This window comes from Gossypium hirsutum, chromosome A09, assembly GCF_007990345.1.
Source record: "Gossypium hirsutum isolate 1008001.06 chromosome A09, Gossypium_hirsutum_v2.1, whole genome shotgun sequence".
NCBI lineage: Eukaryota > Viridiplantae > Streptophyta > Magnoliopsida > Malvales > Malvaceae > Gossypium > Gossypium hirsutum.
Genome location: NC_053432.1, coordinates 66,756,541 through 66,886,190, shown reverse-complemented (window position 1 = coordinate 66,886,190; position 129,650 = coordinate 66,756,541). Strand labels below are relative to the sequence as shown.

At 33.3% G+C, this 129,650-nt stretch overlaps 5 protein-coding genes and 1 pseudogene across 5 annotated transcripts; 3 read left to right on the top strand and 3 right to left on the bottom strand.

Annotated features, from left to right (window-relative positions):
• Positions 1-37,154: 37,154 nt before the first annotated feature.
• LOC107890299 (probable carotenoid cleavage dioxygenase 4, chloroplastic) lies at positions 37,155-39,118 on the top strand (annotated as a pseudogene).
• A 14,749-nt stretch (positions 39,119-53,867) lies between these two features.
• Positions 53,868-55,477, bottom strand: LOC107890065 (probable carboxylesterase 15). Its single transcript, XM_016814579.2, has 2 exons — positions 54,410-55,477; positions 53,868-54,327 (listed from the first exon to the last, which is right to left on the bottom strand). Exons 1-2 carry the CDS (start codon positions 55,093-55,095, stop codon positions 54,021-54,023), a joined length of 993 nt encoding a protein of 330 aa, XP_016670068.2. The 5' UTR covers positions 55,096-55,477; the 3' UTR covers positions 53,868-54,020.
• Positions 55,478-56,795: 1,318 nt separating this feature from the next.
• LOC107889230 (dnaJ protein homolog) lies at positions 56,796-59,443 on the bottom strand. Its single transcript, XM_016813586.2, has 6 exons — positions 58,893-59,443; positions 58,604-58,769; positions 58,013-58,151; positions 57,652-57,928; positions 57,370-57,568; positions 56,796-57,288 (listed from the first exon to the last, which is right to left on the bottom strand). Exons 1-6 carry the CDS (start codon positions 59,040-59,042, stop codon positions 56,966-56,968), a joined length of 1,254 nt encoding a protein of 417 aa, XP_016669075.1. The 5' UTR covers positions 59,043-59,443; the 3' UTR covers positions 56,796-56,965.
• Positions 59,444-65,250: 5,807 nt separating this feature from the next.
• LOC107889228 (protein IQ-DOMAIN 1) lies at positions 65,251-72,273 on the top strand. The gene is made up of 8 exons (XM_016813583.2): positions 65,251-65,592; positions 66,036-66,158; positions 67,116-67,236; positions 67,977-68,219; positions 69,015-69,242; positions 69,661-69,774; positions 70,987-71,476; positions 71,853-72,273. Exons 3-8 carry the CDS (start codon positions 67,153-67,155, stop codon positions 72,002-72,004), a joined length of 1,311 nt encoding a protein of 436 aa, XP_016669072.1. The 5' UTR covers positions 65,251-65,592; positions 66,036-66,158; positions 67,116-67,152; the 3' UTR covers positions 72,005-72,273.
• A 74-nt stretch (positions 72,274-72,347) lies between these two features.
• On the bottom strand, positions 72,348-76,205 carry LOC107889229 (outer envelope protein 39, chloroplastic). The gene is made up of 11 exons (XM_016813585.2): positions 75,851-76,205; positions 75,656-75,722; positions 75,515-75,550; positions 75,075-75,219; positions 74,749-74,907; positions 74,579-74,649; positions 74,421-74,499; positions 74,210-74,325; positions 73,947-74,094; positions 73,365-73,434; positions 72,348-72,886 (listed from the first exon to the last, which is right to left on the bottom strand). The coding sequence occupies exons 1-11, from the start codon at positions 75,882-75,884 to the stop codon at positions 72,729-72,731; spliced, it is 1,083 nt and encodes a 360-aa protein (XP_016669074.1). The 5' UTR covers positions 75,885-76,205; the 3' UTR covers positions 72,348-72,728.
• Positions 76,206-79,290: 3,085 nt separating this feature from the next.
• On the top strand, positions 79,291-84,244 carry LOC107889227 (GTPase LSG1-2). Its single transcript, XM_016813582.2, has 7 exons — positions 79,291-79,719; positions 80,427-80,528; positions 80,613-80,699; positions 81,214-81,307; positions 81,986-82,042; positions 82,608-82,687; positions 82,780-84,244. Exons 1-7 carry the CDS (start codon positions 79,496-79,498, stop codon positions 83,909-83,911), a joined length of 1,776 nt encoding a protein of 591 aa, XP_016669071.1. The 5' UTR covers positions 79,291-79,495; the 3' UTR covers positions 83,912-84,244.
• Positions 84,245-129,650: the final 45,406 nt, after the last annotated feature.

Below are 129,650 nucleotides of genomic sequence, written 5' to 3'. Positions count from 1 at the left end.
CTATTTTATAGAATTCGTACAACTCTAACAATAAACTTAATTGTTAATATGGTTAATTTTTCGGTTATGTTTAAATTAGAAATTTATTTTTTTATATTTTAATTTCTAACATAATTTAGTCCATATATTTTTAATAATATTATTAATTAATTCAAATAATTAATATCTATCAATTTTCTAACTAAAATATATAACTCTACATAAAAGGTCGACCTTGATGTATTAACACATGGATGCACCATGCTATTTTCTCCCTCTTTCTTTTTTGGATTATATATAAATAATTAAATTTCAATTTTGATCTTTCTATTATACTTAAATTTGAGACTTAATCATTATACTTTAATGTCTAACATAATTTGGCATATATATTTTTATAATGTTATTAATTAGTTCAATAGTTAATATTATTAACTTTCTGATTAAAATGTTACATAGTTATATAAAATTTATAAGCGGATTTTTAAATCCAAAAAGTAGAAGGATTAAATTATTAAAAATAAAAATAGGGAGACTAAAGTCCAAATGTATGAAGTGTATAGAGACTTACAATCATGGTTGTTTGAATTAGATCAAACCGGCTGGTTAGACAAGTTGGATCGAGAACCGACTGGGTTACTAGTTCAGAGAGAGATATCAGATTAGTTGACCCACAAATCGACACAGACTAATTGAACTAGACTAAAAAACCGATTGGACTATTTTTTATTTTTTAATTTTTATAATTTTTATAATTTTTTAATAATTTATTAAATGAACTGCACGAACAAGTGACCTAACCAATTCAATTATAAAAACCTTACTTAAACTATATTTTAATCTTTAAATTTTTATTTTATAATTTCACACAAATAACCTTAATATGTCACACTAGTTTTAATATTAAAAGAAGGATCAAAAGTTAGATGGGATCAACTAGGTTAAGAATATAGATTTTTTATTTATCTGAATCTGTTTAGTAGCATTGTTAAAGGATTACAATTTCAATTGTCCAAAAAGGTATAATGTAATTAAACTAATTAAAATTCATAAACGTATTTAAATAATCAAAGTAAATGTATGAATTAAAATGATTGAGAAAATTGAACTATAATAATGAGTGATATATAGTTGAAAGTGTTAGAAATTTATTATATTAAAATACAAATTTAGCATAATTTAAACTCAAATTTTTAGAAGGACCAAATATAACAAATTATGGTAAAAATGTAAATTTATCTTTTTTCTAAATAAATATTTAGGTGGATCGGTGCACATGTTTACCCTACTTCTTTAAATCAACATGCTCTCTTATTCTAAGTACTTCTGTTTAGTTAATATTAGATTAAAACACATTTATGATGTGAATGAAAAAATTTATGTCATTATCCAATGTTTTGTTAGTCCAATCAATCGAATCTATATCTTTATTTTCTAGGAATCATTTGTTTTGATACCCAAAATAAAGTATGTCCCTAATCAATTTTAATTCTTATTGTAAGAACTAAACCACCAAACTTGGATGCATGGTCGGACCAATATATTTGGTGTTGGTCAAATGACAAATTTCATTGTTTCAAATGCTTCTGAATTCATAGCCTGGGCGTAGTTCATTGTCTCGACATACGTGCACTGAGTAAAGAAATATGCATATAAAAAAATAAAAATAAAAAACTAATGTGCGGTTTTGATTGCAAGTGTCACAAGTCGAGTTGTAATATTTTTTGTGTTACAATGGAACACGAAATATTCTAAAGATCGAACCCAATAGAGATTGGGGAGCTAAGTCCCTAGGAACAAATAAGCATGCACAGAAAATGTTATTAGGCTAATAATGCAATGAAATTAGTACGACAATCAGTAGATGAAGAGTTTCTAAAATTTCCCAAAAATAAAGGTCTAAACATGCAAATTATTCAATTAACGAATTTCAATAATTAGACAACAATGGTGGTTGATCAATATCCATGCTAGTAGTGAATTTTAGACTTTAGGGAACTTAATTCCTAATTTTCCTATTTACTAAAATATTACCTCTCGGTTTCAATTTTAGGCCAAACAAGAAATTTAATCAAATTTACCTCTCGATCATACTCAATTAAACCAAATTAAATGAATTATTATGCAATAGGATCTCCTCTTAGTCTCACCTATCTAAATTGTCCCTTAAAGTCATCAGTTCTAAGTTTTATAGTCTATTCAATTTAGTCCCTAAACCTAAACTTCCCAAACTAACATTTCAATTAATCAACAACACAAGAATTTTAGTGCAAACCCATTACAAATGAGAAAAAGGACGAAATTGAAAAGTTCATAAAAGCGTAGGAATATTGCTAAAATTCTTTACTCGATGAAAAAAATACTTCAATCCACTGAACAATCGATAATCTAATGTTTAAAATCTCCACTTGAATAACAAAGAACAAAATATTGAAAAGGAAATTATGAAATTATTGAAAACTTACAAAACCTAAAAGTTGCTCTGAAGAAAAAAGCTACCGTAGAAAAGTAAAAAAAAAATGTTTAATCTAAAAGTATGACCTAAAAATTCTAACTCCCATCTTCTAAGAAAAAGTATTATTTATAGTCTTAAAAATCTTATCCTAACAATTACATGTTTACCCTTCATTATAAACTTGAATATGGAAACTTTGACTCCAAATGCCTTCAATTTGCCTCTTGGGATTATGCTCCATCGGACGCAATGTTGTGATATCCATAGGTTGATACCGCAACATCCTCAATACTATGGTCCATAAATCATTTGATGTCGTGACATTTTGGGTTAATTTCGCAACCCTAAGAAGCATTGCTTGTTCCCTCCATTTTGAACCTATAGTCGATGTCGCAACATATTCAGGCTGATGTCCCGACCTTAAAAGGCTAGTGTCGTGACTTCCGTTCATGAATGTCGCGACCTTGATGCTAAACCACTTAAGGTTGCAAAGTTTGAAGGCCAACTCTTTAGTCGATGAGAAACTCAGCAATGTCACGACCTTGGCCTTAGTTAGGGCAATCTTCTAGATTCTCCTCACTAAGCACCTACAACCGCCTTGTCTAAAAGTTAAGTCTATAAAGGCATGAAATTGCCATCTTATTCTCAAAAACATAAAATTAACTAAAAACTGCAACTAAAAGTAAAATCTAGCTTAAATATTAATGTAATTAATACAATAGGTACCAATGTAATTAATAGATATTATTATTAAACCAATTTGTTTGAAAATTTCAAGTATGCAAAATGAATATACTACACTTAGGTCACCAGATCCAACATCTTAATGGGTACAAAATTTTCTTTGGATTCTCTTACATGATAAACTCCTCACTGCTATGGAAAGGAGAAAAAAAGGTTTGCCAAATAATTCTTATTGTGTTTCTTGTGGCTACTCTTATGAAATGAGTCAACAAATGTCAAGAGATTTCCATACTACAACTGTTATGTAGAAGAGTATTGTGCATACTAGTTATCAGTACAGGTTTTCTAGTCGACCTCTAATAGAGTGGGTACTTGATAATTTTTTTTGAAAAATATGGAAAAGGTATTTGAGTGTTAAGGGAGTGCCAACTCCTTTACCACTGGAGTTGTTTGAAACAGTTTTCATATTTGAGATGTTGACAATTTATTGAACGACATTTTTGGGTTTTGTTGACTATGTGGATAATATCTAGCCAGTTAATGAAGATCATAATGCTTGAGGAAACATATTTTGAAGATTTGATCATATTGAATCACATTTATTTAATCCATTGGATCGTAAATATCGGAATGAGTTGGAACATTGATTGGTTAGCTACCGGGAGTCCATGTTTACCTTATTCTTTATTATTATATTGTATGTAGCTTATAATGTAGTTGTTCTATAGGGATTGATATAGATCTTCTTATGTTAACAAGTCTCAAAATATTCTATGTAATTTGAGAGACTTGTATAGGTTATTGTACTAAGAGAATTAAGCACTTAATTTGTCCTTATGAGGAAATTTATTATTTGAGTGTATATTGACAGTAAAAATTTTCATGTTGTACTTTTACTTGTTGAATTCACAGGGTGAATTTAGATGTGAGTGTAACATCTCGAAATAGGGCCTAAATGGAATAGTGGTTGCGAAACCACAAATTTGAGATAGAAAAGTTTATTTCAATTAATTTTTATGATTTACCGAGTGATTAGATGCATGTGTTAAAGTATTGATAAGAAATTTTATAGATTGCATGTTTAATTTGCCTATTAGGGCTTATTTGCAGAAGTTGCTGTAACAGCCCGATTTAGGGCCTAAACGGAACGATGGTTTTAGAACCACGAATTTGAAGTCAAAAAATTTATTCTGATTAAGTTTTAAGGTTTATTTATTGATTAAAATATTGTGTAAAAATATCGTTAAGTAATTTTACTGATAAAGTGCTTAATTGGACTTTTAGGACTAAATTGCAAAAGTTGCAAAATATGTGTTCTAATTCATAAGTACTTGATTGAAATGGGGGTTTAAAGAGGAGGTCCTTAAACGAAAATTATACCATTATAACAAAAAATGGGCATGAATAGGACAAAATTTTAAGGAAAGGCCTTAAGGGCATTTTAGTCATTTGGTAATTAAAAGAAATAAAAAGGGAAGATAAAGCCAAAATTGACTATATTTTTCATGGAGGGCGAAATTAGCATGGGGGAAGCCATGGCTAGGGTTTTCAAGTTTTCCAAGATCAATAGTAAGTCCGTTCTAGCCCCGTTTTTCAAGTTTTTTACTATTTTGGAATCCCGGTAACTTGATTAAGCTTATTCTAGCAATAATTTAAGCTAGGGTTCATATTTGGAAAAATACCCATAGGTGAAATGTGTTTATTTTGATGTTATATGGTAGGATATGAGGGATGAAATTATGTTAAACAATTTTTGCTAAGCGGTTTTAAGCAAAAATGAGTAAAACGACTTAATCGGTAAAAGTTGTTATTGTTCATAACTATGTGTTAGAGTGAGAGTAAGATGTTTCCATAGAAGGGAAAAATGATCATAATGTCATAAAACATAAGAATAAGGTATGAAGTTTAATTCCCGAGCCTAGGGGAAAAAGTGTAAATATGCAAAAGTTTAGGGGCAAAATTGTAATTTTGCCAAAGTTTGAGTTAAGGACTGTTTTGAATAGTAAATTAATTAAATAAGTAAAATATGATGGTTTAGATCTCGAAAAACGAGATTTGAATCTAGAATAGGAGAAAAATCGAAAATCGGGAAAGTTGGTAAAATGGTCGTTTTAGTATCGAGGTAAGTTCATATGTATAATAAGCATTAATTTATGAATGTTTCAATGTAAAATTGATATATTTACTATGATTGTCGAGGTGTTGAAAGTAAGTATAATTATGATGATTTAAATGTTTAATATTAATTCGACATGGAAATGAGAAAGTATGTAAGTTTGTATGTAAATAATACATTATCTTTATTATGTTTTTGTATTTCAGCATATTTTATGTATTGTAGCTTATTTTTGAATCATAATTGACTATTGGAAGTATGGAATCAAGTATTAGAAAGAGAGAGAAATCCCGGTTGAACCTTCAGAAAGATTAGATGATACAGATGGTATGTAGCTAGGTCACATGTATGGTGCTGAGTGCACATCATGTGTACAAGAGAGCTACGGGATATATGTAGCTAGGTCGCATGCGTGGTTCCAGGTGAAGGACACCATGTAGACAAGAGAGCTACGAGATAAACTGGCTAGGTCACATGGGTGGTACTAAGTGTTCACCATGTGTACAAGAGAGCCAAAATTATGTGTACAATCGAGCTAGGTCACATGAGTGGTGCTAAGTGAAGGCCACTATGTGTACAAGAGAGCTTCGATTTTAAAGGTGGGCTGTGTGTGATACCATCGCGTGTCTGTTATTATTCCGAAGCATTCAACTGGGAAATTGATTAAATGAAATTGTGTATGACTTTGTGATGATAAGTGTAAGTATATACGTGTGTAAATTATGAGCAATATGCTCGATATGTGATTGGAAATTGGAAAGATTGTTATGGGAAAGTGATGAATACAACTGAAGTGTGAAAGATCAAAATTGACAATAAAACTGTTCTGGATAGTTGCAGTGGCGTGAATGTAAAAATTTACCAAAATAGTAGAAATTGAATCAGAGATTGAATGAGATATCAAATTAGAGCTTAATGAGTCTATTTTCATATAACAGAAACAGAGCAAGCAAAGGAATTCTATATTATGAGATATTTAAGTTTTTGAGAGACTGGTTCAGAATGACTACGTGATCCCCTGTTCTGACTTGGAAAAATCATTAAAAATTTTACAAAAAAAATTAGGGGATTTAATTTATATTCTTGAAATCCTTAATGAGTCTAGTTTCAAATGAAATAAACAAGAACATCATTTGAATCTTGTACCAGGAGAAAATTGATTTGTAGTGAAGAGTGGTCAGAACAATTGAGCAGTGAAATAGGGGTAAGTTCAATGAATAAAATGTACTAATTGGCTAGACAAAAAATTCTGAAAATTTTATGGTAAGAATATATGTGAATCTAGTTTCAAGGAAAATTAATGGTTTGTAATTTGGAGTTCTGTATCTCCAGAAATAAATAATTTAGTTGCTGGTACTCTGCTAGACAGCTTATTTTGAACCTATTTATGATTGTAATAGTGAAAGTATGTGTGTTTGTGATGGTAATATTCCGGGAACATATTGTGACTTTGTTTAAAGTATGATAATGTATTGTTTATTAATATTTACATATTTACTTACTAAGCTATAATGCTTACTCCCTTCCTTTCCTTTTTCCTATAGTGTCGAAGATGTTAGCTCGAGTTGGAGGTCGCCGGAGGTTAAATCACACTATCAAACTATTGATCAATATATAAAGGTTTTAAAATATTTCAAGTCTTTGGCATGTATGGAGACTCGTTTAATTGTTATTAAGTTGCTAGGAATTGACTTAAAATACTGACCTATTTTATTTGAAGGCCTCTATTGTATAAAGTCATTTAATGTAGATAGTCTTGATTATGTTATTAATTAAATGATGCATTATGAATGTGCATGCTTGCCTATGTGTGTGGTTGAATTAAAGCATGATATGAGCCTTGTAAGCTCTTTTTAAGAGACAGCTTGAATGTGTTTGAAAAAGTTTTAAATTAGAGTGAAATTATGAATCGGTTTTTATACGATCATTAGTGATTACGTCCGGTAATGCCTCGTACCCTATTCCGGCGTCGAACACGGGTAAGGGGTGTTACAGTGAGGGTATTATTCTTCAATGTGCAAAGTGTTAGAAAAAAATTCGGTTTGAAAACGATTTTCTTGCACAGTAGAAAATTAAAATTTTAAAAACTAAACTAATTTGCCATATTTATAACAATAAATCCTTTATTAAAATTGCACCTATGTTATCGGCTAGACGAATCCTTATCGTTCTTGACTTTCAAACAAATAACCTTCTTCGCTATTCTTGTACCATGAATTGCTTCGAGTGTGGGTTTTAACGAATTTGAATCAAACTTAAAACTAGGAATTCGTTTCTTTAGTTTCAATGGGAAAACAAATGTCTCTTTAATAGAAACAAGTAGAATTGTTATTCTAGAAAATAGAATTTATACTTAAAAAATAAATTTTAACTATTTTCAAGCAGAATAACAATATATCAAAGTTGTATCGTGTGACATAAGTCAGAGAGTTACACGGGTATGGATACGGGCTGGGACATGACCATGTGTCCTACTTCAAATACCCATACGACCTGAGACACGGGTGTGTCTCTTGACCGTATGAGCCACACCGCCTAACCATACAGGCGTGTGCTCCCTACACTCTTGGAAAATTTTAAAGTTTTGCGAAAAATTCTCTGAGTACCTGGTTTAGTCCCGACCTATTTGTAATGTATGTTTTGAGCCTTGAAGGCTTAAATAAAGGGTCAATATGAATGTATATGATTGATTTCTAATATGATTGACAAATGATATTAAATGTATGTGTCTGATTTGTAAATTTCGGTAATGCTCGTAAGTCCCGGTAATGCTCCGTAAATTCCGGTAATGCTCCCATTTCTAAAAGAGAATCTTAACGGGTTGAAGCAAACTCAAAGGCAGTTGGTGTTTAGCCTTAACTTGCTGGCACGTTAGGCAACAAGAGACGAAGTCAATTACCTCCTGTTTCAAACTGAGCCACCAATATAACTCTCTGAGATTCTGATTCATTGTATTTCTGTAAGGATGCATAACATAGGTGCTACTATGCTTTTCTCGCAAAATAGATTGCCTCAACTCAGAATTGTTCTGCACACAAACCCGACCTCTGAAACACAGAACACCATCATTGTTCAGCCTTAAATTAGAAGTCATACCTTCCTCAACCTGTCAAAAACATAGAATCAGAGAAGTATCCACTAATTGTTTAACCCGAATCTAATTAATCTAAATCAGCTTAACTTGCAACTCGACTAAGAGACTACCATCATCAAATAGATTCAGGCGAGCAAATATCACCCTCAAATCAGTCATTAATCTACGAATAAGAGCCTCGACCATAACATTGCCTTTATTAGGATGATACACAATGGTGCAGTCGTAGTCCTTAAGCCACTCAATTCATCTACGCTGCCTAAAATTCAACTCTTTTTGAGTAAAGAGATACTTGGGACTCTTGTGATCGGTGTAAATGATACGTTTCTCACCATCCAAATAGTGCCTCTAGATTTTCAAGGTGAAGACAACTGCAGCCAACTCAAAATCATGCGTGGGATAGTTACCTTTGTGTGAGTCTGTCAGGATGCGTAAGGCACTACCTTACCGTCTTACATCATAACCCAACATAGCCCAATGTGAGAAGCATCACTATAAACCACAAACTCTTTACCAAATTCAAGCTGTATCAAAATGGGTGTCTGAGTAAAAAAAGACTTGAGATTCTCAAAGTTTGATTGCTGCTTATTGGTCTACACAAATGGTGTGTTTTTATATAACAGCTTAGTTAGATGAGCTACAATAAATGGGAACCCCTCAACAAAACTCCATAATATCCAACTAAACCAAAGAAACTGCGAATCTCATACACATTTCGAGGTTGTTTCCATTCAAGCACAACTTCAATCTTTTTAGGGTCAACTCAAATTTCCTCAACAGACACTACATTCCCTAGATCATAGAGTTATCCTCTTAATAGGACAATTTAAGCTCACTTAATGCTCCATGAGCCAGCCCATTTCTAGTATCAAATCAAACTCTCCGAACAGTAACTCAATCAAATTAGCTAGAAACACAACACCTTTTATATCTAGCAGACACCTCCTATAAATCTTATTAACCTGTACCGACTGACCTAGTGGACTAATTACAAAAACCTCACTAGAAGTACTCTCGATAAGAATTACTAGATTTATAAAAATAGAACTAGCTACATAAAAGTGTGTTGAGCCAATATCTATCAGTGAAAAATATGAACAAAATTAATAAAGAACATATCAGTTATCATATCAGCAACGTCTCTGTCCTTGTAGCACCTTGCCGCATATGCCAAAGTAAGCTACCTAGCCTTAATCTGATTTGCACCTCTACCTAGTGCTCTTTAACCCTTACCCAAACCATTACCACATCTGGCTTGCCCACGGTCCCTAAGTGCCTGCTAACTGCCCTCTAAGGCTGAACCAAACTCAAAGTTGGAGCTTGCACCTGATCAAAATGGAGCAGACAATCCCTTATGCGATGCTCCATAGACTCGCATCGTAAAGAAACTCCCAACCTCCTCCAACATTTGCCTGGATAGCGCCTACCACAGTCCCTATACAATTAAATCTTAGTAGATACAACTGGTGCCTCAACCTATGAAAGCCTATCAAATATGGCTCGTTTTTTAGGCTGCTAAACAGAGCTAGAATGAGTCAAACACCTATTATTTTTACTCTAGCCCTCTCTTTCTTTCTCTTTTCGTACTCAGTGCGCTTAATGTCCTCTATGATCTTAGCCTTCTCTACCAGAGTTTTGAACACTCGCTCCTGCTATAGAGCCACCAAAACCTTAATATCATATTTTAATCTCTCCTCAAATTGAATGCTCTTATTGTAATTAGACGCTACTAACCCATGAGTATATTTACTCAGCCTAAAAAATTTAGCCTCATACTCAACCACAGTCCTATCTCCCTGAGTTAGCCCTATAAACTAACGTCTACAGGCCTCACCATAACTTGCCTCCACGTACTTATTCTGGACGGCATTCTAGAAATAATCCCAAGCAATCCGCTCTAGCTAAGTACCCTCCTCAATGGTTAGCCACTACTAGTAAGCTTCATCATGAAGCAAGGATATTGCACCCTTTAATTTCTGCTCATGAGTGCAATCCACAATCCTTTCTGTGGCCACCATCCAAGACTCGTCCATAGTCAGGGTGACCCCAACAACGCCCCTAAATATCTCTGCTCAATTGGATCAAAGTCGTTCAATTATCGACTTTCGGCTCTCAGATCTAGAATGAGTCCCAACGACCCTCTCAAGGACTCTTAACATGACTAGAGACAATGTGTCGTCCCCAGCCTTCTGAGTCTGATACCCTGTCTCAGTAATAGGCGTACCCATTCTCACTCGTATCTAGATTAGGCATGTTGCCCATCGAGGACTGCTCAGCTCAAGCCCTTTTGTAGCACCCCAAACCCGGCCCAGACGTTAAGGCCAAATCCGATGTGCCACTTTGAAGTCAAAAACCCGTGTTCCCTTTCAGTGTTTTAAAAGCCGACTTTTGTTAAACTAACCAAGTGAATGGAAGCTGGGCACTAGGTAGGTATCCATAATAGAGGAGCTGAGCCATGAAGGCTGCTTAAGTACCAAGCTCTCCGATTGGATCCAATCCTAGACATGCCCACATCCATTGCCACGCTTGGTTATAACAAGTTGAATTTTCTTTGAGCGGTTATCTTTGGTAAATTGAATATTTGTGACATCGTGTTATTTTACAAAAAAACAAGTATCGTTTTGAAATCATGCCCTAAGTCTAGCCCATTTGAATTATTATCCATCAATTTAAAGTTGTTTAAAATAATATAATCCCAGAAAATCAAAAAAGAAAATAAAGTTAAAATGACCTTATTACAACCCAAAAATTAAATAGTAATTAAAAATAACTTAAGGAAACCAGTCTCTTTTTCAAACCCAAAAGTGTTCACCATGGCCACTCTGAATCCCCTCCGACTCCAAGTCACCCACATCAAGGCTCACCTGCAAGGTTAAAGAAGGGGTGAGTTTGGAAACTCAGTGTGTAAGGAAAACCCATTCAAAGCCCAAGTCAGCTCAAGCCCATTGGGCCTAAGCCCATTCAGGTAACAGTGGTACTGGGCCAGAGCCCTTTTCAGATTACAATAAACTGGGCCTTAGCCCCTTATTCAGATAACAGTATGGCCCATAGGCCCATTTCAAAATACATGCAACATCTATAAACATATGCAAGCCCATTTGGGGAGACTACTCAACCCACCAACCACTACACTCCACCCGTACCAGCCCTACACTCCATGTGGGGAATAGCTCAACCCACCCAGCCCAACACTCCACAGTTGCAGCCTTGCTGCTCAGTTAACAGTAATTTGAGGCAAAGCCTCCAGTACGTGGACAAGCCACTTTCAGTACTTCCTCCGTCAATATCCCAGTCCCATGCATCAGATAATAACAACATGGCATGCATTAAATAACAACAGTCAAACATGCATTTAAGTCAATTTAACCCTGGGGGTATTTCAGTAATTTATCTCCTAAGGGTAAAACTGTAAATTTTTCCAATTTTAAAGGTATTTCATTAATTTATCTATTTTAGGGTTTTTCATACATATTCCTACCTTTCACGTACTAACAGAATTACGTACCGAGGGTTCTTACCGAATTGGGCTCGTTGGCCCATCATTCCAATTTTGGCCCATTAAGCCCAAAAATATCGAGGGCACAGAAATCATGCACTTTGCAGTCCAAACATTGCAGCTTACCAAAAACATTAATCGATTTACCTCACGAGCATTCGCACACTCGCAAATCTACAAAATACCGGTTTTCGGCATTTCGGCTTTTCGACTTTTGCCGATCTAGACTAAGAAAGAGGGTGTTAGTTACACACCTGTTTGCGACGATATGCTGACGAGATCCACACACGAACTGCCTCAATTGGATTACTAACGCATTAATCTAACTATTCATATACGAACTACGTATTAACCCCTTACAAGATTCGGCCAACCACACCTACAGGTCATAGTAAGCTTATAAGAAATCAATAAGCAACTCATTAATAATTTTTTTGTCAATGTTTACCACATAATCAAAATTTCACTGCAAGCTGTCTTCCTGAGCAACAGTCACTAAATCATTTATAAATGAAGCTACGAAACTCCAAATCAAGTGCCGTTAATTTTCCCTGAAAATAAACTCATATATCTTCTATCCATAAAATTTTAAGAATTTTTGGTTTGGCCAATCAATACCAGATTTTTCTCAAAGTTTTCCCATGTTTCACTGTTTGACTAATTTGACCACTCTTCATTACGAATCAAATTTCTCATTGTACAGAATTCAGAACATGTTCTTGTTTATTTCATTTGAAACTAGACTCATTAAGCTTTAATTACATAATTTATTCAGCTTCTAATTCATCTTCCACAATTTATTGTAATTTTCCAAAGTTACATTATTGCTGCTGTCCCAAGCAGATTTATTACCAAATTCACTCTTCACACATAACTTGCATGCATGTTATTTAAACATGTATATCACCAATCAATCATCACACATATATGAATTTACTTAAGTATAATCTCCATTTCATCATTTTAAAGCACAATATGTTAGCCAATTTTTCCCTTTAGCATTTAAGACACATGTATGCTCATTTGTTTGGCTCAACTTCACCTATCTTCCATTTTTCATCAAAAAAACATGAAACAACAACCATTTCCTTCATTTTAATTCATGACTAAATGCTCACAACACAACTAAAAACCAAAATATGCTTCAAGAGTTAAGGTAGAATCAAGAAGAACTAATGAACATCAAGATAGAAGCAAACTACCATGAACTTACATTCTATTTTCTTCCCCAAGTGACCGAACATTCAAGAGCTTTCTCCTCTCCTTTCTCTTCTCTAACTTTCGGCTATGATGAACAAAGATGGACAAAACTTTGTTCTTTTCACCCCTTTTTCTTTTAATAAAATTTCATATTTCATCCATTTAATTCTTTAATATAAAAGACATGAAATGCCCATCATGGAACATTTACCTAACCCATTATCATGGAACATTTACCTAACCCATTATCATGAAACATTTACCTAACCCATTATCAATTTTTATCAATTTGTACCATAAATTATGGATATCAAGTGCACATATTGTCTTCAACAACATAATGGCCGGCCACTTCATGTAAAATGGGAGGTTTGACATGCAAATCTCCTATTTTGCACTCCTATTTATTTGGCCACTACAAATTAGCCTATAGCATTTTCAAACATTTTCACATAGGTCCTATTTCATAATTTCACTCACAAATGACAAAAATCAAAGCATGAAAGTTTGCCAATATTCACAGAATTCCCGAAAATTGGGGCGTTACACCTTCTTCGACGCTCGTCGCACCCGCGAGTATCTCATCCGTGTGTTCCTTTCACATTCATTATAAATTATCTAAAATTTCAGAATTTTATGAATCAATTTGAAGTTTATTATCAGATTCTTTTTCAGTGTTGCTATAGTCTTTAAACAAAGTAAAGTATTGCTAATACTACAATATTTTTTTTCTAACTAAACAGCATAACTAAGTCAGCAATACTTACAGGATCAGTGCCAGAGACTCAATATTCTATATACTTATCTTTTTAAAAATTTAAACATAAATAAATTTTGTTCAAAAAAAATACTTTTCACAAAAATTTGAACCCAAAATCACAGCTTGAGTTTTGAACCTGACTCTAATACCACCAAATATAACACCCCAAACCCGGCCTAGACGTTATGACCATATCTCGTGGTGTTACCTAAATTCATTCAAAAATCTAGAAACACTTTTAAGACTTATAAAATAAAATGTATTAGCTTTAGATAAATCAGATTCCCATTTATTTAAGAAAACACTTCTTCATTATAAAATCATTAATTTTTTTAGGATAGATTCTTATAAGGATAGATTCTTATAGGGTATCCTAGTTTTGTAGTGGAATTTCTTATCTAATTAGAGTATCGTAAAAAACGATTTGATTTTAGAAATTCGATGTTTCGCAGACTAAATTGATGTAATTTTGAAAATGCTTAAACAATTTAAGATGAATATAATATCCAAAAATTAAAACAGTCTCAAATGTCCTAAAACAGTCTAATGAAATAAAACAATATAAACCAGATTAAAATAGCATAGTTAACAAAAATGTTTAACCGAGATCTCGTTACACCAACCTATCCTAATTCTGGGGGTTAACTAAAAATAAACAAGCAGAGGTGAGATTTCAAGCTCAATGTGTAACTTATAAAAGTAAATTCCACAGATATAATTTTAAACATGCTTTCAGATATCATTCAGACATATTTTATAACAGAGCAGAAACACAAACATATCATATATAGATTTACAACCCTACCCCTATCCACTACACACAATCTCTGACCATCTCTACACACTATATAGGTATTAAATACCTATCCAGCCCTACACACCACTTAGTAATTGTATACCACTTTTTAAAATATTTGCAGTCTAGCTGCTAGATCATTAGGTGATAATTCACCCAAAACAGATATACATGTGGCTGAGCCATTACATATGATAGATAGATTAAATTGCCCACACTTCCTCCATAACCATATTTCTCATCCCAATGCACATGTAGAACTAACAGATGATAGAAATGTATATGACAAACATGTTTTTATAAAGAATTCAAATCATACTTATCGTAATACAGATCATGCTGAGCATATAACATATTAATCATGCTGAGCATACAAAAATCATTTTCAACGCAACAAAACATCAAAAATCAAGATTTATATCCTAATTTGTATCATACAAGCCCTACAGGAGGCCTACATTTGACTCATACGATGAATACGACCCTAAGGAAAAATTTTAGAATTTAGGCCCACACGCCCATGTGGCCTACACGACCCAATTAGCCCAAACCATATGGCTTACATAGTCGTGTGGCATCGATAGTCCCAAATTTTGACTTTTCTCATTCACTATTTTATCGAGTTTTCGTTACACACCTTATCTAATTTGGATACAAAAGCAACCACGAGACTTTCAGAACCTAAACACGACAATTAAATCTAATTGAGATGATTTCGAAACCCAATTCAAAAAATTTGATATATACAACATCAAAATTAAATCGAAGAACTTCGACCTAAAGCCTCAAATTAACTCCTTACCTTCAAAAATAGCAACCAACGGCAATAAATTCCTTGGAGAACATGACACACCTTACCTTCAAGAATAGCAACCAATGAAAATAAATTCCTTGGAGAACACGACAGTCCACACTCCTCACCTAATCGTTAACACAAAATATCCATCAACACCAACTATAGAAATCATTCAAATAAACGTACAAAAACTCTCCCATGACAAACCCACAAACTTTCTTCTGAAATACTTACCACACACAGCCCACACAGAATTCGTGGCAAAGAGGCGACAAAGATCGCAAATATTGGAGCACAAGGAAGAAACCGAAAAGGAGCAGAGAAAGAGCAGAAAAATAAAAAATTGACAGAAAGAACAAAAGGGGAAAAATGATAAAACGTAAATTGTGGAATAAAAGGAAAGAATGCAATAAATGTGGGAACAAAGTAGTTTATTTAATTAAATAATTAAAAAAATAAAAATAATGTCTAACAAACAGATTTTCTAATAACTTATCAAATTCCCTGAGAATTCTAATTCTATTCGAACTCAACCATGTGAGAGAAAGTGATTCAAACTCAGGACCAAATGATAAGCTAGCATCTTACCACTAAATGATCAATATACTTATTCTGTCGTAAGTTGAGGAAAAATCATATTTAATTCCAATGAATAGAGATAGAGATAAGAACAAAAATAAAAAAAATTCAAAAATGAGATTTGAACTCATAACCTCAAATACGCAATCAACCCCTTAACCACTAAAGCAAATGCTTAACTTTTGTAACACCCCAAACTCGGCCTAAAAGTTTGGCTCGAATCTGGTGTGTCACATTGAAGTATTTTTCGAAAACCATGTTTCCATTAAAAACCCTTCTTAATAATTAAAAACTTATACCCTTTTTAAACCTTGTTAAAAAACCTTAGCTGTATAACATTCTTAACAACTTTGTAAAAATTTTGGTAGTTGTGGAAGCTTAATTTAAAAACAATTGCGGATACGTGATGTTTTGAACAACAGTAGTTGCTTTGGAAAACCGTGTTCTAATACTAGCAATTATAAGAACAATAAATAAAATTCCAAATTTGAAATCTAGAAAATTACAACGGCTTTACTACAACCCACATAAAAATATTTAAAAGTAATAATCAAAACTGTAACATAAACAATGTGTGTGGCTTCCTCCGAGCCCCTCGCAGCTCCGATCCATCTAAGGCTGGAAATTACCTGAAAGGTTAATAAACGGGGTGAGTTTACGAAAACTCAGTGTGAAATCCCCTACTATATAAAAGGAACAGTCAGTCATATAAAAGAATTAAAAGTTGGCCCTAGCCCTACTTACAGTTTCAGTATCAATTAGGCCTTAGCCCATTATAACAGACAGTACCAGATAGGCCTTAGCCCATTACAGAATAAGAAACATTATCAAAACTAGAATCAAAATGAGAATCAAAATCAGAATTAGGTAACAGATCAGAATCAGTATCAGGTAACAGAATCAGAATCAGAACCAGAATTAGAATCAGTATGAAGTAACAGAATCAGAATCAGAATGTGAATGCAAACCCAACCCAATTCATCCGTATACACCCTCGTACCAACCTTACACCATGTGGGGAGACAACTCGACCCACCCATCCGCTACACACCACAGAATTTGCAGCGAGGCTGCTAGATATTGTGACGAAGTCACCAGATACAGATATTATGGCTAGGCCACTAGAACAGATATATATATGTAGCGAAGCCACCAGATTGCAGTGAGGCTGCTAAATATTGTGACGAAGTCACCAGAATAGATATTTGTGGCGAGGCCACCAGATTGCAGCGAGGCTGCCAGAACGCTTCCTCCATCAATATAACCCATATCCCATGCAACAGATATACATGTCATGGCATATAACATATAGAATCAGAATATCATGTCCATATTTGAATCAAACAATCACAGTCAAGTCATTCATATCACCAACATATATTCACAATCAAATCCGTCAACCACACAGTCCAAGTCAGTCACTTGCCCACAAGGGCAAAACAGTCATTTAACACCCTAGGGGTAAAATGGTAATTTTACCCCACAAGGGTATCTCGGTAATTCTACCTTATAGGAGTATTTCAGTAATTCTACCCTACAGGGGTATTTCGGTATTTCTACCCTACAAGAGTATTTCGGTAATTCTACCCTACAGGGGTATTTTAGTAATTCTACCCTACAGGGTTATTTCGGTATTTCTACCCTACAGGGGTATTTCGGTATTTCTACCCTACAAGGGTATTTCGATAATTTTGTAAATCGAGGGTAAAATGGTAATTCTATAAATCAATGGTACTTTGGTAATTTTACAAGTCGAGGGTATTTCAATAATTTTACAGGTCGAGGGTATTTCAGTAATTTCACAAATCAAGGGTATTTTGGTAATTTTACAAACTAGGGTATTTTGATAATTTTACAAACCAGTGGTATTTTGGTAATTTTACAAACTAGGGGTATTTTGGTAATTTTGTAAACCAAGGGTATTTTGGTAATTTTACAAACCAGGGGTATTTTGGTGATTTTATAAACCAATGGTATTTTAATAATTTTACAAACCAGGGGTATTTTGGTAATTTTGTAAACCAATGGTATTTTGGTAATTTTACAAACCAGGGGTATTTTGGTGATTTTATAAACCAAGGGTATTTTAGTAATTTTACAAACCAGGGGTATTTTGGTAATTTGGTAAACTAAAGTATTCTAAACAGGGATAACAATACGAATGGGCCGAAAGCCCTTTCTCAACCCAAATGGGCCCACACGCTCGTGTGACCCTTTTAGCCCAAATATAGCCATAGATATGAGATTCACCTGGCCTAGTCCAATATTTACTACACAATCAAACACCTTATCCAATTGGGCCCGTATGCCCATTGGGCCCACATGGCCCGAAGTAGCCATCCTACAGCTAGAGTAGTGAGAAATACACACCTGATAGGAGACTGGAGTTAATTCGCGCTCCGAGCACTCTTAGCCGACGCCCAACCCAAACGAGCACGCCATGAAGCGAAAGGGATCAGCCAAGAAAGGTACCTTTACTCTCCTCATGGTTCTCTCTATTTAAAGCCAGTTTCGAATCCACTCTTATGTTAGCTTCCCGATGTGGGATCCCTCTATCATCAGAGTTTAAATTCAACACTAACTCTTGCCGCCCCCTGTTAGCAAAATAAATACTCTTTAATTGCCATAAGTTTCGAACCCTGGACCTCCTTGCCACCTCTATGACGCAACCTTCTTGCCTCTTATGTGGCACTACTTCGCCACTAGACCACAAGGCTTTTTGTGGCACAATTTCCCCAACAATATTCTTAAGGCCTACCTACTACACCCAGGGTTTGATTCACCTTAAACTAATTTTTTTGCTAGAGTCCAGATTTGAACCCAGGACTTCTCCAACACTTCTCAGCACACTTAACCACTAAAACAAGCCTTCATTAACGAAATTTACACGCACAACAAAATATTATAAGCTACCTTCAACCGCTCCCATGCTCAAGGCCCAAAACTTCTAGGCCCAAATTCAGGGTTTTACAACTTTAATAAAATATAACAAGTCAAATATTCAAAATTTTGAGGCATTACATGTACGAAAAATTGGGTGGGAAAAACCTCTAGAGGGTTGGTCAAATCTAGCTTTTTTCTGTAAAAGTAACCTTAAAATATTAATTAATTATGAAAATGACTTGGATAAAAAATTATATACGAAAATGACCCATTTTTTACGATGAAAGTCAATGTTGTTTGACCAATCGGCGGCATTACTCCTTTTTCAGCCTAATCATTATCCAATCAACAATTTTTTTTAAAAAAAAGAGAATTTCTCTGTGCCGCCATTGTGTCAGGCGACACTCGTATGTATTTTTAAAAATATTCATAAAAAATATGAGTATTCACAGTATAGAAAAAAAAAGGAATAAAATTTTAATAGATGTGGCGCAGCACCAATAAATTTTCTTTAAAAAGTTTATTCATATTTTTAAATGTAGGCAAGAGAAAATGCAATAAAAAATAATTTTTTGGTAAAAGAATTGATAATGCTATGATTTCATCCCTCCTGCTAGATAATAAAAATATGTTCCTGTAGAGTCAGCCTTCATTTGTATGCCCATCTTGTTTGGTGCTTTTCTCTGTATGTCCATTTTGTGCTTTGTTTGCCTTCAAAATATAGAAGGAGTTTTGGCAGACTTGTAAATCAAAGAAGAAGAAGAGAGTGGGGATGCTAAGTTATAGGAGATAGAACAAGAGGAAAATCCAACGGAGCAATCCTCAAACTTTCGTTTAGTCATTGCTTCCTTACAACAACGGTTATCAACTTTCAATCGATGCATACGGTGATGGCTAATCTCTGGCATCCTCTTGAAGGGGTTACTATTACCAATATTAGAGAAAAAAGAATTCTTTTTCGATTCTATTTTGAAGTTGACAGAGATAATGTGGTTAAAAGGTTACCATGGACCTTTAACAATCATTTGCTCATCCTTTCAATTCTAAATGAGGAAGATAACCCTCTAGAAGTGCCTCTTAATCACACAGAGTTTTGGGTTCAAATCCATAATCATTCTTCAGGTTTGTATTCAAAGGCTATTGCACGACAGTTTGGTGATTTCATAGACTCTTTTGTGGATTACGAAAAGCCATTACGGCAGGGCTATGAAATTTATGAGAATTAAAGTTCGAGTGGATGTCTGAAAACCTTTGAAGAGACGAAAGAAACTGCTGATTGCCAAAGCGAGGGAATGTTCTGTCAGTTTCAAATACGAGAATTTAATAATGTTTTATTTTTTGTGTGGTCGATTAGGACATGGGGAAAGTTTCTATCCGACTCGTATATCCCAAGGAAGCAAATATCTGTCGTTGGGATGGGACATTTCTCTGAAATCTCCTCTACGAAGAGCGGCGGCTGGTGGTAGTCCACGGTTAAGAGATCCCGACTCTGATTGGGACATAATTTCAGGAGCATCAGGATTTAATGATGCGGTCGTTGATAGCACTAAAAATATCATATTCCCTGTAAAATAGCGAAAAAGAAATAGTAAAGGGGAAGTAGGGTCGAATCCTCAGGGACCGGATTATACGAATGCTTGTTTTTCGAAATCCTGGGCAGAATCGTGCCCAAGAAAACCTGCGTTCCTGGAAAAAATAAAAATAACAGAATTTAAGAATTGATTTTGGAAGCGAAAATAAAATAAAAACAGAATTTAAAGTTTACTGAAATTATGATTACGAAAATAATAAAAATAATAAAAAGAGTTTTAAGAAAAAAGAAATTCTTATGGGAAAGTTCCAGCCTCCGGTTGTCTCATTCCGCCTCGGGCTCAATCCTTGGCTTTTGGATGATCGTTCTCGACTCAAGTAAGCTACTTATAGTGGAAGAGGACGCCTACGACCACCAGCTCCAAATATTAGACTTACGATTTTTATGGAACCTGACTCTAGCCAGTAATCTATGCTAGATCAACGCTTCTCAATGGCGAATCCCACGCCATTTTGTCTCTTTGGCTTGCCAATCTCTGACGCAGTAAGTGAACGAACCGATTGTGTAATCCTTCCAAAACATACAAAGCGGCCGCCTTTGCATACGTTGAAAAGCTTACTTCTTAAGGGCCATGGACGGAAACGTCAGCCCGTAGTGTGGAGAAACGATGAATACTTGGCGAGAAGGCTAAGCACGAATTCTAGGCCTCAAGAACCCTTTTTGGGGAATATTAACAACTTTCGGCTAGATAGGTTTTAGAGGCTCATATAATGGTGGGAAAGTAAATAAAATTATGGAAAAAGAAATTTTATTGAAAGAAAAAAATATGGAAAGAACAAAAGACTTTTGGGGGGAGAGTGTTTACAGAAAAGATGAACTCCCAAATAGAGTCACTTCACCCCCTATTTATAGTGCTAGGAAGATAGTCTAATTTAACTTAAATTCTAAAAGATAAATACATTTAATTAAAGATAATTAAAGATAATTAAAATAATATCCTAAAATTAAATAATCCTAATATTTATCTTAATATTAATTATCCTAATATAAATAAAATAAAATAAAATAGAGTCTTCCAAAATAAAATCTCTTCTATTTGCTTTTAAGTCCTTGTGCCTTCCATGTTCGTACTTTTGGCACCATATTTGTCCCACGTTGCATATTGGCCCATTTAATCTCCAAATTGACGCTTTTTCCCTTGAATTTACTTTTCGCCTCCAATTTAGTCCCTAAAAGATAAAAAGACATAAATAGCTCAAATTAATAGGCTCAAGCTCAAAATAAACACATGATTAATATATAAAAACATGTCATTTTAGAGTATTATCAAATTCCCCCTACTTAGCCCATGCTTGCCCTCAAGTATGGTTCCTATCGACTGTGAAAGCTAGATTCTGCCATAAAAGAAATACCACTCCAAAGTTTAATAAAAATTAGTTTAAAATGTATATGAAAAATAAAGAGACCTCTAAACTTGCTTTAAGTAAAACAAAAAAGTATTCCAATTAATTCACACAAAAATTAAGATCGACTTGAGTTATGCTATTTAGGTAAATTACCAAACCTACTAAGACACCTTAATTATTTCCTCCTTTAGTCCCCGAAGTGCAACTTTATTAGCACTTATTTTTTCTTCTTCTTTTTTTCCTTTTTTAATTTTTTTGATTTTGATTTTTTTTTTAATTTTATTATTATTTATTTACTTAGGAATATATTAAACCTTTTGACGCGAAGAGAGATGACAACCCAAGCACCCACCCCGGTTACTCAGCCCAACATACTCCTAAAATTATTTATTTCCGGTTAGCGGAGTTTTACCCAACACGTCACACAACCTTTTGACGCAAAGTAGAATGACAACCCAAGCACCCTACCCCGGTTACTCAGTCAGTCACGATTTGAGCCATACCTATAACCTCGGCTAGCGGAGTTTTACTTGTCACGTCACACAACCTTTTGACGCGAAGTAGAATGACAACCCAAGCACCCTACCCCAGTTACTCAGTCACTCACGATCTAAGCTGTACTCATAACCATGGAAAACATTTATTAAAAATTAAACAATATTTAAAATTCTTGAGAACTCAGGAAAGAAAAAAATTTAAGTGTCAAGAACAAGTTTCAATAATCACCTAATAGCCATGAACATTAATTAAGTATGCAATCATTTTAAGCGTTCACTTTAGATTAAACTTGATCAATTTTACAAAAAGCAAGATAGAGTTAACTCCATTAATCACAATTATTTTTAGCCTAATAAAAATAAAACAGTGGAGATGGCATCATCTATGAGAAAAATCATAACTTCCCTAGAAGGCAAGAATCATGCATGAAAGTCAAACAGTGGCAAAGTCATGGTTAAAATCTTGGGCATGAAAAGCGGCAGGATATTCTTCAAATAAATGGGCAGAAATGAGCACAAAACAGCAGCAACAACAATATGACAGCAAAAATAGCAGATAATAACAGTAACAAAGAAAAATGCCTCCCCCTACTTAAAACACATAGTCCTCGATGTGAAAGTAAAAGGAAAACAAATAGGTGGAGAAAAAAAAGTTTAGAAAAACTCCTCATGTAGTTATCGTCGGTTGGCGCACACGGTAGAGAAGAAGATGGCGAAGCGGCAAGAGATGGAGACGGGGTGGGTGACGTGTGCAACGGCGGTTCGGCTTCGGGTTCGCACCATGGTGGCTGAGAAATCGGCGGTGGGTGGTGAAGGAGAAAGGAGTCGGCGGTTATGGAGAAATTTGGGGAAAAAATATAAGGTTTAGGGGTTTTATTTGCTGAAAATGGGTGTTTGGCTACAGGTTTTGGGGATTCTAAGGCTGGAATAGGACTGTTTGGCTGCAGAGATATGGCATTCTGGGCTGGAATAGGACTGTTTGGCAGTATGGATAGGGTTGCTTTGGTGCACACTTTTTATCTTTTTTTTTCTTCGTATTTTCGCTCCATTTCACCTAGATGGAAAAAGAGAAATTTATTAATATTTAACTAAAATAAAATAATATAATAAATAATAAATAATAAAAGAAAAGAAAGGAAAACAATAAATAAAAATAAAAAGAAAGATTGGGTTGCCTTCCAACAAGCGCTTGTTTAACGTCGTTAGCTCGACGCCTTGAACGGTTTTATGGTGGTTCTAACTGAATTTTCTCGACCGTGTGGGCTTGGAAATTCTCGTAAAATGGCTTCAACCGTTGACCATTGACTGTGAACCGCTTTCCTGATTCTTCACTTTCTATTTCAACTGTGCCATGCTTAATACTTTAGTCACAATAAAAGGTCCTTGCCACCGAGATCGAAGCTTACCTGGGAATAACTTTAATACGGAGTTATAAAGCAAAACTCTTTGTCCTACTGAGAAATGCTTCTGAACTATATTTTTGTCATGAAACAGCTTTGTTTTGTCTCTATAAATTTGAGCATTCTCGTAGGCATCATTGCGAATTTCCTCAAATTCTTGAATGTCCAATTTCCTTGCCTTTCCTGCGGGCTCTAACTCCATGTTACATTGTCGAATAGCCCAATAAGCTTTATGCTCCAACTCTACTGGTAGATGACACGCTTTGCCAAAAACAAGTCGATACGGAGTCATGCAAATTGGTCCCTTATACGCCGTCTGATAGGCCCAAAGCGTGTCATTGAGCCGAAGACTCCAATCCTTACGGTTGGGTCGAACCGTTTTTTCCAAAATTGACTTGATCTCCCTATTTGAAACCTCTGCTAGGCCGTTCGTTTGGGGATGGTAGGCTATTGCTATACGATAATGAACTCCATATTTTGATAATAGTGCCTCCATGACCTTGCTGCAAAAGTGGGTACCATGATCACTGATCAAAGCTCAAGGTGTTCCAAACTCCACAACAGTTTTAGCATTATCATTACAAGTAGGCTTTGTTTCTATCCACTTAGAAACATAGTCTACTGCAAGAAGTATATATACATTTCCAAACGAAAAAATAAAGGGGCCCATGAAATCAATGCCCCACACATCAAAAATCTCATATACATGAATCAGGGATAGGGCCATTTGATTTCGTTTAGTGATATTACCTGTATGCTGGCATTTATCGCAAGACTTACAAAAGTTAAACGCGTCGCGAAAGATTGTAGGCCAATATAGCCCACACTCCAATAACTTGTGAGCTGTCCGCTTAGGGCCAAAGTGACCTCCACAAGCTTCTGTGTGACAAAAAGTAAGGATAGAGGTTACCTTGGTTTCTGGAACACATCGTCGTATTATCTGATCTGAGCAATGTTTCCACAAGTATGGATCATCCCATATGTAATTCCGAACTTCGCGTCTAAGCTTTTTTTTTACAGATCGAGCTAACTCAGTGGGCAACGTTCCCGTGGTTAAGAGATTAACTATGTCTGCATACCACGGATAGTAAGCCTCGGTTGAGAATAAGCTTTCGTCAGGGAACTCATCCTTTATGGGATCATCATTAAATGGAGTTTTTATCCTACTCAAGTGGTCGGCCACCAGGTTTTCACACCCCTTTTTGTCATGAATCTCGATGTCAAATTCTTGGAGCAGTAAAATCCACCTAATGAACCTTGGCTTTGCTTCCTTCTTTGCGATCAAGTACCTAAGAGCTGCATGGTCGGAAAAAATAATCACCTTAGATCCCAGTAAATATGATTGAAATTTATCTAAAGCAAACACAATAGCTAAAAGTTCTTTTTCTGTGGCTGTGTAGTTGCTTTGTGTAGCATCTAGAGTCTTTGAGGCGTAACAGATGACATGAGGCTCCTTGGCTATCTTTTGTCCCAATACGGCTCCCACGCTGCGTTCACTTACATCGCACATAATTTCAAAGGGATAGTTCCAGTCTGGTGCTTGTACTATAGGGGCGGTTACCAACTTTTACTTAAGTGTATCAAAAGCCCCCTTGCATTTTGGGTCAAACTCAAATTTCTTGTCTTTCTGCAATAGCTCGCACAATGGTTCAGCTATTCTTGAAAAGTTTTTTTATAAAATGCCTGAAAAATCCTGCATGGCCAAGAAAAGAACGTATCTCTCTAACAGTAGAGGGATATGTTTGAGAATTTATAATGTCAATTTTGGCCTTATCAACCTCAATTCCCTTAGATGAGACTATATGACCTAGAATCAAACCTTTGTCTACCATAAAATGACACTTTTCATAGTTCAAAACAAGATTAAATTCTATGCACCTCTTCAAAATTATCGGAAGGTTTTTAAGGCATTCAGTAAAACAGTTTCCATACACGGTAAAATCATCCATAAAAACTGCAATAATTTTTTCTACATATTCGGAAAATATACTCATCATGCATCTCTGGAAGGTAGCTGGTGCGTTGCAAAGTCCAAATGGCATCCTCTTGTACGCAAATGTGCCGAACGGGCATGTAAAAGTGGTCTTCTCCGGTCTTCTGGCGCAACAGGGATTTGGAAAAAACCTGAATATCCATCAAGACAACAAAAATGAGTTTTACCAGCTAAATGTTCAAACATTTGATCTATAAAAGGAAGAGAGAAATGATATTTTCTAGTATAAGCGTTCAACTTCCTGTACTCGATGCAGACACGCCACTTGTTCTGCACTCGGACCGGTACTAAGTCACCCTCAGCATTTTTCTTTACTGTCACGCCCGCTTTCTTGGGCACGACTTGTACCGGACTTACCCATCTGCTGTCAAAAATGGGGAAGATGATGTCAGCATCCAGTAACTTAATTATTTCCTTTTTTACCACCTCCATCATATTCGGGTTTAAACGACTTTGTGCCTCTCTCATTGGTTTCGTGTTCTCCTCCAAGTAAATCTTGTGGGTGCATGTCAAAGGGCTTATCCCTTTCAAGTCAGCAATGAACCAGCCAATCGCCTCCTTATGACTCTTTAGTACCTGGATCAAACTTTCCTCCACGGGTTTAGAGAGTTTATTTGAAATTATAATGGGTAAGGTATTACCTTTTCCTAAAAATGCATACTTGAGATGCGCGAGAAGCGGTTTCAATTCCAAATCTGGAGCCTGCACAATAGAAGGTAGAAGTTTAGTTTCTGATGGGGACAATAATGTATTAACAAATTCATAATCACCATATCTATATTCAGATTTGTCTTCATAAGTTGACTCAAAAGTCTCGTCTACTAATGAGTCAACCAGGTCAACACGGTTTACGCTCAAGATTTCGCTTGGATGGCTAATAGCATCGTAAACATTGAATTTCATGATCTCCCCATCAAATTCCATTGTAAGAGTGCCGCTTCGGACATCGATCTTGGTGCTAGCAGTACTAAGGAAGGGTCGACCCAACAGGAGGTCTGAAGATCCAGCAGTGTTGTCCTCCTACATCTTTATTACATAGAAATCTACAGGAAAAATAAGTTCATTAACTTTTACCAAGACGTCCTCGAGGACTCATTCGGGATGCACGATAGACCTGTCCGCCAATTGAATAATAACACCTGTCTTTGTCAAAAAACCCGCGTTAAGTGATTCATAAATAGAATAAGGCATTACATTTATGGCGGCCCCTAAATCGCACATAGCCTTTTTAATTCCTAAATGGCCAATTTTGCATGGAATAGCGAACATACCCCTATCTTTGCATTTAACTGGCATTTTCCGCTGTAGCACTACGGAAACATTCTCACCAACAGTTACTTTTTCATTACCTGTTAGTTTTCGTTTGTTGGTGTAAAGCTCTTTGAGGAACTTGGCATACCGCGGAATCTGTCTGATGGCATCTAATAGTGGTAAATTGATCTCAACATTCCTGAATGTTTCGAGGATCTCCTTGTCTTGCTTACTTTTTCCACACTGATTTAATAGTCCTGGGAATAGAGGTTGGATTTTCGGCAGTGAGAGTTTCGCTCGGATCTGTTCGTCATTTTTTGGAGTTTCCTGGGCGATTTCTTGACCAAGATTCTTGCCAGGAATTGGTTCCAGCACCTTTCCACTTCGCAACGTTACTACATTTGCATTCTGTCTCGGGTTTGGTTCTATTTACGACGGTAACTTCCCTTGAGAACTCAATTTCTCAATTGACATGGTCAATTCTCTTATAGATGCCTTCGTTTCTTTTTGGAAATTAAGAGTTTGCTGTTGAAAATCAAGGACATTAGCTGCTAATTTATTGACCAAAGTTTCTAGAGAATTACCTGAATCTTGTAGCTGTTGTGGGGCCCGATTTTGGTATGGCTGGTTATATCGTGGATTAGCCCCATAACTAAAGTTTGGGTGGTCCCTCCATCTTGGGTTGTAGGTATTGGCGTAAGGGTCGTATCGTCTTTGTGGTGGCCCAAGAAAAATTCCCACAGCATCTAAATGAGCCATAGTATCGTCACACAGACTATGGCACGCATCATTCGTATGTTCAGGTGTAGCACATATTCCACATACTCGGGCTGGTTTTGCTTTTTCTGTAACAAGGGAATTCACAATATTAGTAAGTCTATCAAGCCTATCCTCAAAGGTAGAATTACTTAGCTGGTGAACCCTTCTGGGGGTTCAGGATTGGCTCGAAATTGCTGGGAATTTGCAGCCATTGTGGAGATTAAGTCTCTTGCTTGTTGTGGAGTCATGTTGACTAACACTCCTCCACTCGCGGCATCTACCATATTCATTTCCATGGTTTCAAGCCTTCATAAAAGTATTGGAGCAAAGACTGTTTCGTTATACCGTGTTATGGGCAACTTGCACATAATTTTTTAAATCGCTTCCAATAGTCGTATAGAGTCTCTGCGTCTTTTTGCCTTATGCCCACTATTTCTTTTCTTAACTCGGCTGCACGCGATGCAGGGAAAAACTTGTTAAGAAATAAGCGAGATAGATCAACCCAAGTTGTAATGGATCCAGGAGGTAAATAAAATAACCATTCCCTAGCTGAATCTGCTAGGGAAAAAGGGAAAGCGCGCAATTTAATTTGGTCCTCAGTTACCCCCTGAGGTTTCATACTCAAACAAACCATATGGAATTCTTTTAAATGCTTGTGGGGGTTTTCATTTTGTAACCCACGGAAAGTTGGCAGTAGCTGAATCAAGCCTGACTTTAATTCAAAATCAGTATCTATAGTAGGATACGCAATGCATAGTGGCAGTTGTTCTGTTAGCGCTTCAGCCAGTTTCCTGTTGCTGCGCCTGATTTGGGTTTTCGTTAACTCTGGCATCAATGACCTCTTCAGGTGAATCGACTTCTTCTTCTTTACTTTCTAACATTTGAGTAGGGTTTTCGTTAACCCTAGACTCTACTTCGTCATCGATTCTAATTTCTGGAGGTGGATTGCTTTGAGTTCCAACCACCGCTGACTTTTTTTCCTTAGTTTTGCTTCCTTTCGATTAGCTTTCGCAGTCTTTTCGATTTCTGAGTCAAACGCAAGAGTGCCTGGAGTAGATCTGGTCATAGAAAACAAAGAAAAATAAGATTAGTATGTTGCCGGTCTCCGGCAATGGCGCCAAAATTTATGCGGTCGTTGAGAGCACCAAAAATATCCTATTCCCTGTAAAATAGCAAAAAAGAAATAGTAAAGGGGAAGTAGAGTCGAATCCTCAGGGACTGGATTATACGAATGCTTGTTTTTCGAAATCCTAGGCAGAATCGTGCCCAATAAAACCTGCGTTCCTAGAAAAAATAAAAATAAAGAATTTAAGAATTGATTTTGGAAGCGAAAATAAAATAAAAATAGAATTTAAAGTTTATTGAAATTATGATTACGAAAATAATAAAAATAATAAATAGAGGTTTAAGAGAAAAGAAATTCTTATGGGAAAGTTCCAGCCTCTGGTTGTCTCATTCCGCCTCGGGCTCAATCCTTGGCTTTTAGATGATCCTTCTCGACTCAAGTAAGCTAGTTATAATGGAAGAGGACGCCTACGACCGCCAGCTCCAAAGATTAGACTTACGATTTTTAGGGAACCTGACTCTAGCTAGTAATCTATGCTAGATCAATGCTTCTCAATGGCGAATCCCACGCTATTTTGTCTCTTTGGCTTGCCAACCTCTGACGCAGTAAGTGAACGAACCGATTGTGTAATCCTTCCAAAACATACAAAGCGGCCGCCTTTGCATACGTTGAAAAGCTTATTTCTTAAGGGCCATGGACGGAAGCGTCAGCCCGTAGTGCGGAGAAACGATGAATACTTGGCGAGAAGGCTAAGTACGGATTCTAGGCCTCAAGAACCCTTTTTGGGGAATATTGACAACTTTCGGCTAGATAGGTTTTAGTGGCTCATGATAATGGTGGGAAAGTAAATAAAATTATAGAAAAAGAAATTTTATTGAAAGAAAAAAAATAAAAAAAAAATATGGAAAGAACAAAAGACTTTTGGGGGGAGAGTGCTTACAGAAAATATGAATCCTCAAATAGAGTCACTTCACCCCCTATTTATAGTGCTAGGAAGATAGTCTAATTTAACTTAAATTCTAAAAGATAAATACATTTAATTAAAGATAAGTAAAGATAATTAAAATAAAATCCTAAAATTAAATAAACCTAATATTTATCTTAATATTAATTATCCTAATATAAATAAAATAAAATAAAATAAAATAAAATAGAGTCTTCCAAAATAAAATCTCTTCTATTTGCTTTTAAGTCATTGTGCCTTCCATGTTCGCACTTTTGGCACCATATTTGTCCCACGTTGTATATTGGCCCATTTAATCTCCAAATTGACGCTTTTTCCCTTGAATTTACTTTTCGCCTCCAATTTAGTCCCTAAAAGATAAAAAGACATAAATAGCTCAAATTAATAGGCTCAAACTCAAAATAAACACATGATTAATATATAAAAACACGTCACTTTAGAGTATTATCATCTAATCAAAGGAGTGATTTTAGGAATCAATAAATTCTTAATTTGATGCGTAATTATGGAGCTAATTTGGGGCTAAACTCGATGGGCAAGTCTCTCTTTCCTAAAGAAGATAACACTGGTGAGGTGGACATTACGGAGGAGAGAGGAATTAATGAAGAATGACCAATTCTAATCAATGAAGGGAAAAAAAAAGACTAAGGTCTAACATTATTCCGGATGTTTCCTTACAAAAAGATTCTACCGGAATACAAAGGGAGTGGCTCAACACTTGTCAAAATGATAAATCGGTTGAACCAGTGGAGCGGGTCAGCCGAGTATTATGAAAATTATGAGCTGGAAAGTTCGTGGACTAGGGAATCCACGGTAGGTTTGACGTGCTCAGCATATGCTGATGGAATATCGTCCCCATATTTTTTTTCTTTATGGAAACAAAATTTAATGTGTACAGAATGAAGAGAATAAGTAAAAAATTCGGGTTTCAAAATGAGATTGAAGTCTCAGCTACTGGTACTAGGGGAGGTCCCTCTCTTGGATGGACAAATAAGATGGATATCAGACTTATGGGTTACAATAATAATTGCATCGACGTTATGGTCACAAATAATGGTAATAGACCCGATTAGCATCTAACTGGTTTCTACGGAGCTCCTAACATTAGAGACAGTGTTAATTCCTGAAATCTACTAAAAAGTCTCAGTCATAACTACTCTGAAGCTCGGGTAGTTCTAGGTGACTTTAATGAAATTCTTTGAAACTAAGAAAAATATGGAGGGCGGTACAGAGAGGAGAAGCAGATCGATACATTCAGAGAGGGTTTGGATCACTGTGCTTTCATGGATTTAGGCTACCAGGGATGTTGGTACATTTAGGAAAAGAGGAATTTTGAGTTAACCAACATCCGAGAAAGGCTAGACAGAGGGGTGGCAAATCTTCAATGGTACAATCTTTTCTCTAATTACAAACTTCTTCATTTAGATAATTATACCTCGGATCATCGCCCTATTTTCTATGATACAAATTATTTAGAGGGTAATAAAAATATAGCTAAAGATCAAGGCTTTCTATTTGAAAGAACGTGGCTTTTAGAAGAGTCATGTAAAAATGAAGTTCAATCCCTTTGGAAAACCAATAAGCACTTAAAGATCTCGAATCATATCCACGTAGTTGGTGAAGGATTATGTAACTAGGCTTTGATGATTAAAAGGGAGAAATATCATAAAATTGGTTTTCTAAAGGATAAATTGAATATCATTTACAATGCTCCACCAAATAATGAGAAATTGGAAGAGATTATTGAAGCTAAGCTTGATCTTAATCTGGAAACTGACAAAACAGAGTTATATGAGGAGCAAAGGGCCAGATCAAATTGGCTTCAGTATAGTGATCGTAATACGAGTTCTTTCCATAGTCTTGCTTCCACTAAACACCAAATAAATAAGATTAAGAAGCTAAAGGGTGAGGATGGCTCGTTTATTACTAAAGAGAATGAAATAATGAAGATCGCTATCAATTATTTTAAGGATTTCTTTCTTAACTCTCGTCAGAATAATGATGAAACTGTGTATGAAAAGGTAACCTCCAATATCTCCTCTTCAATAAATGAGCGTTTGTCGCATGAGTTCAAGGTGGAGGAAATTAACGAGGCTATTCAAAAGATGGGTCCGACTAAAGTGCCAAGATATGATGGCTTCTATGAAGTTTTCTTCCAAAAATTCTGGTATATACTCAGGCCGGTTGTGGCGCAGTATTGTTTACAAGTCCTTAACAGGAAGATATCGCTAAACAAGGTAAAATTTACCAATATTATTCTTATACCCAAAGTAAATGATGCGGACATGATGTCATTGTTTCATCCTATCATTCTATGTTTGATATTATACAAAATAATCTCTAACACCATTGCTATTAGACTCAAAATGGTTTTGGAACAGTTTATTGATCATACCAAGGAGACTCATTTCAAATAACATACTAGTGGCCTACGAGGTTTTACATGTGTTGAAAAGGAAGCGTAAAGGGAAAAAAGGTTCGTTTGCTCTTAAGCTCGACATGAACAAAGCCTATGATAGAATGGAATGTAGGCTTTTTAGAAGGCATGATGACAAAAATTGGCTTTCCAACTGAGTGGATTAATCTGGTTATGCATTGTATTTTCTCGGTTTCATACACGGCCAATTTCAATGGGTTTTCAAGTGATAGATTTTTCCCTCAACTGGGGCTGCGTCAAGGTGACCCTTTAAGCCCCTACCTTTTTCTACTTTGTACTGAGGTTTTTTCATCTTTACTAAACTCTACTGTTCAGATGGGTAATTAAGAGAGGTGAAGGTATGTAGGGGAAGCCCAACTGTCACTCATCTATTTTTTGCTAGCGATAGCATCGCTTTTGGTGAAACAAATGAGTTAGGAGGGCAGGTCATGTTGGATATTTTGAGACTGCATGAATCTGCTTCGGGGCAAAAAAATAAATCTTGATAAGTCACAAATATTTTTTAGCTCCAATGTATCTGATAATTCTTGTAATCAATTGGTGCAAATGTTAGGGGTTCATCCCTAGTTGTGCATAGAAAGACATTTGGGTTTACCTACGATGGTTGAGAGAAGAAAGAAGGATACCTTTCAATATATTTATGATAAAATAAGAATGAAAGTTTAGAGTTGGGGGGCTAGATTATTATCCCAAGTAGGAAAAGAAGTTTTCATTAAGGCGGTCCTTCAAGTGATTCCTACATATTCGATGTCTTGTTTTTTACTTCCAAAGACGCTTTACACGAAGCTTAAAAGTATTATGAGCCGATTCTAGTGGCAAAAAAACTCGACTCGTAGAGGTATGCATTGGTGTAGTTGGGCTAACCTTGGTCTTCCTAAAAATAGTGAAGGAATGGGTTTCTAGGACCTAAGCAAGTTTAATATTGCGCTTTTAGAAAAACAAGGTTAGAGGTTAGCCATTAATCTGAATTCTTTACTTGGACGTATTTTTAAAGCAAAATATTACCTTCATGCCTTGTTTTGGAATGCCACTTGAGGTAACTATCCATTGTATGCTTAGAAAAGCATATATGCGGCCTGAAAATTATTAGAAGATGGTTTTGGTTGAAAGGTGGGATCGGAATCTCAAATTTCCATTTTGCAAGCTCAATGGTTTCCTCGTTGCGCGGGGGGAAAATTCAAGCTACTACTGCAAACAGTAGTATTGAAAAAGTATTAGACCTTATTGATCAATCAGCAAAGACTTGAAAAGTGGAACTTATTAAGTGCCTTTTTATCCCGATGGAATCTCATGCAATCTGTTGTATTTCTCTTTCAATTTACACAATTGAAGATAAAATAGTGTGGTGTGCAAATAACTCTGGTATGTATACAGTACGTAGTGGTTACCGCTGTCTTGTCGAATTGAACATCAACGACACTATAAATACTGATAATACAGGATTTTACAAGCAAATTTGGGAGCTAAATCTCCCCCAAAAAATCAGAATCGCCATTTGGCAATTTACATATGAGTACATTCCTACTGTAACTAATCTCTACAACAGAAGAATAAATTCATCTCCCATTTGTCCTAGCTGTGGAGAGGCTCTTGAGAATTTTATGCATACCCTTCTGATGTGTGGCCCTGCAAAAAATGTTTGGCGATCAATTGATATTGATTGGTCAAATTTAAATAGAAATATGAATTTTCACATCTAGCTTAATGTTGTTTTTCAAAACAAAAGGCATGATTTTGGTGAGATTGCTGCAACCATAAAGAAACGCATAATGCAAGGAAAGAGACAATCAGTCCAAGATATATGCTCTATTATCTTCAACATTATAAGGGAGATGAGGGAGTTGAGAAATAAAATACCTACCCAGGTGAAAATGATGACTCCGATATAAAAGCCCCTTCAAGAACCTTTTGTTAAGGCGAACTTTGATGCTGCGTTTAAAGCAACCCTCCACCACTCCTATTCTGGTTTTGTCATTAGGAATAGCAAAGGCTCAGTTATAAGCAACGGAACAGTACTCAACAAATTTGTCTCCTATCCCTTTACAATAGAAGCCATAACTTGTCTCCAGGCCTTGAACTTTTCGCGTGAAATGGGTTTTAACCATGTTTAAATTGAGGGTGATTCTCGGACAACGATTGTTAAAATAAATCAAGTGCTACCAGATTATTCAGACATAGGAACTTATATCGAAGAGATAAAGATCAAGGCAAGTTTTTTCCAATACATCTCCTTCCACCATGTTGATAGGCGAGCAAATATAGTGGCCTACATGATAGCAAAAGAGAGGATTTCGTTACCAGAAGACAGTTTTTTGGTGGAGGAATTACCTGTGGCAACAGAGGCATTTTTGGCTAGAGATCTATCGGGTCTAATTCCTTATATTTAAGGGACTGGATGCTGCGTTTTTTTGGATCTTTAGCTCTAGGGGCGAAGCCAGAACAAATTTTTAGAGGGGCCGAATGAAATTTTAATTTTTTATAGTCTATATCTTTATAATTTTTAAAGGATTAAATCAAATTTTTATAATTTTAGGGGGCCAAAGTGTAATTTTCTTTTACTATTTTAAAATTTTTTAAAAATTTTAAGGGCCTAAATAAAAATTTTACATTCTAGGGGGGTAAGGCCCCTGCCAGCCCCCTTAAATCCGCCTCTGTTTGGCTCTATCTTAAAGCAAGATATTTTCTTTCCTTTGCTAGTGTTTTTGTGTTTTGGCTTGACTATATGTGTGTTTTATGTCCTTTCATTTACCCACAAGCCGCCAAGTGTTATTGCATATTTTTATTCTTTATTTTGTGTCTTCCAGTTGGAGTGGGCAATGACTTTCCTGCTTTGCTCCCCTTTTGTACTTACTTTTTCAATTTTGAAATAAATCTCTCGGTATTACTCGAAAAAAAAAAGTTTCTGTAAAAAAAATTCCTTAAACTTTACTGAAAATATATTACTACATATTATTGTCAATTAAAATTACAGTAAAAACACCTGTAAATTTTAAGGAAAAAATACTTTCATTCAGAAGAATAATAAATAATAATAATAAATAGATAACTCTGGTATGTATACAGTACGTAGTGGTTACCACTGTCTTGTCGAATCGAACATCAACAACATTATACATACTGATCATACAGGATTTTACAAGCATATTTGGGAGCTAAATCTCCCCCCAAAAATCAGAATCGCCATTTGGCTATTTACACATGAGTACATTCCTATTGCAACTAATGTCCACAACAAAAGAATAAATTTATCTCCCATTTGTCCTAGCTATGGAGAGGCTCCTGAGAATTTTATGCATACCTTTCTGATGTGTGGCACTGCAAAAAATGTTTGGCGATCAATCGGTATTAACTGGTCAACTTTAAATGGAAATATGGATTTTCGCACCTGGCTTAATGTTGTTTTTCAGGGCATGATTTTAGTGAGATTGTTGCAACCACAGCTTAGGCACTCTGGCAAGCCTGAAACAATCGCATAATAGAAGGAAAGAGACAATCAATCCAAGATATATGCTATTATCTTCAACATTATAAGGGAGATGAGAGAGTTGAGAAATAAAATACCTACCCAGATGAAAACAATGACTCCAATATGGAAGCCCACTCAAGAACCTTTTCTTAAGGTGAACTTTGATGTTGCGTTTAAAGCAACCCCCCACCACTCCTATTTCGGTTTAGGCATTAGGAATAGTAGAGGCTCAGTTATAGGCAGCGAAACAGTACTCAACAAATTAGTCTCCTATCCCTTTACAACAGAAGCCATAGCTTGTCTCCAGGCCTTGAACTTTTCGCGTGAAATGGGTTTCAGCCATGTTTAAATTGAGGGTGATTCTCGGACAACGATTGTTAAAATAAATCAAGTGCTACCAGATTATTCAGACATAGGAACTTATATCGAAGAGATAAAGATCAAGGTAAGTTTTTTCCAGTACATCTCCTTCCACCATGTTGATAGGGAGCAAATATAGTGGCCTACATGATAGCAAAAGAGAGGATTTTGTTACCAGAAGACAGTTTTTTGGTGGAGGAATTACATGTGGCAACAGAGGCATTTTTGGCTAGAGATCTCTCGGGTCTGACTCCTTATATCTAAGGGACTGGATGCTACGTTTTTTGGATCTCTAGCTTTAGGGGCGAAGCCAGAACAAAATTTTAGGGGGGCCGAATGAAATTTTAATTTTTTATAGTTTATATCTTTATAATTTTTAAAGAATTAAATCAAATTTTTATAATTTTAGGGGGCCAAAGTGTAATTTTCCTTTACTATTTTAAAATTTTTTAAAAATTTTAAAGACCTAAATAAAAATTTTACATTCTAAAGAGCAGGGTCTGCCAGCCCCCTTAAATCCGCCTCTATTTGGCTCTATCTTAAAGTAAGATATTTTCTTTCCTTTACTAGTGTTTTTGTGTTTTGGCTTGACTATATGTGTGTTTTATGTCCTTTCATTGACCCACAAGCCACCAAGAGTTATTGCATATTTTTATGCTTTATTTTGTGTCTTCCAGCTGGAGTGGGTAATGACTTTCTTGCTTTGCTCACCTTTTGTACTTACTTTTTCAATTTTGAAAGAAATCTCTCGGTATTACTTAAAAAAAAAATTCCTCTCAACCTTGAAACACCTACAATTTTTTTAAGGAAAAAAATACTTTTATTCAAGAGAATAATAATAAATAGACATATCACATAATACAAATAATAAACAAAACATTAAAAATTATTGTAAAAATATCATTGTATAAAAAAGAGGTGAATAAAAAAGAAAGATAAATTATCAATAACCAAAATTAAGAAATTAACTAGAGGTACATCACCGTGACAACTATTGACAATTACATTCTAATCCGTCATTAACAGACGAACACGGACATAAACTCCAATAAATCATAGTTGCATGAAAAACCAAGTAAAAAATGGCTTTCCTCATTCTCATATTGGAGTCAAATCCTATGATCACTAATACTCAATCACGACGAAATACTTGTATAATTATTCTTAATAAATCTGGTAATAAATCTGGTGGTATATTTGCCTTATAAATCTCCATTTACACAAGAGTACAAATAGAAAAACGAAACTGTAACTAAAAAGAATGAAAACTAAAATTACCATAACTTTTAGAGAAATATAGTGGATGAAACTAAAACCGTTATAGTTTTCAAAGAAAATAAAACTAAAACCTTCGCTATTAAAAAAAAACAGCATGAATCTAAGCCCTGTAATATGGTTGAAAACGAGATTAGAAAAAGAAACCAAACAAAAGAGGTGTGGGAAACGTGCAAATTTGATGTTACTGTTGTTGATATTAATATAGACTTTCCTTGTTTCTCCGTGTTCACCAAAAAACCAAAAATAAATCACCCAAAGACCGAAATGATATCATCAACATGTTCACCTATCCTGAGTTTCACACAACCGAAGGATGTTATGATGATCCGAGCAGTCCGAAACCCCAAAGCATTGGAAAAAACCACTTCATTGAAGATGCATGCATCGCCCCTTAAATCCATGAAAACTTCAATCCTTCACTTCTTTTCCAACTTCATTGATCCGCCTCTCAACCCGTCCGTCGACCCGACGCATGTCTTCAAGGGAAACTTGGCTCCGGTGGACGAAATGAAGCCAACCAACTGTGAAGTAATCGAAGGTGAGCTTCCACTCTGTTTAAATGGCGTTTACATTCGAAATGGTCCAAACCACAACTCCAACCTCGTCGTGCTCTAAATTTGTTAGAAGGCTACGGCATGCTTCACTCGTTGAGGTTATCAAATGGCAAGGCAACGTATTGTAACCGCTACGTCAAGACTTACAAATACATGGTCGAAAAAGAAGTTGGTTTCCCCATCTTTCCAAATATGTTATCGGGCCTGTATGGCCTGCTTGACGTTGCTCGTTTGTCCAAATTCATAAGGAGATACGTAACAGGGAATCTAGATATCCTGAAAGGGATCGTTTCTGGTAAACTTTTGGCTTTATGCGAGTCTGATTTGCCATATATAGTCAATGTAACTCAAAATGGTGACATTGAGGCTTTGGGACGTTGGGAGATCGATAAAAACTTGCACTCCAACATGACTGCACACCCCAAAGTCGACAGTGAAACAAAGGACACATTTGCTTATTCATGGAGCTTTAAAACTCCGCATCTTACCTTCTTCCGCATCGACGAAAAGGGTGTTAAACAAAACGAAGTACCCATTTTTTCCATGCATAGACCAAGTCTAATTCATGATTTCGCCATTACCAAGAGGTTCGCAATCTTTCACGAGACACAGTTAACATTTTCATTGTCAAAAGTGTTAATTGGAAGAGGTTCCCCTTTGGTTTATGAACCAAATAAAACTACAAGAATTGGAGTCATCCCACGGTACGCTAACAGTGACTCAAAGATGAAGTGGTTCGAGGTTCCAAGGTTTAATGCATCTCACATTGTAAATGCTTGGGAAAATGACGAGGACGAGATCATCGTGGTGGCATCAAACATTTTGTCTTTGGAAAATTTTTTAGACAGCATGAAACTGGATGTTGTTTTGGAGAAGATAAAGATTAATACCCAGACTGGACATGTTTGCAGGAACCTTCTCTCAACAAGAAAATTGGACCTTGGGTCTATAAATACTAGCTATATGGGAAAGAAAACCCGATATGCATATCTTGGTGTGATTGAAGAGGCCCCTAAAATGTCAGGTTTGGTGAAGATTGACTTGGAAACTGGGGACGAAGTTGGAAGAAGATTTTATGGGGATGATTGTTTCGGAGGAGAGCCATTGTTTGTGAGAAGGAATGTTGAAGATGATGAAGATGATGGATTTGTGATGACATTCGTTCATAACGAGCGAACGGATGAATCAATGTTCCTTTTGATGGATCCTAAATCGCCCGATTTCGCTACCATTGCAGCACTTAAGTTACCTAGGCGTGTACCGTATGGTTTTCATAGCTTATTTTTTACTAATTCGAAAATTCCTATTTAATTTTAAGTTACTGTGACTTGGTTAATTAACCAAATCACATGTAAAGTCAATTTCATATGAATATACTTTTCTTAAAAAGTTAATTAAAAAATAAAATTTCTAAATTGTGGCACTGTTTGTATGTATAAAAGTTGACTAATTGTGATTTTTTATGGCCAATACTCCCACTAATACCAATTTCTACATATCTTTTTGAATGCTGGTACCCAAATTTATCCTGTTTTGTATTCTATGCAAACACGGTCCCAATCTATTAATTCAACTTCTCAATCTTCTTGTCGGACTATAACTTGGTGTTCGCAACTTGTAAGTTGATAGGGATCTCCATATTTGACTATCTATTCCATTACAAGTAAATTCGTCCATTATCGATGTAATTATGTAGTGAATGTTGCTCATTAAAGTTAATATAATATTTTAATATTCGTACATTCGAATAAAAAATGTGAAATACAATTGGTATTGTTCTTCTCAAAAGGAATAAAAAATAAAAACAATTGACCGTAAAATAAATTGAAAGTAACCAGCGAAATCACACTAGGTTTAATTCTCAAGAATCGTATAATTTTGCATAACACTAGAATTTAAATAACAAAAGGATGAGAGAAATTATTTTTCTCTCTACTTTTTTCTTGTTGTATTCCGTCTAAAATGAGGAGAATGACCTCCTATTTATATAGTTTCTTGAAGGGGCATAGTAAAATACATAGGAAAAAAAGGTAAAACCGGAAAAAACAGTTTTCTAAAAACCTGTAATAGTCAAATAAAAATATTTTCTCGAGAGGAATGAAAACCAAAAAATAAAAGCAATTGATCGAAAATTTGATCAAAAAATAAATTAGAAGAAACCAACAAAACCACACTAGATTTAATTTCCAGAAATGATTGGAGGGATTATAGATGATCTTGCTTAAAACTCAATCTCCTAAACAAAATTTCTCTCTTAATGAGAAAAAATGTTTTTCTCTCTATTTCTCTTGTTGTATTATGTTTAAAATATAGAGAATGACCTCCCATTTATATAATTTCCTGAAAAGCATAGTAAAATACGCAGGAAAAAAAAGGTAAAATTGGTAGAAACAATTTTCTAAAAATCTGCAATAGTGAAATAAAAATATTGTCAGTTGACCAAATTTTCGAAATCTAAACAAATTTTGTTTTTGAAAAATAATACAAAAATTTTACTCAAAAAAAAAATGCACGATACTTGTTGAAAACACGGACCGGGCCAAGTGGTGACGACACACGCATGTTAGGCCTTTTAACTCCAAATTACTCAGAGAAAGAAGTAATTCTATATATTATGGCCAACTAACGTGAAATTGCACTTTTCTTTTACATTATTAACAATGAATGTATACGTGAAATAACTCTTTAATAATTAAAGTATTTTTTATACCTTTATAATTTGTGTAATATTCAAATTATAAATAAAAATAACATTTTTATCCCTTTTATATCTAAGTCATTATTGTTATGTTTCCTTAATGTTACAACACCCACCTGTCAATTATTTATGAAAGCCACAAATCAATTAAATAAATATGACACTTAAGCAAATTTCCTAAATTGCTAGAATATTTTATTATAGTATAAATAGACAAATAATTATAATAATTCTAAATAAAATTTTCAAATATGTACTCAAATATATATATGGTAAAACAATAAATATGAATATTTTCTAACCAAATATAGAGAAATATATTTCCAAAGCAACCATAAATTTGATAATAGTTGCTTAGAAGTTTGCACACAATTTAATATATTGGAAAACTCAAAAAAGAAAAAATCAAGAAGAACTCTATTGCCCTTCCACTTTTTGCATTTTTCTCATACTAGCTTTACTTTCTCCGTCCAAAGCTATTTTCATTATTCTACAATTACATAATTAAAATATTAATACTAAAATAAAATTAATTTTTTGGAATTATAATTTAGAAATGAAATTGGAATATGGACATCACATATATAATGTTAGAATTTTATTGGTTTTAATTATTAAATAAAATATGGGTCAAATATGTGTAGATACTTTAGTAATTGAGTTTTAATCAAATTCTAATTGATTAGAACTAATATGCCAAGGTTATAAATATTAGGGTTATGGTCCCCAAATTAGATACAATATATCTTTTCTAATTTCTCATCATTAGGAAAGAGAGAGAAGATATTCTTTGAATTTCTTTTGTGCTAATTTTAAAGATCAAATCCCCAAGATCCGGTAAAATTTCAAGAAATTTAATGGATTCAAGTACATTTCTGCATCTAGTTTTGTTCTTGATAATTTAACATGATAGATTCTAGTTTATTAAATTTTATTTTAGATTTATTTTATAAATCTAAAATTGGTCAACATAAATAAATCTAGAATAAAGAAATTATTCTTTTTTCTTTTTGAGTATTTGTGTATTGAATTTTGTTTGCCTTTTGTTTCACTAACCTTTCAATTAGTTTTCTTTTGAGATTTTAATAAAATATTATTTTGATTGAGAAAAAAAAAGGTGGGAAAGTTTAATAGTTTTCCTTTATGTTGATGAAATTTGGTGGAATATGTTTTACAGAGGATCTCAAGTTTTACCACACAACAATGTAAATAGCAGGACCATGCGATAGCAATGGAGCTTTTGAATGTTTTTTAGCCATTAATGTAAAGTATGGAACTTCGGCAATGGCGCAAAAGTGTTCTTGTCAATAATTACCACCTAAAGCTTATCTCTGTCAATGTTATATTGTTTGTCAATAATTATAATGTTCTTTCAACCTATTTTTGAATTGCCATAATAAAATAATTATAAGAATTTAAAAGTACTTCTAATGGGTTTTATTAGCCAATGCCTTTTAATCGCTATTTAAAAATAATACAATAATATTATATTAAATGGAGAATTAAAATAACAATAAGATGATTAAGCTACCAATGTGACCTAGTTTTAGAATCAATATCATATTGGATTTGTATTTGAAACATTAATAATGTATAAATTCATACATTATCGGTGAATTAAATTAGTAAATTAATAAATAATTTTTATATGTAGTGTATAATTTTGTATTATTAAAGCGTCAAATACAAATGTAATATAACATTTGTTCTAAAACTAGCTCATGTTGATAACTTAAGGGTGCATTTGAATGAATAGTGAGATTGACTCTATTAAGATTAAAAACAAATGTGACGGTGAGATTAAAATCAATAATGAGATATACGTCTGGATTCCAATATAGTTATAATGGTAATGTGAAAATAAAAAATGACTATTAAAGGTATAAGTTTACAATGTATTTATAACATAATAAATAATTATATTAAATTATGTTCCTATTAAATAACAATAAAAGTATTAAAATTAAATTATTATACTATTTTTTAGTAAATAATGAATCATAATTATGATCAGAAATTTAAATATTTAATTAATATATTTATATAATAACAATTTATAACATTGGGTTATATCTTCCTAATATCGTAACTCAAAGAAAAAGAATTTACTGCTTCTGTTAGAAAAAATGAAAGACTAAAATTTTTATAAGCCCTAGGAAAAACAAGGTTAAAGCAAGGTTAGATTTGTCAAATAGGTAAGCTAGTGGGTTCATTAAGGATTAGTTTAGAATTGCTGTTAAAAAGTATTGTGAAAAAGTGTTTATTAAAAGTAATTTTGAAAAATTTGGTTTAAGATTTAAGTATTTAGTATTGTTGTGAAAAAAGTGATTTTAAAAGGATAAATGTCTATTTTAGACATGATAATGTAAAGGAAGAAAAGATGTATTTAAATATAAATAACTTTTTTTTTGTAAATGTAATTTGAATATATAACCCATATTAGATATTAACATAGCATAAAAATCATAAATCTAACAAATTAAAATATTCTATGTATTTGAATTAAGTTTCAAAAAGGGGTAATAATTGAATAGGCAATATAAATATTAAAAATTTTACATTAGCATTTGCAATTTTATGTGAATTTATTAAACTACAAGTTATGGCATCTCTTGTTAATTTCCAGTTCATAATCACTTCAATTGTTTGATTCACCATCATTATCATCATCATCACTTTCTCTATCTTGCACATCTTCTGGATCAATAATATTCTCATATGCCTTGTCAATATTTTCGTATTCCATAAAATCTGCATCATTTCGACTTACATATTTTTAAATAAAATTATGTATCACCATTGTAACAACAACGATCATCGTTTGATTTTCAAAACTACAACATGGTATATCCCTTAAAATGAACCTTTTTTTTTCAAAACACCAAAAGTTCATTCAATCACATTACGTGATGATGAATGTGAATGATTGAATATCTCTTCTTTACCAGATATAGATCTACCTATGCGAAAGTTAAGTAAATGATATTGTTGTCCTCTATATGGTCAAAGATAACCTTTCATTTGAGAATATCCAGATTCAACAAGATGATATTTTCCTATATGTCATAACTTGATAAACAATTAATTCAAGAGTTGTTTATTTTTTTAAATTACAAATTAAAGAATTTATACTTTATTATTTAAAAAAGAAAAAAAATGAAATATCTTACCATTTGGTGGGTACAGAAATTTCTATTTTGGATCTCAAATTGCATCAAGAAATATTCTAGTATCATACGTCGGTCCTTCTCATCCAGCCATAACAAAGGTGAAATACTTATTAAAATCACATACTGCCATAACATACTGAGTCAGGACTCCTTTTCTTCCAATGTAAAGAATTTGTTCATTCGATGGAAGAATAGCAACAATATGTGTACCATCAATTACACCTATGCAATCCTGAACAAATAATCATATTAGTCCCATGCATATTTTTAGTTAAAAAATATTAAAATATGATAATATAATTTTAAATTTTAACTTTAAAGTGCTGCACATATCTAGAATCATTATGCATTTGTTCGGTTATTGAGCTAAAAGAACGATCATCGAGTGCAATTATATCAATGGCTCCAGACTTTGCAATTGTGCAATTATATCAGCAGGTGCAATTATATCAATGGCTCAGGCACAATTGCAAAGTATCGACTTATTATTGCTCCAGACCTTTGAAATCTTTCTTGATATTGGGAAACTTTTGCACCGGTGCCCAATATGTACAACAAAGTTTCCAACATTTCACAAGAAGATATGTGTCTTGTAGTTTGCAAATTGTATCTTGTCTCCAAAACTCTTAACAAACTTGTGAATACAAATTTTGACATCCTAAAATTAATAATGCAACGTGATTCATAACCATCAAGGATCTCTAGGTTCCATGCTTCACCTAACTATTTTGAATCCATGCATGGTTGCTTCAATATATATTTCCCATAATATAATTGCACAAAAGAAGATGCAACATGAAATAATTGGCTAAAACTTTCCATGCGTTGTAAAATCTCTTTATTTTCCCTTTCATCATCGCTTTCATCACCATTAGAATTGTCAACCATGCTCATCACATGTGAACAAATTCTATATCCAAAAACCAAACATAAAAAACTATTGATAAAATTAGATTACACATAAATAAGTAGAACAAAAACAAATAGCCAAACAATTACTATTAGAGTTAGAATCGAGTTAAACAAGAAAGAATTTATTCAAACTGTGAAAAATAAAATTAAATTAAATAAAAAAACACACAGATTTTTACGAGGAAACTCTTTCGGGAAAAAACCACGGGCAGAGGAGAAGAAAATTCACTATGTCGAATTCGAATCAATACAAGAGGAATAGACTATGTCTATTTATAGGCTTGTAAAGCCATATTCTAGTAAGACTGAAACATCTTATTCTAATCAATATCAAATAGATGGAATTTAATAAGGTTTAAAAAACCTTATTCTAAAATAAAATAAAAGAAGTGTAATTCTAAATGGATTCTTCTTTTATTTTATTTTATCACTGTATTTTATTGAAATAAGGATTCGGGTCACTTAATTCTAATAATCTTCACCTTGACACGACTTCTCAATAAACAAGTTCTTCATCACGAACCCTCAACGAACAAGTTCTCCACCTCCTTCATAAAACCCCTTAAGGGTTTAACTTCAACAATGAACACCAACCAAGTTTAAGCAATGCTCAAACTTGGTTATAGGAAGTGACTTAGTCATCATATCTGCAGGATTTTTATGAGTACTAATTTTGCTCACAACAATATCACCACGAGCTATAATATCACGAATAAAATGATACCGAACATCAATGTGTTTTGTTCTCTCATGAAACATTTGATCTTTTGTAAGGAAGATTGCACTCTAACTGTCACAAAATACTATACTGATTTGAAGGTCTTTATTAAGTTCATTAAAGAGTCCCTTCAACCAAATAACTTCTTTACAAGCCTCAGTAATCGCCATGTACTCAGCTTCAGTGGTAGACAAAGCGACTGTAGTTTGCAAAATGGCTTTCCAACTGATTGCACAACCTTCGATTGTAAAGACATAACCTGTGAGAGATCTTCTTCTATCAAGGTCTTCAGAAAAATCAGCATCAACATTCCCAATGACTCCATCTCTAATTTTTCAAACTATAAGCAAACATCAGTAGTACCTCGTAAGTATCTTAAAATCTATTGAATTGCTTTCCAATATTTTTTACCGGGATTCGCCATATATCTGTTAACTGTACTAACTGTATATGATAAATCTAGACATGAACAAACCATAGCATACATGAGAAATCCCACTGCACTAGAGTATGGAACATGTGACATGTACTCAATCTCATTATTCGATTGTGGAGACAAAGCCGATGAAAGTTTGAAATGGGCTACTAAAGGAGTACTAATAGGCTTAGCACTCTGCATATTGAACCTGCAAAGAACTTTCTCAATATACCCCTTCTGACTTAGGTAAAATTTACTTACTTTTCTATCTCTGAGAATCTCTATACCAAGTATCTTCTTTGCTGGTCCCAAATCTTTCATCTCAAATTCTTCACTTAGTTGGGCTTTGACCTTTCTTATCTCTCTTTTATCTTTTGTTGCTATCAACATGTCATCAAGATAAAGAAGAAGATACACAAAAAAACCATCACTGTTTTTCTTAAAGTAAACACAACTGTCAAAACTACTTCTTTTGAAATCATGAAAAGTCATAAAGGAATCAAACCTCTTGTACCACTGCCTTAGTGACTGTTTCAAACCGTTAAGGGACTTTTTCAGCAAGCAAACATAGTCCTCTTTTTCTGAGATTGTAAAACCCTCTGGTTGTTGCATGTAAATATCCTCTTCAAGCTCTCCATGCAAAAATACAATTTTTACATCTAACTGCTCAAGCTCCAAATCATGCATGGCCACAATACCAAGCAAAGCTCGAATCAAACTATGCTTCACAACTGGGGAGAACACATCTGTGAAGTCTACTCCTAGAATTTAACTGTAACCCTTTGCAATAAGCCTTGCTTTATATCTGGGTTCTTCAACTCTTGGAGTCCCTTCTTTCTTTTTAAACACCCATTTACAACGAACAGTCTTCTTGCCTTTAGAAAGTTTCACAAGATCCCATGTTTTGTTTTTGTGAAGTGATTCCATCTCCTCTTGCATAGCAAACATCCATTTTTCTGAGTCTTTACAGCTAACCACCTCAGAATAATTAGATGGCTCTTGGTTTGCATCTATATCTTCAGCCACATTTAAAGCATAAGCAACTAAATCAGCTTCGGCATACTTCTTTGGAGGTTTAATTTCTCTTCTAGTTCTATTTTTGGTGATAGAGTATTGTGGTGAAGAAGCAACTCTATTCTCAATTTTTGTACTGGCCTGAGGAGTTGACTCTGGATTAATTTGATGCTCCACCTGCTTTTGATTTTCTTTATTGGAAGAGTCTTTAAGAGATAAGTTAGGTAGCATAGCAGTTTCATCAAAAACAACATCTCTGCTAATCACAACTTTTCTATTTTCAGGACACCATAACTTAAACCCTTTTACACCAGCTTTATAACCAAGAAAAATGCATTTAATGAATCTCGGTTCTAATTTTCCATTATCAACATGAGCATACGCAGGGTACCCAAAAATATTTAAATCAGAATAATTAGCAGGATTACCAGACCATACCTCTTGTGGAGTCTTTTTCTCAATGGCAACGGATAAAGATCGGTTGATCAAAAAACATGCAGTAGAGACTACTTCTGCCCAAAACGACTTTGGTAAGTTGGCATTTGACAACATACATCGAACCTTCTCCATGATCGTTCCGTTCATTCGTTCTACAACGCCATTTTGCTGTGGAGTATGGGGAAATGCAATCTATTAAACTCATCAGAACAGAACTCTAAGCCATTATCTATGCGAAGGTATTTTATTTGTTTTCTTGTCTGTTTTTCAATCATAATTTTCCAAGACTTAAATGCAGAAAATACATCCATTTTCTGCTTAAGGAAGAACGCCCAAACTTTTCTGGAAAAATCATCAATAAAGGTTAACATATAATTAGCTCCACCTCTCGAAGGCACTCTAGATGGTCCCCACAGATCAGAATGAATATACTCCAACGTTCCCTTCATGTTATGGATTCCTCTGGTGAATTGAACTCTCTTTTGCTTCTAAAAACACAGTGCTCACAAAAATTCAGTTTGCAAATTCCTTGTCCATCAAGAAGTCCTCTTTTGCTCAATTCTGCCATGTCATTCTCACTCATATGCCCTAGGCGCATATGCCAAAGTTTAGTAATATCATCATCTGACAAGGAAGAGGAAGCGACAACTGTATCACAGTAACAGTAGAACCCTGCAAAACATATAACTTGGCAATCTTTCTCTGCCCTTTCTTCACAACAAGGGAACCTTTGGAAATCTTTAAAACCTTACTTTCAGCTGTGTATCTGTACCCTTTTGAATCAAGAGTACTCAACGAAATTAAATTTATTTTCAATTCTGGAACATGTCGTACGTCACTAAGTGTTCTGACAACTCCATCAAACATCTTAACTTTAATTGTTCCAACACCTGCGATTTTACAAAAATATTATTTCCCATCAAAAAAACACATTCAGACACTGTTTTGTAAGTTGTAAACCAATCCCGATTGGGACTCATGTGGAAGGTGTAGCCTGAATCAAGTATCCACTCCTCGCTTACTTTAGAATCATTGACAGAAGCGACTAGAAGTTTACTATCGCTGTAGTCTTCTACAACATCAGCTTCACCGAAATTTTTTGGTTGTTTTCCCTTCTGATTCGCAGCCTCCTTTTTAATCTTATTCTATAGCTTATAGCACTCAGATTTAATGTGTCATTTCTTCTTGCAAAAGTTGCAAGTTTTACCTCTGTTTGAAGACTTTGATTTACCCTTAGATTTACCGTGAGGATTCCGTTCCTGTGTCCTTCCATGATCATCATCAGCATTCTAATCTTGTCTCCCACGAATAATGAGACCCTCTCCTTGAGAGTTAGGCTTAACCACAAGATGCTTCATCTTATCATACGAGGTCAAAGAATCATAAACCTCATCAACTGTGAGAGACTCGTGACTATATAAAATCGTGTCTCTAAAGGTTGAATAAGACAGGGGCAACGAACAAAGTAGAATCAACCCTAGATCTTCCTTATCATACTGAACCTCCATGGCCTCCAAGTTTGAGAGAATTTCTTTAAACACTATTAAGTGTTCGTGTATTGACACACCTTCCTCCAAACGATGAGCATAAAAACGTTGCTTCATATGAAACTTGCTTGTTAGAGTTTTCGACATACATAATTGTTGTAGCCTCTTCCATAATGCAGCGGCGGTCTTCTTTTTTATCACATCCTATAAAATTTCGTTGGACAAATGCAGATGTAATTATGTTAATGCCTTTCGATCCTTACGCTTCTTCTCTTCATCTGTTAATGTCGAAGGTATCTTATCTATCCCTAGCTGGGCATCTTTCAGATCCATCTGCGCAAGAACTGTTTGCATCTTAATCTGACACAATGTAAATATGGTGTTGCGATCCAACAGCAGAATTTCATACTTCAAAGATGCCATTACCGTGATCGAGATGAACAACCCGGAAGTTCGGATACCAATTTGTGAAAAATAAAATCAAATAAAATAAAAAAACACACAGATTTTTACGTGGAAACCCTTTCGGGAAAAAACCACGGACAGAGGAGAAGAAAATTCACTATGTCGAATTCGAATCAATACAAGAGGAATAGACTATGTCTATTTATAGGCTTGTAAAGCCATATTCTAGTAAGACTGAAACACCTTATTATAGTCAATATCAAATAGATGGAATTTAATAAGATTTAAAAAACCTTATTCTAAAATAAAATAAAAGAAGTGTAATTCTAAATGGATTCTTCTTTTATTTTATTTTATCACTGTATTTTATTTAAATAAGGATTCGGGTCACTTAATTCTAATACAAACAATAAACAATTGATTCAAGGAAGCAAAGAATCAATTTAAAATAACAAACAATCGATTCAAAGAAGCAGCAATACTTTTAGTCACATAGTAGATATCTCAAGACCCTAGAAGACTAGAAAATTTTGAACTCAACTCCATTTCCATCTTAAGCTACCAAGCTGTAATCTTGGGATTAATTGATAAAAACATAGTTCACTTGTCTTTATTGAGTAATAAATTCAGTGAGAAAAAGTATAGTGGACTAGAATCTCGAACTTCCTTCGACAAGCTATCAAGCACTTTGACTATTTGTGGAATACCATATGGATCCATAACAGGAGTCAAACTACATGTGGCTTGACTCATATTGTCAGCCACACTGCATAATTTTTCAATTTTACTGGACAATCTTGCGGCCACTCCAATTTGTTTTGAGGATTTCTTCCTTCTAGTTTTAAAATGTAAAGTTCATCCCTCATGTGTTTTTTTCTTTTTTGATTGTTTCAATCAATGTGGACGTCATTTATCGTATTTTCTTCCTCATTTTCTTCAAGTATGTCATTGTTAACATCCTCAAAAGATTCACTAGGGAGTATACTCAAAGAAGATACCCATGTTTTATCACCATTGACAACTATCCCATTGAACATCTGATTCAACTTCCCTTCGAATTCAAGATCAATGCCCGAAGTTCTAATTTTTTAGCTTCAAGTACAACCTACATATAAATTAATAGTTTAATGAGAAAGTATGGTTTCCTTGTCTTTTTTTCCCACTACTTCGGAAATTTCTATGTAAATTTAAGTTTAAATATTTTTATACTAAATTTCTTACCCATGTTATATGTAAGGGTTTATTGTCTTGAATAATTAAAATATGGGGAGAAATCCACTTACATAAGTGAAAAAGTAAACCAGTTTTACATTTTTCGTAATATTTTAATAATCCAACCATTGAAGCTATCGATATAATTATGTTTAACATGCATATAAATTTTCGAACCAATCAAATATCTTTATCATATCAATCTAAAAATGTGTATATATGAATATTTATTGGTAGTTTGAATTTTTTTATAAAAAGTAAACGGTCAGGAATTTTTAATTTACGTCAAATTTAGCATGCATGATTTATATGGATGGAGTATGAAATATGACGGCTAAATTGTTAAAATATTAATCATATAAAAAATTACTAAAATATGTAAAAATATTTTAATTTTACACTAGTATAAGTGAATCCTTCCATGTTATCTTTTTAAAAATTCAATTGATTTACAAATAATATAAGTATAATTAAATACAAAATATACTAAACATACAACCTAAGGCGAATCCGAGGGGGTTGGCAGAGGCCTCGGCCTCTCCTAAAATGGAAAATTATTGTTTTGGCCCTTTAGAAAATTTTAAAATTTTAAATTAGTAAAGGTAAAATTACACTTTGGCCCTCCTAAAATTATGAAAATTTAATTTAATCCTTTAAAAATTATAAAGATATAGACTATTAAAAAATAAAATTTCATTTCGGCCCCCTAAAAAAATTCTGCATACAACACTTTTTTTTCTTTTCTTTTTTTTTTTTTGTAACAAGAATAGCTAGAAAGTGAAAGCAAATAATAAATTAACTAAAAGAAGCAACCATAGGATGAAGATTACATTTAGCTCCCTTAATAAGTTGGGCCTTCCTCGTATATTTACATCTCATCATAGTTCCCTTTATCAAATTTAGCCATCCAATCAGCTACTTTGTTATGCTCCCTGGATATGTGTCGAAGACAAACCTTTCAATCTCGGCATAAAAGTTGATATTTTAATACAATATGATAAGTTTAATATAATATTGATATTTTTACAGTAATTTGTTATGATAGATAATTAAAATCATATTATTTTCAATATAAATATAGGATATTAGCCATAATTATAGTGACATTTTTAACAAATATGTAAATTTTAGGGTAATCTACAAAAATAGTCACTTTTGTTTGCCTCAGGTTACATTTTAGTCACTTATGTTTAAAATGTTAAGTTTTGTCACTTATGTTATTATTTTGTTACGAAGTGATCACTCTACCGTTAAGTTCCGTTATCTCTCTAACGGTAATCCTACGTGGCAGTCCAACTAGATTTTAAGTGCCAACTTGGATTTCTAAATGGGATGAAAATAGATTTTTAATTAAAAATTTTAATTAATTAAAATTTTTAATTATTCCTTCTTATTACTGATTTCAACTATTTTGATCTTAATAATAGTTTTTCCAGTCAGATGAGAAAAAAAAAACCCATTAGAAAAAAGAAGAGATGGAAGAAAAATTAAAAAGAAGATATGAACAGTCTTTTTAGTTAAGGTTTAAGTTTAAAAATTTTAATTAATTAAATTTTTTTAATTAAAAATCTATTTTTATCCCATTTAGAAATCCAAGTTGGCACTTAAAATCTAATTGGACTGCCACGTAGGATTACCGTTAGAGAGATAACGGAACTTAACGGTAGGGTGATCACTTCGTAACAAAATAATAACATAAGTGACTAAAACGTAACATTTCAAACATAGGTGACTAAAATGTAACCTAAGGCAAACAAAAGTGACTATTTTTATAGATTATCCTAAATTTTATGATATAAATATGTTAATTATTTGGAGTAATGTATAAAAAATTACCAAACTCAAAGAGTTAAAGCTACATATATATGTCAGAATTATTTCAAAGAAAATATATATTTATTTAAATTCTTAGTAAAGTATATTCCAACACATTTATCCATTTATGTTTATAAAAGTTATTTTTCATGTTTTCTCGTATTTTAATTATGAACCTTTGAATTTAAAATCTTGCAAATTAAATATAAAGAAAAAAATCCTTTATATCCAAATATAAATTATAATCTTGAATTTGATTTTTAAATTTTTTTTAAATGTTTCGTAAATAAATTTCCAAATAAATACTGTGTATATGGTGAATAGTTAATAATGATAACTTCAAATGATAGAAAAGGAATGAATTGGATCGGATGGGATGGGATGGCATAGAGTTTGCAAGCCAAAGGACATTGGTGGACTGGGTTTTCGGGACCTTAGACATTTTAATCCTGCATTGCTGGGAAGACAAGGGTGGCGGTTAATGCTTGAACCAGGGACTCCTTTTTTCAAGGTTTTTAGCTCTAAATATTACCCGAACAGAAGTTTCCTTGATTCAGAGATGGGATCTAACCTCCTATTTGTGGAGGAGTATTTGGTCTTTCAAAGAGTTGATGCTGAAAGGAACACGATGGAGAATGGGGGGTGATAAGCTTATAAATAGAAAACTAACAGATGGCTGCCAACAAACGATTCTTTTATTGTGCAATCAGATGCTTCGAGTTTTCTCCCAAATAGCAAAGTCAGCATGCCTATTGATGTTATTAATAATAGGTGGAGGGAAGATCTTGTACGCGCTGAGTTCAACGAGGTGGAGGCAAATGCAATCCTTGAAATGCCTCTGGCTCCGGAGTTTTGTGATGACAAGCTAATATGACTTTGGCATTTCAACTGTGATGGGAAGCATTTAAGTAAGAGTGGGTATAGACATTTATCCTCCCAATCTCAGTGAGAGCTATTTGGAAGACTAATATCATGCCAATTACCAAAGGTGGAACTTTTTGTATGGAGAGCTTGTAACGGAGCAATCCCGACTGCCGGAAACATTGCTTACAGAGTTCAAGGAGCATCCCATATATGTCAGTGGTGAGATTTTGAACGTGAAACGGAGATGCATGCTTTACGAGATTGTCCCTTTCCCAAAGAAGCTCTTTCTTATTGCAAGGTACCAGCATTTTTGTCTTCTACTGATATTGAAAGTTGCTTAGATCGGATAGACTTGGCTGCTAGGAAAAATGAACCAAAACAGCTTCTTCGAACTCTTTCTTATGGTCATTTGGTGTCTTCGGAATATAAGAAATAGAATGCTTCATGAAAATATCTCGTTTAGTGCTCCTAGGTTTGTTGATGAGATTCGAAGCCAACTGCAGGAATATAGAATTATAAGAGAGCTACTGAGCAAGTATTTTGGGCAAATCATTTGGTTAAAGTCAAGTTTGATGCTTGTCTTGACAAATTGAGCAAAAAAGGAGGGGGCGGTTTTATCATTAGAGACTGACGGTTTTGTTCTGTTTTGCTTGGGAAGAATTGAAGATGCAGGAGTCGCATAAACTCTTGCTGCAATTAAAGCGATGGAATTGGCACACCAATGAAGACATCAAAAAATTATCATTGAAGGGGATGCTCTTAAAGTCATCACAGGCTTGCAAAAAAAGGAAAATCGACCTGTCAGACATGGGACCAGCGATCACAAAAGGACAGATTTTAGCAAGATCAATGAAGCTGCACATCAACTTGCAAAACACGTTCAGGATGTTTACTGGATGGAAGAATATCCACCATCTCTTCCCAAAGTTGTAATTACGTTATAATATTAATATCATATTAAATTTTGGTTCATAGGTTTTAATATCAAACTACAATGCATGATTTCCACTCACTCAATCCGACGTTACATCATTCAAACAAAGGACAATTATTTACCTAAAAAATCCTCTTAGCTAGAATTTTCAACGATGAATCGTTTGATTATTACCATCAAAGCTTTGGCCGGTTCAGAGTTAGGATCAATAGTGAAGAACCCATGTTGTTGTCCTTCAAATTCAACGTACTCGATCTTCTTCCCCCAGTTCTTCAATCTCTCAGCATATTCCTTTCCTCGGTCTTTCAACAGATCGTTTCCACCAACCACCACCAGAATAGGGTCTAGATTCACCTGTTCCAGATGGCGGCTGACGGGCCCGAAAGGGTTTATCAGCGGGTGATCCGTCGTTTCTCCCATCGGTACAGATAACCTCCAAAACCTACACAGAAGCTTAAAAGATTCAAAATACTGCTGTTCAGAGTGAAGTTTTTTTGAAATTTAGCTAAAGCCGTATGACAAACCTGTCAATGAGCTCCAAATTAAGGAAGGCATCTTTGGGACCCTCAGCTTCGGATCTTGTTAGCACTGTCCCGCCAAAGAAAGGTGCTAAAAGCACATACCCTCGGACCAGAACCGGCGCCAGGTCTAATGAACCAGCCCCTAGTTGGACCGCCAAATTATGAGCAATAGTACCACCGGCTGAGTCACCAGATATGAACACCTTGCTAAAATCCGCTACATCAGTTAACCATGGATCAGGGTTGTTGGCCAGAGCTTGAGCTTGGAGCCATTTCATAGCCATGAAACCATCTTCAATGGCTGCCGGGAGTCTGTTCTCCGGAGCCAAACGATAATCCGGCGAAATCACGACAGCTTGAAGGTTTGAAGCGAGGCGGAAGCAGTAGTTTTGGCAGTTAGGCCAGGCACGTGATCCAATGCAAAAACCACCACCATGGATGTAATAAAAGACGGGGAGCTTGGGTGATGAAGGTGAAGCTGGCTTATAGAGCCTAAGCTGAAGGTCATGCACAGGATCAAATACAATATCTTTCCACAAAATAGAGCCATCATCATTGACTGGGACATTGAAGCTTGGCTTAGAAGAACGCCAAATGGAGCCATCGCTGTAAACACGAAGGACACCTCGGCATTCATCGACTTCATGGGGAGGGGTTGTAATGGAAGCAGAGGCAGCCATGTCAGACATCTTTGCTGTTTCAGATCGGACTGAGAGGTGAAGAAGGAAGAGTAAAGGGAATGAAGGGGAGAGGAGGAACAAAGGACAAGTTAAATGTAGGCGGCTTTGGGGGAAGGGCTGGAGAATCTTAATTTGGCCAGTGGCGTTTTGTTTCTGTTGTTTCCTATGGGTAGGTTTTGTTGGACAAGTGGCTTTCTCCTGCTACTTTGGAATTTAGTTCGCCTGTCACTGTTAAGACTAACATGTTGATCAAAAACCTTAACCCGCGATTAAGGTAATTGCAGGCAGAACTAGAAATTTACATCGCTGCATGTGAATTACCATAAACCTGTTTATGTTTGATTCCATTTTATCTTTCCTAAAGAAGGTTTTAAAGAGTTTTCATTTCGACAGTGAGCTGAAACCTTTTATTTTTAAAGCTCCCAAAATAAGATTGACCAGATTGAAGTTTTAAGGTTACCGGTTTGAGAAACTTCATTCAAACACAATTATATATATCAAACTCAAGCAGAGTTGCTGCAGACTAAATTCCGTGTGAATGCAGAAGCAGGTGATGTAGAGATCAAGGGAAAACCCAGACTTGAAAGTGAGCGTCGAATACCGTTACAAGTCTAATATGAGTTGGATATACTCGATTTTTTTCATACATTTGGAAAATCTATCCCATGTACCAGACATACTTGCAAAAATTTAAAGAATCTGGGTATCATAGGTATAAAACGGCCACTGAAATGGTAACAAAGAACACAAGCAAATCCTGTTTTCATTTATACATCACCTACATCCATCGCAATTCAGAATAAATAAATAAAAACATTATCAGCTTTGCTGCATTTCCTGAATGAACATATCTTTTTTTAAGTATAGAAAGCAATAGAAGCATCCCATGAAGAAACCTGTTTTAACCAAAGATGGATCGTTGCTGGTCGCCACCAGATTTTGGTCAATAGAACATGTGTAATACCATATGGAAGTTGCAGCGACTCCAACTGACCTTGCTGCAAAATCGAGTAGTTTGATTAACCTATAATTTTTAAGGCTGAGATCGATGCAGTTAATGAGAGGGTTGGTCAATCCACTAGTTATGCAGAAAATTTCGCAGTGGTTATCATGTTAATGCTAATCTAAAAGAAACCACAGAACCTTAAGTTCACGAATGGTTTGCTGATTCCCGTGTAGAGAAGTTTGTGGGTTAGTCCATAGAGGTTCCAAGACTGGAAATTACAAAATGTGGAGGAATTGGATACCCGGGAAGGAGCTTCAGCAATTGAAATTTGGATTGTGAGTACTTAAAAGACCCAAAATGGTTTTCTGCGTTTGTTCCTTGGCTTTAAGTTATTCAAAGCAAGGGTTGTTGAAGTATGGTCATATTTGGTACAAGATTGTATGTTCTTGTAGAATATTACAAACTTTTTCCTGCACAAACTGAGGCTCAGTGTTGGCCATGTTTTACGTCAATTGGTACTTTCTGTGCAATATATTTCCATCGTGAGTTGAGGCTTCCACAAGCCTCGGTTTTCAGACAATTAGTTTTTCTTTTTATTCAGGTAAATATCCGATTGTAGCAGATTGCCTACCTTCTAACCTTTCTTGATAAGAGAGGAAAGAAAGCAAATTGTCTTCGCTGGAACTTTATCTCCCTTATTAACTACTTGCCAATTACCAGCAAGAAACACTACACGATGTGAACCTTTCGCGAAGAGAGACATAAAAAAAAAAATTACTTAGTACTCGAGTTCTTCTCAGGCTAACAATAATAACACCGCTCATCCACCACCTGAGCAAGACATGCTTTGCCACTCTACATTACTAGAGAAACCAGCTTTCTGTATCCTCGAGAATACTTTTGAAACCATATATCTTCTTTTTTGCTTCATCATCATTGCTGGGCACACTGCACCCTCTGGGCACCGCCATGCATATCTTCATCTTCCTCATAAGCTTCCTGCGCTGCCTGCTGCTGCTTCCTCCTCATCTCCTCTTCAATGTTCACATCATAGAGCGTGGTCTCCTCACACTCATCTAGCTCCATATCACTCAACTGAGAGGTTGGTTTTGGAGGCAGGATGGCCTCAAGTGCCTTAACCTGATCAGGGCTAAGGGAATCAGGGAATTCAACAGTGAACTGAATGTACAATTTACCCTTCATGAATGGCCTCTGGTATAATGGCATCCCCTCATCATTGATTGCCTTGCAAGAATCTGGAATAACAAGTTTTACAAACTTAAAACCAAGCAATTGGTAAAAAATCGCCTTGAGATTACTTACTTCCAAGAACTTACCAGGCTTCACAACCTCCCCAGGGTTCGACTTGATTAGAAGTTGTCGACCGTCAAGATGGGTAATAACAAATTGAAAGCCACACAATGCCTCAGTAAGAGACAACGTATGTTCCAAAAATAGGTCTTCTCCCTTCCTCTTGAACTTCGGATGGTCCTTCTGCTGAAGGACAAAGACTATATCCCCAGTAACAGTCTCAGGCTGCAAAGTGCACCAAAATCCAACCAATTAGTCAAGAGACCAGGTGCATACGCTAAAATGTAATTCTATCAAACTAAACATACCGCTTCATCAGCTTCGCCAGGGAATGTTATCTTTTGTCCATTCTGCATACCCTTCTCTACAATGACTTCCAAAACTTTCTTCTCTTGAACAACCTTTTCACCCTTGCACTGAGGGCAGCGGTCCTTGTCATTGATCGTCTCCCCAGTACCCTTACATTCATTGCAAGGATGTTGCATTTGCTGAATCATGGAGGGGCCAAGCTGCCTGATTGAAACCTTCATCCCAGAACCCTGGCAACCAGGGCACGTCATTGAAGCTCCAGATTTTGAACCCTTGCTGTCATAAATAACACATTCCACATAAACAAATAATGCAGAAAACCAAACATAGAAAAGAAAAAGAATTAAAAAACAATATTACCCATTGCACTTGGAGCATATCACGTTCCGGGAAAGAGAAAGTTTCTTTGAAGTCCCAAGGTAAAGGTCCTCCAGTGACACCTTCAGAGGATGTACTACATCCTCTCCCCTTCTCTGTCTTCTACCTCGACTGCTACCACCTAATCATTAACAATAACACCATCATTCAAGTTTCAACCATATCCTACTTCCCTTAGAACTAGTTCAACAACATTTCCCAAATTCCTAAAACAGTGTCGACTGATCCTTAGGTGGAGTAAGAAAAAACACCTGTGTTTAAACCTTCGTCGAATACAACTCAGGCTCAATCTCTAGACAACTCCTGCCGCTACCCCCTACCCCTATTTTTATAATATATCCTTAGTAGTAAGATTCTCTTTCATCAGGTTTCACTAGTGCACCAAATAAGCTGATGTATTAAAAAGAAAATGACCACATACCAGATTTTGACTGCAAGTTGTAATGATCCCAACATCATTAAATAAAATAACAATGTTTTCAAGATTCTTAACCTATTCCTAAATCAGTATCTTCTTAAAAAATCATACATCTTTAATTTTAAATACGGTAACTGTTAAACTAAATCTCTTACCTCCAAACGGGCTACCACCAAAGAAGGAGGAGAAGATGTCAAACGGATCATGAGCACCGGCACCACCACCCATTCCTTCCTTGAGTGCATCCTCACCATACTGATCATATATCTCACGTTTCTCAGGATCGCTCAATACCTCATAAGCTTGAGCCAACTCTTTAAACTGCCAATCAAACAAAAACCGAAAAAAAAGAGGCAGCAGAGTTAACAATAAAATCATTAAACCCACCATCAATCAAAAAGCAACCCATATAAAATACCCAAAAATGAAGAAAAATGTTCTTACTTTTTCAGGATCACCGCCTTTGTCTGGATGGTTTTTAATGGCGGCTTTTTTATAAGCTTTCTTCAAATCATCCTGGGAAGCGTTCTTCGAAACACCCAGAATCTCATAGTACCTGGTGTTATTACTCTTCTTAGGTGCTCTTCCGAACATCTTTTGATCTTTCTTAAGTTTTAATCTATTCGGATTTTTTCGTCAGTTCTTGAGAGAAAATAACCGATATAACAGAGATGCTTTGGAGACCACAAGAAAAAGAAAGAATCACTCAAATTGCTTGAGGGAAAGGATTTGGGTTTGGGATATAATTTATAAGAGAGATTGTTCAATGGATGACTGAGATTTAGAGAAAATAAAGAAGGCTCCAGAATTCTCTACCTCTGTTTTTTTCCTTACCTTTGGGACGAAGTAGAGAAATTAAAATAAAATAAAATAAAAATAAATACATTGGAAATCTAGATGGTTCTTTCTCTTCAACCGCGGGACTTTCGCTCCCACTTTCCCTTTTCCCATACTAAATTTTATTTTAATCTTTTATTTAATTTTTTATCTAAAATAGATGAATATGCTCGCGGACGGCCACATAAATAGTATATCGATAATTAATTATTTTTTAAGATTTTAAAAATATAAAAAAGTTAATATCCACATATATTTATAGTAAAATTAATATTTATTAATTCTTTTCTTCTATTTTGAATTAATTTGATATAAAAAACATAAATTTAAAAATTAAAAGAGTTAATATAATTAAAATAATTTTTTTAAAGTAAATAATTAAATTAGTCATTATACCTTTTTTATCTTAATTTTATTTTATTTTTTTATTTTTTAAAGAATATTCATAGAATGGATCAATACGTACTTACCTACTTGAATTTAATAAATTACGCCTACTTGATACTTAAATTTTTTTTTACTTAACTGATACCTAAATTTGGAACTCATAAACTAATTTCATACATTTTTTAGGTATCATACTAACACCGTTAAAATATGTTGACATATTTCTAAGTTAGCTTACGATTTATATATTTTAATATCAATTAAATAAAAAAAAAGATACGCCAAGTTCAAGTATCTTCGAATATATTAACTCTTTTAGAATTCAACAAGTGCTATTTTCAACCTAATTAATTAAATCATTATTTCAACCGCTTAAAATTTTATAAAAGATCTAAAGATATATAAATATAATTATAAATATAAATAAATTACAATAATATAAATATTAATTAAACATTCTAAATTAAATTAAAAATTATTATTATTCCTAAATCATAAACGAAGTGTTAAAAAATTGAAATTAAATCACCAAAACAAGACATTAACAATATTATACTGTATTGACTATTGAATTGAAATCAAAGACACTTACAAAAATTTCACTCAATAAAAATTGATTGAATCTTTACATACAGGTTGGCAACAATCTTCATGGGTATGCCAAAGTAAAAATCTAAGACAATTATAGAAGAATGCCTCGCCAAAGATATTGGTAGCATCTCCAAAAATACAAGTTTTCCAACAATGACATGAAATCAGTACTCAATTATCCTGTTGAGCATCTGGTTTCATATTGATCAACATTATGGGACATATAAATATGAAATATAGATAAACTCGAATCATCTATCTTAACATCGCTAAATTTAACACATATTTATTGTATTCCTAGTTGAACAATGTACGTTAATCTTATTTCAACACCATTATCATCATTCAGCTCAATTGCAATACACCTAAGTAGATTAAATGACAATAGAAATCTATACGTTAATTTCGATAATCTCTTCCAATTTTTAGCTTAGAGTTTTCTATTATTTTTTTTCATAAATTCATCCTGGTTGATGTTTTTCTTTAATGCCATGATTACAAATGAGCAGATTCAAATATGAACCCAATTTTAGTGTAACAAATTTGCTTGTTGTGATAAATAACTATGAAATATATGTTACTTATCTTGCACACCAAAATTCAATGTTTTTAAAATTGAATTGATAGTTAAATTGGTCAATTTTTTGTCTAAGTGATCCAAAGGATATAAATTATTAAAATTTTTTAAAAATAAATAAAATTATAAAATTATAAAAATCAGTTCAATTATTGTTTCAACTGGTTTTTAGCATGTTCAATCGACTCATATGTGTTCATGGTCAATTAATTTTTTACCTTTTATTAGATCGATGACCAGCCATTCCCATTTTAACAATTTCGTCTGGTCCGATTTAGATAACATTGCTAAAACTTGTTTAATATAACAAAACAAAAAGTAAATATGAAAATATTATCACATACATATACCACTAAATATACCAAAACTAATACTGAGTTTATGAGTTGAAAATTAAAATAACATATTTTTTTGAATATATTATTCAGACATGATATTAAAATAGAAATACTAAAACATATATAATATTGAATTTTTAAGCATAAAAATATGGTTATTGATGTGGGAATCAATAATGGAAAAGACAGAAAGAAAGGAAGTAGTGGGGTTGAGGAAGGCCAGTCCACTCTAATAAGAGTGTAAAGTAAGAAGGCTGAGAACTCAAAGGGGAAGGTTGAGGACTATAGGGTTGCTATGAATGCTTAAGGGTCGATCCCTAATGCATCATACTGAAGGGTATATATAGTGGGGGCCTCTTGTCCAGTGTAGTAAACTTACTACCAATAAGCCATTGTCATGGAACGCATTGTGGGGATGTACATAATGGTACAAGGTTGTTTTGCTCAAGTAGGGTCATTGGTCAAAGAGTGTGTTCATATTAGAAAAGCGGGTAGTTTGTTCATAAAGGCAGGTGAACAAGACCATTCGAAAGGGAGCGGATATTCCGTTTATAGAGATGATTGACATGACCAAAACTATTCTAAAAGATCAAAAGGCTGAATGGAAGTAGGCCTTTCGAGACTTTGGTTATCTGATGACTACTCGGGCAATGGAGGGCAACAAGCTACTTGTGGGTGTTTCTTAGGTGATTTGCTATGTTATCACGTATCCAAATTCGAAATGATATAATAATGATAAAGTAAGAAATAAATTACTTTAATCAGATTAATTAATTTAGGAATTATAGTAAGTACAAATTTCAATTATGAAAACGAAATACCAAATTTCCAAGAGTGGAAATAATCCGACGACTATGAGCAATATTTTTTCAAGTGCAAGGATGAAAAACACGCATTGCAACTTATAAGCAAGAATACTACAACCGAATTTGAAACACAAATTAAAATGTTGGAAAAAAAAATCAAACAAAACTAGGATTCACAAAATATTGAAAAATACGTTTTATAACCAATAAGACTAAGCTTGGGATTCCTGAGAAATTGAAAAACACTTCTAGCAAAAATGTTTTATTGAAAATGCCAACTAAAATTTTAAAAAATAACCTTTTTTTTTAATATAGCATGCTTCATAGTGCTATTTTGTCATTTCCCGAAACATTTACTAAAGGGTGATTTTAGAAAGAAAAAACCCTAATTTCTAGTAATTTTATTAGGCAGAAAATATTGTTCTGGCTTTTAAATTTCATGTGTTGAATTAGAATATTATAACACATTCATTTAACTTTTAAGTAAGAGGTTTAACATACTAATTAGCCCCTAAACTTGCAACTTTTTTATATTGGTCCCTAGATGTTTTTTTGGATCAAATTGACTTTTTCACAATTCAAGAGTCAAGAAGATCTTTCGCAATTGGATATTTCACTTTTAGTTTTTCATATAGATGTGTTAAGTTGTCAATTGTCAAGAGAATCTTTCGCAATTGGATGTGTTAAATTTTCAATTGTTACATAAATGAGCGTCTAAGACAAATTATATTTAAATTTTAAAACAGCGACAGAACTGACTAATAACATTCTGACATATGTATTATAGACATCATTTGTAATGAATTATATAAATTCATATAGTTACGAATAGATAATTATATAAATTGAACTTCTTAATAAAAATCAAATCAAATTTCAAAAGAAATTGATTAGACTGACTTAGGTTATCATAGACGAGAAGTAGTGATTATAAACATCCTTTGTAATAAAGAGAAAAAGATTATCCTCAAGCAAATATCAAGTAGCCATTGATTCTAATGATTCTTAAACCAAACAATTAAATTTCAATACTTGGATCCCAAAAAAATTTTTACACAAACTAAGAACATATTAATCATCCTTGTATGAATGGTTAGCTTTAGCATCATAGTAAAATTTTCATCTTTTGTCGAATAATTATCCTCCATTTCATCATTTTGGGATAGCAAAATTTATCTCAATATTGTTTTTTTTTTAATGGATGCTTTGATAAAGTTTTACTAGATGCTTAAACATACGATAAATATGAGACTAATGCATTTTCATACCATATTGGTAGCATGAATTTTCAATAATTTTCGAATATTTTAACCACTATTTTCTTGTTTTTTCTTATTATTCTTTTTGTAGTGATGAGAAGTATCACTATTATAACCACCATGATAACAATTATTAATATGTCTCTAACCACATCCTCAATCACAACGGCAATCACGATCTCTATATTTTAATTTTTCATAATTGTTATGTATTGTTTACATTCAATTCAGAGAATGAAGCCTTTTTCATTAGAAGGCATGAGATCATTTCAAAATACTTTTTAAAACCTTTTTCACAATATTGATGCTGTAGGAGTACATATATATTTCAATCATAACAAACTTTAGAGATTATTATTGTTTTCTAATGGTCAAATCATTCTTTCAAATTATTATACAATTCAAAAGTCGAGAGAATTTTTTGCAATTAGATATTTCACTTTTAATCATTCATGTAGATGATAATCATAGAACTTCCACAATAATAACTTTCTCATAATTATTTCAGTCAAGTTATATATTCTAAGCTAACAACTAAAGTGAGAAAGCACTATTATTCATATCTATTCAAACTTAAATATAGAAATATGATCCTCTAAATCTATTAAAACTCAAAAAATATAAAGGATGCTATTAAAATCTTATAATAACTAAGATCAACCTTGTAATTTAATCAACATAACAATAAAATACCCTAGAAATATTTTATGGAATATTAATTAGAGACATCACATTATCCTATTTACTATAATCAAGATTTCCATAGAAAATTTCATCCGCAAAGAATCAAATAGCCATCAATTGTGTCATATGCATTTGGATATATATTCAATACATGTATATTTAACTTTTTCTAAGTTTTTCATACCACATATCCAAATGTTGAGTCACTAGTGCCACAAACAATAATCTAATAATCTAATAGGCAAAGTAGTACATTTGGTAAAGGTCACCAAATAAAATAAAATATTTAAAAATGACTACTACTTTTTAATCATATCAATTACATATGTTATGAAAGATATACATATTTAAGTAAAAATATTCAATTTGTTCATTCTTCAATCTTATTTAAAGTATTGGATCATAAATAAGCATTCCATAAAATATATAAAACATAAATTCATACTTATTGTCCGTTTGTTTACATGTAAAAGGTTTGACGGAAAATGTAAAAAATATTTTCTTGTATTTGTTTCACAAAAAATAATTTGGTCAACGGAAAATGGCTTATCCTTTTGAAAAGCATAAATCATTTTTTGGGAAAAAAAACTCCTCTATAAGTAATTTTATTTTTATATAAAAATTAACACATTTTTAAATAAAAAATACTCACTTGCTAGTCATGCAACTAAGAAAATGACATTGTAATGAAGTTGAAATTTAAAAAATATTTTTAATATATGCAAAAACAATGTAAAATATAAAATTATAGATATAAAATAAACTCAATTAAACAATGAAAAGATAAGAAAATCTCAAATGTATGTTTGTTTTATTGAAAACAATTTTTATGAAATATTTTTAAGAAATATGTCAAACAATAAAAAATATTTTCCACAAATTCATCCAAACATTAGAAAATATTAACTTTTCTAGCAGCGTAAGTCATTTTCTAGAAATCATTTTTCAGAAGTCATTTTGAGTTAAACAATTATACCCTTAAATACGAAAAAAATCATTTTAAATTTTTTACATTAAAAATATTGAAATTTTGAAATTTTTCAAGCACGCATAGAAATCAAAGTGTTGCTTTAGCAAAAATATTGTATGCCTAGATTACTTGTTCTACAATAGAATATTAAATACTATAGAGCAAGTACGGATAATTAGTTATAAAATAATAAGAATAATAATAGAAAGAACATAAGAATAATAAATAATAATAAACTAAAATTTCTATTATTAACATTTTCTCTTCTTTTTGAAAGTAATAATGTAGAATGGTATCATGTTGGTTAGTACTACCGTTACAAATTTGGAATCGAGAGGAGACACACGTCCCGTGATTACCTCTCGTCGTTGACACGTCTGACAACGACTAAACCAAGAGCAACGAAACGGCACCGTTCCTTTACCGTTTAAGTGTTTTTAACCCACTCCCACTCCCACTCCCACTCCCACACGACCCTCCCTCGGCGTGCTTCAGCCGATTCCGGTCCTCACAAATTCTAGAGAATTTTTTTTTTAAAACCCCACCTGAGAGTCCCATTTCTTCTTTATGTTGATCCCTTTTGTGAAATTTGACTTTTTTTGTAGGGAAGAAAAAATAAGAATTTTGACTGAGGATTGACTTATTTGACTGATTGATCGATTGGTAGATCATCATAAATCGAAAGGTTTAAAAAGGTACTGTTGCTTCGTTTTCAACTGTTTTTTTGGTTATCTGACGCTGATTCAGTGATTTTCCTTCTTTTTTTGTTTTCTGAACAACACTGAAAAGTTTACTAGCTTTCGAGTTTCGAGCTCCGCAATGAAATTTGCAAGATCTATTACTGAATTGGGGAGTAATTATTACGTCCAAAAACAAGAATTGGGGAGTAATTATTGCAATTTATAGTGATTAGTCTTTTAATTGGACAGTTTATTAATTGAAGGAATTAAAAGTTATCCATGAATGAATAATGGGAATAAATTTCAGGTATTTCCTTTTTATAATTAAGAAAAAAAAAAGATTACATGGAAAATGTGAATTCTTTTAGTGTTTCTCTCTCTCTCTCTCTCTATATATATATATTTATATATATAAATTTTGGTTGCTATCTTACTAATGAGATGACAGCGGTTTGCAGGGGGTGCTTGAAGTGAGAAGGTTGATGGGAAATTTATGGTTGCTTTACTTAGAATTAACCAATTGATAGTCTTTTAAAGTAACCGAGGTCCTTCTTCTTCAACCCAAGATTGAAACTTGAAAGGTTAGTTGATAATGTCTTTGGATATTGTTAGTGAATTGAAAATGGTGATTCCTTCTCTCTTTTTTCCTTCATTCAATAATTACTCCTTTGACACCATTTTCTTCCCTATATCTACTTGTTTGATGCTTCCAATTTGTATGGCCACCGAAATTAGGGTTCAAGTGACAGTTAAAATGGAACTTAGGCATGCTATTTGTGTCGGTAGTACATAGTCGAGGCAAATACATTTTGGAGTCTTATCCATCTCATAATTCAAATTGAGAATTTGACTGCACCCAGGGCCCTGAGAACATTGGGCAATTCATGTTGTGATTAATGCTTTTGTGATTTATGTATTCAATAATTTGTTTATTATTGATAGTCTGGTTTCTTTCAATGTGTAAGGAATTTTTACCTTTTCATAGCTCATGAAAGGATTGACCCTTTCTTCTAGTGCTAGTTATGATTTAATTTTGTTCAGTGCTATCCTTTTGTGGTAATAGAGGAATTTTCTTCGAAGTGGATAAAAGAAAGGGATGCTGTATATGAATCACTCACATATTCTTCTGAATTATATGTATCCGCAGGATTAATTTGGAAAACCAGTAAGGATATGCAAGAACAAACAATTTTTATTGGAAACATTCCTTTAATGAACTCCCTCGGAACTTCTATAGTAAATGGAATATACAGAATTATGATCAATCAAATATACTGATTTTGACTACTCTTTCTTGAATAAATCATGCTGATCATGTTGTGAAATGGTATTCATTTTTGTAATAGCTCAACACTTGTTACATTGATTCTTGGTTGTGTGTCTTCCACATTGGATCAGATATGTAGGAAGTAGTATCAGGCAAATTGTTTGTCTCATTGCTTAGCATTCTTTTATGTTTTCATTTCCTATATAGTTTGTGAAGCATCATTATTGACTGCAACTATAGGATTGATTTTTCAAGCATATTTTCCTTGCAGGTCTGCTTTATCTAATTCAGTTGTCATTGTTGGTACCATGGGTGTCTCAGGAAAATGGATCAAAGCATTGGTTGGCTTGAAAAGAACAGACAAGTCACAATCCTCGGAGAAGAAAGAAAATGTCAGTATGACTAACTATATATATTCTAAACAGTTTCTCCTATTTTGGAGGTTTAGATTGGGTATGTTATTGTGTAATATCACGTGTGCCTCTTCAAAATGAAGTGATGTCTTATTGTCTCAAGTTATCTGGTACAATGGAAAGGGGTGTTTTATGGGAACTTACATGCAGCAATTCTCCTTGTTAGTCAAAAGAAATATATGATTTTGTTCTCTTCAGCCATCCTAGTCAATGATGCTTTATGTCATTATCAGAATAATTGCACCTTTTTTTATGCTTCTTTCTATTCATCTAGTCTTATTGTGGCTTGTAGAAGGCAAACATGAGTCGATAACTGGAATACAGCAGGATTTGTTGCTTAAAACCGTACTGTAAAGCTTTGTAGTTTCATTGAAAGTGATAAGAATGTGTGATATAAGTGTGGGTTTTGCAGATATACTTTCAATATCAAAGATCAATGTCAAAAAAATGTTTAGTAACAATTGAGAAAAAACTTAACCTGGCTACTGCTTAATATAGGTGGTTATTGGGATTCTGGTCTCATGGAAATAGCAAGTCTGACAGGTGAAGTCGTCAAAGTTGGATATTTTAGAATATCCTTTGTCTCGTGTTTGCATGTGTGTGTTTGTGTATATTATTTTGGCACATTTGTAAGTTAGTGCTCAAATGTGATTGATCTAAAGTATACCTCCATTTAAGTATGTTTTTACTTAATACATTTTGCTCTTTGGTTGTTACAGAGGGCAGCTACTAGCAAATTTCGTCACCGAAGGAAGCATTCCATTGAGTTTTACACAGATAAACTTCAAGAAGAGTTGGATCAGAATGCTGCTTCACCAGCCAGAGATGCTAATACTCATGCAATTGCAGATGCTGCTGGCTTCCCCTCTGGTTCACTTGAAGTGCGTGATGTAGCTCTTAATGAACTTGTAATGGAAGAATGGGCTGCCACAAGGATACAAACAGCTTTCCGTGGGTTTCTGGTATTGATTCCACCTTTTTATCTCCTAGCTATGTCAAATGAGAAGTTAAAATCCTCTTTCTGTTCCTAGTTGTTTGGGATGGTTTGCAGAGTTTCATAAAGTTCAATTCAATACTTGTGCTTTTGATTTAACCTCCTTTATCTTAATAAAGAAAGAGCTACTTCTAGGAATAAGTTAAAAGAATTTCCTTAAAATGTAGAAAATATTTTTATTCTGGGAAAGGGATAATTGGCACTTTCAAAAATGAAATAAGGGGCCAACAACATAATGAAGCTGTGGTCAAACCTCTTGTTGGCGCCCTAAAGACCAGGGTTCAAACCCTGGTGTGCCCAAAATTCTTTTTGAAATAAGGGACAAAAAGAATGGGTTGGATGGTGTTGCTATTTTTTGTTGGATCTATAGTGAGTTCATTTCAACAAGCACTCCTTTTCATGTATTTTATGCATCCTGTATGTGCATATGTTTGTGGATGTGATTTGTCTATGCTAATTGGTATAAGGCAGTACAGTAGGTCTAATCATTGATGCCTAGTTTAGATTTATTCATGTTATATTTCTTTTCCTTTTTTTTTTATCACACTATAAACTGAGGTTACAGTTTGAAGGCTCTTTTTTAAAAATAAAATAAAATTTATTGCATTTCTTTCTAGTTGCATGGGTTACAAATTTATTCATGACAAGAAAGGCCTACCTTCTAATGATTTTCCCTTTACCTGAACTATAATTAAATAAGTAATTTTAATTCACAATTCTTTCAAGACTGCTGGAATTGAAATGTATATTACTTAAATGTCAGGCTAGAAGAGCACTCCGAGCCTTAAAAGGATTGGTCAGACTGCAGGCCCTGGTGAGGGGTCATGCTGTAAGAAAACAAGCTGCAATGACCCTTCGCTGCATGCAAGCTTTGGTGAGAGTTCAGGCTCGCGTAAGAGCAAGGCGTGTTCGACTGACATTAGAAAGTGAAACTGCCCAACAGAAACTTCAGCAACAACTTGCAGATGAGGCTCGCGTTAAAGAAATAGAGGTGAAAAACATTAAATTCTTATTTCATTATTCCCATAAATTGGCACAACTATTTGTTCACATGCGCTCATGAAATAGAGTTCAATTCATGCAGGCATGTTTTCTGTGTATTTCTGTTGTGTGTGTACTCATTGTTTTAAGATTTAATTTTAGGATTCTGATGTGGCATCATATTATTCCATTGTGTAAAGCTGATGAATTACATAACTTTTGTGAGTCAAATCTCATTTAGAATGCAACTGACTAAAGTAAAAATATTGTAGCTTGTAAACCGGCACAAGAGCGATGATAAGTTTTCTATGCTAGATTTTATTATGTAGTTGGGACTTTAGAATGAGGTTATCTATTCTTTTCTCATATTTGAAGCATAGATGTTGGTGGTTTGCTGAATGCGTCATGTGGTTTCTGATTAAATGCAGGAAGGGTGGTGCGATAGTATAGGATCTGTTGAAGAAATCCAAGCCAAGTTACTAAAGAGGCAGGAGGCTGCAGCTAAACGTGAGAGAGCCATGGCTTATGCTCTGGCTCATCAGGTAAGATATGATAATCTACCACTTTTATTGATAAAGCAGCAAATTTTACAGTCCTGTGAAGCTTTTATCATTTTAGGAATGAATGTTCTACCCCTGAAAGCTGTACTCAGATTGCATGAGGGAGAAGGCGTTTCCAGTTTCATAATATGTTTCAATGGAGTTGAATTGAAATTTGTCATATCAGTTGAGTTAGAAATGGTAAAAGGTATAGCAATAACATGCTCAAGCATGCTTTTATGGTAGTTGGAGCTTCAAGCCTTTTGATAGTTCTTGAACCTTCTAATTAACACTCTTGATTGTCTTTCCTACTTCTGAAGTAATCTCCACTTAAAAATTTGATGATCAAGATATTTCTGTGCTAAAACTTTGTTATCTTTAGTACCACCATATATGATATATCTACAGTTTATTTCTTCAATAAAGCATGTGTTTTTTGCTTCAATTTAGTGGATTTATTCAAGAACTCACTCTAAGGGACAGGTGTCCTTGGAATGATAAAGAGAGCAAGCTGTGTGTAAATACTTTTCTTTTGACCGAAGGAGAAGATATAGGAAGAGGAAAGAGAAATGGGTTTTGGATACTTAGGCTCTCTAATTTTGCTTCATTTCCTACTTCGATTTTGTTGGCTTCTTGAGAAGTTGCCATAAAGTGAAATCACATAATAAATAGGAAAATTCTATTTTCTCCAATCTGCACATATGGCTAAACAAAGTGAATGGCAATTAAACAGAATCCGTATTTTGAAGTAAATTCATGCATTTTTATCTATTGAGTGTTAAATGTTTATTTTTTACTTTTTACTTATCAAAAATATTGTTTGATTCTTGCCTCTTGATAATCACAACTGCATCTTGTCCACCAGTTCCATCCAAATGTGGAAACTGTTCTTACATTATTATCATTCTTTCCTGCTTTCTTAAAGTTCTGAAGGGTTGAATATCTGTTGTTAACAGTTCATTTTTTATATCGGTAAATTTTGTTACCTGGTCAATGTCTCATCTCACAAGTCCTTGTTATTAGCATCAACCTCCTCTGACAGTTGATGTTGGTAGCCAAAATCTTGTGACAAAAACTTCTACTAATCACCTGGTTCTTTTATTGCCTGATACTGCTTAAGCCCTACTAATCACCTGATTGTACTGTTGTTTTAGAATCATGTCAATGGCTGATCTCATTCAAGCTAGTGTTAAGAGTTGAGATCTGTTTCTGCAGTGGCAAGCAGGATCAAGACAACAGTCTGTGCCTGCTGGATTTGAACCAGATAAAAGCAGCTGGGGTTGGAACTGGCTGGAGAGATGGATGGCTGTACGTCCATGGGAGAATCGTTTTCTCGACATTAATCTTCGGGATGGAGCAGTGGCCTGTGAGGATGGTTCTGCAGAGGGGAAGAATGGTGCCAATTCTCAGATAAAACCTGCTACCAAGAAGCCAGCTGCATCAAATCTTCATGCTAACCTGTCAAATCTAAAAGTAGGTCCATCATATTCAGAAGGGAGTGATTCTCCACCTGGTAAGTCAGCAAATGTGGTAGATGCGGTCAATGCATTATCTTCCAAGCCAAAATCCAAACCAATCATTGAAGATTTGGGTGAAGAAGCTGGCTCAAAACCTGTTTTTACTTCAAGATCTCGCAGCAATCCTAAGGAGAGGTCCATAAAATCAGATAAACTGGTGAAAAAGAGATTGTCTCTACCTAACAGTGGTAAGTTCTCTCTCTGTTGTCCACAATATATAGGTATATTCTCCTCGATGTAAACCATTTTACTGGGTGGAGTGGCAATTGGTTATGCTTATTTGTTGCCTATGGTGAATGCATGATAATTTTCAACCCTCTGATCCCTGATTATTAACATTAAATTTTCTGGTTCATGCTGGCTGTTGTCAAAAGAATTGCTTGATGTAAGAATGTTGCTCTGACACATTATTCCATGAAGCCCAATGGATATCACTGTTGTTCATTGTTCTATGTTTATGGCTAATGTTAGGTTTGTTCTGGTTCAATAGTGCATAACGACAGTGTCTCTCGTGCATTCATTTTGCATTTTGCTAATTTATTCTCACTGTTTTGATTTGAGCAGGTGAAGGAACCGGATCTCAAACCAGCAAGCCAGGCAAAACTGCTGCAAAAGTGACACCGGGCTCTAACAAGGCAATAAAGGACAGGTCCAAGTCCAACGGATGTGGGGACTCAAATCCTACAAAAAATATGGCACAGGCCGTTGATCTGTAAGGAAGTATTTGTGATGACAAACCTGTTGGGGCTGCCATCCACCCGGGTCTTGTTATAGTGTGTATATACTATATTATATATATATTGAATTACAGCACGAGATGTTATGGCTTTATTTTCTTGTCATAAAATTGCTCCATCTCCGTGGTAGAGTTGAGATTGGTTTGGCTTGGCTTGATTTGTCATGGGAATAAGCCAATAAGGTCAGTAGATTTCATGTGTTAATGTTGTAATCAGTTGTGATTAAATGTTACGGAATGTTTAAGCCATCCTTCTTAGAGGTTCACAAGTAAAAAGTTTAGTGATTTTTTATTTTCTAAAATATTAATAAAAGTGACTGATCTAAAAGAAAATGGGTACGGATTTTATAATTTTGATTTTGTACCCCCTACTGAATATCATGCTTTGAAAGTGAGTTAAATTTGGTTTGAAAATTTTGTTACAGTTAAGGAAAATAAATGTAAAGAAGAAAGTGAAGTGGTATTTGAGCAGCTTCTATTTGTGGAAAGAATTTCAGCCTCGACACCGTTTAATTTCAATGTTCCTACCTGTCTCTACTGCTTTTAACAATCAATGACGCCATCATCTTTTTCCCCCACGAAATTGCAACTACGCTATGGGGCAAAGCTTCAAGTGTTTCTCCATGAATCAACATGTCAGTGTTTCTTTTTCCGCTACAGAATGAGAAGAAATTTGGCAGCTTGTGTATGGTTTTAAAGTGAATTCAAGATGCAAGATTTGTGACGCCAAAGTATAGAGTCTTTTGTTGAAAGGCATTGATGGCATAATCAACCTGGAAATGACCAACTGGAGACTTGAACCGAAGACCGTACCCGAACCCAACTCCAGATCCTGGTTTACCTTGTCTCATGGCTGGATTTCCTGAAACTCATAAATTAAACCGGTAATAAATCCTGGAATGGTAGTTACGCTTCAGTGATAATGGCTTCCGTAAATGTAAATATTGGCAACGGCGTGTTCCTAGAATAGCAAGAATGTCTAACTTCACATGCCTAAGGCATATAAGAAGCAAATCGATGTTACAGGAATAATTTGTTCTCAAAGTACCACAAGTTGCTTCACACCACCAGAACCTATAATCTAAAATCAACTACCTCGCTGAAACAACCATATATTCTAGTGATGAAGATATCAGCAGGCGTTGACGAATTTCAGGGTGCTCATAGTCATATGATAAATACAAAATCTGAATTGCAGAAAGCTAAAACAGGCTGTTTTAAACATGTGATACACAATGCAACTAGTTGAGAATTAACTAAAGGTCAGAAACAATGTTCAGTGAAAACTAGAAGCATATTAAAATCACAATTTCATAAGCAAGTAGATGAATGGGACTCACCAGGTACAAGCCGACCCGAGCCCAGATCAGTTCCACAGTCCAGGAAAACAGAACCTTCCAACATTTTGCTCTGATTGCAGCAAAATTAAGTCAACACATATGCAATGACATAACCAAAAATTCCCATTCACAAATTTTAGAACTGAATAGCAGCAAAAACAAAATCTTGGTTTTTAATTACCTCTCGGGATTTTCAGGGCCTTTCTCTTTTAATTGATATAATCAAATCAAAATATACAATATAATTTTTATATATACCATAAAGTACTTTGAGTGTAGCATGTATAGGAATTTCATCATTCCATATTTTATTTAAACACAACTTCATCCTATATTTTAAAATAAATTTCCAGGGATAATTATCAGTATGCTTATTAATTTTCAGTTTGGTTTGGCTTCTAATCACTCTCCTAATCTAACAGCCATCTTTTGAAGTTAAAGAAATTTCAAATGGTACATACAGAACTATAACAGTTACACATGCCATTAAACAGCTATCAAAGATGATAGATGTGTGAAAAATAACAAAATATAGATTGTTAGATGCAGTGCCCTCTATTTTATAATAAAGCAATTACATACCAAAGGAAATGTCACTTCAGTATTAGCAACCAAACATGATCTTCCAGATCCAACGGCACCTTCACCATACCCTCTCACGCTGCCTAGACCACCGATTGCAAATGCTTGATATGGAGCCATATCTCCCACAATCGAACCACCTGTCAGGCTGTCAGAGAAAAAGTAAGAATAAATAAAATTTTGAAATGATATACCACCTTATCTAGAGCTGGATTCATGAAATCTTTGAAGTCAAGTCAGGAATTCTAATCAACATTACTTGCCTTGTCAAGAGAAAGGCCGGTCCAAGTTTGATGCCCTTTGATGCAACAAATTTGAAACGGTTGAAGATTAACCACTTGGATAGAACTGGAATCCCTTGTTCTATTTGCATAGTAAACTGAAATAAGTAGAAACATCCAGTTAGTGCCCTTGTTCAACATGCATGAACAGCATATTTCAGTAAGCAAGTTGTGGTAGAAATGTGTAAATTACACGAGAAAAACTATGCTCGTTTGCCTTCGCATATTGAGATTCTTGCTTTAAGACTACCATACTGTCATGAGCATTGCCACTGCACAAGAATTAAATTATTGTCAACAATCAGTTCATCATAATTTCTAGAACTGGAAAAAAAAAAAAGTCATCTTTACCTGCAAGTGACAGGAAAACCATCAAGATCTCTGGTAATGGAGTGGCCATCATCACTCAACAGGCGAACATTCTGTAAAGTGAAAAATCTATAAGTAATTACATTTCTTAGGAAGAAAACTGATGATTATGAGGTACTAATGAATATGACTGCAACAAGCATTGTCCAAACCTCAAACTTTACACTTGTTGTGCTGCTCCATTTAGAACTTGCAGGTTCATTTAGATCCAATCCAACTGAAAATCGAGACAAATTCACACCTCCACTCCCCGAACGAGAGAAATTGTCCACAGGTATACCATGAACACCAATCTCAGGTGAAAGTGAGTGCTGGGACAAATAATTATAAATAAGTATATCCACACTTCAGCTTCACAATTCGGTTTTGTTAAAAAGAAATTACAGTAATCCTAATAATGATGTAAACTTTTCCCTTCTGTTTATTACTTATCCACGAACGCCATGGCAAAAACAGCAAAACAACATCAACTACATACCTGCATAACAAAACATTGTTGAGCAACCCATTGTGGTCGAGGCCTCCTGTAAGCTACCAAGATATTTGAATCATATAACCCCTTATCCCATGATACATCAAGCTTCTCACTTCCACCAAATAAATTTGGGTGTTTAATGCAAAGACTGAAACAAACAGATTGAACCAATTATTGGACTACTAAAAAATCTAAATTCAGTAGCCACCCAACTCAATTAACCAAAGAAGCTATCTTTACCAATACAATTCGTGCCCTAATTTGCTATCCCTTATTAGGTACAGATTGAAATAACAAATATCTGATTCGACATAAAGAAACTCAAATTCTTCATCAATTTCATCCACATTTAACTCACCAACCAAAACAGATGTTATCTTTTATTAATAGCAATGAGACAAAGACAAAAGCAAGTATGGACTTATCACCTAAAATGACAATACCTGCCAATTACGAGGGATAGAGGACTGCCAGTGTTCCTGTAAGATAATCAAGCGAAACAACTTAATTAATCACTGAAAACCCATTAACTAAAATCCCATAAACAAGACAAATAAAAAAAAATTGAAGCAAGAAGCAAAAACCTTAAAGAAGGAAGCATCATAGAAGCACATATCTTGTGGGTGAAATCAACATTAACATCAATCTTGGCTGTCATTACAAAACAAAAGATTTATACATACATATAAAAATCAACAGTTATCATTTTTCATTAAGAATAAAGCAACAAATGTGACTGTCACTTTAACCCAAAAAAAAGGAAGGGAAAAAAAACTGACCTTTGCCTGCATGGATGCTCTTCTGAGCCCCCATAGAGTTAGAGATGAAAAAACCATTAAGCAAAGGGAAATGGATGGATGGAAAAAATGGGTTAGTGTTGTGAGTTAGACAAAGATTGCATTTCGCATGAAATGAAACGAAATTGTGCAAAATATCAAAGACACAGCATAACAAAGAAGAAGGAAAAACAAGAGTCTTGTGTTCCGTGTGATGTTTTTCTTTGGTGAAGGGGAAAGAAGCCTTATTTATGTATCCATGTGTTCAGTATTTTATCTCATTCTCACCCAAAGGCCGAAGTTCGAAGTTTGTTATCTCCTTTGCTTCTTCTTTGGTCTTACTTGCACGTGGGGTCTCATTATTGGGTTTTGTCCTCTCTTTTTTATATTATTTTTCTCACTGGGGATCCTTTGTTGATTTATCCTTTTTTAAATTATTATGTAATTAAATAAATAACTGTGAGTAATTTGAAATACCTCAAGATGAAAATTGTTTCATTGAAAAACAATATTAGAGCATTAAATACAAATCCCACCTCCACATGGTACAAAATTAGCCTTATTTGATTTAGACACATGGCACCATGAAAAGTTTTTTTAAAAACATCCGCTTTATTTCATCCAACTCATCACTGGGTAACTTGTCACCCATATACCTCTCCCTCTATTAGGCCACCTATTTTTTAGCAAGTACATACTCATCAAGAAGGTACTGTGATGGTACCACTGAGGTTTAACAATCTTGTACTAATTTAACAAAAGGAATGTTAAAGTCGTACTACACTTGTTGACAACCAATGTATAACGGTCTTGCTACTTGGCCGACAACACATTTTTCATATCTCGAAATTTTTTATGACATTACGTAACTGGGCAAAAGATTCCTAGCCTATAAATACCCTAATACATGACAATAAAGGGATCTTCTCCTTTTTCAACAACCCTAGCGATATACCTTAGCACACAATTTCCTTTCATTCTCCTTAATCCATTCCTCTTCTCTTCCTCTTTTTTCCTCACTTCGATTCCCCACTTGCCATAAGTGAACAGACCTTCTTATCACCACCATTATCTCCTCATTATTTTCCCCTTGCTAACATCCAGTAGCAACAATTGGTGTGGTGAATGTAGACTAAACATGGCCCTTTCTTCAATTGATGCCCCTCTTAACCCAACAAACCTAGAAAACCTTACAACAGAGCTTCCTTCAAACCAAACGCAAACTCAGCCACCTACGTTGGCTATAGAGCAACCAGCCCTCAATCCCAATTAAACGACACCACGCCAATCTCAAACTCCACATGGTGCTTTATCTTCGCTACCTAAAGACACTCTCCCACCATACTACCAATACACCAAATTCTTCAAAAAATCAACAATAACAACATTCAAAAACTTTAACAGTTTTACAAATTGGTACATGGGTTGGCTAAACCAAACTCTTATGACCTCAAAAAACACAAAAATTACAAGAAAATTACCTAAAATTACTTACCAATCAAGGACCGAAAGTTGAAAGCTTCAAAAATGGTTTTTCTTAGGTTTTCAAAGCTTGGCCGACTAGGAGAATGAAGAAGATACAAAAATCCCACTAACTTATTCCTTTTATACATTGATTATTTGTTAATTAAGCTTACTTAGTTAATTAAATCAGGATTGGTTTAACTTAATTAGCTATTAATCTATCTAAATGCAATTCCCCGTCATCTTTTACTATCACATATTCCAAAATGGTTTGATTTTCATTTTGGACCTCTGGCTAATTGCAACTTAAGTCCTTAAACATTTGGCCAATTAAAAACCTATAGTGATAAAACTTTTACAATTTAGTCCATGTGCCTAAATTAACTATTAATTCAACAAAATTACTAGACCAAACTTTAATATACTTTTTTACCAACTCTATAAATATTTGCAGACCCGATTTATGAAAATGAGGTTCCGAAACCGTCATTTCTAACATCCCTAAAAATCGAGTTGTTACATCCCCTGCTTGCTTAGACACTTGAGACAATAGAGGCTATCAAATTCAAATGAACAAGGCTCCTTACTGTTGCTTCCATAGTTATCATGAGCTCACTTCCTCTCCGGAAAATATTTTTTTTATCTAGATTAAGCATTAGGGTATACTAGAAACCCTCCGCCTATGAGTCAACCATCCGGTAGGGCCATTTGAAACAATTTCTAACCTAAGAGCTATATTAGAGGAACCAATCCCATGATAGGGAGGCGGGACCATCTGATGCTCAAAAATATGACAAGGGCAATAGCCTGCATGAGGGGTTATTAATGTCTTGATTAGAGGCAATGTAGAATGGACCACCTCTAACTCTAAACGGAAGGCCTGTCTCCAAAACATTGTCTGTTGCTACTCTGTTGAAAAAGCCCAAAGCCTCCTCTTCTTGGTAGCTTCAATTCTCGGAGGTAGATGAACGAGAAATATTGGATAATGAAGTGGATTCTGGTAGACACGTAAAGTTCAGTTGATATCTTCACTATTAAGGCCTTATATCAAATACGCCTCAAAGACAGAATTAAATTATAAACATTTGAAAAGATTAAAATGTAATTTTATTAATTTAAAATTTTTTACAATTTTTAGAGATTAAATTATAAGTTAATCATTTTAAAAGGGTTGTAATTAAATTATAAATTTTTAAAGTTCAAAAGAATAAATTATTACATGAACTTAAAAAATTTTATTATTTTAATAAAAACTAGATAAACATTTGTCATAAGTCAAAACCATTACTTGCCTCTTTGGGCTAATTGTTAACAATTACAACTCCAACCATATTTGATAAACACATGGCTACAAAACTTACCTTCAAAACAATCTTTAGTTGACACATTAATCTTAAGTTAGATGATCCAAAACATAAATGTCTGTTTAAAAATAACATATAATAAAAACTAAAATGTATAATTTGGAACTAATTAATAATAACACATAAAATGTATACAATATCAAAATAAAAATATATATACAATTGTTTATTGTTGTGTTGTTATCAATCCTGAGTTAGTATCGAGTTAATTTATGATACTGACTAAATTAACAATATTATTAATATATACAAACATAAAATTAAATTTATATAACAAATATATTTATTAAATTTTGATATAAAAACTAAAAATTGTTTTGATTTAATTGGTAAAAAAAATTTAGATGCGTGACGTCTTAGTACAAATTTCTCAAATCTTATTATGGATAAATTTTTATTGATTTATAAAAATATAAAAAAAATATTCATATAATTATATAATTTAATTTTTAAATAAAATGATTTTCTTTTGATAATTGAGTGAGATCGGATTTATTTTTGATAATTCATTAAGTGAGATCCAATTGATAGATGACATTTAAGTTTAATAAATGATATAGAGATACAAGTTAATATGATATATATGGGCCTGGACTGGATATTGATGTTGGATAATTGGGCTAATAATTTCGAACCCTTTAATGGAGATGGCGGTGTAGAGTGTAGACTCAATCAGAACTCAGAAGGCTCTAAACCACCAACTTCAAGCCTCCAAACCCTAGAATTCTCGTTTTTTCTGCAATCTTCTCAATCTCCTGGCAAATTCAGTAGGGTATTCTTTTCTTTGGGAGATATTTATCTGAATCTGAATCAAGGAAAAATGGGGAAGAACGAGAAGTCAGGGGTAGGGAGAGCCCTGGTGAAGCATCACAATGCAATGATACAGCAATCCAAAGAGAAGGGAAGGTTTTATAAGAGCCAACATAAGAAAGTATTGGAATCGGTAACCGAAGTTAGCAACATCGATGCTGTCATCGAGCAGGTTGAGGAAGCTGATCAACTTTTCTCTATCCACCACCCCACCCCTAACCCCCTCATCAATTTGTAAGCTTTGCCTAAGTCTTCTTCTTCTTTTTTTTTTTTTACATGATGATATAGGTTTAATATTAGTTGTAAAACAGTAACCGTGTTTTTTAAGTTAGTAGAAGTTTGGGTTTTTTCGTGTAAAGATATTGCCTTTTGAAGTAATTGGTTGGTTGCATATTTGGGTTTTTATTTTTTTATCTTTTTTTTTAAATTTCTGAAAGTTTTTGTTTCTGTTTCTTATGTTTTTAAGGCTTGGACTTTGATTGTAATACCATTTACGTGAGATTCATGGTTGAGGGTACGTCTGTTGCAAGTATTTTTAGGGACTTAGATTGGTTTAATTTATTGTTCAAAGGGCTCTGTTCTATAGGCTAGTAGTATAACTTTTTTGCACTAACATTACCGGAACAATGTTCTTGTGAATTAGTACTTATGCTACTTTGCCTTTTTGAGATTTTATTTAGTCCCATAATCCCATCAATTCCACCATCCCACTATTTTTGGAGATGGTTGCAGGTAAGTATCTAACCCATGTTTAAGTTGAATGTGTTAATCATAGTTTTTGCCCGTATATTTAGTTCCCCTACTTCACTTTTCTGAGCATTCTATATATAGTGAGTGATTCCTGGACTTTTTTCTGTTTCTTTTAAGCTTTACCATGTCCAAGCCAATGCTTTTGATACCAGTACCCAGTGGTTTATCTGATATCTGTTGTTTTTTACTAGGGATGTGAGCTCAAGCATCAGCGATATGACACCTGAAGAAAGAAGAGAACAGCAGAAGAAAGAGGAAGCACTGCATGCTAGTAGTCTCCGAGTTCCGCGCAGGCATGTCTTATTCTTTTGCCAAAACTCAAATCGAGTATCATATGTATGATTGGAAACTAAAGAGTTTTCTTTCTTTTCATATAGGCCACCATGGACTGCAGCAATGTCTGTTGAAGAGCTAGATGCCAATGAGAAGCAAGCGTTCTTAGTTTGGCGCCGGAGCTTAGCAAGGTTAGGCCATGACTAAAATGAACATGATCTTCTTTCCAATTATTTAAAAAAGGGTCAACAGAAAATTATGTGATAAATACTTGCAAAAAATAAATATTTAATTAGGGAAGGACAAGTTGATTAATACTGTCAAGAATATATCCTGCGATAGGTCCAAATGCAGTGTTCAACCAGGTCAGACAAAGTAAATAATAAAATATACCTGCTATAACAAGCCAAATTGAAACAAAAATTTCATCATCTCTATACGATTTGGTGTTGTACATTCAGGGTTAGTTTTCCACTTATGGTTATTTTTCAGGGCTGGCTTAAAGGTCCTTGCCCCTCTACTTTTCTGTGGATGAGAGTGTTTGAATCATGTTTGAAGAGAAGCATACTTTGAATAAGCCTGTTGACATGTGTGAGCATTTTATTATAGGATTGACTCATCATGTTTTATGCATTTTAGATTTGCAAATGTTAGCATATAGAGACTTGGATTGATTGTATTCTCATGCCCTTGTGTTTGTTGCAGACTCGAGGAGAATGAAAAGCTTGTTCTCACTCCATTTGAGAAGAACTTGGATATCTGGAGGCAGCTTTGGCGGGTCCTTGAACGCTGTGATTTGGTAAGATTTTTTGTCTCTTCTAATGAACTTACTGTTTTTTGAAGGTGAAACGTAAATAACTTTCTACATTATGCTTGTCGTTAAACATACGATGAAGTTGCGATAGGTTGATTTTCTTAAAGCAGTGTTGTCTAAGGCACATGAGGCAGTATTGCAGGGTGCAGGTGCTAGATGAAAAACATAAGAAAAACCTTATCTGGAGAAGTGAGTCCCTAATTTCTAACATAAAAAGCTTTATCAATTATCATATACACTCACCCTAGTTCCTACATCCATCTAGAAGTCACTCTGGAACAATATATTCTTATCTATTATTGTAAAACAAGTCTGGAAAATTAAGAAACAAAATGACACTCAAGCCAAGGACCCTTGGAAAAATGTGTTCATTAGGTATATTTCCCTTGAAAAAGAGAATTGGATGAGAGGTGAAAAGGAGAAAAGAGGGAGGGAGGGGGACAAGGCTAGCATGGAGGGAAGGAAAGAGGGGGCTTGGATGCCTCTCTGGACTTACTACTATATTTTTCATGTTTGAAGCAAAGATATGAATGAAAATTGTGTGATGTGTCTTCATTTTTTCCTAATTTTCTCATGGCTTCCTGTATATAATTTAATCCTTGTGCATTTTTCAAGCCGTAAGATCCACCTTACTGATATTCTGATCACATTATATTCTTTCAGCTTGTGATGGTTGTTGATGCAAGGGACCCTCTGTTTTACCGCTGTCCTGATCTTGAGGTAACATACATTTTTCTTATGCAGAATATGTAGTTCTAAAGTAGCTTGAGGTAGGTAGAACTTTTGCAAATTTTAGGTCTTCCAATAAATTAACGAACATTCTGAGATAAATTTAATTATTTATTAGAGGAGGTACGAGGGATTACTTAATATGGTATTGTGTGCTGCTTCTTGAAGCTAGAATGATAACAACTCCAAATTTTGAATGATAAAAGTTTAAGGTCTGATTAATATGAAGACTATTGTTGATCTGCATGTACTAAAGTAGGTTCATTATCATAGAGCATTTAGCATTATTTCTATCAAGCAAATTCTAGGAAGACCATCTTCAATAGTAGCATTCTAAGTTTTGCCAGCATGTCTCCAGCGTTGAATATGCTAAGAAATTAAGGTTTAATTGAAATGATATCCAATTTGATTTGGTGAATGTTATCAAAAATGAAAACGTTGATCATGTTTATTCTCCTCGTGTCCTACTTTCCTTCTTTTTTTTAATTTATATATTTTTATACTACTCAGCTGGATTGTGGTTGCATGGGTTTATGACAAATTCGTTTCAATGTAGGAATATGCAAAAGAGATTGACAAGCACAAGAGAACATTGCTTCTTGTAAACAAGGCAGATCTTCTGCCAGTTTCTATGAGGTTAGTTTCAACTGTGCCATTTTCTCATCTGCTATGGATTGATTCCAATTTCTCATCCACTTGCCATGCTTATTTGCCTCTGTTCTATTTAGGAAAAAATGGGCAGAATATTTTCGCTTGCATAAGGTTCTCTTTGTATTCTGGTCTGCTAAAGCTGCTACTGCTGAATTAGAAGGAAAACTGCTTACTGACCATTGGAAGATGGAAAATAATATGCGAAAGAGTGATGATCCTGAAACAAAAATACATGGTAGAGATGAGCTCTTGGCTCGTTTGCAGTACGAGGCAGAGGAAATAGTCAAAATGAGGAAATCAGGCTCTGATACCTCCACGTCATCCAATATTTATTCTCCTAGAAACAATGCTGAAGGAACTTCAGCACCAAAAAGTGTGATGGTGGGATTTGTGGGGTATCCTAATGTTGGGAAAAGCTCAACTATAAATGCTTTGGTTGGGCAGAAACGTACAGGTGTCACCTCCACTCCGGGGAAGACAAAGCATTTCCAGACGTTAATAATTTCTGATGAGCTGATTCTATGTGATTGTCCTGGATTGGTGTTTCCATCCTTCTCTAGCTCAAGATATGAGATGATTGCTTCGGGGGTGTTGCCAATTGACAGGATGACGGAACACAGGGAGGCTGTGCAAGTTGTTGCTAATAGGGTCCAAAGGCATGTTATCGAGGATGTATACAAGATTAAATTACCCAAACCCAAGCCATATGAATCACAGTCACGGCCACCTCAGGCCTCAGAGTTTCTGAGAGCTTATTGTGCTTCGCATGGGTATGTTGCCTCTAGTGGGCTACCTGATGAAACTAGGGCAGCTCGCCAAATTTTAAAGGATTTCATTGATGGAAAGCTGCCTCACTACGAAATGCCACCTGGTATGTCTGCTGAAGATGGGGAGGAAGATGATGGGAACCCGAGCCTGTCTGAAGTTCTCAAGTCAGATGCATCTGATGTTGAAGATTCTTTGGAAAATGGAACTGAAACTACACCTGTGTTCGAGCATGTACTAGATGATCTTAGCTCCTTTGACCTTGCCAATGGACTTGTTTCCAAGAAGGCAACAGTTAAGAAGTCGAATGAATCCCGTAAGCACCACAAAAAGCCCCAGCGGAAGAAGGATCGGTCATGGAGAGTTGGGAATGATGATGAGGACGGAATGCCAGTAACCCGAGTCTTCCAGAAGCCAGTGAATTCGGGTCCTCTTAATGTTTAATGAAGCATCAACTGAAGAAGTACTAGGATAAACCAGTCCTCCTTTCTCATGCCTTCTTTTACCATGGATCCCCAATCAAATGGAGTTTATTAGTTGGCTGCTGGTTTGTATACCCTCGTCTCCACGACGATGAATGAAAGGAAGAAAGGTGAATATATACAGGCATGCATATGGCTGCAATGCTGCTGTAGTCTTTTTTTGCTTTACAATATACATCCATCCCCCTATGGGATTTTAACATAAGAAAGTGGTATGTTGGTGTATATCTTATTTTTGCTTTGTTTTGTAATTTTTCTTATTTTAATGTTGAATATCATAATATGTTGATCGAAATCTATCTTTTGCTCTTTGAGAAAGCTTTAATCTCCATGATTTTCCCTTTTCAAGAAGTAACACAAGTATACCTCTTAACATAAGCAAAGTCTTCCCATGGAAATGATCTGATTAATAAATAGAATCTTCTTTGTTTTTAATCAAACGAGAAAATGGCTAATTAATATTTTATTATTGAAATAACAAAGTAGCCCATGAATACTAATCCATAATCTATCTTTTTAATTATCACATCGAAATTGTTGATCCAAAGATGTATTGGGTTAGGGTTTTGATATTTTAGTTTTAGTTCCTCCTTGGTTTTATTTTTAGGAGGTTGAGGGGTTTGCCGTCAGCTATTAAAAGTTTCACCTTTTATCAAGTTCTGACTATACATTAATTGATAAGGAATTCATCTTGGAGTTATTAGATGTGACGTGCGTGATTATGGCTTCTTAAATTTGGCAAAGTTTTGCATGGCTAACTTCATTCTTCCTTGGTTTAAATTCTATTTAATTTAAAATTTAAGTCTCTAATATTAATTTAAAAATTATTTTTAAAAATAAAATGTCTACTTTAGACGTAATGTTGTTGACTAAAAATATACATTTAAATAATATTTAAATTTATTAATATTTTAATATTTTAATAAGAATATAATAAATAGTTTATTATAGCTTATTATTAATATTTTACTATATAAAATATAAATTTTAGATATTTGTAAATAGTTAATATTAATTATATTTAAAATTTAATTTGAATATATAATTTATATTTTAAATATTATTAAAATATAATTATTGTAAATTTAAATACATAATTTTATGTATTTGAAATAAATTTCAATAGGAAAATAATTATATACTTGATATAAATATTAAAAAAAATAAATTATAAATAAGGGTTAAAATTGTCATTTTGGTTTTAAAAGTGTTTCTCCAAAGCAAAAGCTAAAAGAAACTATTTTTGATTTTAGATTCAAAATTATTTTTCAGTTCAAAAACCATCCGTTTAGTGTTGATTATAATTTCAAAAACACTTTTGAAAAATAATGAAAAACAAAGGCCTCAATGAGATGAGTCAATCGACAAGGCCTTATTTTATTTGAGGACTTTTGCTCGCCAACGCGATTTATGTATAATAATTGACATTTATACTTACATCCTAACAAACATGTAATAAAGTTTTTATTATTTTTAGGACAAATTCTTTGATCAAGTCACATTCCATTACATTTTAATAAGGCTCCACATGGCCCTACCACTAACCCTACATAGTAGAACATATATTAAGTGGGATCTACATCAAAATTTTCACTTATATGCTAGAATTTTTGTGCTCTTAGTACAATGATTTCATCATATTTGATCAATTATCTCTATGTTATATTGTCTTTAATGATCTTTTTGTAAGCAAAGCAAAATATATAAACAAATATTACTTATTGATTATTTAAGATTTAATTAATATTAAATTGCATATATTATAACGCGAGAAAACAAATTGGTCATAGTCAGTAAATTCAAATTAAGCAAATAGTTCAAATAATATGAGACTATTATGTCATCTATAAATTTAATTGGATAGATAATTTGTCTTAACTATTAAAGCAAATGATAAAATACGTTGTACTTTAAAAAGAATTGAGATTTATATTATGAAAATCACATTATTAAAAAAATTAACCATGAACCCAAAAAATTTAGTCATCATGGATTGTAAATATCACACTAAACTAAAAAAGTCACACGTATTTATAATACGTTAGAAAGAAAGTTGAAACGCAGATACTAAATAATTTATTAAGCTATAAAAATAAATAAAATAGATTAATGGAAGTAAATCAAAGTCTATAATTAGATTCGTGAGAAAGTTAAATTGATTGGTACGTAGCAAAAAACAACATTTTTTTTAATGAAAAGCAAAAGATATACTAATAGGCTGTCTTGTTGTTTTGACATTTGGTTTGTTAATCAATACATCTTTTGAAAATATCATACATGCTAATACCATTTGATCATGACTCGAGCTGAGAATATCTCAACCGCTCATCGATGCAGCTCACCCTTTTTTTTAAATAAAATCGATACAAATCTTCAGTCTCTAGTTAACGTTGTCTTGATGGACTGTAGGTAACGATGAGACTTTGGGATTTTGAATATTCATATGTGTGAGTTTCTAATCATATTTTATTAATATTAATTAAGCCTTAATTTGATTCATATGTGCATAGTTATTAATACAAGATGATATGAGTTTAAGTGCACTGAAGCGCATTATCCTCCTATTTATAGCTTGAGGAGAGACTATGAGTAATTCTAAACATTATATCAAAAATAACAAATATGATCAAAATTTATAATAAAATTTTTCAAAAAAATATATTATTGATTGAAATCTCACTAGGCTTTGATCAAGTTTCCTTTTCTAAATCTTAATATATTTCAATTATTGGTATTTTTATTTATACTTTATAATAGTTTAATTCTATTGATAGTTTACCTATATATTAATTATAGTTATAATTTGTAATTATATAAATGCATCACTAATTGTTCAAAAATCTTCATTCTTTATGAAGCTAATTACACAATTTTTTTTTTAACAATTTTATTATAAATTCTGATTATATATACTATTTTTAACACAATACTTAAAACTACCCATATCCCCTGCCCAACCCATAATAATAATAATAATAATAATAATAATAATAATGATTCTTGTTAAACATTTTCATTATGCGAATGGAATAAGATTTGATTACTTAAATAAAAATTTTATAATCATTTTAAATAGAGAAAATTGCTCAATTTTTTAAATCAAAATGTACACCTTTTTATAATAAAAAAAACTGAAAAAGAGTGACTAATAATTGTTATCATTTTTATGAAAGGCTAGTAAATATTAGGTTAAATTCTGTTATTAGGCTTTGTATTATGTGTAAGTTGTTGGGAGTTCAATTGTTTTGTTTCTAAAGTTTCATCTCATGTTCAAACATTCCCTTGAACTGCTTGTTGGATGCCATGTTTTTGTCATGTCTGCGCAACTTGTTTAGACAACTCTTTGGACAACAATTTGAAAATGTCCTCAAGATAGCTTAAGAACAATTTTAAGTGTTGGAATTTTTTACTATGTAATTAATGTTTGGCTATTCTAAGCACCAAATAAAAGGGGAATTTCGTGCCCACTATGGAATGGTCAATTGACTAGGAGAAAAAGAAATGAGAGTTTGAGATGATTGAATATGCTTATCATTAACTTATTCTTATCAGTTTACTTAGAGACCAGGTTGGATGTTTTACTTGGATATTTGTAATACCCCGAAAATTTTTACAGTAAAATATTATCCGTGATATAGTAAAATAAGGAAATAAAGTGACAAAAAGGGAATTTTTGAGTGATTTCAGTATTGAGAAGTATATTATGATATATTAATTCAAGAAAGGACTAAATTGCAAAAATGAGAAAAGTCTTGTTGCACAAGAGTAAATACTCAAAAATTAAGGGGTTGAAGTGTAAATATAAAAAAGTTAAAGGACTAATGGTGCAAATATTTTAAGGGTGGAATGATCTAGAAACCAAGAAAAATTGATGAATTAGGACCAAATTGAATAGGTAAAAAAATTATGAGGGACTAAATCGTAATTTTACCAAATTAAGTGATGACTCAAGGATGGAATTCTAAAAGATCATGAAGGGCAAAATGGTCAATTAGTAAGAGAGAGAATTCTAGAATGTAATGATTATGTTGATGATATTTTAAATTAATTAATTAGATAAATATTATTTTATTAATATTTTACGAGATGTTTATTATTATTATATTATTATTTATTTAGTATAAAAGGAAGGAAAGATGAAGAATTATCAACACATTTCCTTTCCCATGCAAACTAACGTAAGATAAGAATAAGAAAAGAAGTTTGCTTTCTTTACAATTTAGTCCTTCCACCAAAAATTCATTATTTTCACCTAAAAATTGAAAGAATTTCCATAGCCATCAAGGGAGAAAGATAGCAAGGAGATGATGGGGAGCAAGAATATCAAGTTGGATTCAAGAAATCGAAGCTGGAGGAGAGAGAAAAATCAAGTTAAAGATTGAAATCAATAAGAAAAGGTAAGTACATCAAGATTTCAATATGTTTTTAAGTTTGTTATTATTGATAAAGCATGGAAATAATGTTATAGTAGAGTTTTCTTACATAAGATCCTATGTTCTTGATATGTTAGTGAAGAAAAAATAAGAAAAAGTGATGAGAAATGGTGTAGAAAAAGAAAATAAGGATGTTATAACATGGTAATTAATATCTTGTACTAAAATAGTTTTGGACAGCAGCAGTAGTCTAACTTTGAAAAATCATCAAAAATTGTATAAATATAATTATAGGATAAATAAAATATGAAATTAAATCTTATTAAGTCTAGTTTCTTATAGAAGAAATTATGTAAGCAATGAAATTCTAAATCATGAGATATGATGAATTTTGTGAGATAAGGTCAGAATAATTTCGGGTTCCCCTATTCTGAATTTGTAAAATCATAAAAAAAATTGGATAAAAATAATTAGGGGCTTAAATTTATATGTTTAAAATCCTGAATGAGTCTATTTTCAATAGAAACAAATATGAACATCATTCGAATTCTGTACAAGGAGATAATTAATTTTTAGTGAAGAATGGTCACAACTGTCAGACAGCAGCAGAATAAGGGTAACTTTAAAGAATAAACTGTACTTATTGACTAAACCAAAAATTCTGAAAATTTTATGGTAAGAATATATATGAGTCTAGTTTCAGTTAAAATTAGCGGATCTTAATTTGGAGTCCTATAGCTCCAGATATAAATAATTTAGTGACTATGACACAGATGGACAGCTTGAATATTCATAAAAGTAAATAATAAAGATTATAGATAATGTTACTTACAAGTGTGCTACATATATCAAGGATGTGGAATGGAGAGGAGGAGGAGGAAAACATATATGGATATTCATTAAGCATGGCTAATTTGCATATTTTAGGCTTAGGGACTAAATTGAATAAAAGTAAAACTTTATGGGTAATTTTGTAAAAATTTCAAAAACGACCAAATTGCATGAAATGGATTATTTTATTATTTAAATTACAAAATTGAATGAAATTATTAATTTAGTTCAAGATCGGGGGAAAACATGTTTTAGGGATTAAATTGAAAAGTGTTGAAATTATGAAAAATTCTGATATTTTATAGAATTCATGGACTGTTATCAATATATATGAGAATAATATCTAGAAATAAGGATTAAATTGCAATAATTTTATTTTCTTGACCCTAAGGACGAAATTGTCATTAATTAAAAGTTTAGGGGCAAAATGGTAATTTTGCCTAGAGCATTAATTAAATGCATTCGAAGATGAAATGAATGAAAATGATGATCAAATTTATTTATAAAGATCTGGACGACTCAAATATGAGACTTGATCGTGGAAAAGAAAAGATATCGGATTAATGAAATTATAAACACAAACAAGCAATGAGGTAAGTTTGTGTAACTTGAATTGTATTTTAAATACTTGAAATATGTGGTTATGTGATGAAAATATGATTTGAATGTTCAATTCATGATATTTGATGAAATATTGATAATACTCGATATAAATTGAAAATAAATCCCAGTTGAATGAAAAGAAAATTCGATGGATCTCTGAAAAGGAATTGACGGTAAAAAGGATTTAGCCCGGACGGGTGATCCTATTCTGATATAGCCCTCCCGAAGAATACGTGTAAAATGGATTTAGCCCAGACGGGTAATCCGAATTAGGGTCTGAATTTAGCCTGGACTGGTAATTCAGATCCAAGCTCATTAGAGTAATTGTCGTTGCAGGGGATTTAGCCTGGATTGGTAATCCCACTGTAAGGATGAGGTTCGCGGGAGTGTGCTCTCTGATATGAAATGTGTAAGACCATGGTTGAAAGATACCATGGCAGCCTGATATGAAATGTGTAAGACCATGGTTGAAAGATACCATGGCAACCTGATATGAAATGTATAAGACCATGGTTGAAAGATACCATGGCAACCTGATATGAAATGTATAAGACCATCGTTGAAAGATACCATGGCAACGTGATTTGAAATGAACAAGACCATGGTTGAAAGATACCATGGCAACATGACAGAAAATGAGTAAGACTATAGTTGAAAGACACTATGGCATCATGTCAAAGATAAATAAGATCGTGGATGGGAGACGCTCTAACATCTGTTGAACAATTGATATTCAGGTAATATGTATTAGATGACGAATGGTTATATGAAATAATTATGACGATAGATAAACGAAATAAGTATAAGTACATGGAATATAATTTATGTTAAGTTTGATATAAGCTATTACCGGAATAAATATACATAAAATATATGGAAATGATGGAGCATGAAATATTGATATAATGAAATGAATGATATATGCTTATGAAGAAACGATAAGAGCATGATATGTTTCATGGCATGTACATATATGGTTATCTTTGATATGTTGATACAAGGAAATTATGTAACTTGAGACTATTATTAAACTCAAGTGCGATATATCGAGAAAATAGATATATCAATGTTGAATTTATATGAGATATGTGCAAGTATACTAACAATGTTGCTGCTTGATGCTTATACAAGTGTCAAACTGTTGATTGAATGATAATATATTTATTTATATGATACATTGAATCGGTAAGTATTTAAATTTTTTTTAGTGATCTGTAAATGGTAGTAATGCTTCAAAACCCTGTTCTGGCAACGGATACGGGTTAGGGGTGTTACAATATTAAGGCTTTTGTGAGATAATTATTGGAGATAATTAAAGATATATTTTCAGCTTTTAAATGAGAGTTTAAAATATATTAAAACACCGTTAAAGAGACTCTTTTATTAGTTAATAATATGTTGCTAATCAACTTCCTCATTAGTTGTTTGAGTTTGTATTTAGACACTCATTGTTGAGGGATTTTTGGGAAGAGTGATTTGTAATAATTTGAATTTGATCTTTGGGGATACAATTATCTATTGAGAGAGGGTAGAGTGGGCTTTAGCCAATGGTTGTATCAGATGAATTGTTGAATAAAATCATTCTCTAAGCGAGGCTCCATAGATGTAGGATTGGTGATCCAAACTGTGTTAACAAATATCGTGTATTAATTTTTTCTTTACTATATCTTTTACTCGTATTTTGAATTTGTGCTTATTTCTTTCCTTGATTTGCTTCCTGAATTGATGTGCTTAAACAACTTTGTCTAAACCTCTGTTCAAGCATCTGTCTAAACATCGAATTGAACAGAAAGCAAACCAAGGTTCTAACAATTGATATCAAAGCGAGCTTCAAAATTTGTTTGAAGGTGATCCTGTGTTCAGTTTGTAGTAATGAAGTCGATTGATGCTTGGGTGAAAATGTGATGAACAAGCATGTTGATAAGGGGAGTATATGTTCGACCTTGATTCTACCTCTTAAGGGGAGTCTTTAGCATGATACACCTTGTCAGGGCGGAGTTCTAATTTAGTTCCCTTTATTTGCACTTCATTCATATGTGTTGTGAGTGTTATCATTTGCTACAAGTTTTGTTAAAAAGAAAAAATGGGAGATTGTTGGGATCTTAGCTGTCATATTTCTAATGTTTGATCTCATGTTCAAACATTCCTTTGAACTGCTTGTCAAACACCAAGTTTTTGCCATGTTTGGATAGCTTTTTGGACAACAGTTTAAACATAGCCCTTAAGATAGCTCAAGATCAGTTTAAATTTTAGCAATTTTTACTATGTAATTAATGTTTTCTATTTTAAGCAACAAATGTAATTAATGTTTTCTATTTTAAGCAACAAAGAAAAGGGGAATTTCATGTTACACTATGGAATGAGCATTCTTATATTTTTGATTGACTTGGAGAAAAAGGGATGAGTTTGAGATGATTGAATATGTTTATCCTTTTACTTGGAGACCAAGGTGGATGTTTTACTTGGATATTGATGCGGTCATTGAGAGCACCAAAAATATCCTATTCCCTGTAAAATAACTAAAAAGAAATAGTAAAGGGAAGTAGGGTCGAATCCTCAGGGACCGGATTATACGAATGCTTGTTTCTCGAAATCCTAGACAGAATCGTACCCAAGAAAACCTACGTTCCTGGAAAAAAAACAGAATTTAAGAATTGATTTTGGAAGCGAAAATAAAATAAAAACAGAATTTAAAGTTTACTGAAATTATGATTACGAAAATAATAAAAATAATAAAGAGAGTTTTAAGAGAAAAAAAATTCTTATTGGAAAGTTCCAGCCTCCGGTTGTCTCATTCCGCCTTGGGCTCAATCCTTGGCTTTTGGATGATCCTTCTCGACTCAAGTAAGCCAGTTATAGTGGAAGAGGATGCCTACGACCACCAGCTCCAAAGATTAGACTTACAATTTTTAGGGAACCTGACTCTAGCCAGTAATCTATGCTAGATCAATGCTTCTCAATGGCGAATCCCACGCTATTTTGTCTCTTTGGCTCGCTAACCTCTGACGCAGTAAGTTAACGAACCGACTATGCAATCCTTCCAAAACATACAAAGCGGCCACCTTTGCATATGCTGAAAAGCTTACTTCTTAAGGGCCATGGACGGAAGCGTCAGCCCGTAGTGCGGAGAAACGATGAATACTTAGCGAGAAGGCTAAGTACGGATTCTAGGCCTCAAGAACCCTTTTTGGGGAAATATTGACAACTTTTGGCTAGAAGGGTTTTAGTGGCTCATGATAATGGTGGGAAAGTAAATAAAATTATGGAAAAATAAATTTTATTGAAAGAAGAAAATATGGAAAGAACAAAAGACTTTTGGGGGGAGAGTGTTTACAGAAAAAGATCCACCAAATAGAGTCACTTCACCCACTATTTATAGTGCTAGGGAGATAGTCTAATTTAACTTAAATTCTAAAAAGATAAATACATTTAATTAAAAATAAATAAAGATAATTAAAATAAAATCCTAAAATTTAAATAATCATAATATTTATCTTTAATATTAATTATCCTAATATAAATAAAATAAAATAAAATAGAGTCTTCCAAAATAAAATCTCTTCTATTTGCTTTTAAGTCCTTGTGCCTTCCATGTTCGTACTTTTGGCACTATATTTGTCCCACGTTGCATATTGGCCCATTTAATCTCCAAATTGACACTTTTTCCCTTGAATTTACTTTTCGCCTCTAATTTAGTCCCTAAAAGAAAAAAAAGACATAAGTAGCTCAAATTAGTAGGCTCAAGCTCAAAATAAACACATGATTAATATATAAAACACGTCATTTTAGAGTATTATCAAATTCCCCCTACTTAGCCCATGCTTGCCCTCAAGTATGGTTCTTATCGACTGTGGAAGCTAGATTCTGCCATAAAAGAAATACCACTCTAAAGTTTCATAAAAATTAGTTAAAAATGCATATGAAAAATAAAGAGACCTCTAAGCTTGCTTTAAGTAAAACAGAAAGAGTATTCCAATTAATTCACACAAAAATTAAGATCAACTTGAGTTATGCTATTTAGGTAAATTACCAAACCTGCTAAGACACCTTAATTATTTCCTCCTTTAGTCCCCAAAGTGCAACTTTATTAGTATTCATTTTTTTCTTCTTTTTTTTTACTCATTTTTTCTTCATTTTTTTTTCTTTTTTTTCTTTTTTTCTTTTTTTTTTAAAATTTTATTATTATTTATTTACTTAGGAATATATTAAACCTTTTGACGCGAAGAGAGATGACAACCCAAGCACCCCATCCCGGCTACTCAGCCCAACATACTCCTAAAATTATTTATTTCCGGTTAACGGAGTTTTACCCAACACGTCACACAACCTTTTGACGCAAAGTAGAATGACAACCCAAGCACCCTACCCCGGTTACTCAGTCAGTCACGATTTAAGCCATACTCATAACCTCGGCTAGCAGAGTTTTACTTGTCACGTCACACAACCTTTTGACGCGAAGTAGAATGACAACCCAAGCACCCTACCCCGGTTACTCAGTCAGTCACGATCTAAGCTATACTCATAACCATGGAAAACATTTATTAAAAATTAAACGATATTTAAAATTCTTGAGAACTCAGGAAAGAAAAAAATTAAGTGTCAAAAATAAGTTTCAATAATCAACTAATAGCCATGAACATTAATTAAGCATGCAATCATTTTAAGTGTTCACTTTATATTAAACTTGATTAATTTTACGAAAAGCAAGATAGAATTAACCCTATTAATCACAATTATTTTTAGCCTAATAAAAATAAAACAGTGGAGATGGCATCAATTATGAGAAAAATCATAGCTTTCTTAGAAAGTAAGAATCATGCTTGTAGGTCAAACAGTAGGCAATTCCTGGTAAAATCTTGGGCATGAAAAGCGGCAGGATATTCTTAAAATAAAAGGGCAGAAACGAGCACAAAACAGCAGCAACAACAATATGACAGCAAAAATAGCAGATAATAATAGTAACAATGAAGAATGCCTCCCCCCACTTAAAACACATAGTCCTCGATGTGAAAGTAAAAGGAAAATAAATAGGTGGAGAAAAAAAGTTTAGAAAAACTCCCCATGTAGTTACTGTCGGTTGGCGCACACGGTGGAGAAGAAGATGGCGAAGCGGCAAGAGGTGGAGACGGGGTAGGTGACGTGTGCAACGGTGGTTCGGCTTTGGGTTCTTACCATGGTGGCTGAGAAATCGGCGGTGGGTGGTGGAGGAGAAAGGAGTCTGCGGTTATGGAGAAATTTGGGGAAAAAAATGTAAGGTTTGGGGGTTTTATTTGCTGAAAATGGGTGTTTGGCTGCAGGTTTTGGGGATTCTAGGGCTGGAATAGGACTGTTTGGCTGCAGAGATATGGCATTCTGGACTGGAATAGAACTGTTTGGCAGTAGGGATATGGCACTTTGGGCTGGAATAGAACTGTTTGGTACCATGGATAGGGTTGTTTTGGTGCACACTTTCTGTCTTTTTTTTCTTCGTATTTTCGCTCCATTTCACCTAGATGGAAGAAGAGAAATTTATTAATATTTAACTAAAATAAAATAAAATGAAATAAAATAATAAATAATAAAAGAAAAGAAAGGAAAATAATAAATAAAAATAAAAATAAAGATTGGGTTGCCTCCCAATAAGCGCTTGTTTAACGTCGTTAGCTCGACGCCTTGAACGGTTTTATGGTGGTTCTAACTGAATTTTCTCGACCGTGTGGGCCTGGAAATTCTCGTAAAATGGCTTCAGTCGTTGACCATTGACTGTGAACCGCTTTCCTGATTCTTCACTTTCTATTTCAACTGCGCCATGCGTAAATACTTCAGTCACAATAAAAGGTCATTGCCACTGAGATCGAAGCTTACCTGGGAATAGCTTTAATACGAAGTTATAAAGCAAAACTCTTTGTCCTACTGAGAAATGCTTTTGAACTATATTTTTGTCATGAAACAGCTTTGTTTTGTCTTTATAAATTCGAGCATTCTCATAGGCATCATTGCAAATTTCCTCAAATTCTTAAATGTCCAATTTCCTTGCCTTCCCTGCGGGCTCTAACTCCATGTTACATTGTCGAATAGCCCAATAAACTTTATGCTCCAACTCTACTGGTAGATGACACGCTTTGCCAAAAACAAGTCGATACGGGGTCATGCCAATTGGTCCCTTATACGCCGTCTGATAGGCCCAAAGCGCGTCATTGAGCCGAAGACTCCAATCCTTACGGTTGGGTCGAACCATTTTTTCCAAAATTGACTTGATCTCCCTGTTTGAAACCTCTGCTAGGTCGTTCGTTTGGGAATGGTAGGCTGTTGCTATACGATGATGAACTCCATATTTTGATAATAGTGCCTCCATGACCTTGTTGCAAAAGTGGGTACCACGATCACTGATCAAAGCTCGAGGTGTTCCAAACTTAGAAAAAATAGTTCATTTTAGAAACTCCACAACAGTTTTAGCATTATCATTGCAAGTAGGCTTTGCTTCTATCCACTTAGAAACATAGCCTACTGCAAGAAGTATATATACGTTTCCAAACGAAGAAATAAAGGGGCCCATGAAATCAATGCCCCATACATAAAAAACCTTACATACATGAATCAGGGATAGGGGCATTTGATTTCGTTTTGTGATATTACCTGTATGCTGGCATTTATCGCAAGACTTACAAAAGTTAGACGCGTCGCGAAAGATTGTAGGCCAATATAGCCCACACTCCAATACCTTGTGAGCTGTTCGCTTAGGGCCAAAGTTACCTCCACAAGCTTTTGTGTGACAAAAAGTAAGGATAGAGGTTACCTCGGTTTCTAGAACACATCGTCGTGTTATCTGATCTGAGCAATGTTTCCACAAGTATGGATCATCCCATATATAATTTCGAGCTTCGCATCTAAGCTTGTTTTTTACGGATCGAGCTAACTCAGTGGGCAACGATCCCGTGGTTAAAAGATTAACTATGTCTGCATACCACGGATAGTAAGCCTCGGTTGAGAATAAGCTTTCGTCAGGGAACTCATCCTTTATGGGATCATCATCAAACGAAGTTTTTATCCTACTCAAGTGGTCGGCTACCAGGTTTTCACACCCTTTTTTGTCACGAATCTCGATGTCAAATTCTTGGAGCAGTAAAATCCACCTAATGAGCCTTAGCTTTGCTTCCTTCTTTGCGATCAAGTACCTAAGAGTTGCATGGTCAGAAAAAATAATCACCTTAGATCCCAGTAAATATGATCGAAATTTTCTAAAGCAAACACAATAGCTAAAAGTTCTTTTTCTGTGGTTGTGTAGTTGCTTTGTGCAGCATCTAGGGTCTTTGAGGAGTAACAGATGACATGAGGCTCATTGGCTATCTTTTGTCCCAATACAGCTCCCACGCTGCATTCGCTTGCATCGCACATAATTTCAAAGGGATAGTTCCAGTCTGGTGCTTGTACTATAGGGGCGGTTACCAACTTTTGCTTAAGTGTATCAAAAGCCTCCTTGCATTTTGGGTCAAACTCAAATTTCTTGTCTTTCTGCAACAGCTCGCACAATGGTTCAGCTATTTTTGAGAAGTTTTTTATAAAACGCCTGTAAAATCCTACATAGCCAAGAAAAGAACGTATCTCTCTAACAGTAGAGGGATATGGCAGAGAATTTATAATGTCAATTTTGGCCTTATCAACCTCAATTCCCTTATATGAGACTATATGACCTAGAATTAAACCTTTGTCTACCATAAAATGACACTTTTCATAGTTCAAAACAAGATTAAATTCTATGCACCTGTTAAAAAATTATCGTAAGGTTTTCAAGGCATTCAGTAAAACAGTTTCCATACACGGTAAAATCATCCATAAAAACTTCAATAATTTTTTCTACATATTCAGAAAATATACTCATCATACATCTCTGGAAGGTAGCTGGTGCGTTGCAAAGTCCAAATGGCATCCTCCTGTACGCAAATGTGCCGAACGGGCATGTAAAAGTGGTCTTCTCCTGGTCCTCTGGCGCAATAGGGATTTGGAAAAAAACCTGAATATCCATCAAGGCAACAAAAATGAGTTTTACCAGTTAAACGTGTAAGCATTTGATCTATAAAAGGAAGAGGGAAATGATCTTTTCTAGTATAAGCGTTCAACTTCCTGTAATCGATGCAGACACGCCACCCGTTCTGCACTCGAACCGGTACTAAGTCACCCTCAGCATTTTTCTTTACTGTCACGCCCGTTTTCTTGGGCACGACTTGTACCGAACTTACCCATCTGTTGTCAAAAATGGGGAAGATGATGTCAGCATCCAGCAACTTAATTATTTCCTTTTTTTACCACCTCCATCATATTCGGGTTTAAACGACTTTGTGCCTCTCTCCTTGGTTTCGTGTTCTCTTCCAAGTAAATCTTGTAGGTGTATGTCAAAGGGCTTATCCTTTCAAGTCAGCAATGGTCCAGCCAATCGCCTCCTTATGACTCTTTAGTACCTGGATCAAACTTTCCTCCTCGGGTTTAGAGAGTTTATTTGAAATTATAATGGGTAAGGTATTACCTTTTCCTAAAAATGCATACTTGAGATGCGCGGGAAGTAGTTTCAATTCCAAATCTGGAGCCTGTACAACTGAAGGTAGAAGTTTAGTTTCTGATGGGGACAATAATGTATTAACAAATTCATAATCATCATATTTATATTCAGATTTGTCTTCATAAGTTGACTCAAAAGTCTCGTCTACTAATGAGTCAACCAGGTCGACACGGTTTACGCTCAAGATTTCGCTTGGATGGCTAATGGCATCGTAAACATTGAATTTCACGATCTCCCCATCAAATTCCATTATAAGAGTGCCGCTTCAGACATCGATCTTGGTGCTAGCAGTACTAAGGAAGGGTCGGCCCAACAGGAGGTCCGAAGATCCAGCAGTGTTGTCCTCCTCTATCTTTATTACGTAGAAATCTGCAGGAAAAATTAGTTCATTAACTTTTACCAAGACGTCCTCGATGACTCTTTCGGGATGCACAATAGGCCTGTCCACCAATTGAATAATAACACATGTCTTTGTCAAAAAACTCGCGTTAAGTGATTCATAAATAGAATAGGGCATTACATTTATGGAGGCCCCTAGATCACACATAGCCTTCTTAATTTTCAAATAGCCAATTTTGCATGGAATAGCGAACATACCACTATCTTTGCATTTAATCGGCATTTTCCGCTATAGCACTGCGGAAACATTCTCACCAACACTTACATTTTCATTACCTGTTAGTTTTCGTTTGTTGGTGCAAAGCTCTTTGAGGAATTTGGCATACCGCGGAATCTGTCTGATGGCATTTAATAGTGGTAAATTGATCTCAACATTCCTGAATGTTTCGAGGATCTCATTGTCTTCCTTACTTTTTCGACACTGATTTAATCGTTCTGGGAATGGAGGTTGGATTTTCGGCAGTGGGGGTTTCGCTCGGATTTGTTCGTCATTTTCTGGAGTTTTCTGGGCGATTTCTTGACCAAGATTCTTGCCAGGAATTGGTTCCAGCACCTTCCTACTTCGCAACGTTACTGCATTTACATTCTGTCTCGGGTTTAGTTCTGTTTGCGACGGCAACTTCCTTTGAGAACTTAATTTCTCAATTGACGTGGTCAATTCTCTTATAGATGCCTTCGTTTATTTTTGGAAATTAAGAGTTTATTGTTGAAAATTAAGGACATTAGCTGCTAATTTATTGACCAAAGTTTCTAGAGAATTACCTGAATCTTGTAGCTGTTGTGAGGCCCGATTTTGGTATGGCTGGTTATATCGTGGATTAGCCCCATAACTAAAGTTAGGGTGGTCCCTCCATTCTGGGTTGTAGGTATTGGCGTAAGGGTCGTATCGTCTTTGTGGTGGCCTAGGAAAATTTCTCACAGCATCTAAATGGGCCATAGTATCGTCACACAGACTAGGGCACGCATCAGTCGTATGTTCAGGTGTAGCACATATTCCACATACTTGGGCTGGTTTTGCTTTTTCTGCAACAAGGAATTCACAATATTAGTAAGTCTATCAAGTCTATCCTCAAAGGTAGAATTACTTAGCTGGTGAACCCTTCTAGGGGGTTCAGGATTGGCTCGAAATTGCTGGGAATTTGCAGCCATTGTGGAGATTAAGTCTGTTGCTTGTTGTGGAGTCATGTTGACTAACGCTCCTCCACTCGCGGCATCTACAATATTCATCTCCATGGGTTTCAAGCCTTTATAAAAGTACTGGAGCAAAGACTGTTCCATTAGACAGTGTTGTGGGCAACTTGCACACAACTTCTTAAATCGCTCTCAATAGTTGTGTAGAGTCTCTACGTCTTTTTGTCTTATGCCCATGATTTCTCTTCTTAACTTGGCTGCACGCGATGCAGGGAATAACCTGTTAAGAAATAAGCGAGATAGATTAGCCCAAGTTGTAATAGATCCAGGAGGTAAATAAAATAACCATTCCCTAGCTGAATCTGCTAGGGAAAAAGAGAAAGCGCGCAATTTAATTTGGTCCTCAGTTACCCCCTAAGGTTTCATACTCAAACAAACCATATGGAATTCTTTTAAATGCTTGTGGGGGTTTTCATTTTGTAACCCACGGAAAGTTGGCAATAGCTGAATCAAGCCTGACTTTAATTCAAAATCAGTATCCATAGTAGGATACGCGATGCATAGTAGCGGTTGTTCTGTCGGCGCTTCGGCCAGTTGCCTAATTGTTTGAGCCATCTGTTGCTGCGCCTGATTTGGGTTTTCGTTAACCCTGGCGTCAAGGACCTCTTCAAGTGAATCGACTTCTTCTTCTTTACTTTCTAACGTTCGAGTAGGGTTTTCGTTAACCCTAGACTCTACTTCGTCGTCGATTCTAATTTTTGGCAGTGGATTGCTTTGAGTTCCAACCACCGCTGACTGCTTTTTCCTTAGTTTTGTTTCCTTTCGATTAGCTTTCGCAGTCTTTTCGATTTTTGAGTCGAACGCAAGAGTGCTTGGAGTAGATCTGGTCATAGAAAACAAAGAAAAACAAGATTAGTATGGTGCCGGTCCCTGGCAACGGTGCCAAATTCTGATGCAGTCGTTGAGAGCACCAAAAATATCCTATTCCCTGTAAAATAACGAAAAAGAAATAGTAAAGGGGAAGTAGGGTTGAATCCTTAGGGACTGGATTATACGAATGCTTGTTTCTCGAAATCCTGGGCAGAATCGTGCCTAAGAAAACCTGCGTTCCTGGAAAAAATAAAAAAAAATAGAATTTAAGAATTAATTTTGGAAGCGAAAATAAAATAAAAACAGAATTTAAAGTTTACTGAAATTATGATTACGAAAATAATAAAAATAATAAAGAGAGTTTTAAGAGAAAAAAAATTCTCATGGGAAAGTTCCAGCCTCCGGTTGTCTCATTCTGCCTTGGGCTCAATCCTTGGCTTTTGGATGATCCTTCTCGACTCAAGTAAGCCAGTTATAGTGGAAGAGGACGCCTACGACCACCAGCTCCAAAGATTAGACTTACGATTTTTAGGGAACCTGACTCTAGCTAGTAATCTATGCTAGATCAATGCTTCTCAATGGCGAATCCCACGCCATTTTGTCTCTTTGGCTCGCCAACCTCTGACGCAGTAAGTTAACGAACCGACTATGCAATCCTTCCAAAACATACAAATCGGCCGCCTTTGCATATGTTGAAAAGCTTACTTCTTAAGGGCCATGGACGGAAGCGTCAGCCCGTAGTGCGGAGAAACGATGAATACTTAGCGAGAAGGCTAAGTACGGATTCTAGGCCTCAAGAACCCTTTTTGCGGAAATATTAACAACTTTTGGCTAGAAGGGTTTTAGTGGCTCATGATAATGGTAGGAAAGTAAATAAAATTATAGAAAAGAAATTTTATTGAAAGAAGAAAATATGGAAAGAACAAAAGACTTTTGGGGGGAGAGTGTTTACAGAAAAAGATCCACCAAATAGAGTCACTTCACCCCCTATTTATAGTGCTAGTGAGATAGTCTAATTTAACTTAAATTCTAAAAAAATAAATACATTTAATTAAAGATAAATAAAGATAATTAAAATAAAATCCTAAAATTTAAATAATCATAATATTTATCTTTAATATTAATTATCCTAATATAAATAAAATAAAATAGAGTCTTCCAAAATAAAATCTCTTCTATTTGCTTTTAAGTCCTTGTGCCTTCCATGTTCGTACTTTTGGCACCATATTTGTCCCACGTTGCATATTGGCCCATTTAATCTCCAAATTGATGCTTTTTCCGTTAAATTTACTTTTCGCCTCTAATTTAGTCCCTAAAAGATAAAAAGACATAAATAGCTCAAATTAGTAGGCTCAAGCTCAAAATAAACATATGATTAATATATAAAAACACGTCATTTTAGAGTATTATCAAATATGATGGCTTTTATGGGATAATTATTAGAGATAAATAAAGAGATTTTTTCAGCTTTTAAATGAAAGTTTAAAGTCTATCAAAATACCGCTAAAGAGACTATTATATTATCATATAAATAGGTTTCTAATCAACTTCCTCATTAGTTGTTTGGGGGGTGTATTTAAACACTGCTTAGAAAATTTTATGAAGAGATATTGTATGTAGTATGAGGTATTTGAGAAGAGTGATTTGTAACAATTTAAGTTTGACTTTGAGGTTGCAATTATCCATTAGGAAAGGGTAGATCAAGCTTTAGCCAATAGTTATACTAGATGAATTGTTGAATAAAGTCATTCTCTGAGCAAGGCTCTGCAGATGTAGAATTGATGAATCTAAACTGTGTTAACAAATATCATGTATTGATTCTTTCTTTATTTATCTCTTTGGCTCAGGTTTTGCATTTGGATTTGTGCTTATTTCTCTCTTTGCTTTGTTTTTTTGAGTTGATGTGCTTTAACGGTTCTATCAAACCTATGTTTAACATTTGTCTGAACACCAAATTGAATAGACAGCAAATTGAGGTTTTAACATAAGTAATGAATTTAGTTTATGTATTTTAATTTGGTTATTTTTTTAATCCTTATTACTTTTCAAATTTTAAAATTATAATCTTGACCAAACGTGTAATAGCCCGATTTTAGGCTTAGTCGGAACAGTGGTTTCGGGACCACAAATCCGACGAAAAAAAAATTGTAATGGCTTGAATTTTCAGAGGTGTTGGAACGGTGATTCGAGATCACTAAATTCGACAAATGGGTAGAAAATATTATTAATTTAGTAAGTATAAGTTAAATATGAAGTTAGGAAAATTTTTGAAATAGTGAATAGTGCACTAGAAATAAATATTAAAATAATTAGAATCGAAATGAGGTATCAAGACCTCGGGGATTTTAAACTGAGCCATAAATATTTTTATAAATATTTATGGAGTGTTAAAAAGTTAGTATTAAAGTTTCGTTAAGAAATTTTAAAGTTCCGATAATTAATTGAACAAAAAGGACTAAATTGTAACAAATGCAAAATTTTGGGAAATGATTAAATAGCTTAAATGATAAAAGGAAGAGGGCTTAAAAGGCAAATAGACCCAAGGTCTATTTGGGCTGGACGGCAGAGGCATGAAATCAGCAAGAAAGTAAGGAGAATTAAGGGCAAAATTGGAAAATTGCAAAATTTGCTTAATAAAGTTAGGACCCAAGTGGAATTATCTAGATTTCTCTTCATTTTTCTGAATTCTCATCAGCTAAAACACCATGGAAGGGCTTCTTCAAGCTGGTTCTTCATATTTTTATTACAAGTAAGTTCAATTCTTGACTATTTCTTGAAATTTTTGTATTTTTATGACTTTTACAACTAGGCCCACTTGTTAAATCCATTAGTTTTTGATTTTATGAAAGAAGTTGAAGGTTGATATGAATATGTGCTGGAAGTATATGATGATTTAGCATGAAATTAGAGCTTTAAATTGTTCATATGCTGATTTTATTGAAAGAATTGAATAGAAAGTGAATGTTTGGGACCTAATAGTAAAAGAGTTTGAAGATAGAGTTATATGTGGAAATTCTGAATTTCAATATTTGTGTAACAACTTATAATGTCTAGTAAAGTACTAATTGAGAAAATTAGATTAATTGAGGGGTTAATTGAGAAAGGACCGAATTGTATAAACTGTGAAATTTGGGGCAAAATGGAAATCAACATTTTGCACTAAAGCAGTTTTGGACAGCAGCAGTAGTGTAACTTTGAAAAATCACCAAAAATTGTAGAGATTGAATTAGAGGATGAATAAAATATGAAACTAAAGCTTATTGAGTCTAGTTTCTTATAAAAGAAATGATGTGAGCAATGGAATTGTAAATCATGAGATATAATAGATTTTGTGAGACAAGGTCAGAATGAATTCGGGTTCCCCTGTTCTGACTTTGGAAAATCATTAAAAATTGTACAGAAATGATTATGAGTTATAGTTTATATGGTTAGAATCCTTAATGAGTCTATTTTTAGAAGAAACAAGCTAAAACATCATCCGAATTCTGTACAATGAGATAATTAGTTTTTAGTGAAGAGTGGTCGGAACTGTCAGACAGCGAAACAGGGGAAATTTTAAAGAATAAACTGTACTATATGGCTGAACAAAAAATTATGAAAATTTTATGGTATGAAGATATGTGAGTCTAGTTTCAGGGAAAATTAACGGATCTTAATTTGGAGCTCTGTAGCTCCGGATAAAAATAATTTAGTGACTCTGACTCGGATAAACAGCTTTGAATATACATGTTAGTGAGTGTTGAAATTATGGTTAATGTTGTTTAAGTGTGTTATACACATTAAGGATGTGGAATGGAGAGGAGGAGGAGGAAAATTGGGAAATATATGAATGATTCGTGTATAAATGGTCATATGTTTGATTATAACTCATAAACGATGAAATATGAATGATGCTTATTTTTGTGCATTATTGGTCATGGTTTAAGCTCATGTGTGAAAATAAAGTTTCATAGTATGTGTGTATGGTATATTCAGTATATGATTTGGCATGAAATAATACCATGAATGGTTTATGAATTAACACATGTTGGTAAGCCTGATATATGAATAAATGATCAAATTGAGCGGAACGCCGGATTTGAGTACTTCTGATCAAGTGACAAAGTGATAAGTGGTAGCTTTAGCTACACTTATCTGATCAAGTGACAAGTGGAAAGTGATAAGTAATAGCTTCGGCTATACTTATCTGATCAAGTGACAAAGTGATAAGTGATAGCTTCGGCTACACTTATCTGATCAAGTGATAAGTGAAAAGTGATAAGTGATAGCTTCGGCTATACTTATCTGATCAAGAGACAAAGTGATAAGTGATAGCTTTAGCTACACTTATCTGATCAAGAGACAAAGTGATAAGTGGCTACACTTATCTGATCAAGAAACAAAGTGATAAGTGGCTACACTTATCTGATCAAGAAACAAAGTGATAGGTGGCTACACTTATCTGATCAGGGACAAGTGATAAGTGATCATACGTAAGACCATAGTTATACTATGGCAAAGTGAAAGTGAAGTACTCAATTTTCCGTGACCGTTCCCTAATTTGATTAAGGATGGTAAGTGACAAATGGGCCCAAAAGAATTAAAGTAAATGGATAAGTGGTAGTGTATTTATATCAGGACGATGTTGTTATTCAAACTAAAGTGATATTTTCATTGCTAAATTGAGAATTTCATAAATGTATTATTGAATGGTATAATCAATAAACATTGAGTTAAATGGTAAATACGTATTAGTTTTGAATTTGATGTCATTGAATTGTACGTGAATTAAATGGAAATTGCTAGTGATATGATTTAAATTATGAGGATGAGAAATTGCGAATTGAATGAAATGGAAATGAAGCATTAAATTGCATGAGTATGTATCGGGTCTCGCAGGCCCTAATTATTATGATTATAATATTTTGAGGATATATTGTGAAAAGTTATAGAAACATGTTAATTATTTTGAAAGTTTTAATTTTGATGAAATTTTATAACTCGGTTAAATACGTTTACAAGTGTATGTGTTTTGGTAATGCCTCGTACCCTATTCCGGTGTTGGATACGGGTAAGGGGTGTTACAAAACGATAGTTGTTAAATTTATTAAGTTCTATTATTCTCAAAAATCGATATGAAAAATATGTTATCAACATGTAATGTTATGTCAACTTGTTATTTTTACATATTACTCACAAAAATTAGTTAAAAGGATATAACGACTGTCGTTTTCTTCAAAAGTGAAACTTCAAAATTTGAAAATTTTAGGTGCTGAAGATGATCCAACTAGAAAACATGTACGACCATCATTTAGGTTAGGTCTGAAGTTTTAAAATTTGAAAGGTATATGGACAAAAGTTGATCAATTCAAAAAGTATAGGGATTAAAATTGATTAAATTAAAGTACATAAACTATATCCATAACTTACACAAAGTATAGGGTTTAATAGTAGAATTTCACCTAAATGTTATTAGTATTAGCATATACTTTTTACTTCATAACTTATTTTTGACAATTTATTTAATAAATTAAGATTATATTTGGTAGTAGAGTAATGAGAATGTAAGGTTACAAGGTACAATGTCGGGTATGTTACATTACACTATTTGATTTATTTGGTACGAATGTAAGATTTTCATGTTTGGTTGACAGAATATAAGATTAACTAGAAGCACATTTTAGTAAATTGTCATTGATATAGAAATTATTTTTTAACAAGTTTAGTTATACTTTTTAGTCTAAATTTCCATTAAATTATGATAAGCTATGATAGTTTCTGTTTTTATTAAAATTTATATATTAAAATGTAAATAAATTTATAAATTATAATTATATTAATTAAAAAAAAGGTGATTGTATATGTAACACCCCTAACCCTTATCTGTCACCAGAATAGGGTTACAGAGCATTGCCGGGATTTATAGATCAAATACAGTCAATTTTATATCATTTCACATTCATATCAGAAACTTGTAATAATCAATCATATCACCCCTTATGTGAGCCCTCGAGACTCAAAACACACATTAGAATCAAGTCGGGACTAAACCGGGTATTAAAAGAATTTTTCGTGAAACTTTAAAATTTTTCCTAGGTGCAGGGGACACACGCCCATGCAATCAGATTGTGTGGTTCACACGGCCAAGTGACACACTCGTGTCTTAGGCCGTGTGGGCATTCGAAATTAAGGCACACGGCCATGTCCCAACCCGTGTTAGTACCAGTGTAACTCTTTGACTTGGGTCATACGACCAAGTCACACGCCCGTGTGCTAGGCCGTGCGAACGTAATATTTTGCATTAAATAGGTGTAGAGGTCACACGGCCAAGCCATACGCCTGTGTGCCAAGCCGTGTGATTAATTTTGAGCATTCTGTTTTGAAAATTTTAAGATGTAGGGGACACAAGGCTAGTTCACATGCATATATGCTAGGCCGTGTGAACAAAATAAGGCCATTTACTAGCCATATTTCTAAACCAAATTTGCCTTCCACCTACATAAACACTTAAACATATTCTCAAGCCAGTACAAGACATTCAAATCCATTCAAAATCAAGTCTTATACATGATATAATACCTCTTATAACCAAGTATACAAACTTACCTAACTTACCAAATTCACATATATGCATATTTTACCAAATATGCTAACTCAATTTAATCATTAATATACCAATATAATTCTATCAATCAACCATGTCAAACACATATCGAACATGATATAGCCTTTTTAATATTCACATCAAAACATTTCCATCACAAGCCATTCCAATGGCTAGTTACAACCAAAACATTTATATGTCAACATTGGGCAAGTTAACCTATACATGCCATTATAATCAAAGTTGATTTACTAAATATACCGAGATGAGCTGATGGATAGTGTGATGATATCTCTGCTAAGCTTCCAACCCAACGAGCTTTCGAATTACTATAGAATAGAGGAAAATAAACCAGAGTAAGCATATGATACTTAGTAAGTTCGTATAACGGGAAATTAACTCACCATCCATTTACATTTAAAGTAAGCATGCAAAATTCATCTAAAGAAATTTGGCAATTTGCCTAAACACATATAACCTCAAGAAATATGTTAGTCATGTATTTCATGTGATAATTAAGAAACAAGGATGAGCTCATCATGTAACAATTTTCATATACATATGTTTTCCACATCATATAATCATATAACATATATGTTTCATCTCATGTCAGAACTTTGCCTGTTGAATTTATTTGAAATATCGATGGATACACAAGTAGTACACTTGAAGTGTACAAAACTGTAATCCGTCAACTCATATTCGGGAATGCTCATATAAGCACATAAACGTGAAGCTCTCTCTCTCTCTCGAGCAATATAATAGGAAGCTTATGTGAGCTATATAATGAGAAGCTTATCCGGGCTGTATAACAGAAAGTTCATAATAGCCATATTTAGGAAGCTCATGTGAGCCAATAACGGGTAGCTCCGAAGATCCATTAATCAAGAAGCTCCAGATAGCCGTATATCGGGAAGTTCAAGTGAGCCATATCAGGAAGCTCCGAAGAGCCATATCAGGAAGCTCTGAAGAGCCATTAATTAGGAAGCTCATAAAGAGCCTTTAATTGAGAAGCTCATGAAGAGCCATATATCAGGACGTTCATAAGAGCTGTGGTGTGTCTACAACACATGCAAAATCACAACCAATTGGGATGCTCCAAAGAGCTATTAATAGAAAGCTCGCAAGAACCATGTAACAAGAAGCTCTAGAGGGCTATATATCAGAATGCTCATGAGAGCTAATAATGGGACGTTCTTGAGAGTTGTAGTGTGTCTGCAACATATGCAGGACCATAACCAAATCGGGAACCCTGTATCCATCGAATTTCATTTATTCAATTGGGATTTAATACTTATTGAGCATTATTGGATATGTAACCAATTTTCATACATGTCAATTATACAATACATATACACATCATTCAATTTAAAACATATTAATATACAATTTAATTACACGAATTTACCTTGACAAGTGTTCATGAATTAATCTACTAGTTATTAGCTACTAATATGTTACTTTTTCTTTTTCTCGATCCAATTCCGTATTTGGTCTATCCGGATCTATACGAGTAAATTTAGCTCAATTTAATCCAATTCATATCTTAGAAAAATTACTATTTTGTCCCTACACTTTTATTTAATTACGATTTTGTCCCTAGGCTCGAAAAATGAAATTCATGAAATTTTAATCCTTATTCCAAGCCTAGCCGATTTTTACATGTAACATTAACAGCCCATGTATTTCATAAAAACCAGAATTTTTTCATGAATTTTACATCTTTTCAATTTAGTCCCAAAATCATGATTTCATCAAAAATTCTTTAACAAAAGTTGTTTATCTATCAACAACCTTTCATTTTCTACCATAAAATTTCATAATTCAACTATATTCATCCATGGAAAAATCCATAATTCAACTATATTCATCCATTGAAAAATCCTAACATTTTGATAACTTTACAAATTAATCCCAAGATAGCTAGATTAAGCTATTACGATATCAGAAATATGAAAACTATTAAAAATGTGACAAGAAAACATACTTAATTAAGTCAAATAAGTTTGCTCAAAACCCAAATTCCATGGCTAGGGTTTCCATCTTTTATTTGGGAAAGATGATGAAAGATGATGATATTTTAGTATTTAATTAAAATATCATCTTTTATTATTTCGTCTTTCCAATTTATTCCTTTTCTTTATTTAATTTTCCATAGATGAATCATCATACTTATCTACTAACTCCTCTTAACGGTTTATTTGCCATATAAGGATTTCAAATTTTGAATTCCATAGCTATTTGATACTTACAGCTACTAGAACTCAACTTTTTTAATTCATGCAATTTGGTCATTTTATCAATGAAACATGTAATTGGTAAAATTTTCTTAACAAATTTTGTATATGATTTTCCCATCATAATGTAGATCATGAAATAATATTAAAAAAAAATTCCTTCCGGACTCGGATTTGTGGTCCCGAAACGACTATTCTGATTTCACTAAAAACAGATTGTTACAGTACAACCAATCATAATTAATATACTAATAAAATAAAACTTTTAGAATAAATATAATAATTATAATTTTAAAGTATGTAATCTATTAATAAAAAGAAAAGATAAAACTGATTAAATTAATAAAAACAAAGAATAATTTTTTATAGGTATAATATAAACTCAGTAAGGGCATATCGTTGACATGTCCCCCAATTTACATTAAAATATATAAGTTGGAGCTTGGCCAAACTTTTTGATACTTTTCGTATTTCTCTAATATTATGTCAATTTTTTTTTTAAAACAACCCAATACTAAATTGTTTTTATTTTTAGAATGTTAAGCAAGTACATCTTAATTAAAATTCTATTTTGCAAAAACACTAGCAATGATTTGTATGCATATATAGATATTCCAACAGGTGTGATCTGGCACATGCCTTATCACGTGGCACTGCCGAGCACCTCACCTGGACACTCTCAATTTTGCTTTGAGGCATGATAATCTAAATAAAATTTAGAAATCAAAAACATACTTTTACTTTTTTACTGCTGGTATAGTGATTAAGCCAAATTTATATGCGAGGTGAATTACCTTTTTATATTTATTTTCATTGGAATTATTAATAAAAATAATAGATAAATATCAAAATTATATATGAATTTTGATACAATTTATAATGTTATACATCAACTTTAATTTGGTATATTTGTATACATCAAACTTTAATTTTAGTTCAATTTTTACATTTTATTAACTCTCGGCACAAATTTTCGCTAATTCATGTGTAAATTGCTGTCATAACATTGTATTAGGTTAGAGAACAAACAAACAAATTTAAATTATTTCCAACTAGATTAAAAATTAAACACATTTGGAAAAAGAATTTCTTATTTTCTCCAAGAAATTCGTTCTTTTTTTAATCTAGATGAACATAATTTAAATTTGTTTGTTTGTTATTCAACGTAATAAAATGTCATATCAACAATTTATAATTGGTTTAACAGAAAATTATGCCACGTAGATAATGGGTTGGTGAAATGAGAAAATTGTACCAAAACTAAAGTTTGATGTATATAAATGCACCAAACTAAAGTTGATGTATAATATTGTAATTTATATCAAAGTTAATGTATAATTTTAATATTTATCCCTAAAAATAATATATATTTTTATAAAAATAATAAGTTTTAAATTTATTTTTTTATATTAATTAAGGAATCCACTACTAGTAACAATGATTAATCTTTTTACAGTAGATGCCTCTCAAATAGCTAAGCTTAAATTATAATTTAAATTAGCCTAAACAAAATTTGAAAAAATCAATCTAACTAACCATAATACTAATAACATATTCAAATGGTCAACTAAAACACATCTCTAGTGCAGTGGTGTATCCAGGGGGTTGGTAGAGCCCTAGCCTTCTTTAAAATGAAAAAATTGTCCATTTAGATCATTTCGAAATTTTAAATCAATAAAAGTAAAATTAAACTTTATCTATTTAAAAATAATAAAAATTAAATTTATTTCTTTAAAAATTTATAAATATATAAACTGTTAAAAATTACAATGTTTAAAAAAAATTTATTTACTTTGTCCCTGTTCTAGTAGATACCCTTTGTCACTGGAGTCACATTTCTATTGAGGTGAGAGTAGTGAAAGGTCTCAATTTCTAGTGAAGCTTTTTTGTGCAATTGATTTAGTGAGAGTTTTATGGACAAAAATAACCTCTTTTTGAAGCAGGGATGATCGTTGTTTATTTTTTTTCTTTTACCAAATTTATCATTGATTATTATTCTCATATATGCATATATTATCTTTTATTACTAATTTGTTGTTTTTAGATAATTATTTGAATAATATGATTAGTAATTTAGGGTGAGTATTTGATATACATGAAATATATTTTTTTATTTCAAAAAATTGATATGTATCTCTTTTTTTCTAAATATTTATTTTTTAATATTTTTACTATATTTCTATAAGACATTGGTTAACCTTTGGCCCTTCTTATGGAATCTAAAAACCTAAGTAATAGTGTACCAAATAATTTATCAATAATTTAAATAATTATAAAATAAATAATTATATATTTATAAAAACATCATGATATAACTTTATTAATTTATTAAATAAAATTTTAAATATTTTAATAATTTCATAAAAATAAAATAATGTACAACTTCCATTATATATCATTTCTAGTTATGATAAAAAAACTATTTATCACTTCTAATTTAATGTCTTTAGTAGTCATTTTCTAATATTATGTTACTGCTGCAACTACATTTGAATCCAAACACACATCTCATTATTGGTTTTAATCTCACTTCTACAATATTCAATTTCACACCTATAATCCAAAAGAATCGTCAAATTTGAACACGTGGTCTAAAACCTAATTAAGTCTTAATTATGATTACCTTACCCTTTGTTATTAAATGTTAGAACATTTTCAAATATTTATAGTGTTCCAATAACTATAAATGAATAGGTGTAATTAATCAAAAAATTATATTGTTTGATTTTTTGAAAAAGAATTATAACTATTTAAATAATTTTATTTGAACAGTTATAATTAAATGAATAATTTTAAAGACATTATTATTCAGAAAGACACCTATTGATGAAAGATGTCTCTATGAAGAGACATGAAAATTCCTATAAATAGGAATGAGATTTCATTTGGAAATCATATCATCAAATTCTAAGATTCTTTCTTTCCTTCGTTCGTTTTCTAATATTATTAGATTATTCTATAAAGTATTACTGCAGAAATCCTTTATAGAAATTGAGTTTCTTGTCATATATTGCTCAGTGTGTAGTGGACTATTCTCGTCAGTGCAAAATGCAAATAGTCATTGGCTTCATTGTATCCTCGAGGTTAATTTGCTTGGAACTCGTTTGCACATCGAAGATAGGTGGGGGTGAATATAACCTTAAAGATAGTGGCTTAATACACGCCTTGAAGCCTTGTCCTATTTCTTCTTCTATTCGAGTTCTGTTCGTGTGTTCGAGATTTTCCTCACTGAAGTTTTGTACTAACAATTTTAAGGTTATAATTCATGATGACTACCACAACTCATGAAAGTGGAACACTAAGGGAGTTGGCTTCCAATTTTGTCAAACTTGATCGGTTTGATGGTGGCAATTTTCAACGATGGTAGAAAAAGATGCTCTTCTTATTATCAACTTTGAAGATTGCTTATGTTTTGGATACTCCAAGACCTGACTAGACTGAAAATGAATCTGTTGCTGCAACCCGAGAAAGACAAAAATGGGACAATGCTGATTACATGTGCATGGGCCACATATTGAATGGTTTATCTGATGGTTTGTTCGACACCTACCAAAACGAGGTCACCGCTAAAGAATTATGGGACAAATTGGAGACAAGATACATGACCGAGGATGTTACAAGTAAGAAATTTCTTGTTAGTCGTTTCAATATTTATCAAATGTTTGATGGTCGTTCTGTTATGGAACAATTCCGTGATATTGAAAAGATGCTGAATCAATTCAAGCAATATGATATGAAAATGGATGAAATGATTGTTGTATCTTCCATAATAGACAAACTTCCTCCATCTTGGAAAGACTTTAAAAGAAGTCTAAAACATAAGAAAGAGGAAATATCTCTTGAGGCTTTGACAAATCATCTTCGTATTGAAGAGGAAATATCTCTTGAGGCTTTGACAAATCATTTTCGTATTAAAGAAGAATACCAAAAGCAAGATCAGAATCTAAATTCTGAAAATGCCAAAGTGCATGTTACGGAGGAAGTACAGACTACTAAACCATTCAAGAGAAAGTTCAAATAGACTGATAGAGCACCTAAGTTCAAAAAGAAACAAAAGGTCTCATGCTATCATTGTGGTAAGCCGGGACATTTCAAGAATGAATGTTGATTTTTAAAGAAGAAATTATCTTCTAAGGCTGATAATAACGAAAAGTTCGTTGCAATGATATCTGAAATTAATATGCTCAAGATGATAATACATGGTGGATTGATACCAGGGCAACCAAACATGTTTGCAAAGACAAAAGCATGTTCACAAAGTTCACACAATGTGAAAATGACAATGTCTTGTACATGGGAAATTCTTCCATCGCAGCAATCAAAGGGAAAGGGTCTGTTGAACTACAATTCACTTCTGGAAAGGTTTTAACCTTAAATGATGTATATTATGTACCAGAAGTTAGAAAGAATTTAGTGTCTGGAAGTCTGTTAAATAAGTTTGGTTTCAAACTTGTTTTTGAGGCAGATAAGTTTATTTTGTCTAAGGGAGGAATTTTTGTAGGGAAATGGTATATGTATGAGAGTATGTCAAACTAAATATTATTAATAAGAATAAAAATACTATTTCTGCTTATATGGTTGAGTCTTTTTGTTTATGGCATTATAGATTAGGTCATTTGAATTATAGGAAATTGAATGACATGTATAAGTTAGATTTAATTCTTGTTTTTAATAATAATATTGGAAAATGTAATACATGTATGTTGACAAAAATTACAAGAAACCCTTTCCCTAAGGTTAAAAGAAATACAAAATTGCTTGATTTGATACATAATAATTTATGTGACATGCATAATACTCATACATTAGGTGGAAAGAAATATTTTGTTACTTTTATTGATGATTGTTCTAGATATTGTTATGTATATTTATTGCATTCAAAAGATGAAACACTTGATAAATTTAAAGTTTATAAATATGAAGTTGAACTTCAGTGTGAATCATTTAACAAGTGCTTAAGATCGAATAAAGGTGGAGAATACTATAATCCAAGTTATTTTGAATCCACTGGGATTATCCATCAAGTTTCAGCCCCCTACACACCACAACAAAATGGTGTTGCTGAAAGGAAAAATAGAGTCTTGACTGAGATGGTAAATTCAATGTTATCATATTCAGGTCTTGGACAAAGTTTTTAGGGAGAAGCTGTTCTAACAGCTTGCCATATATTGAATAGAGTTCCTAATAAGGAAACTAAAAAAACCCCCTATGAACAATGGAAGAAAAGGAAACCAAACCTTAATTATTTAAAGGTTTGGGGTTGTAGAGCTATTATCAAAGTTCCAACACCTAAACGTAAAAAGTTAGGTGAAAGAGGAATTGAATGCATATTTATAGGATATGCACATAATAGCAAGGCATATAGGTTCATGGTAATTGAACCAAATGATTCAATTTCAATTAATACTGTTATTGAATCAAGAGATGCTATTTTTGATGAAAATAGATTTAAGTCTATATCAAGACAATTACAGCCACAACAATTGATTCATTCTTCGTATAAGAATGAGATTCCATTGGAACAAATTGATAATAATGATGAATCTTGTCAAGAATTAAGAAGAAGTAAGAGGATTAAAAAGGTCAAAGATTTTTGACCAGATTTCATTATGTTTCTTGTAGAAGGAAAAGGTGAAAGTATATGCAATAAGATACCTTATTGTTACAATACGAAATCTGATCCTATGACATTTGAAGAGGCAATAAAATCTCAAGACTCTGCTTTTTGGAAAGAAGCAATAAATGATGAGATAGATTCAATAATGGGAAATCAAACTTGGATCTTAGTTGATCTTCTACCGGGTTCCAAACCAATAGGCTGCAAATGGATCTTCAAAAAGAAAATGAAGGTCGATGGAACCATTGATAAGTTTAAAGTAAGGTTGGTAGCCAAAGGTTTTACACAAAAACAAGGTATTGATTACTTTGATACCTATGCTCCAGTAGCAAGAATTGCTACAATTAGACTCTTAATATCACTTACCTCTATATATAATTTGGTTGTTCACCAAATGGATGTTAAAACTGCATTTTTAAATGGTGAATTGGAAGAGGAAGTGTACATGGAACAACCGGAAGGATTTGTTGTTCCAGGACAAGAGCATAAAGTTTGTAAGCTTGTTAAATCTTTATATGGACTTAAACAAGCACCAAAACAGTGGCACCAAAAGTTTGACAATGTTGTTTTAGCTAATAGCTATAAAAAATTGAATCTGATAAGTGTATATATAGCAAATTTGAAAATGAAAAAGGTGTCATAATTTGCTTATATGTAGATGACATGTTCATTTTTGGCACGAATTTGGAACAAAAAGAAAACACAAAGAAATTCTTGTCAAACAATTTTGCTATGAAGGATATGGGTGTAGCAGATGTTATTCTTGGGATTAAAATAACCCAAGATGAAAGCACTATAGCTTTATCACAATCACATTACATTGAAAAAGTGCTTAAAAAGTTTGATCTTTTCAACTATATACCTACATCTACACTCATGGATCCTCACATAAAATTAGTATCTAATACTGGTAGGAAAATTGATCAATTGAAATATACAAGTCTAATTGGTTGTCTTATGTACATAATGAGTTATACAAAACCAGATATTGCATATACTGTTGGGAAATTGAGTAGGTACACAAGTAATCCAAGTAGCTTACATTGGCAAGCTTTGAATAGAGTACTTAGGTACTTAAAGAAAACTATTAACTATGGATTGTGTTATAATGGATATCCTCCAGTTTTAGAAGGGTATTCGGATGCTAGTTGGATTACAAGTTTGGAAGATCATGTATCTACTAGTGGATGGATTTTCATTCTTGGTGGATGAGCCATTTCTTGGGGTTTCAAGAAACAAACATGTATTACTGATTCCACCATGGCAGCAGAATTTATTGCATTAGCCGCTGCATCTAAAGAAGTAGAATGGTTAAGAAATTTGCTTTATGATGTACCTTTATGGCCTAAGCCAATTTCACCTATTTCTATTCGTTGTGATAGTGAGGCTACTCTAGCAAAGGCATATAGCCAAGTATATAATGGAAAGTCTAGACACATTGGATTAAGACATAGTTATGTTCGATAATTAATTTCTGATGGAGTGATCACTATTAACTATGTGAGGTCAAGTGAAAATTTGGTTGATCCTTTGACAAAAAGTCTTGCTAGAGATACAGTAAAAAGGACCTCAAAAGGGATGAGATTCATGCCCATTAATTAGAGTCACCCATGATGGAAACTCGACTCAATGCTTGGTATAACGTCAAGTCTTGAGTTTAATAAGACAAAGTACATCATTAGTATGTGACTGTTAGCACTGTAAATAAATCCATCCTAAGATTAAAGTGCTAGATACCCGTAATGGTAAGGGAAAGATGAGTAATGTACTCTTAATGGACCCATAAAATAAAAATGTTAGAGTGTTATAATTCCGGGAACAATCTTGATGGGATCTACCTATGTGAGTGGAAGTATGGCCGCTTCTAGGAACTCAAGGGCTTGGTTCTGACAGCACTCATGAAAAGAGGACACAAACACATGGCCATAATAGTGTCCCTAGATACTATGCATTGACCGATGTTGAAATTATTGTGTGAGATGTGTTCGGTTAATCAAATGAAATAGTTGGTTCAAAGCTTAGTCTACCATGCAATTTCGATTAACTTTAACATGTTTTCACTAAGTGAAGGTTCAATCGTAAGATACCTTTCATTTATGCAATTTGATTTCCAAGAATATCAAAATCTAAAATATTTTAAAAATGGGGGGAGATTGTTGGAACATTTTCAAATATTTATAGTGTTCCAATAACTATAAATGAATAGATGTAATTAATCAAAAGATTATATTGTTTGATTTTTTGAAAAAGAATTATAACTATTTAAATAATTTTATTTGAATAGTTATAATTAAATGAATAATTTTAAAGACATTATTATTCAGAAAGATACCTATTGATGAAAGATGTATCTATGAAGAGACATGAAAATTCCTATAAATAGGAATGTGATTTTATTTGGAAATCATATCATCAAATTCTAAGATTCTTTCTTTCCTTCGTTCGTTTTCTAATATTATTAGATTATTCTATAAAGTATTACTGCAGAAATCCTTTATAGAAATTGAGTTTCTTGTCATAAATTGCTCAGTGTGTAGTGGACTATTCTCGTCAGTGCAAAACGCAAATAGTCATTGGCTTCATTGTATCCTCGAGGTTAATTTGCTTGAAACTCGTTTGCACACCGAAGATAAGTGGGGGCGAATATAACCTTAAAGATAGTGGCTTAATACACGCCTTGGAGCCTTATCTTATTTCTTCTTCTATTCGAGTTCCGTTCGTGTATTCGAGATTTTTCTCACCGAAGTTTTGTACTAACATTAAACAATTAAAAAGAGTTAATTGCACTAAACATTCTTAAATTAAAACTTTCATTTTAAATTGGTCCCTAAATCTTCAATCATTCTAATTACATTTCTAAACTATCGAGATTATATTAATTAGGTCATTTTGTTACTAAAATCGTTAATTTAAAATGAAAAATAAGAAAAAAAATGAATAATATAAAAATAGATATTTTAAAAATATTTAATTTTGAGGTTTTTAAAATTTTTACAGAAAATTTTTCATTCATTTAAAAGTTATACGACAACATTTTATTTCTTTAAAATTTTTATTTTTAATTTAGTTGTATATTTCTTTAAAATTTTTATTTTCAATTTAATTATATAAAATTTAACATGTCATTTAATAGTTAAATTAATAATTTAATAATAAAATAATATTATTAATATTATATTGATAATTTAAAAATATAATTAAAACATGGGAGCAATTTAAAATAAGATATCCAGTACAATTAAATCTTAAAAAATTGAATCATAACTTTAATCCATAGTATTTTATTTATATCATCAAATTAATAATAAAATAGTGAGAATAATAATACAATATGTAGCGAAAGCCAGCTCTCACCCCATATGTTTTTGTCAGGCCCAGTGGATGCTTTTCCCACGCGCTATTTGTTAGTGCCACTTTGAACATTTCCAAATTACTTTTATGCACCTTGAGAGTAGGGACCTTAGTCTTTTTTATCTTTTATTTGACGGATTTAGGATAAATTTCAGGGGAAAAAGAAGATTAAAATTTTAAATTTTGGTGAATTTATAGTTTTAGAAGTTCTTTTGTTTATTAATTTTTTCCTAAAATATTTATGATTATGATTTTTTACTCAAATGTGTTGTTTATCTCATGACTCCAAAAGTCATAGATGTTGATATCTATTCGCAGCACCATTATTTTGTTGTTTTTGTTTTAGTATTGATAAGTATTGATATTAGTATATTTTAGTGTATTGTTTTAAGTTTATTGATTCTTTTAAATATTTTTCATACATGTATTTATAGTTTCATATTTAACTTTTTAATAAATTATTAGTAATTTTATCACATACATACGTGTGTGGAAACCACATATTTATAACACGTGTGCTTTTAAAAATAACATTCAATATAATTTGAAACTAATAATAATAACAATATATACAAAAAAAAACATACATAATTAAAATAAAACAAAGTAGTTTAAACTGTGAGTGAAAATAAATTTAAATAGGTAAATATATGTGATTGAGATTATTAAATACACTCTAATTACTTTGTAACTTATATTGTCATTCTTTTGTAGCACGTTAAAATGTCACCATATTAGAAAACATTATTTAACATGTTATCTAAATGTCAAAATGTTATCATGTTGATGAAATAAAATTTAACATTAAAAATAAAATTATAAAATATTTATTTAACAATTAAATCATAGGTAGAGTGGTAACTTTAAAACCAAAAAAAAAACTCCTATCAATCTTGAGCTTGTGTCAATTCAATATTTCAAACCAATTTTCATAGTGATGATTGCTTAATCGCGACTTTAGGTTCCTTTACTATCTACTCTTAACTTGTTTCAAAATGAATTTGCTTAATATTGGCTATTAGAAAATAATAATTCCATCTAAAATTTGTTATAGTTTGGTATATATAAGGCTGTTGTATTTTAAAATAATGAGCAAGTATAAATCTGTAATATTTAAGATAAGTTATTGATTAAAATTATTTGAAGAAAAGATAATTGATGAGAACTTATTAAAAAATATTTTTTTTTTAATTTTTCACACATCTAATGTGCTATTGTAAAATCAATATCGTGAAAAGAGTTTTAAAAAATGCTTAGAATTAATCTCATGCCTTTTAGTGATAGAGAAATTTTTTTATAAAAAAATCATAAAAATCATACAACTTGTTATTCTCCATTCCCATAAATAAATGTAGTAATACATAGTAATTTTAAAAGTGAAAAAAATTGTGGTTGTGATCACGATCTTGGCCATGAACATTTTGAAGACATAATAATATTGTTATCATAGTGGTAAAAAATATTTTGACTAACTAATCCTTCAAAAAGCATTGAAAAGTTATGTTATCTATGTAGTATGAATGGACATTGGTCATGTTTGTCGTATGCTTGCACGTCTTGTAAAGTTTTATCAAACCTCCATAAAAAAAAAGGAATGAGATGAATGTCGAAACTAATTTGGCGTATCAAATGGTGGTGTAGAGACTTTTTTTTATTACAATTATGATGATTTTAACAACTTTATTAATTTTACTCACATGGACTTAAAAGATTATTGTGAAATTTATGGTGGAAAAATTAAGGAAAAATGATAAGAAGGTTTGAACCATTATTTTTAGGAAGATTTTATGTTTTAATGTTATTCATTTTCATAATATTTTTATTTTCAAAAAAATAATTTTTGAAAATTTTATTGATTTGTTTTGGAAAAGCTATTTCTTATGTTTGGATGATTCAATATACAATGTTTTTGTTGTTTGATAAGTTTCCATAAAATCATTTTTAAAGTTGTTTTTATTGAAACAAATACAATATAAATTATATTTTTTACAAAATATTACGAAAGCATTGTTCTTTAACAACCAAAAATTGTCTTACAATAATTATATTATCTTATATAGGCTTAATAATAATCAATGTTTAATTAACACTTAATATGAAGTTACATGTATGAGAGTGGATAGTGGCACATTAGAGTTATATGGGATAAATGAAGTTAAAGAATTATTTAAACAAATACTCATATTTATATTATTAAAATATTCATATTTTAATAAAAAATAATTTTCTCATTTAATAGCAAGTGATGCAAATGTTAATACCATATCAGGTAGTACACAATTAAACAAAAGTTGTAACACCCCAAACCCAGCCCAGACGTTACGACCGAATCCGGCGTGTCACATTGAAGCGTTACTAGAAAAGTCATGTTTTATCCAAAGTCTTTCTTAGTGTTTAAAGAATATCTTCGTTAAAGATTAAAATAAATGGAAGCTGTGCACCAGGTAGGATGCCAGAAAGGAGGAGGTGAGTCAATTAGACTGCTTAAGTACCCAGCTCCTCACGGATCCAATCCTAGACATGCACACAACCATTGCCACACTTTAACTGAGTGATTGTTCAGGGAAAACCAATTCGTTTAAAACCATTTGAAAAGGTTATTAATTTTGAAAACGTTTTCGTTGCGGAAGCCTTGCTTTGTTATCATGATATTTTGAAATCAAGTAACCTTTTTAAAAGGCGCCCTAGAGCTATTCAATTTCAAACAGTTAAAACAATATCATATCTAAGCTAACAAAACATACTAAAAACAACTAAAAATAATTAAAGTGGCCTTGTTACAACCCCAAATATAACTGAAAAATAATTTAAAGGAATACTAAATTAATTAAAAACCATCTGCGCTGTCCACATGGCTACCCTGAATCCCTCCAGCTCCAAGTCCACCGATCTAAGGCTCACCTACAAAGATGGGAAAAAGGGGGTGAGTTTGGAAAACTCAGTGTGTAAAGTATCCCAACCAGAGCCCAAATCAATTCAAGCTTTACTGGGCCTAAGCCCTATTCAGAAATCAGAGTTAACTGGGCCTTAGCCCATATCAATATTAATCTGGGCCATATCCCCTTACAGTATCAGAGTATACTAGGCCTAACCCATATTAGTATCAATCTGGGCCGTAGCCCTATAATAAGTCGAGATATATTGGGCCTTGCCCATATTAACACAGTTGGCCCATAACAAAACAGTCTCATATGATTAATACATGATAACCCCATCTAACCCTGCACTTGCCTCTGTCCATCCCTACACTACCTGTGGGGAATAAATCACCCACACCATCCCTACACTTACAGTTTTAGCACCGGTTGCGGTACTAACTATAATCCGCAACAAAGCTGCTTATATCAGAATATGTGGCACAGCCACCAGAACGGGTTTTTCCTCCATAACAAAACCCAACCCCATGCAGTATGACATGTATACAGAATATATATAATTAACAAGGCATGCTTCAGAAAGACAGTCAGATTATAGCGTAAGAACAGTTATTTACCCTCGAGGGGCGTAATCGTAAACTTACCCGTTTAAGGATATTACGGTAATTCTACCTTACAGAGGTATTTCAGTAATTTTATTAGTCTTTTTAGGGTTTCATGCTCATTACAGTTATTAACGTGTTAACAAAAACACTTACTGAGCGTTTTTACCGAATTGGGCCCATTGGCCCACTAACCCGATTTCAACCTATTAAGCCCAAATATACCGAAGTGCACAAAATTGCGCACTCTGCAATCTTACTGTTGAAGTTACCAAAATTATCAATACAAACAATCCCACTAGCGCTTGCACGCTCGCAAGTTCTCGAAATGCCGGCTTTTCGGCATTTTGGCTTTTGCCAATCTAGTCTACTAGTGGGTGTCGTTTACACACCTGATTTGCGACAACTGCTACCAAAATCTCCACGATATCCTACAATCATCACTAGACATATCAGATCCAAAATACAATGGCAACCATCATAAACTTACTTACCATAATTAGCCATCAATACCTATGGCCCTTGAGATCCTACCTTTGCCAAAACTAGAGACTAGATCTAGATCTAGTCATTCCACTTGTCCAAGCCTTCGATCTGCAGCCTCTAGATCACACTAACACCAAAACAAATCAATTGTTACAACCCTTAGAGCCTCAAGCTCTGGGAATTTCGACTTTTCTAAAACCCGAAATAAAGAATAGAATTGAGTACCTACCTCAGGTCCTTTCAACCAAAACGATTCCACTTCAGTTTCTACTCAGATCTGATGCAAATCTAGCCCTTAAACACTTATAGAAATTGAATCTTAGAGATCTAAAGATTCGGCTATATGTCCCTAAAAACTATGGTGTTTTCGGCTTTTGGAACTGTGAAGAGGAAGATGATTTGGTATGGTGGTTTTACAGTGGTATTGCCGACAGGGGTTGAGGTTTAGAGGATGTGAAAATCGACCAAAAGAGATGAAAAAAATAGGAGGATTTTGGCTAGAAGAAATCGGCACAAGAAACAATTTTTGGGATTTCGACTTTTATGGCAATCGGCTATAGAGGTTTAGAAAAGAATGGGAATGAAAGAGGAGATGAGTAAAATGGTAGGAATATTTCGGCTAGAGAAGAAAAGAAGGAGAAAAAGAAAATAGAAGAAGAGAGGAGAAGAAAAGGAAGAATTCGTCACTCAGGAGATCTAACTTTGCGTTTTTCAGCTTTTTAAGATACTGAGAAGAGAATAGAATGAAAGGGAAGGCTCTAGGTGGCTAACCCTAATTCGAAAAAACAAAAAGAAAATAAAGCTTGCCCTAATGGCCATTCAGACCCACGGCCCAACCTTCCTAAAGCCCTAGCCGAATTTTCACTTAAGCTCTATCACATGCCCGACACATGCACACAAAAAATAAAAGTAACAATACGCTTTACCACAGACTTGAACTCTGGCTCCCCCTAAACATCCACACGTCACTCTCCAAACACCTAGGTGGCGCCACATGCCACTTTACCACAGATCTTTTTTTTTGTCCTATTTTACCACCTCAATTTTCAAAGCCCATATCGCCATAACCCTCTCTCTCAAAATTAAAAATTCAGGAATTGGCTCGAATTAAATTTACTCTTGGACCTTTTTAAAGGCCTTCCAACATACTCAGACCCGCAACAAACAGTCAAAACACAGTATTTCTAAAAGTCATTAGAAATTACAGAAATCCCGAAAATCCTGAAAATTGAGGTGTTACAAAAGTTATGAAAGAGCTGCAATATTATTACTCAAGAGGCAAAGTTTATTATAAATAATACATTATTTTCATCATCTCAAAGAAATTTGTAAACCTTCAAAGATATCCATTGAAATAGATATCATATTAATACTACAAATGAGAAAAATATTGAGTATGAATTATAACAATTATATCTTGAAAGAAATGTGTTTTGGAAAAGGTACATGTCTTGTCTTTAAGCTTGTACTATACAACTATTAGTCTAATTGAAACATATGCTATATTAAACTAAAAGTTTACAGATTTAAATACATTTACTATTTGGTATGACCGTTTAGGCAGTCCCAAATTATTAATGATGCAAAAAATTATAAAAAAGCCACAAAGAACTAGAAGACACTTCAATTTAAGGAATTCTTATGTGTTGTTTATTCTAAAGGAAAGTTGATTATCAAACCATCATCGATTAAGATTGGGTTAGAGTCCCCTACATTTTTGTAACTGTAACACCCCTAACCCGTATCCGTCGCCAGAGTAGGGTTATAAGGTATTACCGATCAATACACAACATAAAATATACATTTATCAACCATAAAGCATTCAGTCTCATAAATCATTCAATACAATCACATTGTCCCTTATAAGGGCCTACGAGGCCTTAAACATGCTTTAGAAGTGGTTCAGGATTAAACCAATATCATACGAATATTTTGGAAACTTAGCAAAATTTCAACCATACAGGAGTCAGTCACACACGCCTGTGTTAACAGGCACACGGCTCTAGACACGCTCGTGTCTCAGGTCGTGTGGAAACAGGGCATCCATACTGACTTGGGTCATACGGCCAACCATACGCCTGTGTGCCCTTCGAAGTGGCTACACACGCCCGTGTGCCAAACCTTGTACTAGGCCGTGCGAAAATTGTAGGGTATACTGACTTATGCAACACGGCTAAGTCACACGTTCGTGTGCTAGGCCATGTGCCAATTAGAGGGTATACTGACTTGTACCACACGACCAGTCACACGCCCGTGTATGAGACCGTGTGAAGCATACTAACTTCATTTTAATAACAATACCAGGGGACACATGGTCTTGCAACATGATCGTGTATCACACACAGCTGAGACACACGCCCGTGTGGACAAAAATAGGTTATTTACCAAGTCATTTTGCCACCCCAAATTACCATCCACCTACACAGCTCACATGGCACATAATAATAGCATAATTGGGTATTCCAAGCAACCAAATCAATATGAAAACATGCTTTCCCAATATCAACAATTCAAGTATCTAAATACCAAATTAGGTCATTCAAATTCATACCGAAAACTCATCATCATAATTCATCTATGTACTCACCATCAAATATGCATTATTTACCTTAATTCACTAGCATATCAATACTCAAAATTCTACTACTTGATATCCATAATACCTATCATTAACAAGCAACACAATTTCATTCATCACTTCATAATATAAGCCATTTGCATAAATATAAACACAACCCAATCAACCAAAATATGCCAATTTCCTTAGCTATATACAAATCAAACATAGATATTCATAAGCCAACTCAAATGCTTATAATCACAACCAAAATACCACATCTAGCCTATACATGCCATATAACATATATATAACTCAAAAGTACCAAATAGATGTCTGATAGTGCGATGATGTTCCCAACAACTTCTGGATCCGAGCTAGCTATGATTCACTATAAAACATAGAAAAATAACACGAAGTAAGCTTCATAACTTAGTAAGCACGTATGCAAATAACTTAATTCATCGAATAAATGTAAATCAACCAATTTCACATTAACTACAAACCTTTCTCATGTCTTAAAACATGATTAAATACCATCTCATTGAACTTTTTCTATTTAATACTCAAATTGGTTCTATACATACCTGTATCTCCTCGTACTAACCTCTTTCTCAACCACATCATTCGTTTACTCGTTGAACCATTCAGGATAGAAATTGGATACCTAACAGTCACATACGATAAGTACCCATACCATGACCCGTAGCCAAATAAAGGTAACTTATCCGAAGAATAATTATCATGGCCCGAAGCCAAATCATTCGATATGCATGGCCCGAAGCCAAATCAGTATAACTCACACCCGAAGTGCTAATGTCATGGCCCGAAGCCAACTCAACTTATCATCAAATAATATGACACTAGTATCCAAATCTATTCCTAACGTTCAACCGGGATTTCACACTTTCTATTCCTATCATCGAAGGTATTTGTAGAGTCGTTTCCACAATTCGAACATTATCCATAATCTCATAATCACATTTTATGCAATATCAAGGCATCTAACATACTTTTATAACGAAATGACTACATACGAACTTACCTCGAGTATGAAAATGGCGAAATGAGTCAATTACTCGATAATCTTGCCTTTCCCACGATCTAATTCCAGATTCCTCTTTTCTTGATCTAAATACATTCAAAATTAACCTATTTAATCAACCACTCATTCAATTTAGTCCAAAACATACATTTAGGCCTATTTTCACTTTAGCCCTAAAATTTTACACTTTTAACAATTTAGTCCCTATTTCACAAATACACAAAATTCACATATTTTCAGTAAACCCAAGCTTGACCGAATTACATATAAGTCCCTAGCAGCCCAAAAATTTCATTTGTTTCACATTTCAACCACTCAATTTGCGTATTTCATAATTTAATCCCTATTATGCAATTTCATCAAAAATCACTTTACAAAACATGAAAATCTATCATCCAAAATTAATATTTCATCTTCAAACACCAAAGACCACATAAGATCGTCGATGGAAAATCTTAAAATCTTTAACAGTTTCAAAATTAAAGGTACGGGCTAACTAAATTACAAAGCAACGATCTCAAAAACGTAAAAATCATTAAAAAACAGAGCTCAAAACACTTATCAATTAACCTTGCAAGTGCTGAACCCTAAAACACAATTAAAGACTTTATTCTTCACCAACATTCAGCCAAAAGATAGAAAAGATGGACAAAATTCACTTTGTTTTTATTAATATAACCTTCATTAACTATTTTACTATTTTAACCTTAAAATTAATACAAAATTTCATTTATGCCAAATCATTAACATCCACTAACCAAATAATAGAATATTTACCACTTAAGGACCTTAAATTTAAGGTTCTATAGCTATTAGACACCTTTAGCTAATAGAATAGTACTTTTATATTTTACACGATTTAGTCCTTTTTCTCAAATTGAGCAATTAAACGATAAAATTAGCTCACGAAATTTTCACACATATCAAATAACATTCTGTAAATACAAAAAATAATATTAAAATAATTTTTTAGTATTGGATTTGTGGTTCTGAAACCACTGTTCCGTTTTAGCTAAAACCGACCTGTTACAGTAACACATTCAAGGTAATATATGTGGACTTATTTGCCCACCATATGGATCATTTTAAGTACTCGATGGTTTGAAAGATATATCAACAATATGATCACATGTGTATTTATTGTTAACTTGCAACTTGACTTTTGCGAGATTGCTTGTACAAGTAATTAAATTAGGGGCATAATTTCCAAATTATGTAATTGAGAAAATTTGTCTTGATAATGTTGGTGAATTTATGTCTTAGGTTTTCAATTATTATTGTATGTCCATAAAAATAACATTTGAAAGTCTTTTTTCTCATGTTCATAAATAGAATAATCTACCAGAATCATTAATAATCACTTCCAAATAATTGCTAGACCATTACTTATAAGAACAAAGCTTATTGTTTCAACACGAAGTTATGTTGTTTTACATGCTACAACACTTGTATCATCAATCTAATAGGTTATCATAAATATTCTACATTACAATTGGCTTTTGGTCAAAGTAAAATATTTTCCAATTTATTGTTGATGAAACAATGTTCCTAACATTAGGGGGGAGAAAATAAGCAATTGATAAAAGAAATTACATGGAATGAATCATTATTATCTTATCAAGATATTTGAACGATTCAATGTAAACTAGAAATTTAAAAGATAATCCATTTACGAAGTATAACAATCAATGGCCAAAGGTATTTACTAACTAGAAAAGAGTTATTAATTTTTATGTACCATCTAAAAATGTTTCAATTTGAATTTATGTCCTTATAGGACAATTTACTAACGCCAATGAAAATCCTCTTCCAAAGCCTAATAGATTAATTGGTTTTAAAGATAAAAATCGTTGTAAAAAAAAAGCAAATGCTATAAATGACTATATTGTAGAGGTGAGCATTGAAAAAGAGGGTAACGACATAACTGCTTAGAAAACCTAGAAATAGGTTAAGGTACATGATCAAAGTAATAATGATGAAGAGATTTTGATAAATTATGTTACTATAGGAAAAGATGGAACTAAGAAAATTTATTTGTTGACAACATTTTTCTTGTATTGCTGTTAAAATAATACTAGAAAATGAGGATATTGAATTTACATATATTGAGGAATGTAGAAAAGGAGAAAATTGGCCAAATTTGAAAGATGTAATTCAAGTAAATTGAATTCACTTACTAAATGTGAGGTTTTCGGACTTGTAGTCTAAACAATAAAGGTGTCAAACCTGTAAGATATAAATGAGAATTTGTACAAAAATAAAATTAAAGAAATGAAACCATAAGATATAAAGCATGACCTGTAACATAAGAGTTTTTGCAAAGACTTAAGATTGATTATGAAGTGACATATTTTTTTTTGGTTATTGCGATCATGTTTAAATATATTATTAGTTTGGTATTTATGAAAAACTTGATAGACATCTAATGGATGTCGTTACAGCCAATTTGTATGGCTCACTTGATAATGAAATTTATATAAAAATTCCTAAATGATTTAAAATCGTAGAAGGATACTAAATTCTCAGAAAAAAATTGTACGACTCACTTGATGCAACATTTTTCTGTAAGCTTGTTGGCAAGATTTAGCTCTTCTCTAACATACAGACATTAGAATGGAATTTAACATATTTACATATCTCATATGTTTAATTGGTATATGATTATTTTATTCAAATGATTCAAAATCTCAATTAATTGACTATGCATATGCTAGATATTTATTATATTAGCATAGAAGTTGATTTCAAATGAGATATTTATTTACATGTGGGGGAAAAACCCCATCATGACGTTTAACAAAATGTACATTAGTTACACTTCTTTAAATAATGCAAGAATAATTGCAATGCAAAAAGCAAGGCAAGAGCATGCTTGGCTAAGACTATCAACATAACATGTTCAAAAGATAAGTAAATTACATGGAAAAAGATGTTAAGTATCTTATACGAAAATAATACAATATATATAACTCAATTAGAGGAAAAAAAACTTCAAAGAAGATACAACAAATCATATTTTATTGAAATTATTATTCAATAAGAAACGTGATATTGAAAGATTGAGATAAAAAATTAGAATACATTAATTCAAATATGTAACGTGATGTGGTTGTTAAGGGAGCTCAAAACATAAACTACGTCTTTTCTTTTAATTAAAGTTTTGTTAGAACAAAGATTTAGGGTTTTTTAATTTATTAAAAATCTGTTATAATAAGATTTGAATGGGGATATTTTTAGAGAAAGTATTTATTATAAAAATTAAATTATGCTAATAAATCTTTTTATGTTCAATTATGACTTCATCTAATCTACATAATTTGGATGTTAAAAGAGTTATTAAGACATGTAGGTTGTCTTTATATGGAAATAGAAGAGGAGAAATGAGTGGATGTATTTCAAAAGAAAATAAAAAGAATATTTTTAGTTTGGTAAAATTAATTAAAAAGTGAAGTGTTATTTAATGCGTATAGTTGTTAATGCTTCAAAAGTCATGGCATTAGAGAATGTAATCTATTAATACAGAAGAACCCTAAAACAATAAATACCTTATTTTGAGTCTGGAATTCCTACTTCCACGTGTCGCCTAATCTAGCCTTGCGCGTGGAAA

What these genes read in the sequence shown, in the direction of transcription:
- LOC107890065 (XM_016814579.2), bottom strand. Translation starts at nt 55,095, where the DNA reads ATGTCTGACATGGCTGCCTCTGCTTCCATTACAACCCCTCCCCATGAA. An exon ending in AATTTGGAGCTCATTGACAG is followed by an intron (nt 54,328 to 54,409) that starts GTTTGTCATACG and finishes GCTTCTGTGTAG; the next exon opens with GTTTTGGAGGTTATCTGTAC.
- LOC107889230 (XM_016813586.2), bottom strand. Translation starts at nt 59,042, where the DNA reads ATGTTCGGAAGAGCACCTAAGAAGAGTAATAACACCAGGTACTATGAG. An exon ending in TGGTGGTAGCCCGTTTGGAG is followed by an intron (nt 58,152 to 58,603) that starts GTAAGAGATTTA and finishes GTTAATGATTAG; the next exon opens with GTGGTAGCAGTCGAGGTAGA. An exon ending in ATATGCTCCAAGTGCAATGG is followed by an intron (nt 57,929 to 58,012) that starts GTAATATTGTTT and finishes TATTTATGACAG; the next exon opens with CAAGGGTTCAAAATCTGGAG.
- LOC107889228 (XM_016813583.2), top strand. Translation starts at nt 67,153, where the DNA reads ATGGGTGTCTCAGGAAAATGGATCAAAGCATTGGTTGGCTTGAAAAGA. An exon ending in CTCGCGTTAAAGAAATAGAG is followed by an intron (nt 69,243 to 69,660) that starts GTGAAAAACATT and finishes GATTAAATGCAG; the next exon opens with GAAGGGTGGTGCGATAGTAT. An exon ending in CTTATGCTCTGGCTCATCAG is followed by an intron (nt 69,775 to 70,986) that starts GTAAGATATGAT and finishes CTGTTTCTGCAG; the next exon opens with TGGCAAGCAGGATCAAGACA.
- LOC107889229 (XM_016813585.2), bottom strand. Translation starts at nt 75,884, where the DNA reads ATGGGGGCTCAGAAGAGCATCCATGCAGGCAAAG. An exon ending in CTATCCCTCGTAATTGGCAG is followed by an intron (nt 75,220 to 75,514) that starts GTATTGTCATTT and finishes TGTTTGTTTCAG; the next exon opens with TCTTTGCATTAAACACCCAA. An exon ending in CTGAAGTGACATTTCCTTTG is followed by an intron (nt 73,435 to 73,946) that starts GTATGTAATTGC and finishes TGCTGCAATCAG; the next exon opens with AGCAAAATGTTGGAAGGTTC.
- LOC107889227 (XM_016813582.2), top strand. Translation starts at nt 79,496, where the DNA reads ATGGGGAAGAACGAGAAGTCAGGGGTAGGGAGAGCCCTGGTGAAGCAT. An exon ending in CCTAACCCCCTCATCAATTT is followed by an intron (nt 79,720 to 80,426) that starts GTAAGCTTTGCC and finishes GTTTTTTACTAG; the next exon opens with GGATGTGAGCTCAAGCATCA. An exon ending in ACCGCTGTCCTGATCTTGAG is followed by an intron (nt 82,043 to 82,607) that starts GTAACATACATT and finishes GTTTCAATGTAG; the next exon opens with GAATATGCAAAAGAGATTGA.